Source organism: Podarcis raffonei, chromosome 13 (assembly GCF_027172205.1).
Source record: "Podarcis raffonei isolate rPodRaf1 chromosome 13, rPodRaf1.pri, whole genome shotgun sequence".
Lineage (NCBI taxonomy): Eukaryota > Metazoa > Chordata > Lepidosauria > Squamata > Lacertidae > Podarcis > Podarcis raffonei.
In genome coordinates this window covers 8662038-8806216 of record NC_070614.1, presented here as the reverse complement: position 1 = coordinate 8806216, position 144179 = coordinate 8662038, and the positions used below count along the sequence as shown (strand labels likewise).

General features: G+C 44.2%; 2 protein-coding genes and 2 pseudogenes across 9 annotated transcripts; 2 read left to right on the top strand and 2 right to left on the bottom strand.

Annotated features, from left to right (window-relative positions):
- Positions 1-10336: 10336 nt before the first annotated feature.
- On the bottom strand, positions 10337-12466 carry LOC128399733 (heat shock protein HSP 90-beta-like; annotated as a pseudogene).
- On the bottom strand, positions 12339-13713 carry LOC128400285 (proteasome maturation protein-like; annotated as a pseudogene).
- A 12394-nt stretch (positions 13714-26107) lies between these two features.
- On the top strand, positions 26108-32988 carry SMIM19 (small integral membrane protein 19). The gene is made up of 3 exons (XM_053361687.1): positions 26108-26344; positions 27482-27606; positions 32507-32988. The coding sequence occupies exons 1-3, from the start codon at positions 26181-26183 to the stop codon at positions 32572-32574; spliced, it is 357 nt and encodes a 118-aa protein (XP_053217662.1). The 5' UTR covers positions 26108-26180; the 3' UTR covers positions 32575-32988.
- A 3286-nt stretch (positions 32989-36274) lies between these two features.
- On the top strand, positions 36275-142284 carry SLC20A2 (solute carrier family 20 member 2). Of its 8 annotated transcripts, none has more exons than XR_008327354.1 (12): positions 36275-36376; positions 100737-101277; positions 108562-108702; positions 110640-110725; positions 115403-115499; positions 118959-119075; positions 120057-120260; positions 121674-122262; positions 135382-135567; positions 136178-136262; positions 137107-137191; positions 141274-141378. XR_008327354.1 is itself a non-coding variant. In XM_053363026.1 (12 exons), the coding sequence occupies exons 2-11, from the start codon at positions 100995-100997 to the stop codon at positions 137119-137121; spliced, it is 1803 nt and encodes a 600-aa protein (XP_053219001.1). In that variant the 5' UTR covers positions 36275-36376; positions 100737-100994; the 3' UTR covers positions 137122-137158; positions 141274-141346. The 8 variants fall into 8 exon arrangements, 7 of the variants coding, with proteins under 7 accessions (XP_053219001.1, XP_053219000.1, XP_053218999.1 ...); XM_053363026.1 differs by having other exon boundaries at positions 137107-137158; positions 141274-141346; XM_053363025.1 differs by lacking the exon at positions 136178-136262 and having other exon boundaries at positions 137107-137158; positions 141274-142284.
- Positions 142285-144179: the final 1895 nt, after the last annotated feature.

The following is a 144179-nucleotide window of genomic DNA, read 5'->3' as shown; positions in this document are numbered from 1 at the left end:
GTTTGATCTTCTTGCAGTCCATGGGACTCTCAAGAGTCTCCTCCAGCACCATAATTCAAAAGCATCAATTCTTCGGCGATCAGCCTTCTTTATGGTCCAGCTCTCACTTCCATACATCACTACTGGGAAAACCATGGCTTTAACTATACGGACCTTTGTTGGCAAGGTGATGTCTCTGCTTTTTAAGATGCTGTCTAGGTTTGTCATTGCTTTTCTCCCAAGAAGCAGGCGTCTTTTAATTTCGTGGCTGCTGTCACCATCTGCAGTGATCATGGAGCCCAAGAAAGTAAAAGCGCTCACTGCCTCCATTTCTTCCCCTTGTTTTTGACTTTACAGAAGCTGAGTGGGAGTTGTTTATTCATGGGTTCATATCATGTCGCTGCTGTAATGTGTGGATCAATCGTGTGGGCACTTTACAGATGATTGTTAGCTGGCTGGGATTGGGGATGGCAGTCATGTGGTAGGGATCAGCACAATTGGTCCCGCCCATCTGTAGTGGCAGACTTCTTAATGTTTCAGCAACCCAATGAGATGAACCTATCAAAATTATGACTTGCTGTCTGAAGGCACATTGCCCTAGTTCTGATTTACAGAATTGCCTGAGATATCCTGCAGGAACACTAGATGACAGCAGACAGTAGAACGTATGCAAACTTCCTGTGGTTTCTAACTCCAAAATCACTTTATCCATTGCCTGGTGAAGCGAAACCTGAACATGAGTAGGGTATCAATGGTCACAGAGCATAAACTGCAAAATAGACTTTACTATCAAACAATGGCTTAAAGGCAGGTGCGTTTGTATGTGTGTGGCGGCTGAGAGAATAAACCTAGCGTTTCCCAACAGTGTTACCAATGAAGTTTGCTTACTGGAAAAAGAAGTCATTGAAGGGCTCTGACCACATAGGTAAGTGATAAATATTGTTAACGGTAAAGGTAAAGGTAAAGGGACCCCTGACAGTTAAGTCCAGTCGCAAACGACTCTGGAATTATACGAATTGCCTGGATCCTTTTCACGATCTGGATTCAGGCACGGTTCAGGGATTAAATAAGCCTTGGTCAGCCTTATGGGTGACCTGTATCAGGGATAAGCCAGGGGATGTCACAGACTGTGCTATACACTTGTGGGATGGGTATTAGGGACAATCTTTCACAGTGCCTCTGCTCCTACCAAGAAGGTCATGTCTGGAAAGTAGCAACGGGAGACTGTTTCAACTGCATGGACTTTGTACTGCAGTGTAAGGTAAAGGTAAAGGGCCCCCTGACCATTAGGTCCAGTCGTGACCGACTCTGGGGTTGCGGCGCTCATCTCGCTTTATTAGCCAAGGGAGCTGACGTACGTCTTCCGGGTCATGTGGACAGCATGACTAACCCGCTTCTGGCGAACCAGAGCAGCGCATGAAAATGCCGTTTACCTTCCCGCCGGAGCGGTACCTATTAATCTACTTACACTTTGACGTGCTTTTGAACTGCTAGGTGGGCAGGAGCAGGGACCGAGCAACGGGAGCTCACCCTGTCGCAGGGATTCGACCCGCCGACCTTCTGATCGGCAAGTCCTAGGCTCTGGTTTAACCCACAGCACCACCCGCGTCCCTTAACGGTAGCTTGATCCTATTGTTGCAGACACTGGGGCGCAATGTACAGAATAGCAGTGTACTGGGAGAGGGAGAGAAAGTGAGACGAGTTCTGCTGGATCATCCCAAAGGTTTTATCTAGTCCAGCATCTTCCAGCAGTGGCCAATTAGATGCACACACACACCATTTCCCCATACAGTGGTACCTCAGGTTACATACGCTTCAGGTTACAGACGCTTCAGGTTACAGACTCCGCTAACCCAGAAATAGTACCTCAGGTTAAGAACTTTGCTTCAGGATGAGGACAGAAATCGTGCTCCGGCGGCGCAGCGGCAGCAGGAGGCCCCATTAGCTAAAGTGGTGCTTCAGGTTAAGAACAGTTTCAGGTTTAGTACGGACCTCCGGAACAAATTAAGTACTTAACCTGAGGTACCACTGTACTTCCATTCCTCAAAGGCAGGTGAAATGGTCAAAGAAGCAACTCATACTGTTATGTACTGAAGTTCTCACCCTGGGCCAGCAGGGGGATACTGTAGATAGTTTCCACTCAGGTCCACGTCAGTTATTTTAGGCGGGAAACCCTGGGTTGTTGTTGCTACAATGTTGACAGCTGGCTGCCTATAAAAGCAGGCCGGCTGAGCTGTTTGCTGTTCAGTTTCTGTTCCAGCTTACAAAATAAAGAGCTGCTTTGGAGAAATCGCTGTGTCGTCTGCCATGTCTACCCACTATTCAACACATACGAACCCTTCCAACCACCTGTTGGTTCACTTCATAGAATCTGAAAAGGGGAACTTGTCTCTTGATGCAAGTTCCTTTGCAGGGCCACAGTGAATACGTCACATGAAACTCTCAATTGGTGCCTACAGCGTTTGCCCATAGATTTCAGAACATGGGGTTCTGTCTGCCAATAAGGACATATGCAGCTTTATTAAGGTGGGGTGTTGAGGTCTAGCTTTTCCTTCTTACCCAGGGTGAACTTATTCCATGGGATAAGGTAAAGGGACCCCTGACCGTTAGGTCCAGTCATGACCGACTCTGGGGTTGCGGCGCTCATCTTGCTTTACTGGCTGAGGGAGCCGGCATACAGCTTCCGGATCATGTGGCCAGCATGACTAAGCCGCTTCTGGCAAACCAGAGCTGTGCATGGAAACGCCATTTACCTTCCCACCAGAGCAGTACCTATTTAACTACTTGGACTTTGACGTGCTTTTGAACTGCTAGGTTGGCAGGAGCAGGGCCTGAGCAACGGGAGCTCACCCCGTCGTGGGGATTCGAACCGCCGACCTTCTGATTGGCAAGCCCAAGCCCAAGATACATGTACATTTACACAATACACATACACAACACACTACCTAATTTTCATAACATAAAACATACCTACATTACTCTATATAATACCTACCTATACTATACATATCAACATACCTATACACCTACCCCTTACAGACACCCACCAAGTGACTTGACTTCCAGCCGTTCTTGTTACGCTACTTTATTTTTCCAACTAGCTTAAACACATTTTATTATTTCTTTAATCTCTTCTTTTCTCTTAACTTTACTCTCCTTTCACTCTAATCATTTTCTGGATTCACTCAGTATCTGTCAGAAATTCTACTTTTTCCACATAAATTTTGATGTATTCCTTAAAGATAGCCCACTCCTTATTCACTTTTGGTACTGTTATGTACTGAAGTTCTCACCCTGGGCCAGCAGGGGGATACTGTAGATAGTTATGCAAATGAAGGATCGAGAGTGACATTCAGTGATTGGATAGTTTGTATGCAAATGAAGGATCGACAGTGACGTTCAGTGATTGGCTAGTTACAGAAAATGGTTACTGTTGCATTCTAGTGGAGCTCTATATAAGCAGGCTGACTGAGCTCCTCAGTTCAGTTCTGTTCCAGCTTACATATAAAGAGCTGCTTTGGACGAATCGCTGTGTCGTCTGACATGTTCGCCCACAACTTAACAGGTACCATATCTCCTCTTATCCTCCCTGTTAATTCGGCAACATGGAAGTATTAGGTCAGGTTGTTTTGACCATCTTCTTTAGTAATTATCCAGTGGGGAGAAAAACAAATATTTGATTGTTAATGTCAGGGAACTGACATCAGAGATTAGCGGAGAGGGAAGTCGCTCCAATGATGCAGGGGAGGGAACTAGCAAGGAGAGAGAGAGAGCTTCCACTGGGGAAGGAAACCAAGGTGACACCAGGAAGAAAGGGGAGGCTGAGAGTACTTCGGAGGGAAGGCTCCGAGACTCTTCCAGTGAGATCAGTGGGGAGAGCGCAGGACCTCCGCTTGGCACGCCTACTCTGCGCAGAAGGCTTCCGCGCAGAGAAGCTAGGCGGAGACTGGCTGTCAAGGAATTTTTATGTTGGAAGAAGTTCAGGAAACGCCCACTGACGGATTCTGCCAGTGATTGAGACAGTCGCGTTGTAAGGGGCTGTCAAACTAGGGAAAGGTTTAGCTATATAACCCGCTTGGAGCAGTTTGGAGTTTTACGCATAAGCAACCCCAATTCCCATTACAGTTAATGTCTCCATTCAGCAATGCAGACTTGACAGGCTGTATTGAAGGGGCGGGAAAGCACCAAGCCTCATGACTGCATCCTATCTTATTGCTGCATGAAATGAAAGAGGGGAATAATCAGCCACAGCACTTGTCCGTGGCTTCATAAACCATGGTTTATGAAGCTATGGATGAATGCCAGAAGCAGCCATTATATCCTTGGGAGAAGGAAGCTCTAGCAAACAGAAGGCAGCTTGTTTCCCACAAATTCGATCAGAAACAGGGGACTGCATTCTTAATGACATAAGTGATATAATTTTGTTGGGTTGAGTTCCTGTGTTTCATTCTCTAATGGACCAGCAGTTATAAGGGTTAACATCACCATTAAAAATAACGTAGTTAAAGCTTAGAAATTGGTTTCCACCGGCATCTTAAATTAAGCAGACTATTATTACGCACTTTATTCAGTGGAAGCAGCTGCTTCAGGATGCTGCAATTACTGTTTAGCAGAATTTACGGCTCTGCTCAAAACCTATGGTTATAGACTCGGCATGCAATGGAAAGTGAGAAGACAGTGGGAAAGGAAAGCTAAGACAAACCCATCCTTATTTTTAAGTATGAATTAGAGGTTTTCCTCACATTTTTTCAACAATTGGAAGCTATTGGAAAGTATATCTGAAGGAGCGTCTCCACCCCCATTGTTCTACCCGGACACTGAGGTCCAGCGCTGAGAGCCTTCTGGCGGTTCCCTCACTGCGAGAAGCAAAGTTACAGGGAACCAGGCAGAGGGCCTTCTTGGTGGTGGCACCCGCCTTGTGGAACGCCCTCCCACCAGATGTCAAAGAGAACAACTACCAGACTTTTAGAAGACATCTGAAGGCAGCCCTGTTTAGGGAAGTTTTTCATGTTTGATGCATTATTGTATTTTAATATTTTGTTGGAAGCTGCCCAGAGTGGCTGGGGAAGCCCATCCAGATGGGCGGGGTATAAATAATAAATTATTATTATTATTATTGTTATTATTGCCATCTGTCAGGGAACTGCCATCAGTGCCGGAGGGAGAGAGCAAGCTCCAGAGGGATCCCAGAGAGCGTCCCGGGATTGGGAGAGGCAGCCCATCTTCTGGGGAAGGGAATCAGCTCAGCTCCACTGGAGAAGGGGGGCAGATGGGGGAATCAGAGAGGGGGTCCCATGACTCCTTGCCGGGGACCAGCGGGGAGAGGAAGGGTCCTCCGCTTCCTATGCCCTCCTTGCGCAGAAGGCTTCCGCGCAGGGAGAGTAGGAGGAGACTGGGCGTCAAAGAACTTCTTTGCTGGAAGAAGTTTAAGAAACACCCACTGACGGATTCTGCCAGCGATTGAGACAGCCACAGGTGAGTGGCTGTCCGGACAGAAAAGGTTCACTCAGGCAACCCAGCACAGGCTTACGCACGAGCAACCCCTAGAACCATTACACCATCTAAATGGAAATACTATATAGCAGTAATAACAACATAAATGTCATGCAGCAAACCTGCACACACTTACCTGGTAATGAGTCCCATTGCCATATAGAGGATTCCATAGTAATTTGGGCGTATAAGTACACCAAAGTCTTCATCCCCCTTTGTCGTTTTATTTGGTTTTTCCAGTTCCATAATACACAAACATATATAAAACCCAATAAATAATGTAATTAACTTACTGCTTCCTTTGTTTTATATTGATTCAAAAGCATCAAAAATTGGAACCATTTTTTTCTGAAATAAATCTCCACCAAATGAAGCTATCCCATAACTCCTTAGAGCTTGTTCTTTTATTCATAAGAGATTTTCCTCTCCCCAAGATCTGTTGTTGGTACAATATCTACTTTTTCATATCTGAGCTATTAAAAGCCAAGCAGGTATCAACATATGAGAGACCAAAGAACTTGGAGGAATCTGCTGTTTTGTATATTGTCCAACATTTCCAAAGGGCCTAAAATGTAAATTGGCGCCTGCTATTTTGGTGATTTCCTCAACGATTCTCATTTAGAAATATTAAATCTTAACACAGTTCCACTATATATGTGCAAAGGTACCGCTAGAGAAAAAATAATTTTTCAAAAGCTGCTACATTTCTGGCCATATCCACCCTTTTCAACATGGTTTGTATATAATGTTTTATTTGTAAATGTTGAAAGAAGGGCAGTACCTTGTGACTAAAGACTGAGTCATATCAGATCATGGATAGGTAAACTAAGGATCCGGCCCAATTGCTTTCTAAATCCAGCCCGCGGACGGTTCGGGAATCAGCATGTTTTTACACGAGTAGAATGTGTGCTTTTATTTAAAATGCATCTCTGGGTTATTTGTGGGGCATAGGAATTCATTCATTCCCCCCCCCCCCCAAATATAGTCCGGCCCCCCACAAGGTCTGAGGGACAGTGGACTGGTCCCCTGCTGAAAAAGTTTGCTGACCCCTGATCCTCAGATCAAAGGTCCACTGAGGTAGGGGTAGCCAGTGTGGTACTCTCCAGATCAATACTCTGATCAGTCCCAGACAGCACAGAACTGCCCTGAGACCTCCAGGTATAGGGCGATATATAAATTCAGTAAATAATAATTCAACAAATAACAATAGTAATCCCTGATCTAGAACATCGTCTTTCCAGTGGAGAATGCTTTGGGGAAGTATACAAGCAGGGCAAGAAATCAGCAATCCTTTCCCCCCAGGAAGGTTCCATATTCAGGGCTAATAGCTGTACCCAGGGCTGGATTTAGGTTTAGGTTTAGGTTTAGGTTTAGGTTTAGGGCAGGGTTTCAGGGCTAATAGCTGTACCCAGGGCTGGAACTAGGTTTAGGTTTAGATTTAGATTTAGGTTTAGATTTAGGGCAGGATTTCAGGGTTAATAGCTGTACCCAGGGCTGGATTTAGGTTAGATGAGGCCCTAAGCTCTTGAAGATAGTGTAATGGGGCCCTTTATATGTCCAGCTGTTGTTTGTCAACAACAAATTGTCACTATTTTTTGTGTTGAATGTATGCTATATGGTAATTTATGGACAGACACAACACAAAACACTGTTGCTGTATGTAGGTTTTATTTTATTTGTTTTTTTTTATCTTATATTTTGGAAATGCATGTCCAGTTTCCCCCCCTTTTGGGGGGGCCCAAGAGAGTGGGACCCTAAGCTATAGCTTGTCTAGCTTATATGTAAATCCGGCACTGGCTGTACCATTCTCCCAACAATCTGTATAACCTTCTGGGTTATACAGCATTTTGTGCCATCAAATTCCATATGACAAGCATGTGCTGTGTGAGAAATGTCTTGTTTTGGATGGCACAACTGCAGGAACGGTAATGTCTGAGTGAATTTAGGAAACTTCTTTGTTGTTACTGCTTTGATTCCTTTTTTCGTTTCCAGAGATTTCACTTTTCTCACACTTCTTAGGGCTTTCCCCCCTTGGGGAAAAAAACCACAGCTCTTTAGTGCTCATTTGGAACAAATAGCCATTTGGGTTTTCTCCAGATGGATGTTTGCTCCAGTTTAGAGCTAAAGAGCTCCCTAGAAAGGAAGAGGCCAAGGGGAAAAGCAGAAAACTGCTTGCCTAGAAACATGTCTAGAAACCATGGGGCAAACAGAAGTGTGGAAAAACCCTTAGCTGGCAGTGTGTGTGTCACACAGAATCCCTCAGAGGGACAGAGTTGTCCAGGGGGACCCTATTCGATTCCTGCACCAGTCTATCACATGCCACATTACTTGGCCATATCTCTAATTCCCACAGGTCCACATCCTTAATTTTAAACTCTATTAGTATACTGCACTGCATTTGCTATACTTAAGAACTAATCTCATGTAGACATTCTCAGTGCCGCAGGAATAAAAGAGGCTCCGGGATATGACTACACGAGGGAGGTTTGTTTCCTCCCTGGATCTCCCTTGAGAACAGCGATGTTCTTTTGGCAAAATGATCTCTGTAACCTTGCTAAAATTAAGCCCTATTCTACTCTAATTTACTCGAGTAAGTCAAGTTTCGGTTCACCCTTTCAAACAGTGTGTGTGAAAGAAATAGGAAACTTTGTTTAGTGGTTCCCACAACATTATGGTGTTTCCTTGGTGTGTTTTAATGAAGTATTATTATGCCTAACTGATATTTATAGTTTCCTTACATCATTTAACTCCCCCCCCCCCTTTCAGGAAAGGAAACACAGGTATGGCAATTGGAAGCAAGTGTATTGTTCTTGTAAATCTGTCCCTGAGAACTATCCAGTTGAAGACCGCGGAAAAGTCATGAGTCATTGTTTAATTTGCTGTTTACAATTTTGCTTGTTTACAGTTTTCCAAAAGTAGATTAAGCAATACCCTTAAGTATATGCTATTATGGATGAATGAAGCATAATTGCATATAATACGTATTTATTAATTCCTACCTCTAATCTACAATGTAATTTATTCCAAACAACAAATGCCCAGTTGTTCACTCACTATCCAGAAACAAGAGATCATGTCCCCACAACTCTATTACTTCCTCACTCTTGAGAGATAGGAGGAACATACTGTGGAAAGAATTGATGGAGCCTCAAAAGCTGGAAAACTTTACTGGAAGTTGATATTGTAAGAGGCATTAGAAAAAAAGGCGAAGGACCCCTGGATGGTTAAGTCCAGTCAATGGCAACTATGGGGTTGTGGTGCTCATTTCGCTTTCAGGCCAAGGGAGCCGGCGTTTGTCCACAGAGTTTTCCAGGTCATGTGGCCAGCAGGACTAAACCGCTTCTGGCGCAATGGGACACCGTGACGGAAGCACACGGAAATGCCATTTACCTTCCCGCTGCAGTGATACCCATTTATCTACTTGCACTGGTGTGCTTTTGAACTGCTAGGTTGGCAGGAGCTGGGACAGAGGAACGGGAGCTCATCCCGTCGTGGGGATTCGAACCGCCAACCTTCTGATCGGCAATCTCAAGAGTCCCAGTGGTTTAGACCACAGTGCCACCCGCGTCAGTAGGAGGCATAGAACTAATTTGAGACACGTCTCCCTAAAAAAATCAAACTAGATTTGAGGCGACACCAGTATTGGGAGCCGTTTCAAGATTTCCATCATATATGCAACACACACACATGCATGCAGTGGAGATTTAAAATCAGGGTTTTTCTTCTCTGAGATGGGCTGCCTTGCCAGGCCGACAAGCCCCCTCTGCCCCTCACTTCCCTCTACAGTACCTGCAGACCACTGGAACCACAATTGGTCTCCTCTGCTCAAGCCACCAGAGCCTGTCTCTGTATTAACTCTCTGAGGGTTTGAGAACCACTGGTTACCCTCACTTGCTTTAGCTGGCTGGTCAAAGCCTTTCCTGGGGTGTGGCTGCTGCTACATGCTGGTGGCTTTTACAGACCCTCCAAGTGTCCCTATTTTCCAGGCACATCCCTAATTTGGAGAAGCCGTCGCGGTTTCTGATTTGATCCCACAATGCCCCACTTTTCCTTAGGATTTCTCTGTTTTCATTGGAGAGATGTTGGAGGGTATGGAGTTATCCAACCCCCGAGCTGTCTGAAGAAAATCCTGTATAGGGAAGGTTGTTTTTTTTATTAAAAGTTTAATGTTTTATTATGTTTTTATATATGTTGGAAGCTGCCCAGAGTGGCTGGGGCAACCCAATCAGATGGGTAGGGTATAAATAGTAAAATTATCATGATGGAATGGGACATCCCTATTCTCACTGGAGAAATGTTGGAGGGCCTGGTTTTAGAAGCCACAGGCGACAATTACAAGACATTTGTACTGACAGTAAACACAGAACGAAAGTAATATATTGAAGCATTTAATGTGCCTTGTTTTCATCAAGGTAAACCACATTCTTTGTTATTTTAATTCCAGTAAAACAAAACCAAATACAAACAGCCAACAAGAGTACAAGTCCCCGCTCTCTGAGGACAAAGGGCAGCAGGGAGGGAGGGAGGCAAGGAGTCAACTCACTGCTCTATTAGTGGGGAGGACATTCACTGTGTTCACCTCAGCTGTGGTCGGATGGATGCTTGGTGGCCCAGCAGAAAAAGGATAAAACTCGCATGGGGAGAGGGGAAACCTAAAACCAGTGGGCCGGTCCCTTTCCCCTAAAGCAGCCTTTTTTCTAAACAAGCAGAAAGGCAGATCAGATAGGTGTGGAGACCCCTTGTCCCACTGGCTACCAATTATACAGGAAGGCAGTGAGAGACTGCTTACGAAGGCATGCCAGAGCCAGTCTTCCTGAGCAAGGTGATGGTGCAGGGAATGGATGGGGGCAAGACAGAGGGGGAGGTGAGCGCCCTCTCTTTAATCCACCTCCTCCATGCGTGAGTCATCCTCGTCTCCTTCCAGAGGGGGATATCTTCAGAGACAGCGGCACTAGGCTCTTCAGCAGCAACCTCATCTTCCTCAATCCCAAGCCCCAGCTTGATCATCCTAGAGATACGCTTGGAGTGAGTCTGTGGATCCTCCAAGGAGAAGCCAGAGGAAAGCAGTGCTGTCTCCAAGAGCAGCACCACAAGGTCCTTGAGGGCCTTGTCGTTCTTGTCTGCCTCGGCCTTCTGACGCAGTGTCTCTACAATGGGGTGGTCAGGACTGATCTCCAGGTGCTTCTTGGCCATCATGTAGCCCATGGTGGAGTTGTCTCGCAAGGCCTGGGCCTTCATGATAGGTTCCATGTTGGCGGTCCAGCCATAGGTGCTGGTGACAATACAGCAGGGCCAGGAGACCAGCCTGTTTGAGACCGTCACCTTGTCAACTTTCTTCTCCAGGATTTCCTTCATGAGTTTGCAAAGGTTCTCAAACTTGGCTTTGCTTTCCTCCATCTTCTTCTTCTCATCCTCATCCTCTGGCAGCTCCAGCCCTTCTTTGGTGACGGACACCAAGGTCTTGCCATCCAATTCCTTCAGCTGCTGGACGCTATACTCATCAATGGGCTCTGTCATGTGCACCACCTCAAAACCACGTTTCCTCACTCGCTCCACAAAGGCAGAGTTAGCCACCTGCTCCTTGCTCTCACCTGTGATGTAAGAGATGCTTTTCTGGTTTTCCTTCATACGGGACACATTCGGAGAGGGAATTCATCTCGGCGCCGGAGTGGGAAGTGTGGTACCGCAACAGTTCTGACAGGCGTTTGCTGTTGGTAGAGTCCTCATGGATCCCCAGCTTGAGATTTTTGGAGAAGGCCTCGTAGAACTTCTTGTAGTTTTCTTTGTCCTCCGCCAGCTCTGCAAAAAGCTCCAGGCATTTCTTGACGATGTTCTTGCGAATCACTTTGAGAATCTTGCTTTGTTGCAGCATCTCACGGGAGATGTTCAGGGGCAGATCCTCGGAGTCCACTACACCCCGGATGAAGCTCAGGTCCTCTGGGATGAGTTCATCCATAATGAAGACGCGCCTCACATAGAGCTTGATGTTGTTCTTTTTCTTATTGTTCTCAAAGAGGTCAATGGGGTCCGGCGTGGGATGAAGAGAAGCGCCCGGAATTCCAACTGCCCCTCCACAGAGAAGTGCTTAACAGCCAGATGGTCTTCCCAATCATTAGTCAAGCTCCTCCTGAGTGATGTCATCAGGGTTTCGGGTCCAGATGGGCTTGGTCTTGTTCAGTTCCTCCTGGTCGATGTACTTTTCCTTGTTCTTCTTGGTCTTCTTCTTGCTCTTGCCACCTTCCTCCTCTTCATCTGAGCCCACATCTTCAATCTTGGGCTTCTCCTCCTCATCCTTGGGGGCTGCCTCTTCATCCTCCTTCTCCACTTTTTCCTCTTCTGCCTCATCGTCGCTGATTTCCTTCTCACGCTCCTTCGCCAGATAGAGGGTGATAGGGTAGCCGATGAACTGGGAGTGCTTCTTCACCACTTCCTTGATGCAACGTTCCTCCAGGTATTCAGTCTGATCTTCCTTCAGGTGCAAGATCACTTTGGTACCACAGCCAATGGGTTCGCCATGGTCAGTTTTGACAGTGAAGGAGCCGCCTGCAGATGACTCCCAGGCATACTCTTCATCATCGTTGTGCTTGGCGATAACCACAACCTTCTCAGCCACAAGGTAAGCAGAGTAAAAGCCCACACCGAACTGTCCAATCATGGAGATGTCTGCACCAGCCTGCAAGGCTTCCATGAAGGCTTTGGTGCCAGACTTCACAACGCTGCCCAGATTGTTGATAAGGTCTACCTTTGTCATGCCAATACCGGTGTCCACCAAGGTGAGGGTGCGATCATGGGGATTGGGAATGATATCTGTCTTCAGCTCTTTGCCACGTTCCATCTTTGAGGGATCTGTCAGACTCTCATAGCGGATCTTGTCCAGTGCATCAGAGGCGTTGGAAATGATCTCCCGCATAAAGATTTCCTTGTTGGAGTAAAAGGTGTTGATTATTAGGGACATAAGCTGGGCAGTCTCTGCCTGGAAGGTGTGTATCAAAACAACTGCTGTACAACTACTGTTTATATGGTTTACTTGAACCCACAGGGACACAGGTAAGAAACATTTTCATGAACGGAAGGATGGAGGATGTGCGCATTATAAGAAACCAAGTTTGTGTTCAACCAAAAGATGAGGATCTCCCATTCCTTCACTCTGTGCCGGGTCGTTCAGAATATCCTCAAAACCAATGCAGTCACAGTTGCCTTTCCAGATATCCAGGGACAAGTTAGAACTAGGAAGTAAGATGCTAGAGCAGCTTCACTGCTTGGAATTCTGTCTGCAGCTTCAGCGGTGCATGCAGCCCCGGAATATTTCTCAGAGTAGAAAAATTCATCTTATCTTGATTTAGCAACAACAACAACAAAATTATCCGGTGTGTCCAAAGGATGAACAGGGAAAAGTTCATTCTTCACATTTGTAAAGCCTCTATTTATCACGTCACAGCTTTCAAATGCTTCAGCAGCTGACAAATCAGAAACCGGAATACAGTCCTTCAGCTGAGATCCATCCGTTCTGGAATTCGCCTCAAGCTGTGTTTTTTTATAAAAAAAGAAGGGGGGGAAGGACAGTGGTCAAAGACAATGGGAGATGTAGTGAAGCAACCCCTGTAGAAAGGCCCCCCAGCCTTCTCCCTGCCCCATGCAAAGGCACCCTTCCTCTTACCTGGTCTTTTGGGGGGAGGCTTGGGCAGCAGCCACAGCGGTGCACGATCGAGATCCTGCAAGAAAGAAGGGATCTTTGAAGCACTGCTTCCTGGGCTCGAATCCTGTTGGCTGCTTTCGCAGTGGCATCTGGGTGGCCCCTGGGAGAAGAGGAGGCTGGACCAGATGGGCCCTTGGCCTGATCCCGCAGGCCCTCTTTGTGTGTTTCCTAAGGCCCCCCTCCTTCCCCCTGTCCCATTACCTCAGGGGCGAGAGGCCGTCGTCTGGGCTCCAGTCCCTCCCGGAGGAATGCGGCGGTTCCACGGCTGAACTTCTCCCTCGCTGCAAAGGAAACAGAGACATCAGAAGGCGTCTGTCTCCCAGCCACGCTAGTCCCAGTCTGGGGCAGGAGGGTGGGGGACCTGGGAAGGGGCATTTCCACTTACCTGATCTTATCAGGGCTCCCCACTTCTCCACCGTACGGGCGTCCGACCGGCCTAGCACAGAAGCAACAGCCAAAGTCTCCTCCCTCACCTGAGAAGCTGTTTTAATGGGAGGAAACTTTGGCTGCTGCTTCTGTGCCAAACCGGGCCGGGATGGAGCCATGCCCGTACGGAGGAGGGGCAGTGGGGACGCGCCGCGAGGGACGACAGCCGGGAACCGCCTGGATGTTGTTCGGTTCTTCATTCCGGGAGCCGGCGCTGGAGCCTCATCCCTGGAGGCGTGGCCCTGTGGAGGAAGAAGGACATCACATGAGAATGGAAGCCACAGGTGGGGAGTGTGTTTCTAGGACTCCCAAAACATGTTCCACAAAGATCCCTTCATTCCCTCTGCCCTCTTACCTGATGTTCGCCACGTCTCTCCAGGGATTTGGCCAGAACAAAATAGGTGTTGGGGAAAGGCTCCCACACTGCAAAGAAAAAAGAAACATGAGCAGGCGCCTGGCTCCCTGCCATGCTAGCCCCACTCTGGGGCATAAGGGTGGGGCACAAGGGAAGGAAGCATTCCTAAAATATGGGGCACTGGTTGGCATTTCCACTTACCTGAGCTGGGAGCCTTTCCCCCTTTGCTCTGGCCGGCCTCTCGCCTAAGGAAGAAACAAGCTCAGTTAGTCTGATTGGGGGAGACAGGGCGAATTCTGGGATTGATCTCCACCAGAGCCAGATTATTCAATGGACAGAGTAGGCCTATAGGCCAGGCAACAACGGATCAGAATAAGTACTGTTTGTTTTGCCTATTAATTATTGTTGGTTGCTAAAATAAAAAACGTATCAGGATATGATTTGCAAGGAGCCCAGGGCGATTTTGACTGCCTAGGGGCCTCCACAGGTTTTAATCTGGAACTGTGCCCAACCAAGGGCCAACTTTGGGCTCTCATATGTCAAGGGCGCCCTGTAGGCAGAGCCGTAGCTGAGTGATCTTGCGCCCCTGGAGAACCGTCCAGATCGTGCCCCCTAGCCACGGTCAAATGAGCTCTTCTTTCTGCCTCTCCTCCAACCCTCCACCCATTCAGTTCACCCTCTATTAAAAACCTTTTCTTATGAGGCAATAGCCCAGTGTGAGCACACCGGCCGTGTCATCCTCAGACTGCCCCACCCCTGCCACAGAAGGGCACAGCATACCTGCAGATGTTGGTTTGGGACGTGGCACCGCTGGGCTGCTGCTTGGCCGGAGCCCTGACCCGCGCTTCCAAACCATGTCCCTGCGAAAGAAGAAAGACATTTTACTCTCCTGCCATAGGCATCCACTCTAGGGGACAGAAGATTTTCTTCTGGGGCAAATTGCCTTTCATCTTTTCTCTCCCCCCAGCCACATCAGGGGGCGGCCAGCCAGCGGAGGGACATAGGGGGCAGGTGGGAGGGTGAAGGCCGCTCCCTGCAAGGCCCTTTCCACCTGGCCTGGGGGGCGAGGACCAGCCCCACCAGCCAGCCCCACTGAAGAGGCTCCTCTGAGGCCGGAGGAACATTGCCCAGCTAGTGTTTGATTGATTTATTGATTTATTATGCTGTCAAGCGCTTTGAGATTTTTATTAAAAATATAAAGCGGTATAGAAATATAAATAACTAAATATGTGGGAAACGAATTCCCCAAGGAATTAACATACCACAATGTCCAGGGATATTTGTTTCTGCTTCTGCCTTCCTGCCTGAGAACCTGTGAGACAGAAAGGAAAATAAAAACAGAGGAAGTTACCAACCAGTAATTCACAACAGAAAATATCCTGCCCACAGCCAGCCCTGGCTGGGCTCTAAACTCTGACCATCTCCTTACCAGCCAGATGCACTGACCCCTTGCAATTCTGCCTGCGCTGGAGAAAGGGGAGAGAGAGAGATGTTTTGCTCTCTGTCCCTCAGGACATGGATATGAGAGCCGCACCATGCAGCCCTGTCAATATCTCAAGGGCCATCACAGCGAGGAGGAAGCTTGTTTTCTCCTTCTCCAGAAGCCCTTAGGACCTGAAGCCGTGGATTCAAGTTACAAGAAAGGGGATTCCAACTCAGCTTCAGGAAGAACTTTCTGATAGCAAGAGCTGCTTGACAGTGGGGAGAAATCCCTCAGTGGGCAGTAGACTCTCCTTCCTTGGAGGTTTTTCAGCAGAGGTGGGATGGCCACCTGCCATAGATGCTTGAGCTGAGATTCCTGCATTGCAGGGGGTTGGACTAGATGACCCTCGGGGTCCCTCCCAATTCTACAATTCTATAATCCTATGGGGTTCCAGGTTCTCACCTTTGCGAAATTGAGCCATAGTGGAGTACACAGCAGTGGAGCAGAGTCAGGCTATTAAAGCTAGTCTGAATGTTGGGGGGGGGAGGCAGTTGAGAGTTGGTTGAGAGCGGTGGGTTCTAGAAGGGGGGGGGACAAGGGGCGGCTTCCGATTGGCTGAAGGAGCTTCCTGCACTCAGAAGGAAGCCATGTCGGACGCTTGGCTTCCAAAGAACGTTTGCAAGCCGGACACTCACTTATAATTATTTTATTTATTGAATTTATATTTCACCCTTTCTCCCGAAGGAGCATAGCCGTCAACTTACAGATTTGAAAATAAGGGACCAGCAGCCTTGAAAATAAGGGACCAGCAACCAAAATAAGGGACCTGCAGCCTCACCTGCTCCAGGCACTCCAGTCTTCCCGTCCTCCTGCAGTCTGGTCAAACTCATGCTGGGTAGCTTCGAGAACACTGTCCAACCAACTTTGTAACCAGAGGTTCAACTGAATAGAATCTGAATCACATGCACCACAAGGCCTATGCAGCCTCAACTTAAGATGGCTCCCCAGCCTGGCTTTGCACTGCAAAGTTTGCAGCAGCACGTGCAACAAAATGGCGTCCAGCATTCAAAAACCCCCTCAGCTTGCATTAACTAGCCACACACAAGGCATGCATGCTCCACCCCCCAGTCATTCTTAGACTTCTTATTGGGTGAGCAACACAGCCAAGCAACACACTTGGAGCCTCCCTCCTCCCTGGCCAGCAGGGAGGGAGGGAGAGGAGTTGCTTCCTTTGAAATTTAAGGGACATCATTTAAAGGACATTTAAGGGACATCCATGAATAAGGGACAGCAGCGGGACATGGCGCTGGAATAAGGGACTGTCCCTTCAAATAAGGGACACTTGACAGCCATGCGAAGGAGGCCAGAATGACATGGGATGTGGGTCTATTCTTGTCAGTTTCCCGTAGATATGACACAGCTGAGGCACAACTGGGAACATTGTTTGAATAAAAACCACTGACTTCAAAGTGCCAAAACTTACCTGCTTCTTTAGATGTGTGTCAGTAATGCAGACAGCAGTGGCTAGATTTCTTATTCTGTTGGATTGCTGCTTGATTCTGGCTTCCTCACATATAAATGTGGCAGACACACTTAAAGAACAAATACTGTTGCTTCCATCATGCCTACTTGGACCCATCAACCCTTACATCCGTGCCCTATTTTGCATGCTTAAATAATTCAATAAATAAACTCAAATAACAACAGCAGCTGTGCAGCTGTGAAAAATTCACTCTGTGTGTTTTTCTCCTATATTGTTAGTTATTCCCCTTGCAGAAGAAGAGGAGGGTGGGGCTCTTCGTCTCCCTGCCCATCCCTTTCCCCGCAGAAGCAGCCTTCAGCTTTCCTTTCACTTGGCTGAATCAGGCCCCACAGGTTTAATCAGATGTGCATGCAAGGGCCAATTCTGACTATTTGTACTATCTTGCACCCAGTTTACTGTACGGTCCTCTCAGGAGGCCTTTCCCATCCACTGTCCTCTTTTCCAAAGAGCGTTGTTGGTAGTGATGGCCTTGGCTATCCATGCCAATGAGCCTTTGATAGTATGTCCACTACTTAGGAGTCCCAACGAAAGCAGAGCAGAAGGGGTGCTGCTACCGCTATGGAGCTTGTGGCAGAGCTTAGGCCACTCTTCCTTTAGCATCATAGTGGTTGCAACTATGGCCTATGGGGCGCTTTTGTAAACCTCATGCCTCTGGTGACATTGCAAAATCTTTTTTTCAGACGCCTTTTGAAACTACCCTCCTGTGTAAGCAACTCGGCTATTCGCTTAGAACTTAAGACCCCCTCCTTAGAGATCCTGATGTGGAGACATGCCTTTAATTACTGGCTGTCCCTTTGGCATAAATTGCCCAATTACCATCTTATTCAGTGCCTTTGGAGAGATGAATTTACCAGCCCATGGGCAACAAAAATCCATTCCAAACTGTTGTCTTATGGAATCTCGCCTTCCGATATACTAAATTTAGATCTAATTACAGCAAAAAAGGTCATCAAACAAAGATTGGCGGAGGTTGATTTGCAACAAAATCTTACTACAGGTGGAGGTACATGTTCCCCGATAAATCAGGGCATTACATTTATGTCCCAGATACCTCGATATCTGTCTACCTTATCGGTTGCGTCGCATAGATTCGCTTTTGTTAGAGCCAAATTTAATGTGTTCCCCTCAAATGTGCTGAGCAATAGATTTTCTCACGGTAAAACCTCTGTTTTATGCGCATGTGACAACAAATCAATAGAATCCCTTTATCATATCTTGTTTAATTGTCCTTTATATATTGTTCCCCGATCAAGGATTCTGAGTTCAATCGTTTTGGAAACTGTTGCTAAACCACCTGAATTACATCTAGTCTATCTACTCCAGGACATTGACTCTTATAGAACATTACAGGTTGCCAGATTCCTGAATTCAGTTCTTTCATATAAAAGACTTCATGGAATGCTGCATGACTATTAAAATCTAGTAAACTCTATCCACCATCTTTATATTCAAGGCCACAATATGGTACATCTAGAGATTGTATGTAACGTGAAGGAGATTATGCGTTGAAATATTTTAGTTGATATTTTAGAATGTAAAATGCTATTTTATTTATTGATTGGTTTTACCTTGTGGGCTTATAGCCGAATAAAGTTTTATCTATCTATCTATCTAGCATCATAGGATTGTGGAGCTGGGAGGGACCACAAGGACAATCCAGCCCCCTGCAATGCAGGAATCTTTCAACCAAAGTGGGGCTTCAACCCACGACCCTGAGGATAAGAGTCAGGCTCTCCTGGCTGAGCCATGATTGAAGGGAGAGGGAAGGTATTCCCTGTATTTTATATTTAAGTAAATTGCTCTGCTCTGATAAATTGTTTTCTAAAGTAAATTGTTTTGCTCTGATAAATTGTTTTCTAAATTGCTCTGTTAAAATTGCTTACTATCCTGCTTTGCTGAATTTGGAAGAGGCCCACTTCCTCTTTCTGCCGGCTAGCAGACAGCGAGCAGCGGCTTTGCAGAAAGGCCAGCTTCCTCTTTCTGCTGGCTAGCAGGGAAGCCCATTTCCTGTTTTTTCTCTCAGCTAAGTAGAAACTGCAGTACTCTCTGCACATGCTCTTTGCTGCAGTAACGCAAGAGAGGAGCACACGAACAAGGGAAGGAGGTGGGCTTAGCTAGCCAGATAGCTATATACCATATAAGGAAATAAGCTTAACCTTGCTAGCTGATTGGAGAATTTGAAGAGGTGGGAAGAGATGGGCAGACTCTCAGGTATAAAGATGCTTGTTTATTTGTATCTATGGGCCAGTCTTTTGGGAACGATCCCACTGGCCACCTCTGTGCACAGATTTCAATAAAACTTTTTTTCTCCAAAGAAGAATCTTTCCTGGTGCTTTTTGCTCTCTCTTCGGCCCTGGGGACGCAGGCAAACGATTCCCTGGCAAGGATAAGGCTTCAGCCTTCATTTTGGTGCATTGGCCGGGAATTGCCCCACCCCAGGGGGCCGGGGAGGGCCAGGCCCGACCTAGGTGAACAGCCCCGGACCGGCGTTCGCGGCTCCAAGTGCGCACCCCTGCCTGTTCGTGGGGGGAGCCGGCCACACCGCTCCGGAGTGAGACACCTGGTCGAGGGAGAAAAGAGGACGGCCAAAGGAGGGGTCCGCAGCGGAACAGGTAAGCCCTAAGGGAAAGGGCGTGGTAGGAAGCCTGGACAGCTTCACCTGGCTGTGAGCAGTAGAGTGCCGCCAGAAAAGGGATAAAGGGTCTGGCTGTGAGCAGTAGAGTGCCGCCAGAAAAGGAACAAGGGAACTGGCCGTGGCAATAAGGTGCCGCCCCGCCAGACAGGGACGGGAAAAGGGAAAAGGGGAAACAGAGGTGGCAGTAGAGTGCCGCCAGTAAGGTTGGGGAAAGGGGAAACAGAGGGAAAATTATTTTGGTGTGTTTTGTGTGTTGCATGTTGGAATTATTTTGGTGTGTTTTGTGTGTTGCATGTTGGAATTATATTGGGGTGTGTTTTGTATGTTGCATGTCAGATACTCCAGTGGTTGAATTGTCAAGTGTGGGCCGGGGCTTAGCGTCCCCTTGGCCGAGCGATTGCAGGGCTGTGCATTTCTTGGCAACGAGAGTTCGCCAAGTCACAGTCTGTAGTGGTTGGTGTGTGAAAGGATCTTAAGCCCGGTTAGGAGCGGAGTATCTGAAAAAAAAAAAAAAAATGGGGCCTGGGGCAAGCCAACGTAGTCCTCTGAAATGCTTTTTAACCAACTGGAAAGCAGCTACGAAGCATGATGATTGGGATCAAATTGAGAAGAGAGAGGATGAGGACATTATGTGAGGTTGATTGGCCCACCCAAGGAACTAATTGGCCCTCGGAGGGCAGATTTAATTTGCAACTAATCAACCCACTATATCAAAATATCTTGAACGTCCACCCAGACCAGATCCCTTATATTTCTACCTGGAAAATCAATGTAGAAAAGAATCCACCGTGGCTGAAAGCCTGCCGAGGCGACGCCCCACAAAATACAATTTGTGCAGTCCAACCGGCAGGGAAGTCAGAAAGGCCCCCCGGTGATACCAGAACCGGAAGGAGAAGAGGGGGAAGTCATTAAACCGCCGCCACCCTATGCTCCACCAACTGCCCCTCTAGCGAATCCCCGAGGCCCAGGGCCCCAGGACCAGGGAGGAGCCGGCCCTCAGCCTGAACCCTCCAAGGTTGATGAATTAGAGAGCAAAGAGGAAGAGGATGATGAAGAGTTTATGAAGGGACTAATTGAGTTAGCAAAGAAAGGAAAAATGTGGACACAGTATCAGACAATTGAGATTGCAACAGTATGTACAACCCTATGCGAAAGAAGTGGATGTTAGTTCCCATTTGTTGGCAGCAGCAGGATGTTCCCAACACAAGGGAAGAAATGGCAGAAGGAATGGATAGAAGCAGCAACCAGGGCGTCCCTCCATAAGTCCCATAAGGCACAGAAAAAGGGTGGGACTGCAATGATGCCTCTACGCAGAGTGTATGACCCACCAGCCCCCCAGGACAGGGTGGGGAAGCACCACCATGCACTTATACAGTCCAACATGTGCCTTTTTCAAGTGCTGATGTGTGCAATTGGAGAAATTAGAACCCTACCTTTGAGGAGAACCCAGATGATATTGCCAACGCCCCATTATAAAGGCTGCCTTTGTAGCTCAGGCAGCGTCCGATATTCGCCAAAAGAAAAAAATCCAGAAGCCTGAGGGGTTCATCGGCCATGGGCTGGAATAGATGTTGGAAATAGCTCAAACCACTTACAATTAGAGAGATGAGGAGGCCCAGAGAAAAAAGGAGAAGTATCAAACAAGGAAGTTGATGGCATTACAGGCTACCACACCCACCCCTCAGGAAAGAGGAAGTGCCCGGGGAGGAGGGCGAAGCCGTCTCGGACGGAATCAGTGCGCCATCTGCCGACAGGAAGGGCACTGGAAGAGAGAATGCCCTATTCTATTATTAGGAAGAGATTTGTTGGTAAAGTTGCAAGCCCAAATTATTTTTAAGCCATCGGGAGAAGCCACATTGTCCACTATGTCACTTGGGGAACTGGTTGTGGAGGCACCCCTGAGGGAGCACTGGCGCCTCATGATGGTAAAAGAAGAGGAGGGACCCATCCCCACCAGTATTCTGGAACAAGTGAACCCCGCGGTATGGGCTGAAGGTAACCCCCCAGGAATGGCAAAGAATATCCCACCAATAATTGTGAAGCCCAAGCCATTTGTCAATCCTGTTGCAGTAAATAAGTATCCCATCCCACGAAGGGCGACTGAAGGAGTGTGGGTGCATCTAGAGCGACTGCTCCAACATAGGATCTTGAGGCAATGCCAATCACAGTGAAACACCCCTTTGTTACCAGTGAAGAAAGGAAGCAGGCTATTATCCTGATACCAGAGCCAAAGAACTGCAGAGAACTCCGTGGCTTTCTGGGGTCTGCAGGATTTTGTAGGATATGGATATTTAATTACAGCATCATTGCCAAGCCTCTACATGAGTCAACCAGAGGAACTGAGAGAGACCCCTTTGTTTGAGGCACAGAACAACAGCAAGCCTTCGTGGATTTGAAGAGGGCACTACAGCAAGCCCCAGCGCTTGGCATCCCAAACCCTGAGAAACCCTTTATTCTATTCGTGGATGAGGACCAAGGGACAGCGAAAGGGGTTTTGTGCCAAAATTGGGAAGCTGGCAACAGCCAGTGGCATACCTATCTGAGCGCCTGACGCCTACAGAACAAGGCTTACCGCCGTGCATGAGAGCAGTTGTGGCAGTAGCCACCCTACTGAACAAAGCAGACAAATTTATTTTTGGCCAAGACACTGTTTGTGTGACCCCGCATGCAGTCCCAGCTCTGCTTGACATGAAGGGTACCTATTTCCTCTCCCAAGCAAAGATGATGAAGAATATTTTAGCAGGCCTGACCTCAAAGATGAAGCAAACCCCCATTGGCCTTCATGGTTTGTGGATGGAAGCAGCTTTATTAAGGCTGGACAGCGGAAGGCAGGCTATGCAGTGGTAGCCTTGGAAGACCAAGTGATCGAAGTGCAGCCACTCCCGCCTGGAACGTCGGCCTGGCTGGCATAAATAACAGCGCTCACCAGAGCCCTGACCCTAGCAAAGGGACAGAAGATAAACATTTATATTCTAAGTATGCCTTTCTGACTTTACATGCCCATGGAGCCTTATGGAAGGAAAGAGGTTTGCTTACCTCCAGAGGAAACCAGGTGGCCCACCCACAAGCCTTATTGAACCTTCTGGATGCTGTATGGGAGCCCAAGGCAGTGGCAGTTATCCATTGTTATGGACACAAAACTGGACTAGGAGAAGTGGCCAGAGGAAACCGACTAGCAGACAGGGTGGCCAAGGAAGCAGCCCGGGAACCAGCTCCCGCGTCAGTTATTGGAGCACTGGTCCCTGGAAGGATCTTGAACACCGCTGATAAGCCAATATACACCAAAAGGAGAGGGACACTGCAGATGCCCAGGGGCTGACCATGTCTAAAGAAGGGTGGTACCTTACTCATGATGACAGAATATGGATTCCAGAGTCCCTTTCTCGGCAGATTACTCAGAGATACCATGAGTCCACCCACATGGGACCAGATGCCACAACCAGACAGCTGAAGCAGTGCTTCTACATAGCCCACCTTTATCAACTGGCAGCCCAGATTTCCAGGAAGTGCCCGCTATGTCAAAAGAATAATCCCAGAACCGGACCCTTGGCTCCCCCGGGGATTCAGCATAGTGGAACTGCACCCATGGAAGACCTTGTTGTGGATTTCACTGAATTGCCCCGCTGTGGACTATACCGCTACCTGCTTGTGGTGGTCTGCACGTATACAGGATGGGTTGAAGCTTGGCCTACCAGAACTGAGGGGGCGTCCGAGGTAACCAGGTGCCTGTTATAGAAGATCATTCCCCGCTATGGACTACCTAGGTCAATAGGATCTGACAATGGACCAGCCTTTGTCCACTCAGTTTTGCAATAACCCCCCATGCTAGTCAAAATGTGCAGTTTGATAATTATGTGCAGTAATTCTCCCGAGATTTTTTCTCTTTCTTAACAGGTGGACCCAGGCCCACTGCTGTTACCTCACCCCTTGGGTCCACCACACTTAAGTGAAGAAGGCTATTTTAGATTGGACAGTTACACCAAATCCTGATGATCCTCTGAAGCTAACCATCTCCAGAAGAGCGCCAGACGGCTGGACAAGTGGATGGGAGGGACGCCCGCGGGCAGCGTCCCCAACGTAGAGACTTTTTTCCAGCAAATTCTGAGGCACCGCCAGGACTTTTGATATTGGGGCCAGAACTCTTTGATATAGTCACTCTGTGTGTCAGGCCTCTGCAAGGGTGGATATATATTCCTGTGGGTATATGTTAATATATGTAGAGGGAGAAGCCCCTTTCGGATACAGTGTGTTGGGAAGAAATCATGAGAGTATTAAGCATCCACAAGGACAGGTGGGAAAATTGGTTAAGATAATAGGCTCCTCCTCAGAGAGGTGGGACACAACCTCCCAAGAAGCAAGGCAGCTGATAGAGCACGAGTATCAGTGGGCCCTTCAGCAATAAAATAGATATGTCCCAGATAATAATGTCAGCATTTCAGCCACCATTGATCACATGGAAACAATGATAGCCAGGAACCTGCTGAAAACTACAGGAGGTGATCTGTGGGGTTGGGTATGTTCCTGGCTGCCTCATGGCAGTTGGCTCAGGCATATTGTGGTATTATTAGCAAGGCCGCTGTTAATCCTTCTGCTTTTTTGCCTCTGTATACCCTGCTTCGTGCAATGCTTACAAGGTGTGATGCAAAAAGAATTATGGCCCTTATTGCTCTTCCCCAGGATTATAAACCCGAGAGACCAGGACGAACCTAGGAGATAGGTTGTCCCAAAAGAAGAGGAGGGAGTGAAGGGAGAGGGAAGGTATTCCCTGTATTTTATATTTAAGTAAATTGCTCTGCTCTGATAAATTGTTTTCTAAAGTAAATTGTTTTGCTCTGATAAATTGTTTTCTAAATTGCTCTGTTAAAATTGCTTACTATCCTGCTTTGCTGAATTTGGAAGAGGCCCACTTCCTCTTTCTGCCGGCTAGCAGACAGCGAGCAGCGGCTTTGCAGAAAGGCCAGCTTCCTCTTTCTGCTGGCTAGCAGGGAAGCCCATTTCCTGTTTTTTCTCTCAGCTAAGTAGAAACTGCAGTACTCTCTGCACATGCTCTTTGCTGCAGTAACGCAAGAGAGGAGCACACGAACAAGGGAAGGAGGTGGGCTTAGCTAGCCAGATAGCTATATACCATATAAGGAAATAAGCTTAACCTTGCTAGCTGATTGGAGAATTTGAAGAGGTGGGAAGAGATGGGCAGACTCTCAGGTATAAAGATGCTTGTTTATTTGTATCTATGGGCCAGTCTTTTGGGAACGATCCCACTGGCCACCTCTGTGCACAGATTTCAATAAAACTTTTTTTCTCCAAAGAAGAATCTTTCCTGGTGCTTTTTGCTCTCTCTTCGGCCCTGGGGACGCAGGCAAACGATTCCCTGGCAAGGATAAGGCTTCAGCCTTCATGATTGGTGGTCAGCATTGAATCTTGGCCTCTCTGGCAGTGAGGAACATTGCACCCCTTTGCCACATTTGAGGCTGTTTTTGGAAGAAGCCGGAGGCCACCACTGTATACTCTCCCATACTACATATTTAAGGTTACACGTTATCTTTATCATCCCCATTCTATAAATCAGAGCTTCCTAATCTTAAACACAATACAGTGGTACCTCAGGTTAAGTACTTAATTCGGTCCGTTCTTAACCCGAAACTGTTCTTATCCTGAAGCACCACTTTGGCTAATGGGGCCTCCTGCTGCTGTTGCGCGATTTCTGTTCTCATCCTGAAGCAAAGTTCTTAACCTGAAGCAATATTTCTGGGTTAGCGGAGTCTGTAACTTGAAGCGTATGTAACCTGAGGTACCACTGTATATCCGGAATAAGGTCTTGGGGCTTACTTGCACATGAAAAGATTTTAACCCAAAGATATTGGAAGTAATAATAATTACCCACTGACAGTTATGTCATTTTAATAATCCATCGTCCCTTTTCCCCCCTTTATTAGTATTCTTCTGGAGATTGGAGTTATTTTCCCCTGTAAAAATTTTTGGGGCCTCCAAAAGTTTTGAAGAATACATGGATAAACACTGTTCAAAAAAGAACAGGCTGATATGCTTAGACTAAAGGAGTGAAGTGGGAAAGGCACGTTTTAAAGATATTAAATCAAAAATCTAATGATTGCAACGATAGCATTGAATATAACATATGAGGAAGTCGAGGAGTTGTGGAGGGGAGTCGTAGGGTGTGGTGATGGAAAGTCTGTAAATAGTGGTTTATTTTTGTGTGTATTGCATAGCTGTCACTTTTTCCCTTTTCTTACGAGGAATCCTATTCGGAATAAGGGAATTGCCCTTCAAAAAAGGGAAACGTTGACAGCTACGGTGTATTGGTAGTGGTTTTTTCTTTTTGTATTATCAAAACTCAATAAAATTTAATTTTTTTGGGGGGGGGCCAAGAGAGTGGGGCCCTAAGTTATAGGTTGTTTAGCTTATACGTAAATCCGGCACTGCGTGTGCCAAAAATGCGCTTGCAAACCTCCGTCCCAAGCCACCCGGAAGCCAGCAGCGGCGCGCGACGGCATTGCAATCGCATTTCTTTGCAAATCCAGGGCTCTTTCCGCAGGACGTGACATCAGGCGCCGGCCTCTTCCTCCCTGTTTCCCTGCCCGGCTGCGGGCGCATCTTCCCCCCGGATTCTCACCCATGGCCGGGGCGCGCGTGCTGGGCGAGAGCGGGGGCGGCGGGGGCGCTGCTGCCGCCGCCGCGGCCCCCATGGACTACTCGGTGCACGAGGCTTGGAACGAGGCCACCAACGTCTACCTGCTGGCCGTGCTGGCCAGCCTGGCTCTGCTGGTGTACGCGCGCAGGTGGGCTTCCCCCAGCTCTCTTTCGGGGCCAGTATAGGTCGGCGTCACTGCAGCCTGCCCTTCGGAACTCCCCGCCACTTGAGATACAGCAGGGCGCCTGCAGAGACTCCCGCACTGCCTTTAGCGTGGTGGTGCCTGCCCTTCGGAACTCCCTGCCACTTGAGATCTAGCAGGGCGCCTGCAGAGACGCCTTTAGCGTGGCAGCACCTGCCCTTTGTGACTCCCCGCCAGTTGAGATCCAGCATGGTGCCTGCAGAGACTCCCGCACTGCCTTTAGCGTGGTGGTGCCTGCCCTTCGGAACTCCCTGCCACTTGAGATCTAGCAGGGTGCCTGCAGAGACGCCTTTAGCGTGGCAGCGCCTGCCCTTCGGAACTGCCCGCCACTTGAGATCCAGCAGGTCGCCTGCAGAGATGCCTTTAGCATGGTGGCGCCTGGCCTTTGGAACTCCCCACCACTCGAGATCCAGCAGGGCCCCGGCAGAGACGCCCGCTGTGCACGGTTGGGAAACCCACCCACCGTCTTTAGTGTGGCGGCGCCTGCCCTTCGGAACTTCCCGCCACTTGAGATCCAGCAGGGCGCCTGCCCTGCGCTCTTTCCGGCGCCTGCCTAAAGGAAGCCCGCGCAGGTGCTTGGGAAGTTGAGGTGGCGTGAATCTGCTTGAGTGTTTCATTTTTTTTGCTTTGTGTGTTTTCAAAGTAGGGTTGTGTGGATTTTTCTCTATCTTGTTGTTTTGAGTGATTTTGTGTGGGGTTTTTTCTTTTAAGCTTTGGAGACGTTTTATGGTACAGGCAAATAATGTATAAAAGGCAGTTGTGATCATGGCGTGAAGTGCGTTTGGAAGCATGGGGTGCGATGTTCAGAGTGGGGTCAGCCTGTGTGGTCTTTAATAATAATAATAATAATAATAATAATAATAATAATAATAATATAAAACATAGTCTCTGAAGGGGGTAATGGTGGTATCCTGCAGTGGCGGTAAGACTTGCTGCACAATTTCATGGTTCTGCAAATTGCTCCCCTGCCTCCTAATTCATTGGTGACCTAATCTTGCCACTTACAACCAGAGGAGACATGATATGACACTTTATTATTTATTACTTTATTGTTTACATGTTGCCTGTCCTCTTGGATTTTAGAAATAAAAGGAAGATCATGAGGATTTTTACGCTACCTCCTGCTGTAGAAGTACCTCCTGAACCAAACTTTTACGATAGTGTGAAAAAAATCCGTCTACGTCAGCAGCTAGAGATGTACTCTATCGGTAGGTATACTCCATCGGCAGGCTCCCAGTATGTTTCTGAGCACAATTCAAAGCGTTGAATTAAAGCCTTGGTTCAGGATACAGTGGTGCCTCGCAAGACGAACGCCTCGCAAAACGAAAAACTCGCAAGACGAAAGAGTTTTCCGGTTTGGAGGTGCTTCGCAAAACGAATTTCCCTATGGGCTTGCTTCGCAAGGAGAAAGCCCATAGGGAAATCTCCGCCGGCCTTCAGAAGAGGTCCTAGACCTCTTCTGAAGGCCGGCGGGGGGCAAAAGTCTTTGCTCCCCCCGCCTGCCTTCCCGGGACAGCGGAGACTTCTCTGCTGTCCCGGGGCGATCTGAAAATGCTGGCGGGCGGCAGCGAAACCTTCGTTGCCGCCCGCCAGCATTTTAAAATCTCCCCGGGACAGCGGAGAAGTCTCCGCTGTCCTGGGGGCTTTTAAAATGCTGGCAGTCGGGAGGAAAGCCCTCCTGTCCCCGGAGCTTGCGGGGCGGGAGGTGGGGAGAAGGGCTTTTCTTCCCACCGCCAGCCTTCAGAACAGCCTTCTGAAGGCTGGCGGTGGGAAGAAAAGCCCTTGTCCCCCCCCCCAGCCTTCAGAAGAGGTCAGGGGACAGACTGTCCCCGGACCTGGTCTGAAGGCGGTTTCCATAGGAACGCATTGATTGATTTTCAATGCATTCCTATGGGAAACCGTGCTTCGCAAGACGAAAAACTCGCAAGGAGAAAAAAATTGCGGAACGAATTAATTTCGTCTTGCGAGGCACCACTGTACCTGAAGGAGCTTTTCCACCCCCATCATTCAGCCCGGGCACTGAGGTCCAGCTCCGAAGGCTGCCTGGCGGTTCCTTTAAAAATGTGGTTTTTTCGGGGGGTGTGGGTGTGTGTGTTATTGGGTTGTTGTTTATGTATTTTGCGGTTTTATATTCTGATTTAATTCTGTGAGCCGTTCTGACCCCTGTGGGTATAGAGTGGTATATAAATTCAATAAATAATCATAATAAATAACAATGATAATAATAAAAGTTACAGGGAACCAGGCAGAGGGCCTTCTTGGTAGTGGCACCCTCCCTGTGGAACATCCTCCCATCAGATGTCAAGGAGATAAAGAACTACACAACTTTTATAAGACATCTGGAGGCAGCAGCCCTGTATTGGGAATTTTTTTATGTTTCGAGTTTTATTATAATTTTATATTCTGCTGGAAGCCACCCAGAGTGGCTGGGGAAACCCAGACAGGTTATTGTTGTTGTATATTTAAAGATACAGTGGTGCCCCGCAAGACGAAATTAAGCCGTTCTGCGGGTGCCTTCGCCTTGCAGGGATTTTCGTCTTGCGGAGCACCGCTTATCAGCTGATCAGCTGATAAGCGGTAGTTGACAGATAAGCGGCTTAGCGGCTTAGCGGCTTAGCGGATAAACGGCAATTTGCAGATAAGCAGCTTAGCGCCTTTCAGAAAAGGCAAAAAAAAACGGGAGACCACGAAAAAATTTTCGTTTTGCGAGACAGCCCCATAGAAAAATTCGTCTTGCGAAGCGGAAAAAATATCGGAAAGCCCTTTCGTCTTGCGCGTTTTTCGTTTAGCGGGGCATTCGTCTAGCGGGGTACCACTGTACAGAGCTTCTAAAGATACAGAGCTTCTATTCTTTATTGCACTGCATAACTGAATATATGTCAAAAGGAGACTCAAAATAGAAATAAACATTCAGGATATTTCAAAACTCGTAATAGAAGGATGTTTCAAAAAGTCAAAACGAGGGGTCAGCAATTTTTTTAAGCAGGGGTCCAGTCCACTGTCCCTCAGACCTTGTGGAGGGCCGGACTATATTTTGGAGGCGGAAATGAATGAATTCCTATGCCCCACAAATAACCCAGAGATGCGTTTTAAATAAAAGCACATGTTCTACTTACGTAAAAACACCAGGCAGGCCCCACAAATAACCCAGAGATGCATTTTAAATAAAAGGACACATTCTACTCATGTAGAAACACACTGATTCCCAGACTGTCCATGGGCCAGAATTAGAAGGCGATTGGGCTGGATCCGGCCCCCGGGCCTTAGTTTGCCTACCCATGGTCAAAACTATAGTATATTGTGGAATGTCAGTCAGTATACAGGATGCAGCATAGCTTGTGAATAAGGGGAGTCACAAATCCCAATGGATGTTCCAGAATTTGCAGTTGGTTAACTATGCTGGTGAATCTTGCCACCTTACCGCCTAGATGGGCAGTAGGCTGTTATGATCATGTGGTCATAAGGGCATACAACATTTCATATGTTTCACCTCCTATTTACTGTTAATGAGAGCGGAGTACAGTGGTACCTCGGGTTAAGAACTTAATTCATTCTGCAGGTCTTTTCTTAACCAGAAACTGTTCTTAACCTGAAGCACCACTTTAGCTCATGGGGCCTCCTGCTGCCGCTGCGCCGCCGCTGCAGCACAATTTCTGTTCTCATCCTGAAACAAAGTTCTTAACCCGAGGTCCTATTTCTGGGTTAGAGTCTGTAACCTGAAGCGTATGTAACCCGAGGTACCACTGTAGTGTTCATTTTAGTTATGATGTCCTGGTAAATGGATGTTCAGCCAGCCTAGATCAGAAACAAGTAGGTGTACAAGTGGGACTTGCAAGTAAATGTTGCAGGGTGCTGTTCAGGGGGCCGGCCAGCCATGCTTTTTTCCAGGATAATTCCTCTATGGGATTTCCATGTGTCCAGCCACCCCTGCCCTAACAGATGCTCAGTGTTCTGTAGTAGCTTCATTTGGCTTTTGCGAGAAAAAGGCTTTTTTTTGTACTTCTGCAGACCCCAAGACTGCTTGATACCTCTCTGTTTTGGTGTTGCTTTGGCTTGATGTTCGTATATAGGAGGACAGTATTTATCCTTTGAAATCATGGTGCAGGTACTCTCCAAAGGAGGTTCTCCATTCAGCATAATGAACACAAAAGGAATATCTGCAAGACTGATGTGCCCAAAGGTTTGCTCAAAGCCAAACACAGAAAACAAAACAAGAAGTTGCCAGTGTCCAGGTTTCCCTGCGATAGAGAGCGACATGTTTTTTTTTTTTTTTAAGGAATATTTATTAAATTTTCCAATTTTTTAAACAAACAAACAAACAAACAAAACAAACAAACAAACAGAAACATTAAACACAGGCATAAAATTCATAAACCATACTTTTAAATAACAAATTTCTCAGACCTCCTCATACTTCTCCTTCTTGTATCCCAATTAAGATTATTTGTTCAGCAAATCCTTCATTTAAAGCATTACAGCTTATAACATTATTTTTCAAACCCTTTCTTTTCCCCATCTATGTTCTTATATATTATTGCAGCTAGAAACCTCTCAATTTCAATCCAACACCATCTAACTTTCTTAAATTTTACAATGTTTCTGTAAATAGTCCTTAATTTTTTTCCAATCTTCTTCAGCCGACTCTTCTCCCTGGTCACGGATTCTGCTCGTCAATTCTGCCAGTCCCATACAGTCGATCATTTTCATCTGCCATTCTTCCAGAGTGGGTAGATCTTGCGTCTTCCGAGAGCGACATGTTTTTTGGGGGGCTACTCTTGGCCTTTTTGTCAAGCTTCCCATTTTTTATTCTACGGATGTAAACCAGTTTACAGAATCTAGGTTGCAGGATTACAATGGGTTTCTCGTTTGCGAGTGATTTTTCTTACTGGCAGTGTCCCATTACATCCCCAACTTTTCCTTCCAAAAAACCCCTCTGAAAAACAACACATCATTCCATATATAACCTTAGTATCAAACTTTATTTGCAGGTTGGGGATGTGATTTTGCAACTTCTTACTGCCTGCCATTGTTGGACATGTGCTTGCATCTATTGCTTCTATGACTTTAAATTGCTAAATGATGTGCCAGTAACAATTACTATTAAATGTGGACATTTTGCACTCGTGACGGAAGGCAATTTTTTTATCCTAAAATGTGTGCATTGGAATTTGCTGAATGTGTATTGTGCTGAATTAGTTTGTTAGCTAACAGATAAACAATGGGTTTGAAGTAACTACCGTATTTTTCGCTCTATAAGACGCACCAGACCATAAGACGCACCTAGTTTTTGGAGGAGGAAAACAAGAAAAAAAATATTCTGAATCTCAGAAGCCAGAACAACAAGAGGGATCGCTGCGCAGCGAAAGCAGCAATCCCTCTTGCTGTTCTGGCTTCTGGAATAGCTGCGCAGCCCGCATTCGCGCCATAAGACGCACACACATTTCCCCTTACTTTTTAGGAGGGAAAAAGTGAGTCTTATAGAGCAAAAAATACGGTACATGTTGTTGCTGTTTTTTTGAGGGGGGCAGAATCTTACAATAGGAATTTAACAATTCCCTGTATGTTTACTTGGAAGCAAGTCCCACTGAGTTCAGTAGGGCTTAGTTTCTAGTAATATCGCCTCTCCTGGTATGCCCCACAGAGGACCTTAAGGTCCATAAATAGCAACACCCTAGTGGTCCCGGGCCCTAAGGAAGTTAGATTAGCCTCAACCAGAACCAGGGCCTTTTCAACACTGGCTCTGGCCTGGTGGAACGCTCTGCCTCATGAGACCAGGGCCCTGCAGGATCTGATTTCTTTCTGCAGGGCCTGTAAGACAGAGTTGTTCCGTCTGGCCTTTGGCTTGGAGCCAATTTGATTCCCTCCCTCTCTTTCTTTTTCCTTTCTCCTCCTGTGAAGAGGCTGCATCCTAATGTTTTAATGTTGTATTTTAATCTTGTTTTTTAAATTGTATTTTAATCAACTTGTTTTTATTATTGGTTGTTAGCCGCCCTGAGCCCGGTCTTGGCTGGGGAGGGCGGGGTATAAATAAAATTTATTATTATTATTGTTATTATTGTTACGTTTAGAATTGCAGTCTAATATATCTAAATGTGTTTATTTTTCTAGCAAGGAAATATGATCACCAGCAGCAGCCGCAAAAGCAGACGGATAGTGTACAGCTATTGGTGGAATGAAGTCTCAAAGCTCTGAAGCTGAGAGGATGATGGAAAGTTTGGGATGTAGTCATTTTCAATGCGACTTGAATAGTATAGTGATTTGTATTCGTAATTATTGCCTTGAGAAGACATATGTAAATGTACAGCGAGCATTTTCTGAAATCGGGAAAATGAACATGGCTGATACATATTGGCCCTGTTTTCCAGTTTGCTTTACAAATGATTTCCAGTAAAAGTAGGAGTAGATAAAGTTAAAGCAGGGCTGTTGGGACGTTCAGTGTGGGTATCACAGCAATTCCCATTCAAAAGGGATGAGAAAGGCACATGACATTTGATGTGCCTCAGTGCAGTTAATAAAGTAGTTGGTGCTGGCAGAAAACAGAATATATACTTAGAGGCTCACAATAAATACCAAATGTCTTGTTTGGGTTATAGAATATAGATGAAGAGATAAAAATATTAGAATGTACAAATTTTCCTTTTTGACCTGGTTTAAACAGTGGTGGATAAAACAATAAGTAGTTAAGGAAGTCAATTTCAGGTGGAGGCTCCGCAGGGCATGAATATTTTTTTTACCTGTTTTAATTGTCTTCCTGTTTTAATCTTGTTAAGTTCCATTGTTGTTGCAGCTGCTGTTGTTTTTAAGCCAGGATACTTCCAGATAAAATTACTTAGGAACACTGTAGTTGTGCCTGGGTAGTCTGTGGTCCTAATTAGAACTAAAATAAACTGAAAATGTTTTTGGAGAAATGCCCATTTGACTAAGTCAGTAGCAAAGCTGCAATTCTTTATGGGGTGAGCACATTTTCTTATTGGGTTGTTAAATGGCACTTTAATTCGGCACTGTTACATAGCTGGAGCACAAGGTAATAAAACTGTTCTGAGTGATTACAGCCAGAACTGCTTGGAATACAGATCCACCTTTAATGGTCAGTTATAAATGTATTTGCAAATATGTCAGACAAAACTGATTATGGTGGAATTATGGAGTGATTAGGTGTTGCAAATAATTTATATGCAGGTGCTCATAAATATTGGAAGAAATGTGAAAAAATTGTTCGAGGCATGTTTGAAAACATAAACATGTGACGAATTAAACAATGAATTGCATCCCTAAGTAGGTGGTGACTTTCCAATTATGGTTAAAAAGAAAAAGAGCAGATTAACAAATTTCTCTCTAGTGTTAAATAGCCATTTCCAACACTTGCCAAATTTTTTTTGTTTATGCCCCACGTCTCCTGAACTGCTGTCCTGTGCATAAAAAACTTCTAGGAAAGTAATGTGCTCAAGTATCTGATCACAGCCAAAGTTCCTTATTCTCCCTTCCACTTCCAATAGCATTTCTGGCGTGAAAGTTAATGCTTTGGCTGTAGTGAGACAACTATTCAAAGAGTTTCCTATTTGGACTGCAGATGGAGTTCAGTAGTCTATCCTTCTATACTTGGGATTTGGTCTCTATTATATCACCATGACCCCTCTTTGCAATCCTTTGCAGATTTCCTACGTTTGCAGCACAGATGAGCTTTCTGTTTGGACAAGTGTAATCAATCAGATGAGCAGTTTAAGGGCTGATGTTCACATCATGTTGGGGCAGCTTTTTGTAGATATAAAAGTTACCCCCAGATCTGCATTTCTGGGTGCTATATTGTGGGAGCTTGGAGCTTGCCAATCTTGGCTGTAGCGACTTCAGTGATTGTGTAGTAACAACAAAAAGGAAAGTGAATCAAGTGAATTTCTTATCCTGTGCAGGCATAGGCAAACTTGGCCCTCCAAATGTTTGGGGACTACAACTCCCTTCACCCCTGTCCACTGGTCCTGTTAGCTAGGGATGATGGGAGTTGTAGGCCCAAAACATCTGGAGGGCCGAGTTTGCCAATGCCTGTCCTAGTGTATCACTTGTGAATATACAACTACATAGTATTATTGTAATATAATGTATCACTTCCATTGGACTGTCTGGTACTATTGTGCCCTGGGTAGCAGCTGTACACTTGCCCTTGCAAAATGCTCCCGTACTTTCAGTGTATAAAATGTTTTTGTATTTTATTTTTAACAGTAAAATGCATTTAAAGTTGGGTCTGTGTGAAGCTTATTTTTCCTGAGCGAACAGCATTTTGATGGGTAACATGCAAGTAAGTTTTAAAATATATTTCTTACAAGGATGCACGTTAAGAATTATTTATCAGACCTAATATCTAGTGAGGGTTAAACCACAGAGCCTAGGACTTGCCGATAAGAAGGTCGGCGGGTCGAATCCCTGCGACAGGGTGATCTCCCGTTCCTCGGTCCCTGCTCCTGCCAACCTAGCAGTTTGAAAGCACGTCAAAAGTGCAAGTAGATAAATAGGTACCGCTCCGGAGGGAAGGTAAACGACGTTTCCGTGCGCTGCTCTGGTTCACCAGAAGTGGCTTAGTCATGCTGGCCACATGACCAGGAAGCTGTGCGCCAGCTGCCTCGGCCAATAAAGCGAGATGAGCACCGCAACCCCAGAGTCGGCCACGACTGGACCTAATAGTCAGGGGTTCCATTTACCTTTACCCTTTACTCCCGCCAGGCTCTGAAGGCTTGCGAATAGGAGCCTGTTCTGGGGGCTGGGGTCGGGGGAAGCTTGGGCCTGGAGGGGGAAAATAATTCCCCCCTTTATTCCCCCCCCCCCAAAAAAAAACTAGGTGCGCCCTATGGGCCGGTGTGCCCTATAGAGTGAAAAATACAGTATATAAAGCAGATATTCTGGGGGAACCTCCATTCCTCATCACCACTATGAGCTGAATAAAGAGAAAATCTTTTCCAGGGAGTCTTCTCTTCTCATGAGGTGGCCAAAGTATTGGAGCCTCAGCTTCAGGATCTGTCCTTCCAGATGAGCACTCAGGGCTGATTTCCTTCAGAATGGAGAGGTTTGATCTTCTTGCAGTCCATGGGACTCTCCAGAGTCTCCTCCAGCACCATAATTCAAAAGCATCCATTCTTCGGCAATCAGCCTTCTTTATGGTCCAGCTCTCACTTCCATACATCACTACTGGGAAAACCATAGCTTTGACTATACGGACCTTTGTCGGCAAGGTGATGTCTCTGCTTTTTAGGATGCTGTCTAAGTTTGTTGGATGGATATAATAATAATAATAATAATAATAATAATAATAATAATAATAATAGTAGGTTTGTTGGATGGATATAATAATAATAATAATAATAATAATAATAATAATAATAATAGGTTTGTTGGATGGATATAATAATAATAATAATAATAATAATAATAATAATAAAAATAATAGGTTTGTTGGATGGATATAATAATAATAATAATAATAATAATAATAATAATAATAATAATAATAATAATAATAGGTTTGTTGGATGGATATAATAATAATAATAATAATAATAGGTTTGTTGGATGGATATTATAATAATAAATAAATAAATAAATAAAATATTTTATTATTTTATTTATACAAATAAACCACCCCCAAGCTCTTATCCGCGCCAAACGAGGCTCCGGGGAACCTATCCGTGTCCCGTCCCCCCCCCTAAAACCAGAAGCACCCAGGCGGCGGGGTGTTACCCCATTCGTCCTCCGTGGTTCTTCCGCTTCCGGCGGCGCTTTCCTATTTCCCCCCCCCCAAAAAAAACCGCGATCTTATTTTCCTGGTGCACATCCGGGTCCTTGCCGGCGTGCTTGGCGCCCGTTGTGTAGGAGAGAGAGCGCGCGCGCGGGCGCGTGACACACACACACGCAGAGCGAGAGAGAGAGAGAGAGAGCCTGAGAGAGGAGGCGGGCAGGCGAGGCGCCGGGTCTGCAGAGCGCATGGCTGGGACGGTGAGTGAAGAGAGCGGGCGGGCGCGAGCGCGTGTGTGGAGACGGCGGCGTGTGGAGACGCGGTCGGGCCGCGTCCCCCCCCCCTTCGTCCCGGTCACGGTGACCCGAAGGAGTCACTCGGGCTTGGGACCGGCGTCGCCGCCGCCGCAGCGGCCTCCCCGCGACACCCCCCCCGCCAGCCGCTTTCCTTTCCCCCTTCACGTGTCGAGGCTGAGACCCGCGTGTCTCGTGTGAATAGCGAGCGGCGCGGGGAGAAGGCGGCGAGGGCGTGCGAGGGGGCCGGGGAGCGGGGTGGGAGAAGAAACCACAGCCACCCCCAGCGAATAAAAACGGAATGACGCCTCACCTGCCCCGTTGAAGCCAGGTGCACATCCCCTCCATGAAGGTTTGCGTGTCGCTTCTCTCCCTTCCTCGGTTGAAGAGAACTTGGTTGTGTCAGTTCCTTGACTCGCCGGCCAGGATGCACCACATGCAGCCCTTTCCCGCCCCCTTCCTCCCCCCCCAAAAAAGTTCAACTGTTATCACTGTTTTTTACCTTTTGCAGATAGGTAGCTGTGTTGGTCTGTCATAGTCAAAACAAAAAATTTTTTTCCTTCCAGTAGCACCTTAAAGACCAACTAAGTTAGTTCTTGGTATGAGCTTTCGTGTGCATGCACACTTCTTCAGATACACTGAAACACAAGTTGCCAGATCACACATCACACATACCATCTCGGGACTATTTAATTGCTCATCGTCTAACATTGTATATGCCATCAAATGCCAACAGTGTCCTTCAGCTCTCTATATTGGACAAACAGGCCAAACCTTACGCCAAAGAATAAACGGACATAAATCGGACATCAAGAATCACAAGACAGAGAAACCAGTAGGAGAACACTTCAATCTCCCAGGACATTCTATACAAGATCTCAAAGTAGCTGTTCTACTACAAAGGAATTTCAGAAATAGACTGGAAAGAGAAGCTGCTGAATTGCAACTCATTACCAAACTTAAAACCATGGAGAGACCTGGTCTGAACAAAGACATTGGATTCTTATCTCATTATACATGACAAAGCCATTTTTCACCTTCTCACCCCTTGCTTTTTCCTGTAAGACCTATTGCAGTCGTTAAGAGTCGTCAACAGGCTCATCACAGCTATCTGCCAATCACCCATTCCCACCACCCTTCTGAGTAATACCCCTCCCCACCTTCTCACTATATAGAAGGATCTGGCAACTTCTGTTTCAGTGTATCTGAAGAAGTGTGCATGCACATGAAAGCTCATACCAAGAACTAACTTAGTTGGTCTTTAAGGTGCTACTGGAAGGAAAAAAATTTTTTGTTTTACCTTTTGGTGAAATGTCCCCTGGTTGTCCTGTCTTGGCTGGGACGGAGTACCTTTTTCAGTCAGTTCATACCCAGCGTCGAGGTTGTATCGACTATTCTTTTCTGTGTTTGTTTGATTGATTGATGGATTCCCCTTTTCGTCTTGAAGGGGAGGGTGAGCAGCAGCAGCAGAGATAATCTCATTTATGTGTGTTCCATTTCTCAAGTTTCATAAAATGAGAGGCAAAAAGAGATGATAGGTGGGAACTGAAGGGGGTTTTTCTGGTCGGAAAGGCTGCTTAGCTAAGCATCCCTGCACTAAGTGACTCGCTTTCTGTTAATCTTATGTATGATCTTAAGCATGTTTGTTTAAAATTAAGGGCACGTTAATTCATTCAGGATTTTAAATGCCTACCGTCAGAGTTATAGCCCTATTCCCTCGCTCCCCCCCCCCCCGCTCTTCTTCATAAGGCAGTCAGGCCAACATTTGCTATAAAAAGGTACCTAAATTGTTGAGGAAGTGGTACGCTGCTGTATCTGGGAGGGGTTGTTGCACATAAAGTAGAGAGTAGGCATGCCTGAACTATTCCTGTGCTGCTTTGTAAAGATAATAATTTTTTTTTAATTTTAAGCATTGTTTCCATGTTATGTGACTGGACAGGCAAGGCTAGGCTTGATGTTAGTTGTGTGGCTAGCTTTGGCATGCATGAGTTTTAATACATAAATACCCACCAATGGGAGCTTTTCTCCCCATGCCATTGTTCCAATCTGATTTAGCCCTGCACTGATTATTTATGTCAAACTATGCACAACATTACTAACCACTAACAATATCCAGTTAGGCCCTAAGATATACAGTGGTACCTCAGGTTACAGACGCTTCAGGTTACAGACTTGGCTAACCCAGAAATATGACCTCAGGTTAAGAACTTTGCTTCAGGATGAGAACAGAAATTGTGCTCTGGCAGCGCAGCAGCAGCAGAAGGCCACATTAGCTAAAGTGGTGCTTCAGGATAAGGACAGTTTCAGGTTAAGAACGGACCTCTGGAACGAATTAAGTACTTAACCCGAGGTACCACTGTATTTACAAAGAGGTTCAGAAGTGCAGTTATTACTGTGTTCCCCTTTAAGGTTCCTGCCTTATTTGAAGGACACACAAAATAATACTGCATTCCTAACTACACTTACCTGGAAGTAAGTCCCATTGAATTAAGTAGGACTTCTAAGTAGGATTGCACTGTAAGGAAAGTTTGTAGGCAGTTTTTTTTTTCTGTGCCTGAAGACCTATTTTATGTGTCATGGCCGAGTCTTTTATAGACAAGTTTCATCTAATATTTTTGGGTGGGTCCTGAAAGTACTTTTGTAGGCATGTTGGCACATGGACATTGTAAAGCTCAATACCTTTTACATGCATAAACAATGTCTAAAGTACAATACACTGCAATACTTGTAGTTATCTGTGCTGAATCAAATATCTTGGTTGAAGAGGGCAAAAGAGCAACAGGTTATATCTAAGACAAACTGGAGTGGCTGTTTAACAGGCATTTTGGGAATGCTAAGTATGTAACAAAAGTAATAATATGGAAGATATGTGGTCATTCACATCCATTAAAAGCTTATGGCAACATTTTATTGATGGCTCTGTATTGTCGTGCAGCTAGACATGTGACATAAGAGCAACTGACCATTGTTAAATAAATATGCAAGTGGTGATGAGTGTGGTTGGTCCTCATTGACCTCAAATTATAGAAGGTGCTTGTGTGAAGCCTCCTGAATCTGTTGAGGCTGCCTGCATGTTCTTCAGCCTTGATTTTCCAAACAGTTTCAGAATGTCCCTCATTTTTGATCAGTCATTAAATTTCCATCTGTTCCCACCATGAATCCCACTCTTAGTGTGATTCCAGTGTGTTCCAGGAAGACTTAACTTTGCACTACTGTTAGAATAGGGACGCGGGTGGCGCTGTGGGTTAAACCACAGAGCCTAGGGCTTGCCAATCAGAAGGTTAGCGGTTCGAATCCCCACGACGGGGTGAGCTCCCGTTGCTCGGTCCCTGCTCCTGCCCACCTAGCAATTCGAAAGCACGCCAGTGCAAGTAGATAAATAGGTACCGCTCCGGCGGGAAGGTGAACGGTGTTTCTGTGCGCTGCTTTGGTTCACCAGAAGCGGCTTAGTCATGCTGGCCACATGACCCGGAAGCTGTACGCCGGCTCCCTCGGCCAATAAAGCGAGATGAGCGCCACAACCCCAGAGTCGGTCACGACTGGACCTAATGGTCAGGGGTCCCTTTACCTTTACTGTTAGAATACTGCTTTTTGTAGGCTGGGAGGGAATGGGATAGCAGCAGTAAATAATATCTTAATATTTAACCCACCTCTGTCTCTGTTGGTTTCACAGTTTGCCCTTTGGCTTGTGCCAAGTGTGCTTCCTTTAGGTTATCTAGCGGGGAGAAGAGACAGAGCAACCTCAGTGAAGAGCCACAGGCAACTATGGGTATGCAGACATTGACCCCAGGAGAAGAAAAGAGTACTATATATTTGCATTATTTATGTGAAATTTCACAATATTTTAACTTCAGGGTGGCAATGGCTTCATATTTCACCGGAGATAACTTTTAAAGACACATAACTTTGTCTTCAAATTCCTGCTACTGAGTTGCTAAGATTTTGCTGCTACCCGTAACCCCTGTGCTTTGGATATACATTGGTACCTCGGGTTACATACGCTTCAGGTTACAGACTCTGCTAAGCCAGAAATCGTGCTTCAGGTTAATAACTTTGCTTCAGGATGAGAACAGAAATCGTTCTCCGGCGGCACGGCAGCAGCAGGAGGCCCCATTAGCTAAAGTGGTGCTTCAGGTTAAGAACAGTTTCAGGTTAAGTATGGACCTCCGGAACGAATTAAATACTTAACCCGACGTACCACTGTATCAAGTATTATCGGCAGAGACAAAGAAAGCTACCTATTACCTCAGCGGGCAGTCCTGACTCTGTTTGGTCCTGGGACAAGTTTAAGGTTTCATTGCTGACTTAATAAAACATTGAATAGTTTTGGACCTGGTTTTCTGTTCATCTAAAATAGTATTTGTTCACCCAGGCCTTAACTGGTCATTGAAACCAGTGCCATTAAGAATTTTCTAGCGACTGTGATTGTTATTGGCTTTAATGTATTTATTGGATTTTAAAATCCTGCTTTTATTGTTGTGTTTTAAATTTTCCTGGAACTTTTAATGAAGTGTGGTATTACCTGCCAGTAATAAACTAGTGTGGTTGCAGATAATCAAGACGCCATCTGTGAGGAGATGAGGGAAAATGTTTGCTGAATGGTGTTCTTTGCCCATTTCTATGTGTGATGTTGGTGCTAGAGTTGTATGATGATTTGGACATGAATTCTTTCTTTCCATCCAACATATCTCCACAAGTCAGTTGTGAGGAGAAAATGGCAAGAGAGGGGTGTTCTATGCATGCTTCTCTGAAATCCTTTCGGCACAAGCTTGTTTGAAAGGTGAAAAACAATAGATTAGTGACGGGTTTTGGGTGCTTCCTGCTGTGCTGGATTGCAACATGGGTCACCATTAGTTCCTATAATTCTTGATTACATTTAGAAAAGCAGTGGCTGAATCCTGAAAGAGACCAATGTAGAAGGGGATGTTGTAAAATTGAATATCTCATTAAGAGATTTAAATTTCAGGTGAGATACAAGATGTTAGACTGATATCCTTAACTGGGTTTGTTACTTGCCTCATTGGTAAAATGTGGCAAACATTTGTGATTTAATGAACAATTCAGGCAGAATGCAAAAGCATGGGTTACTTCTCAGTTCTATACACATAAAAAGTTGGATAAAACAAGCACTAATTTCAGGTGCAGTATTATTCCAGTCATATCACAAGGTTCAGGCCATACTGCTGGGCTTCTAGTAATAGCCTATTATTCGTTTAATGGCTCCTGCACAGAGTTTCCTTTTTAGGGCAAACACTGAAAGACATAGCTGCAGTGGGTGGAAGGAAATGTTCGGATAGAAGTGCAGTAACAAGCCTGATAGTTTGTGATTGTTCAGTTGCTTCCAGTTATTGTATACACGTATGAATGACTGAAATAAGCAGACCGAAGCTTTGGTACTGCCTTAGTGAATATGTTGAACTATGGTAGATTTACCAGCATGCTCTGCATCTATCACTGTTTATGTCTTGTTTACCAGGGTTGTTGTGGTGATCTCACAATGTTTTGCATACAGGCTAAAAAACATTTTCCCATTTAATGTACCATAAAAGCTCTGAAGTTTTAATTAGATCCTTGTATCCTTTTCCATTTATAAGAGTTTACCTTACTTTATCTCTAGGACTGGTATAGTGACAGCCTTTCATCTCTTGAATGTCATTATTATTATTATTTATTTATTTAATTTCTATACCACTTTAGATTTTTAAGAAAAATCTCAGAGCAGTTTACAGCATATTAAATTGTTAAAACATAAATAAAACCATCTTAAGAAAGTCAAATATAAAATATACAGTCAAAGCAACATAACAGAAAACTAAAGTATTATCTTAAAGATTTCAAAATAAAACAAATGCAGTGGTGGCGATGTAGAGAGGAAGGGATTTTGCCTCAACACTAATGTTAATTAATTTTGTTCTTTATAATTATTGTGCTTTGAGGGCTGTTGAAAGAGAAGGCAAATGAGGGGCAATGCTAGTGAATGAGAGACCATTTGCTGAAATGCACCGAAATTGGGTAAGCAGTTCTCGGCACTGCTGAAAATGTTCATTTGAAAACTGAATAGTTTTAGTTCAGATGAGCTGAAAACACTATATCTAATCTCTGTAGCTGATTACCATCCCCTCAGTGCTCATCTGATGGTCGGAGCATCCTGTTCTATGGGGTCTTGCTGATAGTGATCAAAGGCTATGCCCATACGCCAGAGGCAAATGTGTACACTAAATTCTTTTTGGGGTGTTGACCTCCAGTGAGCCATATTCAGAAGTATTACTTGGCTAGGCATACTATAGATGCAGATCTGGGATTGCATTATAAGGAGCGGAGCGGAGGATCAGACTGGGCCCCAAAGGCCTGGCAGAACATCTCCGTCTTGCAGGCTCTGTGGAAAGATGTCAAATTCTGCAGGGCCCTGATCTCTTGCGACAGAGCATTCCACCAGTTTGGGGCCAGGGCTGAAAAGGCTCTGGCCCTGGTCAAGACCAGTCTAACCTCCTTGAGGCCCAGGACTTCCAAGATGTTATTGTTTGCAGGGCATACAGGAGAGGCGGTCCCATAAGTATTGAAGCCTTAGATTAGCAGTACCCGGAGGTCCAGCGGTCCGCCAACCCCGTGGCCAGAGGGGAAAAACAATTCCAGAGACTTCTTGGTCAGAGAAAAGAGATTTATTGAGATCTGCGCAGAGGCAGCCAGTGGAGTCCTCTCCAAAGACTGGCTACGCCCAATTTTACATTTGCAAACTTTCTTATACCTTGAAAACACCCTTCCCTCCCCCAAGCTTCCCCAAAACCTTCTCCAATCAGCTGGCAAGTTTTAGCTTACTTCCTTATATGGCATATGGCTATCTAAACGCCCCTCCTTCCCTTGTTCGTGTGTTCTTCTCTTGCGTTACTGCATCAGAGAGCATGTGCAGAGAGTACTGCAGTTTCTACTTAGCTGAGAGAAAAAAAACAGGAAATGGGCTTCCCTGCTAGCCAGCAGAAAGAGGAAGCTGGCCTTTCTGCAAAGCCGCTGCTCGCTGTCTACTAGCCGGCAGAAAGAGGAAGTGGGCCTCTTCCCAATTCAGCAAAGCAGGATAATATGCAATTTTAACAGAGCAATTTAGAAAAGCAACTTATCAGAGCAATTTACTTAAATATAAAATACAGGGAATACCTTCCCTGTCCCTTCATTCCCTCCTCTTCTTTTGGGACAACCTATCTCCTAGGTTCGTCCTGGTCTCTCGGGTTTATAATCCTGGGGAAGAGCAATAAGGGCCATGATTCTTTTTGCATCACACCTTGTAAGCATTGCACGAAGCAGGATATACAGAAGCAAAAAAGCAGAAGGATTAACAGCGGCCCTGCTAATAATACCACAATATGCCTGAGCCAACTGCCATGAGGCAGCCAGAAATATAACCAACCCCATAGATCACCTCCTGTAGTTTTCAGCGGGTTCCTGGCTATCATTGTTTCCATGTGATCAATGGTGGCTGAAATGCTGACATTATTATCTGGGACATATCTATTTTATTGCTGAAGGGCCCACTGATACTCGTGCTCTATCAGCTGCCTTGCTTTTTGGGAGGTTGTGTCCCACCTCTCTGAGGAGGAGCCTATTATCTTAACCAATTTTCCCACCTGTCCTTGTGGATGCTTAATACTCTCATGATTTCCTCCCAACATACTATATCCGAAAGGGGCTTCTCCCTCTACATATATTAACATATACCCACAGGAATATATATATCCACCCTTGCAGAGGCCTGACACACGGAGTGACCATATCAAAGAGTTCTGGCCCCAATATCAAAAGTCCTGGCGGTGCCTTAAAATTTGCTGGGGAAAAAAAGTCTCTACGTTGGGGACGCTGCCCGCGGGCGTCCCTCCCATCCACTTGTCCAGCCGTCTGGCGCTCTTCTGGAGATGGTTAGCTTCAGAGGATCATCAGGATTTGGTGTAACTGTCCAATCTAAAATAGCCTTCTTCACTTAAGTGTGGTGGACCCAAGGGGTGAGGTAACAGCAGTGGGCCTGGGTCCACCTGTTAAGAAAGAGACAAAATCTCGGGAGAGTTACTGCACATAATTATCAAACTGCACATTTTGACTAGCATGGGGGGTTATTGCAAAACTGAGTGGACAAAGGCTGGTCCATTGTCAGATTCTATTAACCTAGGTAGTCCATAGCGGGGAATGATCTCCCTAAGCAGGCACCTGGTTACCTCTGGAGGTAAGCAAACCTCTTTCCTTCCATAAAGCTCCATGGGCATGTAAAGTCAGAAAGGCATACTTAGAATCAATATAAATGTTTATCTTCTGTCCCTTTGCTAGGGTCAGGGCTCTGGTGAGCGCTGTTATTTATGCCAGCCGGGCCGACGTTCCAGGCGGGAGTGGCTGCACTTCGATCACTTGGTCTTCCAAGGCTACCACTGCATAGCCTGCTTTCCGCTGTCCAGCCTTAACAAAGCTGCTTCCATCCACAAACCATGAAGGCCAATGGGGGTTTGCCTCCTCTTTGAGGTCAGGCCTGCTAAAATATTCTTCATCCATTACTTCAATGCAATCGTGCATCTGCTCCTCATCTTCTCCTACCGGGGACAGGGTAGCTGGGTTGAGGGCGGTGGTGACCTGAAACTTCAAACGCGGATGCAGCAGTAACATCTGGCACTTTCTCATCTTCGCTTGGGAGAGAAAATAGGTACCCTTCATGTCAAGCAGAGCTGGGGCTGCATGCGGGGTCACACAAACAGTGTCTTGGCCAAAAATAAATTTGTCTGCTTTGTTCAGTAGGGTGGCTACTGCCACAACTGCTCTCATGCACGGCGGTAAGCCTTGTTCTGTAGGCGTCAGGCGCTCAGATAGGTATGCCACTGGCTGTTGCCAGCTTCCCAATTTTGGCACAAAACCCCTTTCGCTGTCCCTTGGTCCTCATCCACGAATAGAGTAAAGGGTTTCTCAGGGTTTGGGATGCCAAGCGCTGGGGCTTGCTGTAGTGCCCTCTTCAAATCCACGAAGGCTTGCTGTTGTTCTGTGCCTCAAACAAAGGGGTCTCTCTCAGTTCCTTTGGTTGACTCATGTAGAGGCTTGGCAATGATGCTGTAATTAAATATCCATATCCTACAAAATCCTGCAGACCCCAGAAAGCCACAGAGTTCTCTGCAGTTCTTTGGCTCTGGTATCAGGATAATAGCCTGCTTCCTTTCTTCACTGGTAACAAAAGGGTGTTCCACTGTGATTGGCATTGCCTCAAGATCCTATGTTGGAGCAGTCGCTCTAGATGCACCTACACCCCTTCAGTCGCCCTTCGTGGGATGGGATACTTATTTACTGCAACAGGATTGACAAATGGCTTGGGCTTCACAATTATTGGTGGGACATTCTTTGCCATTCCTGGGGGGTTGCCTTCAGCCCATACTGCGGGGTTCACTTGTTCCAGAATACTGGCGGGGATGGGTCCCTCCTCTTCTTTTACCATCATGAGGCGCCAGTACTCCCTCAGGGGTGCCTCCACAACCAGTTCCCCAAGTGACATATTGGACAATGTGGCTTCTCCCGATGGCTTAAAAGTAATTTGGGCTTGCAACTTTACCAACAAATCTCTTCCTAATAATAGAATAGGGCATTCTCTCTCTTCCAGTGCCCTTCCTGTCGGCAGATGGCGCACTGATTCCGTCCAAGACGGCTTCGCCCTCCTCCCCGGGCACTTCCTCTTTCCTGAGGGGTGGGTGTGGTGGCCTGTAATGCCATCAACTTCCTTGTTTGATACTTCTCCTTTTTTCTCTGGGCCTCCTCATCTCTCTGATTGTAAGTGGTTTGAGCTATTTCCAACATCTATTCCAGCCCATGGCCGATGCACCCCTCAGGCTTCTGGATTTTTTCTTTTGGCGAATATCGGACGCTGCCTGAGCTACAAAGGCAGCCTTTATAATGGGGCGCTGGCAATATCATCTGGGTTCTCCTCAAAGGTAGGGTTCTAATTTCTCCAATTGCACACATCAGCACTTGAAAAAGGCACATGTTGGACTGTATAAGTGCATGGTGGTGCTTCCCCACCCTGTCCTGGGGGGCTGGTGGGTCATACACTCTGCGTAGAGGCATCATTGCAGTCCCACCCTTTTTCTGTGCCTTATGGGACTTATGGAGGGACGCCCTGGTTGCTGCTTCTATCCATTCCTTCTGCCATTACTTCCCTTGTGTTGGGAAACATCCTGCTGCTGCCAACAAATGGGAACTAACATCTACTTCTTTCACATAGGGTTGTACATACTGTTGCAATCTCAATTGTCTGATACTGTGTCCACATTTTTCCTTTCTTTGCTAACTCAATTAGTCCCTTCATAAACTCCTCATCATCCTCTTCCTCTTCGCTCTCTAATTCATCAACCTTGGAGGGTTCAGGCTGAGGGCCGGCTCCTCCCTGGTCCTGGGGCCCTGGGCCTGGGGGATTCGCTAGAGGGGCAGTTGGTGGAGCATAGGGTGGCGGCGGTTTAATGACTTCCCCCTCTTCTCCTTCCTCTCCTTCCGGCTCTGATATCACCGGAGGCTTTTCTGACTTCCCTGCCGGTCGGACTGCACAAATTGTATTTTGTGGGGCGTCGCCTCGGCAGGCTTTCAGCCACGGTGGATTCTTTTCTACATTGGTTTTCCAGGTAGAAATATAAGGGATCTGGTCTGGGTGGACGTTCAAGATATTTTGATATAGTGGGTTGATTAGTTGCAAATTAAATCTGCCCTCCGAGGGCCAATTAGTTCCTTGGGTGGGCCAATCAACCTCACATAATGTCCTCATCCTCTCTCTTCTCAATTTGAACCCAATCATCATGCTTCGTAGCTGCTTTCCAGTTGGTTAAAAAGCATTTCAGAGGACTACGTTGGCTTGCCCCAGACCCCATTTTTTTTTTTCAGATACTCCGCTCCTAACCGGGCTTAAGATCCTTTCACACACCAACCACTACAGACTGTGACTTGGCGAACTCTCGTTGCTAAGAAATGCACAGCCCTGCAATCGCTCGGCCAAGGGGACGCTAAGCCCCGGCCCACACTTGACAATTCAGCCACTGGAGTATCTGACATGCAACACACAAAACACACCCCAATATAATTCCAACATGCAACACACAAAACACACCAAAATAATTTTCCCTCTGTTTCCCCTTTCCCCAACCTTACTGGCGGCACTCTACTGCCACCTCTGTTTCCCCTTTTCCCTTTTCCCGTCCCTGTCTGGCGGGGCGGCACCTTATTGCCACGGCCAGTTCCTTTGTTCCTTTTCTGGCGGCACTCTACTGCTCACAGCCAGACCCTTTATCCCTTTTCTGGCGGCACTCTACTGCTCACAGCCAGAGGAAGCTGATCAGGCTTCCTACCACGCCCTTTCCCTTGGGCTTACCTGTTCCGCTGCGGACCCCTCCTTCGGCCGTCCTCTTTTCTCTCCCGACTGGGTGTCTCGGCTCAGGCACAGCGTGGCGATCTCCCCCTACAAACTGCCAGGGTGCGCGCTGGAGATTGCGAGCGCTGGTCCTGGTTGCTCACCCGGTCGAGTCTGGCCCCTCGGTCCACCTTTCGTGGGGTGGGGACCCATCCCGGACGAGCCCCCAAAATGAAGCCTTAGATTAGCAGTACCCGGAGGTCCAGCGGTCCGCCAACCCCGTGGCCAGAGGGGAAAAACAATTCCAGAGACTTCTTGGTCAGAGAAAAGAGATTTATTGAGATCTGCGCAGAGGCAGCCAGTGGAGTCCTCTCCAAAGACTGGCTACGCCCAATTTTACATTTGCAAACTTTCTTATACCTTGAAAACACCCTTCCCTCCCCCAAGCTTCCCCAAAACCTTCTCCAATCAGCTGGCAAGTTTTAGCTTACTTCCTTATATGGCATATGGCTATCTAAACGCCCCTCCTTCCCTTGTTCGTGTGTTCTTCTCTTGCGTTACTGCATCAGAGAGCATGTGCAGAGAGTACTGCAGTTTCTACTTAGCTGAGAGAAAAAAAACAGGAAATGGGCTTCCCTGCTAGCCAGCAGAAAGAGGAAGCTGGCCTTTCTGCAAAGCCGCTGCTCGCTGTCTACTAGCCGGCAGAAAGAGGAAATGGGCCTCTTCCCAATTCAGCAAAGCAGGATAATATGCAATTTTAACAGAGCAATTTAGAAAAGCAACTTATCAGAGCAATTTACTTAAATATAGAATACAGGGAATACCTTCCCTGTCCCTTCAGTATGAGGGTCCTAGGCCGTATAGGGCTTTAAAGGTTTAAACCAGCACCGTAAACCTGACCCTGTACGCCACTGGGAGCCAATGCAGGTGGTATAGCACTGGATGAATGTGATCCCACGGCGAGGACCCCATAAGAGCCTTGCTGCGGCATTCTGCACCCGTTGGAGTTTCTGCATCAGCTTCAAGGGCAGCCCCGCGTAGAGCGAATTACAATAATCGAGCCTAGAGGTGACCGTTGCATGGATCACTGTGGCAAGATCAGGGCGGGAAAGGTAAGGGACCAACTGTTTAGCACAGCAGAGGTGGAAAAATGCCACCTTTGCTGTAGCTGCAACCTGCACCTCCATAGAAAGGGAGGTGTCGAAGGTTACACCCAGACTCATGACAGAAGGTGCTGGAACCAATTGAGCCCCCGAAAGAGATGGGAGTTGGCCCCCTAACCCCATGTCATCCCGACCCAGCCAGAGGACCTCTGTCTTCGAAGGATTTAACTTCAACTGGCTCCCACACAACCATCCAGCCACAGCTTCCAAACATCTGGTCAGTGTGTCTGGGGCCGAGTCAGGGTGGCCATCCATCAACAGATAAAGTTGGGTGTCATCAGCATATTGATGACAGCCCAGCCTGAAACTTCGGACAAGCTGGGCGAGGGTGCACATAAAGATGTTAAAAAGCACTAGGGAGAGGATTGTGCTCTGTGGCACTCCACACATCAAGGGGTGCCGGGACGACAACTCCTCCCCTAGCGCCACCCTCTGTTCCCAACCTGAAAGGAAAGAATTCAGTCATTGTAACACTGTGCCCTGAATCCCCACGTTGGCAAGGCGGTGGTCCAAAAGTTTGTGGACGACCATGTCGAAGGCTGCTGACAGATCTAAAAGAATCAGCAATCCTGACCCACCTCGATCCAGCTGCCTACGGAGGTCATCTCTTTAGGGCGACCAGAGCCATCTTGGTCCCATAACCAGGGCGAAAGCCGGACTGAAATGGATCCATTATAAAGTAGAAGTAGTCATTAAGCTGTGGCTTATTTGATTCCTGCATTGCCTGAAATATTTGCAGAAAAATAATGCAAGCTCTCAAACTGACACCCACACATTCAATAAATAGTCTCCTGAACACCCCCTTTGAGCTGCTGTTTCCTTATAACGTGAATATCATACAAGTAACTGCAGGATGAAATGGTGGGGCAAGATGTTACATAAGGAATGGAATGAGTTGAAGGATCAACCATTTCTGAAGCATGTCTATAAATTGCCAAAAGTGATGCGGGACTTTTATTTTTCTGTAGAAAGTTTTCCAGTTTCAGAACTTCATTGTTAGATAACATTAATTAGTAACATGATGAACATTAATTAGTAACATGTTGAGCAGAAGGTCGACTTGGGAAGCTGGAATGTATGCAGGACATAACAATCTGAAATCTATGTAATAGAGTTGTGTCCAACTAAGTTTTACTAAGAGTAGACCCATTAAAATTAATGGGCACCAGTTATTTATGTTATTATTTTCAGTGGGAAAGCAGGTGGCACTGTGGTCTGAACCACTGAGCCTCTTGGGCTTGCCGATCGTAAGGTCGGCGGTGCAAATCCGCACAATGAGGTGAACTCCCGTTGCTTTGTCCCAGCTCCTGCCAACCTAGCAGTTCGAAAGCATACCGGTGTAAGTAGATAAATAGGTACTGCTAAATAGGTTTAGTCATGCTGGCCACATGACCACATGACTTACTCAGGGCTAGCACTGATAGAAGCCATAATGTTTCCTCTCTCTCCCTCCCATGACTATTCTTAGGAAACACATATTTATGCGCACACCTCTTCTAGCATGTGAAAATTAGTATGTTAATAGTTCCTAAATCCTTAAAATTGAAGGATCCAAACTGGTGCTTGCTTAAGTGGGAGCAATCCCCATTTAACTTGCAAGTAGACATGTATAGGGACGTGGGTGGCGCTGTGGTCTAAACCACTGAGCCTAGGGCTTGCTGATTGGAAGGTCGGTGGTTCGAATCCCTGTGACGGGGTGAGCTCCCGTTGCTCAGTCCCAGCTCCTGCCAGCCTAGCAGTTTGAAAGCATGTGAAAGTGCAAGTAGATAAATAGGTACCACTCCAGCAGGAAGGTAAATGGCGTTTCCATGCGCTGCTCTGGTTTCGCCAGAAGCGGCTTAGTCATGCTGGCCACATGACCCGGAAAAACTGTCTGCGGACAAACGCCAGCTCCCTCGGCCAGTAAAGCGAGATGAGCACCGCAACCCCAGAGTCATTCACTTAACTGTCAGGAGTCCTTTACCTTTACCTTTTAGACATGTATAGCATTGCACTGCAACTAATATATGAAATGGTATGCTATTAGGTTGTCATATCCTAAAATACCTGCAGGTATTCCAACTATTCTTAACTCAGTACCATATTTGCTGTATTGTAAGCTATTTTATAAACGTGTGGCCTTGTAAAGCTGGATATGAATACAGTAATAAATTTCCAAGCTTTGAACCTGTCAGCATAAGCGCACCGGCTCAGATCCTAAGTTTTTCGTTTTGTGAATGGTGATTTTTGCCAGTTTCTCCCAGCAGCACCTTTCACACAGTTCTGGAGGTGCCTCAGCCCTTTCTGAAGATGGAAAGGGCTGCAGGAAGAAGGGTGAAATAACTGAAATTGCTCTTCCCTTTTCTCTGTTTGCTGGATCACAATGCACAATTGATTTAAAACCAATGGATCTGTGGCACTGGCACCTTTTTTTCTAGAAGAAAGGCACTGGTTAAAGGTGTGGCACATACTGTAACAACTTCATGGTGAGTACCAGCGCCATTTTTTCTAGAAGAAAAGCACTGATTGTAAGCATTCCTTGTAAGGACTGTCTGAACTGTTGATCTTTGTAAGCAGTTTGGGAATTTTTATACCTGGGTATTTTTTTTTTTATGGGACACGGGTGGCGCTGTGGGTAAAAGCCTCAGCGCCTAGGGCTTGCCGATCGAAAGGTCGGCGGTTCGAATCCCCATGGCGGGGTGCGCTCCCGCTGCTCGGTCCCAGCGCCTGCCAACCTAGCAGTTCGAAAGCACCCCCGGGTGCAAGTAGATAAATAGGGACCGCTTACTGGCGGGAAGGTAAACGGCGTTTCCGTGTGCGGCTCTGGCTCGCCAGAGCAGCGATGTCACGCTGGCCACGTGACCTGGAAGTGTCTCCGGACAGCGCTGGCCCCCGGCCTCTTGAGTGAGATGGGCGCACAACCCTAGAGTCTGTCAAGACTGGCCCGTACGGGCAGGGGTACCTTTACCTTTTTATTTTTTTTATAATTGGCTAACGTAAATATAAAAAAAGCTTTCTAACCTTCATGTTACTTTATTTTTACTGGATGAATGATTCTCATTTGGAAAATAAAGATATATATATATATTATATATATATATATATATCAATCACACATTCACACCAGATTTTCTGGAAGAATCTGTTTCAGAGTGGTGCAGGGGATTGATCATTATTTTCCTGGAAGGCTGCCTAGTCCTTTGAAAAGGATAGCATGAAATCTCAGTATAAGTAAATTGTAAGTAATTGCCTAAAACCTATGAAGAACAGCTTTTCTAGTCATGACTTTGTCTTCTATCACAAATTGATGTTTCAGGGTTATGATTTCAAAAGATAAAATTTTGCTGTGTTTCATAATTAGGCAATGAGAAACAAAATATATATCCTAACGTGGAGTTAGAAGCTTAAATTAGAACTATAAATAGTGTTATCCTCAACACTTTTAGCCAAATAAGATGATATAGTTTCTATCACTGGCTGCTGAACAAAGGTGCTGCTGTGGGGGACTTTTGGGTGTTGGGTATTAGGTGACACAGTGAATGAATGTGTCTTGAACTGTACTCTTGTAATCTGAACTAAGGAGTTGCTGTAAATCTTGTGAGAATATGGGCTTTCTGACGCCCCATATCTTAAAAGGCATTTTGCTCATTCCATGACAGGTCCCCTTAATTCCAAGTTTATGTTTCCATAAAACGCATTGGAGTGTACTTGGTCAGGTCCAGTTGATCCAAAGTGGTCCTTTAATTTTAATGGTCATCATTATATCTATGACATAAGTTTTGCCTTGTAGGACACTGGAGGAATTTACAGTGGTACCTCGCAAGACGAAATTAATTCGTTCTGCGAGTTTTTTCTTCTTGCGAGTTTTTTGTCTTGCGAAGCACGGTTTCCCATAGGAATGCATTGAAAATCAATTAATGCGTTCCTATGGAAACCGCTTGCCGGGCTGGCGGTGCGGAGAAGGGCTTTTCTCCCCACCACAAGCCTTCAGGACAGGTCCGGGAACAGAGGGGAAGGCGCGCTGCGCTTCTCCTCTGTTCCCGGAGCTTGCGGGGCTTGCGGTGAGGAGAAGGGCTTTCCTCCCCACCGCCAACATTCAGAACAGCATTCTGAATGTTGGTGGTGGGAAGGAAAACCCTCCTCCCACCGCAAGTCTTCAGGACAGGTCCGGGAACAGAGGGGAAGGCGTGCAGCGCTTCTCCTCTGTTCCCGGGGCTTGCGGTGGGAGGAGGGTTTTTCCTCCCCACCGCCAACATTAAGAACAGCATTCTGAATGTTGGCAGTGGGAAGGAAAACCCTCCTCCCACCGCAAGTCTTCAGGACAGGTCCGGGAACAGAGGGGAAGGCGCGTTGCGCTTCTCCTCTGTCCCCGGACCTGTTCTGAAGGCTGGTGGTCCACCGCCAGCCTTCAGAACAGCCATCCGAAGCCTGGCGGGGGGAGGAGGTCTCTCCACCCCACCGCCAGCCTTCGGAACAGCCATCTGAAGCCTGGCGGCGGGAGGAGGTCTCTCCGCCCCACCGCCAGCCTTCGGAGCAGCCTTCCGAAGGCTGGCGGGGGGAGGAGGTCTCTCCGCCCCACCGCCAGCCTTCGGAGGAGGTCCGAGGACAGTGGGGAAGACGCGCTGCGCTTCCCCGCTGTCCCCGGAGATTTCCCTATGGGCTTTCGTCTTGCGAAGGAAGCCCATAGGGAAATTCGTCCGGCGAAGCACCTCGAAAAACGGAAAACTGTTTCTTCTTGCGAGTTTTCCGTCTTGCGGGGCATTCGTCTTGCGAGGTACCACTGTACACTTTAGGACTGCAGTGGAGCTATCCCTGCACCTTTAACAGTAGTGTGGTTGCTTTAAAGACAGAGGATGAAGAAAGAGCCCTTGTTACAATGATAGCCTTGCAGGAGCGGGAAATGATAGCTACTTCTTTATGGGGAGTTGCTTGAGGAGGGACACAGCACTGATTGATTGATTGATTGCTATTATAGCCTATTCCATACCAAGGGTTTGGCAAGGAAACAGTACATTTAATCTAACAAAAAATTGACTAGGAAAGGTCTTCTGAAAGATACGTCAAGTCTCAAGGAGGAGAGTATTCTTAAGTTGCATGAAAGCCACTGAGGTTTTTTCATTATGCACTAGAACTCATCTGCAGGTGCCTATAAAATTTTTTAAACATTAGAAGAGCCCTGCGGGTTCACACCAAAGGCCCAGTTAGTTTTGGCATCCTCTGAGAATCTCCAAATCTGGTCATTAAAGTATTAACTCTTTATTGGTCCCCAGCAACTGGTATTCAGTGGCTTATACTGAATGGGTGTTGTGTATAGCCACTGAGGATGAGCCAGTGAGGACACTGATGCACCCATCTTTCATACAGCTTAAAGCCAACTTAAGCTGTTGGCCACTGCCACATAATGTGATAGTGAATCATATAAATTCCATATTGTGTGAAGCTGTATTTGCCTTTGTCCAGCAGATTCTGATCAGACAGTTTTATTGGATGCGCATGAGTTCTAGGATTATGAGAGAGGAAGAAAAGTGTCTACTTTTTCCATGCTGTTTATAACTTTATAAACTTCTGGTTGTGTCATATCCCTCTTAGGAAAAAAATATGACTAAACTTTAACAATCCCAGATATTTAGCCTTTCCTTATAGGGAGTGTCATTTATACTCTTGATCCTTTTGGTTATCCTTATCTGCATCTCTACCAGCTCTCTAATATCCCTTTTTAAATGAGGACAACCAGAACGCTACATAGTATTTAAAAGGAGTAGCATCATAGAATTGTATAAAGGTGCTACAATACTAGCTTCTTTTTCCTTAATAATTCCTAACATTGAGTTTGGCTTTTTCATTGCTGCTGAACACTGAGATGATGTTACATGGAGTTATCCACCATGACTTCAGGATCTATTTCTTGTTTAAATCTGTCAGTTCAGTTCCTGAACTGATGATGATGTTTGGGTTTATTTATTTTTTGACCTGATGTTTATCACTTTACACACACCAATCAGTCTCCTTTGCCATCTTGTTGCTCAGTTTAGATGTAGCATTTTAGAATGGAGTGATTAAATTTTCATCACCTTGAATTATTTGGAGTCATTCACAAACTTGGATACATTACTTTTCATTCCTGATGCCAGATCGTTTACAATTTTTAAGCGGAACCTGTCCCAATAAAGATTACACTGTTCAGTTCTCCCCATTGTGAGAATTTATCAATAACCTCTGATTCCTGTTGTTTAACCTTAATCCAGAAGACAACCCACCTCTGTGTCCCATGTCTTCTAATTTTACTTAGTGGTCTTTGGAAGTCCAAAATATAAAATGTCTGCTGCACATGTGGGCAGCTGTTGGGCTGTATGTGGTTCTCAGACCTCCCATTTATCTTTCAGTGGGTGCCAAAGCTGCTTGCTTCTCAATCAGTGGAGAAGTAGATCAAACAAAAAAAAGGGTTAAATCCTCTTCTGGAAGACAGGGGAGCCAGAAGAGGAGAGAATCATTCTCAAGTCCTGACTTTTTATGTTTGTTCGGACAGCAGGATTTATTATTGGCTCCTGAATGTTATCCCTGTGTACAGGGGTGGTTCTTGATCTTTTTTGAAGTGTTAGTTTTGGATTTATTCTTTGGTTTTATTCTGAAGGTGCTCCTGAGGAGCTATTTCTCTGTCCCATTCCCTCCGTCAAGACTTTAGCTAGAGTGGCAGGACTCCTAGAGAGGTGAGTAGCTGGAGGAGCCCAAAAACACAGGAAGGGTAGCTCAGAGGCACAGCTTTGCATTTGAAGTTGCTGGGAACCTTCCCAGGCCCTTGTATGCTTTTCTCTAACATTTTGAGTGTCTGTTGCAGTTAAAGCATGCAAGAAAAGCAGCCCACAGTACCCAGGGAGTGGGGAATGGAAGGGTGGTAGGACGTTGGATCAACTTTCTTTATTCTGCTCACTGAAACATGCATGTCCTTTCTTCTAGCTGGCCATTAATACGTTCTTATAGTTTTGACCCTGCTTTCTAGAAGAGGATTTAACTCTTCCCTGTATACACCACACACTGCTGATCAGAAGAATACTTCACACCAATTTCAACTTTCCATAGCTGCTGAATTTACCCCCTTCACACATCTAATTTTGCTGCTTGAAGGGGAGTGTCATGTAAATTGTGTTCTACATAGCCTGCCTAACAGCTCCTTTTAATCTTCCATTCTTCCTGCCTGGGTGGAGAGCACTCTACCCTTCTTCATCCCAGCAGGGATAGATTTTGAAAGCAAGAATTATGCTGGAATCAAACCAGCAAAATTCCTGCTTTCAGAGGACTTCCCCACCCCACCCCTGCTGCGGTGGAGAGGACTCTGACCTTCTATGCCCTAGTGCAGTGAGACTTTCCTGTTTTCAAAAGATATGTGAGTGCATGCACCCACACTATAGCTACTGGCATGCAGCTCCTGAGTGTCCACCTATCAATGTACATAGCCTCGGGGAGTGGGGAAGGTTGCCCACCCTTGGTCCACTGGATATCCCTTATGCAGAGGCTTGTGGGCACTCTCCAAGAACTCTAGAAGGCTGTTGAGGGATAACTTTTCATTTACAGATGCAGTGCTGATTTTCAGCAAGTCTTATGGCTTTGCATCATTTTTTCCAGGAACCAAATACAAGCTAACTGGCATGTACTTTACTGGATGAATGTGTTACTTTGGTTACTTTTATGCTCTGGTATGGCGGTACTTTTAGAGACACGTTGTATATTTTTGTTAGATTAATTTCACATTTGAATTCTTTCAGAACTATTGGACAGATGCCATCCAGACCTAGCAATTTGATGTTGCTACTTAACTCAGTTTTTCAGATGCTGTTTCTGAAATAAACATGTTCAGGCATCTGCCTTGTAGCTTTTTCGTCTTTGGCATCCAATGATCAGGCTCCTAGGCTGCATTCTTTTTTCTTATTTACCTTATTAAAGTTTCATTGTTAGTTTCAGTGGTTTTCAAAAGCTCTCTTTGGTATCTTTTTGCTTCCCTTATCAGCTTGCACTTGTTTTGCCAGTTTTGTGTTCTTTGTTCTCCTCATTTGGGCATGAATTCCTTAATTTGAAAGAAGCCGCCTAGCCTTTTATCAGTTTCCCTATTTTGCTTGCCAAACACACCTGCTTCTTCCTGGGTTTGTTGCTACCTAATCTGTTATATGCCCTGTTAGTGAGACTTCTGTTACTGTGGTTTTAAATGATCTCCAAGCATCATGGAGAGAATTGGCTTTCCTAACCCTCCCTTTCAACTTCCTTTTTCATTAATATAAATTTTTACCAACTTTATCCTTTTGGGGGGGGGGAAACAATTGTGTTGATTGGTCTGTATTATTACTGTGCTTGCTTGGGAGATGCATCAAGAAAATAGGCTCAGTGATTAAAAAATAACATCCCAACATACATGAAGCAGGAATGTCAGCTATATGGTTGACTGCATTCTGAAGGCCTGGGTAACCAAAATATTTTTTTGCTATCATAAATCTTACTGTATTGCATGTTCTGCCTGAACACATCAGATGGAGGTCAGGCATGGATCCTTAGCATCAGGGTAAATCCAGAATGAGCAGAAGCTGTTCTGACACCATGGCAAGTTTTCACTAGGCCAGAAAGCAAAGGGTTAGGATGTAAAGTGGGGCACACACACCCAAGACTTCAAAGTGTGGGTTGGGCAGAGTAGCTGCCTGACAGACTGCTCTCAAGGAACAGGCAAAAATCCTGAAAAGGGGAGGGGACAGTGAGATTCTTAGTCCAGTGATATGACCAAAGAGCGCAGCGGTACAAGATCAGTTTCAGCTTTGAAAAAACAAAAACTAGGGTGGCATTTGAAAGGGAGTTTTCCAGCAGAACAAAAGGGCTGGGTTGTTGTGCTTTTCTGAATAGGGGGGTGGCTTCACACTAAGTGTGTTTTGCTGCCAACTGGTGTATTGCTTGCATTCGGATATGAGGGATTTGTGGCCTTAGTTGATCTTAGCTCAAAGCAAAGAAATCAGGATCTGGATTGCTGACCTTGTCTAGCTGAGTTTTCAGACAATATGTAGAATGACTCATGCGGATACTGTGGGGACAACATGGAGGAAGTTTGGTGCTCTTTGGTAATGCTTAGCATCTTTCCAACTACGTATGTGTTGAATACTACAGTTCTATGAGTCTGTGAATGTACTTAAGAGTACATTGCTGATTGATCCTGAAGGTCACACTGTAGCATTGGGGGAGAGATGGAATCTTACACAAATTCAAAGAATGCATGCATAATTGAAGGAGACATGTTAACAAGTAATACTAAAACCATGGTTTGGTGCTATGTAAATGAGCCTCAGTGGGTCCAAATGAATCATTCAGTTTGCACACTTGTATCTCCCCGTCCTGCACATCCAGCTTATTGTTAAAGAAGCTTGAATGAATTTTGGATTTAAGCCCGTGACCATACTTTAAAACAACAAATAAGCATTAAAACCTGTAATTTGAAAATGACTTACTATGCAGTTGACTACTGTTTGTTTGAGTTTACAAAACTGGTTTTCAGCGTCACGTCTTTGAACTAAGCCAAGTGAATTGAACTGCTGTAAATCTGAATTTGCAAAACATAACAGCTGACTTTAAATTTGTTTTGGTCATGTAGGGCAGTTGCCGTAACATTTCTGATGTTCACAGCTTTGTTTTTAGTTGTTTTGTTTTTAAAAATTACTGTGATGGCAGTTCTCTTCACTCTCCCTCTGTTATGTCAAAGTGATTGAATATTGGAACTAAATTTCTGAGGCCAGGGTTTAGAGGAAATACTTGCAACAAAGTATTAGTTGGTTGACTACCCACCAGTAATAACCCCATCCTTAATTTCTCATAATGAAGTAAATTGAGGGTTATCAAGCAAGAGGTTCAAGGTGAAGCTCAGCCTTTTCTCCCCACCCCAGCAATTTTGTTACATGTTACATATGTTCTGCAAGATAGAAATATTATTGCAGAACGAGGAATGGCAGTTAAAATGATTGGAATATACACAATTAGCAAGGATGACAGGTTGAATCAGAGACAATACAGAACAAGCGTTTAATAGAGAGTGGGACCCTATGTAAAATATCTTAAAGAATATTGTAATAATGAGAATTCCCTGACAGACTTGCATTGATTCCTATAGAAAGACATATAACTTAATTATATATCGGAAAAACTTGGAGTGTTAAGGAAAGTGTGGAAAAAAGAAAGAATGAAACTTGGGACTCTCGATGGTGTGACTGGAAGTCATAACTGAAATTGTGATGTAAGAAATTAATTTACTTTATGTAATCTGTTTTATTATTTGGTGTTTTTCTTTTAACAATAAAGCAAATTAAAAAAAGAAAAGAAAAGAAATATTGCTGCAGAACATAATTTCAAAGCAGTGTCTCTGCCTACTGTAGGAAGGTTTCAGCTTATCCATTTTTCCTGCATTGCAGTAATATTTCTGTGGACCTGAGTTAACTGAGGGTGTCCAATATCTTATAAACTTGCTGGCCATCATGCCTTGTCCAAGCCATGGTAATTGCAGACATTAGATCCCTGCAGGAAAAGTGCTGTGCGTTGGAAGAAGGTTAAGGTTGCCGGAGCCCTCTCATAAAAGCTTGTTAAATGAGGTGACAATTTCATATGCCACTCTTACACTTAGAAAAGAGGCTGTGTTTGATGCTAGCGAGAGTGGGACTATTTTCCTTCATCTTTTTCCATGGCATAGAAACAGTATGTATACTAGAGTTCATGTCCCGCAGTGGGTTTGCATTTAATAATGGTCTTCAACATGACTCACTTCCAAACTTACTGATTCTCTCATTTGAAAGGTGGGGCATGTGATACCTTTGGGAAGAATACATCAAATAAGAAGCTATATTTTGGATTGTATGGAGCTTAACATATGCAATAAATAAATAAATAAGTCACAGGAATCAGAGGGGACATATTATTTTAAATGGCACTAGGGAGACTTTCCAGAGAAAACAGGTGGCTATTTAAGTGTGCCATATAAAGTCTGACTTCCCGAACCATTTTTGTGTTGTCTTTTAAAATAACAACAACACTAATAATTTTATTATTTGTAATAAATAATAATAAATAATATTTATTATTTGCCCATCTGACGGGGTTGCCCCAGCCACTATGGTGGCTTCCAGGAGAATAGCAAAAACATGATAAAACATCAAACATTAAAAACTTCCCTAAAACCATCTGTAAAAGGCAAATGCTTCTTTGGAGTTCTGAGTTGAAACTGCTATGATGTATTTTGAACCTCCATTAAGAGGCTTTGCTAGTTATTCATCAGTGTTCAGTAAAACACTCATTTTGAGCTTTTCTTCTGTGTTTTGAGTTTTTTTCATAGCAGAATAGATCCTTTGCTGAAAACTGAACAAAAGTGCCAAGTGTAGGCAAATGCCCAAGTAGAATCATAGAATAGAATCATAGAATCATAGAGTTGGAAGAGACCACAAGGGCCATCGAGTCCAACCCCCTGCCAAGCAGGAAACACCATCAGAGCACTCCTGACATATGGTTGTCAAGCCTCTGCTTAAAGACCTCCAAAGAAGGAGACTCCACCACACTCCTTGGCAGCAAATTCCACTGTCGAACAGCTCTTACTGTCAGGAAGTTCTTCCTAATGTTTAGGTGGAATCTTCTTTCTTGTAGTTTGGATCCATTGCTCCGTGTCCGCTTCTCTGGAGCAGCAGAAAACAACCTTTCTCCCTCCTCTATGTGACATCCTTTTATATATTTGAACATGGCTATCATATCACCCCTTAACCTCCTCTTCTCCAGGCTAAACATGCCCAGCTCCCTTAGCCGTTCCTCATAAGGCATCGTTTCCAGGCCTTTGACCATTTTGGTTGCCCTCCTCTGGACACGTTCCAGTTTGTCAATGTCCTTCTTGAACTGTGGTGCCCAGAACTGGACACAGTACTCCAGGTGAGGTCTGACCAGAGCAGAATACAGTGGCACTATTACTTCCCTTGATCTAGATGCTATACTCCTATTGATGCAGCCCAGAATTGCATTGGCTTTTTTAGCTGCCGCGTCACACTGTTGGCTCATGTCAAGTTTGTGGTCAACCAAGACTCCTAGATCCTTTTCACATGTAGTGCTCTCAAGCCAGGTGTCACCCATCTTGTATTTGTGCCTCTCATTTTTTTTGCCCAAGTGCAATACTTTACATTTCTCCCTGTTAAAATTCATCTTGTTTGTTTTGGCCCAGTTCTCTAATCTGTCAAGGTCGTTTTGAAGTGTGTTCCTGTCCTCTGGGGTGTTAGCCACCCCTCCCAGTTTGGTGTCATCTGCAAATTTGATCAGGATGCCCTTGAGTCCATCATCCAAGTCGTTGATAAAGATGTTGAATAAGACCGGGCCCAAGACAGAACCCTGTGGCACCCCACTAGTCACTCTTCTCCAGGATGAAGAGGAACCATTGATGAGCACCCTTTGGGTTCGGTCAGTCAGCCAGTTACAAATCCACTGAGTGGTAGCATAGTCAAGACCGCATTTTACCAGCTTCTTTACAAGAATATCATGGGGCACCTTGTCAAATGCCTTGCTGAAATCAAGGTAGGCTACATCCACTGCGTTCCCTTCATCTACCAGGCTTGTAATTCTGTCAAAAAACGAGATCAGGTTAGTCTGACATGACTTATTTTTCAGAAATCCATGCTGACTATTGGTGATCACAGCATTCCTTTCCAGGTGCTCACAGACTGTTTGCTTAATGATCTGCTCCAGAATCTTCCCTGGTATTGATGTCAGACTGACTGGGCGGTAATTATTTGGGTCCTCTCTTTTCCCCTTTTTGAAAATAGGGACAACATTTGCCCTCCTCCAGTCTGCCGGGACTTCGCCTGTTCTCCAGGAATTCTCAAAGATGACTGCCAGTGGTTCTGAAATCACATCTGCCAGTTCTTTTAATACTCTTGGATGCAGTTCATCTGGCCCTGGAGACTTGAATACATCTAGACTAGCCAAGTATTCTTGTACTATCTCCTTAGTTATTCTGGGCTGTGTTTCCTCTGCTGAATCATTTGCTCCAAATTCTTCAGGTCGGGCATTGTTTTCTTTATCGGAGAAGACTGAGGCAAAGAAGGCATTGAGGAGTTCAGCCCTTTCTGTGTCCCCTGTTTGCATTTCACCATCTTCTCCTCTGAGTGACCCCACTGTTTCTTTGTTCTTCCTTTTGCTACGAACATACCCATAAAAGCCTTTTTTGTTGCTTTTAACCTCTCTAGCAAGCCTGAGTTCATTCTGTGCTTTAGCTTTTCTGACTTTGTGTCTACACGTGCTGGCTATTTGTTTGAATTCCTCTTTGGTGGTTTCCCCCCTTTTCCATTTTTTGTACACATCCTTTTTTAATCTTAACTCAGTTAAAAGTTCTTTAGATAGCCACCCTGGCTTCTTTAGGCACCTTCCATGTTTCCGTCTCATTGGTATTGCCTGAAGTTGTGCTTTTACTATCTCCCTCTTAACAAACTCCCAGCCATCATGAACTCCCTTTCCTTTTAGTATTACTGTCCATGGGATCTCACCCAGCACTTCCCTAAGTTTTATGAAGTCGGCTTTCTTAAAGTCGAGAAATTGAGTCCTAGTATGCTTGGCTGCTCCTTTCCGCTGTATAGTAAACTTCAGAAGAGCATGATCACTCGCGCCTAATGATCCTTCCACTTCTACCCCACTAACCAGGTCATCAACATTGGTTAGGACCAGATCTAAAATGGCTGTTCCTCTTGTAGCTTCTCCCACTTTCTGGACAATGAAGTTGTCTGCAAGGCCAGTGAGGAATCTGTTTGACCTTATGCTCTTGGCTGAGTTTGACATCCAACAAATATCCGGGTAATTGAAGTCCCCCATTACTACTATCTCCCTTCCTTTTGCATGCTTGGCCATCTGTTCCAGGAAGGCATCATCTATGTCCTCCGTTTGGCTTGGGGATCTATAGTAAACTCCCACAATGAGGTCACTGTTATTCTTCTCTCCCTTAATTTTGACCCAAATGCTCTCACTTTGGCTTTGAGGTTCTAAATCTTGGATCTCTTCACAGGTATACACATCCCTGACATATAACGCCACTCCTCCTCCTTTCTTGTCTGGTCTGTTTCTCTGAAATAGATTGTATCCCTCCATTATTACATTCCAATCGTGGGACTTATCCCACCAGGTTTCAGTGATGCCTATTATGTCATATTTAGTTTGCTGTACCAAGAGCTCAAGCTCATCTTGTTTATTTCCCATACTTTGTGCATTAGTGTACAGACATTGAAGTCCATTAATCATTCCCCCGTGTCTCTTATTTAAGGATTTTTTCCTCCCACCACTAGGTCTGCGTGCTGTTTGCTCCATTCGGTCTATGACATTTGGATGATCATCTTCATCAATTGATAGACTCCTACCTTCAGGAGCACTGTCTCCCTCCCCCACATTAGTCAGTTTAAAGCCCTCCTGATGAGGTTTCTGAGATTTTTTGCAAAAACATTCCTACCAACCGTTGTGAGATGCAGCCCATCGCTTGCCAGAAGTCCATCTTCAAGAAACTGCATTCCGTGATCTAAGAATCCAAACCGTTCCTGTTTACACCATTTGCGAAGCCAGTTGTTCACTTCCACTATTTTTCCCTCTCTCCCTGGGCCACGTCGTTCAACTGGGAGGACAGATGAGATGACAATTTGTGCATTTAATTGCTTCAATTTCCTGCCCAGAGCCTCGTAATCTCTTTTGATCTTCTGGAGGCTATTGCTTGCAGTGTCATTGGTTCCCACATGAACCAAGAGGAAGGGGTATTTGTCAGTGGGTTTTATGATTCCTTGCAGTCGTTCAGTTACATCTTGGATCTTAGCCCCGGGGAGACAGCACACTTCCCGAGACATCTTGTCAGGCCCACAGATCACTGCTTCTGTTCCCCTCAGTAGGGAATCCCCTATCACCACTACACGCCTCCTCTTAGGTCTGGTCGGGGTTCTTCCGTGAGCTGTCCGTTCCAAGGTCGCCTGCACATTCCCTGAAGACTGCCTTTGCTGCTCGTCTTCATATACCTGATCGACTGTAATGAGGGAGAGATCCTCAAATGGAGTCTGCTCTTCGTCTTCCATGCTAGGGGAAAGGACCTCAAAGCGATTGCGTATTTCTAAACAATCAGAGCGAACCCTGGGCCTCCTACTTCTTTGAGTCACGTTTCTCCATATATCTGGCTCCTGTGTTGGTGAACTAGCCTCCTTCTCAGGGGAGTCCCCTGTCTCCTCCTTGGTGGAGACGGTGTGCTCTGTTGCTTCCAAGAAGAGCTCCAGCTCTCTAATTCTTTGGAGCGTAGCTACACGTTCCTCCAGTTGCTGGACTTTGTCTTTTAAGAGGGCAATCAACATGCAATTGCTGCAGGTAAAGCTGCCTGCAACCTTTGGCAAGATGGCAAACATTGCGCAGGAACCACAGGCGACTGCAGCTGTTCCCTCACCCTCCATCTTGAGAAGGTGTCGTTGGGGGTGACTACAGCGGTCCTCCATCATAAAAAGCGTGAAGACAGGACAAATAAATCCCCCCAAATAAACCTATATCTCCCCCAACAAACGTTTGAGACTAGCTCCCCTAAATCTAAAAGATGGATCAAACTGCGCGCGCCGCTAGGCGCGCGCCGCTGCCCTACAAGCTCTGACCTATGAACCTATGAAGTAACCTATGAACACTCCAAAAGCTATGCTTTTATAATATATGCATGCATGTTCCTAGGGATAATCACCTGAAAAAAAATAATTACAACCTTGAACCCGCCCAACTTGACTAATAATGTCCACTTACCATGTTGCTGATTCCTAAATATGTATAGTTTTAGAAATGGGGAACTTCACCCCACTGTAACCCACATATAAGATGGGTATTCAAAACATGCACTGAATTTGTCATACTATGGCCAGAATGATCAAACTTACACACATTTTAGGAAAGGAAGGAAAACAACAAAATTGGTCATGATTAACTGTGCTTTGGTAGCCCCTAGGCTAAACAATTGCAATTAGTTGACTCTCAACTTGTGCAGGGGTTATGTTCCAGGACAGCATGTAAAGCTATTACTGCATGTGGCCAATACAACCATTAAAAAACTAAAAAGCACAGCTCAGCACTTACTTACTACTTTCTTGCTACAGACTCGACCTGCATTCTCCCAGGGTGAGTGTAATGGTGGGTAGGATTGCCAGTGGTTTACCCCCGCATTACTGCCCCATTTTAAAAATTTTATTTATTTATTTTCATGCTTTCAACCAAGTGAGTAAATATGTGATAGCGCAAGCACATAAAGATGTTAAATGTGTGTAATTTGTGAGTCTACCGCATTTGTATTTGGAGTTACCTTTTGAACTTTATTCAGGAACCTGCAAGGCTGGGTAAATGCGACACACCAGTTTAGCATGGTGCACAAATTGGGCCAATGCGTGTCAAGGATTTTGAACACTTGCAGTAGAAAGACAACATATAAATACTGTGTTTTGTTGGTCACACTAAGCTACCTGGTGGGCATCCATTGAAGTTGTGCCATGATCCCTCCATTATTTCTTAGTGCCTCCGGTTACAATCTCTGCAGTCTACGTTTGTAACATAATGATGGGAAGAGAATAAAATGCTACAGGGTCATAGTGCTGATTGAAATGTCACCTGTGTCATCCCCAAAATAGAGATTGCAATGGCTTTTGACTGTGAGTGTAGGGTGTCAGTTCTGAGTTCCTGTGTAAGAAGGATGCATGGTGTTGTGTAAGGGTTCCATGTGATGTTATTTATAGAACTTGTCTCAGATGTCTTTCCATGGATAAATCAGCTGTCAAGAACTTTATACAGCTTATAGCAACAAGCGTAAGAATCCTGCACTGTAAGCGATATGTAATTTACAAAGCACAAATATTTGGCTTTTTTTGTTTTGTTTTCCCCAATTAAAAGTGTATGTTTTAAGTCTACACATTGTTTACCCTAAAGCAGTTGCTGCTGATTTCCTGCAAATTTCCAAAGGAAAGAACTTCAAGGTTAGTAAGACATTCATATGTGCAGAGAAACCATGCAAAAATGTCAGACCCACCACATTATCATATCTAAGCATGTGTTCTTGTTGGATTTAGCTGTTAAGGAAAGGAGATACCTAACTATGCATTTTGGAAGTTAACGTACCATTGCGTCATCAATTGTTGAGGATAAACTTAAAATAAGCAGAGAAAGCTGTAGATATCACCCATTTACAGGCTTAAAAGTAGCAATTTTAAAGTAGGGATTTCTAGAGAGGTAGCAGCAAGCAGCAAAAGACCCAAAATAAAATAACTTCATTGGTTCCTGTTAGGGAACTGCCATCAGTGCCGGAGGGAGAGAGAGGGCTCCAGAGGGATCCCGGAGAGCGTCCCGGGATTGGGAGAGGCAGCCCATCTTCTGGGGAAGGGAATCAGCGTAGCTCCAGTGGAGAAGGGGAGCAGATGGGGGAATCGGCGAGGCAGTCCCATGACTCCTTGCCGGGGACCAGCGGGGGGAGGAAGGGTTCTCCGCTGCCTACGCCCTCCTTGCGCAGAAGGCTTCCGCGCAGGGAGAGTAGGAGGAGACTGGGGGTCAAAGAACTTCTTTGCTGGAAGAAGTTTAGGAAACGCCCACTGACGGATTCTGCCAGCGATTGAGACAGCCACGGGTGAGTGGCTGTCCGGACAGAAAAGGTTCACTTAAGCAACCCAGCCAGGTGTGGGCACCGGCTTACGCACGAGCAACCCCTAGAACCATTACAGTTCCTAATAAGTTTCCAAGTCAGGGTGGATAAAAATCAATGATTTATTTTTTTAAAAAAAATTAAATAGGTTATTTTTTTTAAAAAATAATAAGTTGGATTTTTAAAATAAAATGATTTTGGAGGAAAAATATTTCTAAAGAAAGTTTTCCATTTAAGTTACATTGTAGTCCAAAGGCTGTTCATCAGGAAATAAGGATTTCTAGTGTGGTGTAGTGGTTAAGAGCGGTAGATTCGTAATCTGGGGAACCGGGTTCGCTTCCCCGCTCCTCCACATGCAGCTGCTGGGTGACTTTGGGCTAGTCACTCTTCTCTGAAGTCTCTCAGCCTCACTCACCTCACAGAGTGTTTGTTGCGGGGGAGGAAGGGAAAGGAGAGTGTTAGCCACTTTGAGACTCCTTAGGGCAGTGATAAAGCGGGATATCAAATCCAAACTCTTCTTCTTCTTCTTCTTAAGTTTTTTATGTGTGCTAAAACTCAGTCTAAGTTTTTTTTTTAACCGTTTAAGCACATAAGTTAACAAACATGGATACATATGCTCTAATGTTACTGTTTCAGTTAAATAAATTGTTTAAATTGTTATTAAGGAAATGATTATTTTTCTCCTTCCAATAAAGTACAGCAGAAAAGTTGTCCAAATATAAACAGTTAACTTATTAAACCTCACAATAATTTCATAATTATCTGTCTATGTATTTCTAATAGTGTAACCAAATCAGTAATTTTTGATATAACTGTAAAAACTACTCTGAAAATTTATTATTCCAAAAAGAAAACCTTCATCTGGTTGTAAATATTATGATTATTCCAGCAAAAATGAGTCTTTCTGTAAAAAAAACCAAACGATTTAAGTCAAGTCTTACTGACTAGTGATTTAAATTGATTTGATTTAAATCAAATCCACCCTGTTCCAAGTTAAATTCAGAGTGCTGGTCTGAATGTTCAAAACCTTTGTGGTTTAAGGATCTAGGTATTAGAACTATCTTCTCCTGTTTCAATCTCTCTGTCCCCTGAAATTGTTGCCTTCCTCTGGATGCCCCCGTACTGTCTGAAGTGTGGGGTGGTGACCTCACTTTTGGAGTGCCCTTCCTCAAGAAGGTCTGCCAGAGGTCTTGTTAGTATCATTTAGCCACCATGCAAAAATGTTTCTGTTTTCCCAGGAGTTTAAGAACTGGTAATGTAACCTTTTTAACTTGGAGTAATTTGATTTTTCAGCCTATTGGACTATTGCTGTCTTAGTTTATTTTCTTTTTCTCTCTTAGTTTGTATGCTTTTTATTTATTTTTAAATTGCATTTTTGTTTCTTACTATTCTGTTGGCTACCTTGGGGTGAAAAAGTTATGTTGCAGGTGTGATATATAAATTGTGTAAATAAATTTTCCACATGATACAAATATCACAAGAAAAGTTCAAAACTTTTATTTTAGTATCTTATTTGAAAACTGTCTTAACATTTATCTTGGGCAGAGTCATATTAAGTCGAAACAATACCTATTTGAGCTAATGTTCCCTGGGACCAATTCAGATCCATGGCTAGTTATTTGATAAATTTATTTCAAATAAAAGCCTATTTTGCTAGTACAGTGTGTTGGTGTAATTTTATCTTGGGGCAAGGGTCCAAGGCTAAAATGGTGTCTCTGTTCAGCCATCACAGTGCCAGATGCACAAAGCATAGTAAAATGCCTGTCCTGACCATTAGGTTTCGGTCTTTATAACTGCATGAACAAATGGAAACAGAGTTTGTTTGTAGTTATACTGCATAACAAGACCGTGATGGTTAAGAGTAAGTAATTGATCCTTGACCCTCTACTTTTATTATCATCAAAGACTAAACCAACATAAGGGAACATGCCAAACCACCCTGAATTCAAAAGCAGCCCAAGGATTAAGGCTTTCTGGGAGATGATATATAATGAAATGAAAAAGGTATTTAAATATACCTTCCTGAAGAAACCAGAGGCCTTTCTCCTGGGCATGGTTGGCCAATTGGTGCCAAAGAAGGATGGAACTTTCTTTATGTATGCCACGACAGCAGCAAGAATACTTATGGCAAAGTATTGGAAGACACAAGATTTACCCACTCTGGAAGAATGGCAGATGAAGGTGATGGACTACATGGAATTGGCAGAAATGACCGGCAGAATCCGAGACCAGGGAGAAGTGTTGGTGGAAGAAGATTGGAAGAAATTTAAAGACTACCTACAGAAATATTGTAATGTTAGAATTAATGAATGTTAGAATGATGTTGGATGAAATGTTATGTGGTTTTTAGCTATAATGCTATAAGGAGTATGAAAAAAAAGGACTATTAATAGACAAAAAATTAATGTTACATTATTTTAAGATTAAAGATTAGGATAACAAAAAGGGGAAGGATTTGCTGAACTAACAAATTGAACTGGAATACAAAAAGGGAGGTGTGAGGAGGTCCGGGAAATAAGCAAATGAAAGAAAGTGATGGAAAGATGGAATTGTTTTTTATCTATTTTTACTTTGTATTTTTCTTTTTCTTTTTTCATTTTGTAAAATTCTAATAAATATCTTTTTTTAAAAAATCAAAAGCAGCATCTTTTTGTTTGTTTGTTATGAGACAGCTGTCTGTTTCTTCAAGGTTTTGCTCTTTACAATTTTTATTTATTTATTTAACTAAATCCTTCCCCCCTGCTCTTCAGTGGGCGAGGGACCCTCCCAGAGTGCCTTCTAAGTAAGACAGTTCATGCCCTTAAGGCTTATCATTTGAAAGGCATGACACCAAAGGAAAAGAGATTGGGAGGAAGGAGGGGGAAAAGCACATTGGGACACTGGTTCTTAGTCACATAATTTCCATAATGACCAATTGGACTGGGGAAAGTTCAAGGAGAGGAGGAGCCAAATGTTGCTGATCTCACAGCTAAGCGGATGATGAGACCCTGCAGTTCCAACTCTGCCTCTAACCTGTTGGAATGGCTATAGAAAGTTATGTAATTTAATACTACTTGTGAGCTGGGGAGGACTGTGCACTCTTGTATTTTGGCACATCATTGAATACTGCAGGCTTAAAGAAAGACAACCTTATAGTGGATCAAAATGTGGTTGTTTTCTATTGAAGATTCTTAACCAAATTGTAGTCACTTAATCTCACTGCATGCAGTGCTAACCATCAAGAGAGCTGGTTCCCTTTAGTTCTCCATTACAAGGGAACCATTCCACAATGTCATCCGTTCCTCTGCATGTAATATTCTAAGTGTCAGCCATATAGCAAGTGGTTGCCATAACGTAAGCTCTTAAAGATGCCTCCTAAAATTACCTTCAACTGCATTCTGTAGTTGTCATATAGCTTGATTTGTTTTCTTCCTTAGCATGCTAGAAACTTCTGCTGAGTTAGGAGGACATTCTTCAGCAACTGTGGGAAGGGGTAAAATTGACCGTAATTCTGTTCATAGAAACTTTGAGAACAGAAACTCAGGCTGGGAAGCTATACATGTGCACAGTTATGTGGGGTTCACTGTATTTCCCCCTTAAATTGCCAAAAGATTGATGCAAGACTCAAAGACAAGAACCATCCTTCTTTCTGGTGATGTTTCCTGTTTTGCTTCTTGAGATACAGGTATCATGAAGGGGAGCGCCTCTGGAAGAAGTTGGAATGGAGAAGCACAAAATCAAGAAGCTGATTCAAGCGGTCATTAAACGCACTGGATGTTTTGGGGATCACACTCTGAGAGGAAATCGGCAAAGTGGAGACATATGACTCCAGTTATTGAGCAGGGACATCAGAATCTGTAACACACTGCACTTTTTAAAGTTGACTCTTCATCTCTTACAAATGGTGGCATTTTCCTTTGCTCTCTGGAAATTCCATTTATGCCTTCTGCACCGTCGTGTATTATCTGCCATTGCTTCAGGAAAAAAAACAGCTGTTACTCTTGTACCTTAGACAACTTGGTCAATGCAGTTTGCAAATCTCATTTTTATGAACATGCAAAATCCAGAGAGATCAATGCATCCCAAGTACAGATGGAATATGGTCTTGTGCACATATAGAGCATGTTGTGATCCAAATGATTAAATATACACCAAGAATTGACAGAATAGCCAATTGGCAATATTTTGCAAATGCAGTGCATGTCTTCAGAAATAGGTTTCGTCCAAAATTCTATGGTGCATTTAAAACACTAGAAATATGGCATTCATAAACTGACCAGAAATCACTGAACAAAATGCCCCCCCTTGTTATTTAAAAAGTTTGGAGGTAGTGAGTGCTCTCCATTGACTATAACTTTGGATGATGCCTTGCTTACATTGAACTAAAGGAGCAAAAGCTTATGTTGTTGGGGATATCCAAATGATTAACAGTTTAGCAACATATAGGAAAAATTAAGGTTCTGTTGGAAGCTGAGAGTCATGCAAGGTTTGTTACACATACAAGCCTCCGTAATTTCTTTAACGCTCTGATCTAATAGCATTTTTGTGAAAGAAAGTTCTGTATTTCTTTGGAACTTTGAAGTGATGTGTGTTTGATAATTCTACAAGTTGGAGTGTAGAGGGGGAGTTCTGTTAACACAATACAGTGCTCTTGTTTTATCTTAAATACCGTATTTTTTGCACCATAACACTCACTTTTTTCCTCCTAGAAAGTAAGGGGAAATGTCTGTGCGTGTTATGGAGCGAATGCCGGCGGGTGGCGGGGGGGATCTGCTGCAGTCGTGAGCAGAGGATCCATGGTTCCCCTTCCTTCCTTCCTCCATGGTTACAAAGCATGGATCCACATGGATCCTCAGGATTTTTGCATTGGGCTACTCCAAACTCACTGTCAGATCACATGTCTGTGGCCACAGCATGAACCACAAAAATCATATATCCACTATTTCGTTTAGAATATTTTTTTTCTTGTTTTCCTCCTCTAAAAACTATGTGCGTGTTATGGTCTGGTGCGTGTTATAGAGCAAAAAATACGGTACTAAAAAAATCATTGTGGTATAGGGTTTTATGCACCAGACACCACGCCTTCAAAAGCTTGAAGGGTTGTGCTGAGTGGCAGATCTGTCTTTTCATCTGTTTCATGATAGACCTGCCACAATAAACCTTGCAAGACAGTGTGTGAGCCAAGTTAGCAGGAGATAACTTTATTTTTGCTGATTAATGTCTGCATTTACTAGTTCTGTGAGAACTTCTACCCTGCACTTCCAATAGACCTGCATCACTCAGGGCAGCTTCCAACAATTAAAATCACAGCATCAAGGAAAATATAATGGAGGCAGGAAGAACAGATAAAAGCATTATCTGTTTGGTGTGGGAAAGGCTGACTTTAGTATCCAGGTTGCAAGGGAAATACTGAGGGGTGTCATGTTGGTACAGTTTCCTAGACCAGTTTGCGCTGCCAAGTATGTGGCAAGTACTGTATTATAGTACAAAACCTGTATCAGTTAAACAGACTTTGGGCTAAGAAGGTGTGCTCTGCTTTCTCTTTTCCTTTAATAGGTTAGGTTAAGTAAGCAATGTTAAAAAGTTAAGGCTATCAAGCCCAGAAACAAATAACTGCTGCTGCTTTTAACAGCTTCATAGAAGAAAAATACTCCACCTTCCCTTGCCTTGAAAGTAACCTGCTTAATAATCTGTCATCTTATTTAAATGTTACATTTATATCCCATGTTTCCTCCAGGGAGCTCATGGTGGTGTATATGATCCTCCTTTCCCAATTTTGTTTTCCAAAAAAACACGATAAGGTTGGTTAGGCTGAGAGAGGGAGACTGCACCAAGGTCACCTAGTGAACGCCATAGCTGAATTGGAGATTTGAACATGGATCTCTACTGTCCCTTACCATGTGTAGCAGGTGTGAAGGAATCTTTGGCCCTCTGGTGTTGCTCAGCAACAAATCCCAGAATCTCTAGCCATTGGCCGTACTTGCGGGGCTGGGGATCCTGCAAATTTTATTCTAACAGTATCTGGAGAGCCAGTGGTTCCCCACACCTGATCAACAGGCTTGATGCTAAAATGGCCCATGTCACCTGCCATCATGTATTCCTGTTCTGCTGTACTTTAGGAGAAGTGCAATTTTCTGACATTATCCTGTATTCCCTCTTTGTGTATGAAATAGCCAAGAGTCTTTGCTGGTCAACAGCCCAACATTGTATTGTGTTCCCCCTGGTTCAGTTTAAGGAACATTGTTGGGCGATCGACTTTAATGAATTCTATAGAACTGAAATTGTATACCTTTATCTGATCACTGACTCACTTGGTCTCTGCCTCTGCTGAATGTACCTGCTTCCAATGTAGGTTGTTGCAATGACTCTGGAAAATGTAGTAGAACAGATGAGTCTTCCATAGGGATAGCAGCTGGATGCCATGGGACCAAATCTAGTCCTCTGAATTCCAGCACCTGAAACCCTAGTTGCCAACCCAACATGAAGAGATATATTCCCCGGCTTGGTCATTGGGCACTTCACTACTGTAATGTGGGGGGTAGAGGGTCAACGGTTTGGCCGACCATCCTCTCCTCAAAGATGCACTCCTATAAGTTGAGAGGTAACTTAGGGTATGGCTTTAAGCAGAGTGGCAGGATTCCTGCTGAAAGGTGCTGGGGCTGCATTTTAAATTATTCCACCACAAAACCCTGTTATCCCACCTCCACCACTACCTCAGATGTTATTATATATATTTCCAAAATTTACACACTGTTTGTTGAGTCATTCCTCATTATACTACCTTGAATATTTTTTTCTAGAAATGCACAATAATAATGGAATATTTCTAATGTGAAAATGTATTGTGTAACACATGCTTATTTTAGGTATCTATTGAAATAAGTATGTATTTTCTGTAAATTTTGGTTGCCGTATTTGCTGTAGATTGGCATCAGTTTTTGAGTTCTACTTTTTGGCAGTTTCTGCCTTGAGAAACCTGTTTTATGCTGCATTATCAGAATATGCCTTCCCGATGTACTTTCCCATGCCTTGGGGTCTGATAATTACAAACTTCTGAAATATTTTCATTCCCTGTTTGCTCTTTGATATAAACGTTTGTTTTTATTTTGCTGTACATGTAGTAATTTTAGGGATAAAACTAAACCTTGATATCTGTTGTCTGTGGGAACTTTTTAGAGTCTTCCCACAATACTGCTATTAAAGGACTAAGTGGGTTCATGTGGCTGAAGTTTGTCTTGATTGGTTAGAATTAAACACATTCTTTTAAATCAAACAAATGTTCTTTTCTAGCAACATAGTCTCCTTTGATTGTTGGTTCTGTCACTGGATTTAATGACCAGATGGATGAGTTGAAGCTTGTGGGAATTTAGAGCCTGAATAGGGCTTTCTCACTCTTTAAATGGGAGGATGACTTCATTTAGGGATTTAATGTAGGTAGTGGAAGGTTGAAAAATTGTTTTCAACTCTTGGCAGGCTGAAGCTGAAGATCTGTAGAAGAGTAACGTAAACTGCACCTGTGTCAAAAATACCATTATTAATGCACTGTCCTTCCAAGTGCTGGGTTGCAGCATTGCCTGAAGTTTGATGCGGAATCATCACTGCTGTTTCCTTTTCAAAGAGAGAGTACTTGTGTTATAATTCAGTCACAAAGGTGTGCCTCAATACCACCTTGCAGCACTAACACACGATACTAGAGTCCATGCCTTAGCTGAGACTCTTGTGTGTCCCTCCAGGATACAGTAGGGGGGGTTATTCCACTACAGTAGTACCTCGGGTTACATACGCTTCAGGTTACGGACTCCGCTAACCCAGAAATAGTGCTTCAGGCTAAGAACTTTGCTTCAGGATGAGAACAGAAATCGTGCTCCGGCTGCGCGACAGCAGCAGGAGGCCCCATTAGCTAAAGTGGTGCTTCAGGTTAAGAACAGTTTCAGGTTAAGAACGGCCCTCCGGAATGAATTAAGTACGTAACCAGAGGTACCACTGTATATGTTGCAGAATTTCATGTGGTGGTGCAGAGGAAGGATACTGATACATGATAACTTGTAGACTGTTTGCAACCTGATTTAATTGTAAAAGAATTTGCAGAAGATAGAATAGTCACAGACAGTCCTGGGGCAGGGAGAAGAAAAAAGGAAACACAGCCACATGTGTGAGGATTCAGATCCTATGTTGTGGGTAGGGTTGCAAGTGTGTCTTAGGTCTTGAAGCCCGCTGCCTGAAAATAATTGTATCGGTTTTAAAGCTGAGCAGCAATACTATACAAATTCTCATGCACACACAAAAACTATGAATGTTGGTTTCGGTTTTCTTAAGCAATATGTTGGAGCGAGATATAAACATGCTAGAGAAGAGAAGACACTTTCCACATGCAGGAAGGTGTATTTGGTTGGATACTAAAAGAACAAATGGGCTTTTTGTTGCTTTTGTTTCTGCTATAGATGTGCTCCAACTTGCAGTATGTGTGCTTTGGATTTATTATCCTAACTCTGTGTATAGAATGTGGTGCAGTTAAAGGCATGTCAAGGAATGTAGTATTTTTTGTTAAAATATTCAGTTCAATTTTGATGCACTAATTGTGTCGAGTAGACCCTAGTCCATGAAAGTTTATGCTGCAAGCATATTTGTTGGGGGTTTTTTTTTTGCTGTGAGAGACTAACATGGTTACCCCTCTGCTAATATGTACCTGATTATGATGCCAAGTTACCCCAGGAGCAATCAGTTTGCCTTGAAATGGCCACATGCTGCTTGTGAACGTCAAATAGTTAACCAGGATTTAAACTGGCATGTGTGTTAGGCCTACATATTCCCCATTTGCAATTTGAACTATGTCAGTTGTCATGCGCATTTTAATGGTATCATAATGGGATAAAATACTCTTATTTAATAAACAGCACACTTAGATTTCCAAATCTAAAAATGAATAAATGTGTTCATAGAATCATAGAGTTGGAATAGACCACAAGGGCCATCGAGTCCAACCCCCTGCCAAGCAGGAAACACCATCAGAGCACTCCTGACATATGGTTGTCAAGCCTCTGCTTAAAGACCTCCAAAGAAGGAGACTCCACCACACTCCTTGGCAGCAAATTCCACTGTCGAACAGCTCTTACTGTCAGGAAGTTCTTCCTAATGTTTAGGTGGAATCTTCTTTCTTGTAGTTTGGATCCATTGCTCCGTGTCCGCTTCTCTGGAGCAGCAGAAAATAACCTTTCTCCCTCCTCTATGTGACATCCTTTTATATATTTGAACATGGCTATCATATCACCCCTTAGCCTCCTCTTCTCCAGGCTAAACATGCCCAGCTCCCTTAGCCGTTCCTCATAAGGCATCGTTTCCAGGCCTTTGACCATTTTGGTTGCCCTCCTCTGGACACGTTCCAGTTTGTCAGTGTCCTTCTTGAACTGTGGTGCCCAGAACTGGACACAGTACTCCAGGTGAGGTCTGACCAGAGCAGAATACAGTGGCACTATTACTTCCCTTCACTCACTAGAATTCCCCTTTGTGCCCCCAAAGCATTGAGACAGCTATGAAGCTCATGTAACTTTCATTTTATTTACCTATTATTGCATTTTTTGCCCGCCTTTCCTCCAAGGAGCTCAAGGTGCCACATACAGTTCTCCCTTTCCACATTTTATCCTCACAGCAACCCTGTGAGGTAGGTTTGGCTGAGTGATTGACTGTTCCAGGGTCACCCAGTGAGCCTCATAGCTATTGTATGACACTAGAATTTGCCACCACTGTGACTTAGCAATAACTTCAAAGACAAAGGCAGGTTTTTAAAAAATAACCTGGTTTGCATGTGCATTCTAAACGTTTTCCTTTTACTAAATTAGAATAATTCTGACTGTTAAATACTAATGTAATGTTTGCAACCGCATGTCTGGACAAAATGTAAAAATGTGCATTTTCCTAGCCTTTTATTTCGTGCAATCCAATTTCAAGCACTGGATTATTTTTCTGCATATGTAGTTTCGGTATACAACACTTGCTAAATATTGCTAGTCTGTGTGAACTGATTTTTTCCCCCCCCTTAAAGAAACACTATAAACTGAGAGGCACAATCAACTGTCCCTTTTGTATTCATGCTTTGTGGGGAAGGAGGTGGGGCGGATTGACAGGAGCTCTCTATAAATGAGCTTCATTTGGATTGGCTTAACTCAAGTAATCATGACGCTGCGCTGTGTTTCAGTAACCACCCTCAACAGAGTGTCCTGTTAAGAGGAGGCATGTTTTCACCTTGAGTAGAAACTCTTGGTTGATGCTTATGAGTGTTGCCTTGTTTTGCAGTTCTCTCGGGAGTTTTATCTGGAGCTCGCTGTGTAAGTTGTAGAACAGTTCACTTTGCTTGAGATCTCTGCTCCTGAGGTTGTGAATATGATAGGGTATCTATTTTAGACATAAGGAATGCATTTGTGACTAGCAAGGCAGAGTTACTTGAAGAATTAACTTTGCTTCTCTTTGAAACAGCTTCAAAGCATTGAGTAAGTTTTTAATAATGGGGTTTCCCCCTCTTGATAAACTTTTATAGAATTATTAAAAATCGTACACCTTCTATGGAAATAGAGAAGAATGAGAGGCCGTTCTATGACAGTTTTCTGATTCGTGATGGGGTGGACTCTCCCCTTTGTAAAAAGTACTTTATAATATCTATTAGCAAGAAATAAATTGAACTGAAAGGAGGCAGATAGGATCTTCTGTTTGGTTGAAAACTACCTTAACCTCAGGCATCACTGTCTTATTATTGGAAGTAAACTTTACTCTAGCAGAATACAAATATGTGTAGTACGTATCTGAAATATATAGTCTATAGTATGTGTAGTAAATTTGTTTGTACAGTAAATGAAATGGGTTTTATTCAGGGAAGATAGTTTTTACTGCCAGGTTTTTCCTAATAAATGATAGTGTTTCTGCAGCTGAAGGTAACAGACGCCAGCATGAGTTTTTGAAATGCAACATACCAGTGCTTGTCGTGTAAGATGGCTTGCAATTAAGCAAGCTATATAAGGATGTGTAGGGAAAGTTGGAATTGGTTGGTGAAGTAACCCTTTTATATAACTGATATTTATTGGGCATTATTTCCTTCCTGGAGTATAAATCTTTCATCCTCCTTGGTCTTATTGCAAGCTTTGTGCATGTAATTTTAGAACCATGTAGGGATGTAATTTGCCTAGAACTATTTTAATTATCCTGCCTGCCATAACAGGGTCTGTTAAATTTTAAATACTTATATGACTTTAACCTTAGGGAGGGGAAAAGCCATCTTATCCAACTTGTCTGTGCCTGGCATTACAAGACAGATTTGATATTTTATTAAGTATTGTAGAATTAACTATGTTATGTAAGAGGGGTGTGTGTATATGTGTGTACACCCCCAAACAAACAAACAAAAAGAATTGCTTGCAAGTTGCTATGAAATAATCTGTTGTTGTAAACTAAACCCCAAACCCCATGTTATTATCAATTAGAAACAAGCTTTGTCTTTGTGGCTAAATTTGATTGTTTTATAGGAAGGTCTATATGGTTGTGGTTAGTAGTACAATCCTGCTGGGCTTTCTGTTTTGAAGAGGGGGATGTGTGCAAATTTTGTAACTTTTGCCTCTTTGCTTTTAAGCAGCAAAAATGTTTTTCTATGGGTTTCTACATACCAATTTTAGATGGATTCCCATGGGTAAGGTGAGGTCCATATTAAGGAAAACGAATATTTGCTGGTTGGCAAATATTCCTCTGTCACTAGTCCATAATAGTCCATAATTCCTCTGTCACTAGTCCATAATAAACGCCCAAGTGATCTGTTGCCGCTTAGGTTTACATGGGGTAAAGTTGAGAGTTCTTTCAGGGCAAGTGCCTTCTGACCTATATTGTACGGGTTGAGTTGCATCTGAGTCTTTCTTAAATGCTGGCAAAGTACTGGCAGTAATTAATCTGCCACATGTAAACAAGCTCCGTAAGTCAGCAGGGTTTGCCCTGGATTCCATCACAGAGGAAATCTAAGGATAACCCATTAGAATTCCCTTTAAAGTTCCTTATTTCCATTTGTGTACACTATTCTGCTGTTGGCTGGGAATAAACTGCAGTTTCCTTGGAGTTTGAACTTGGCTCTGCAAGTGTCCTGCTTGACCCCTCACCTTTGTTTTCTGTGATAGCCTTCCCCTTGGATATACTATTTGGCTGGGTAGAAGGGTATAAAGTGTTTTTACAAGTCTCTAATACAAATCTGCTTTTTGGGATTGGGCGTTTCACTGTATAATAAAGGACCTACTCTACTTGGCTTCTGTTTGTAAAACCATCAAGGCTTGGCACTTGCTCAGTATTTTCTGATTTTGGAGATTATTATTTATTTGAGTAGTGTTTTGAGTAGAGCGCTTTACAAAATATTAGCTTAGTCTCTACCCAAATATTTCTAATCTAACACAAACAGAAAGCAAACAGATTAGTTTGAACGGTATACAGAGCAAGCCGTTGCTAATTGATGGAAACTCATCCTTTCTTTAGTTCAGTAAATCTGCAAACGGGGGGCTGTTAAATCTGGACTAGGTTGCAAAGAATTTCCATAAAACCAAATTAAGTTTTCTATTTCATAAACTCTATTGAGGATGTTATTCAGTAGGCAAAGAGATTTTGAGTCCTGTAGGTAATACCACTTGTTCCTTTGTATGAGTGTGAAGAATAGTCCCCCTGAAAAAGATTTCACACAGTCTTTCAAATAATTTATGTAGTGTCTTAATGATGTTGATGTGAAGTTGGTATTTAAAGTGAAGAAATTTGGGACATTTATTATAGTTTACTTTCAAGACTTCTGTCTTTGGGAAGATATGCCTGGAACAACAACAACAACAACAACAACAACAACAACAACAACAAACAAATAAATAATAAATGAAAATATTTTATAGAACTATCATAGTGCATTTTTAAGTAACAAGAGAGATCCCTGGAGTGAAAAGCTTTCAGTAAGAAATTTGAAGTGATAGATAACATTTGGAATCGGGTGGAGGAGATGGTAAATGTGCTGAAGACTTTATGGATAACATGGGCACTTAGAATGGGTTTGAAAGAAGACAGAAGGCATCATTTAGAAATTCAAGAAAGCCATTCTAGCCAAAAGGGGCAACAAGGGAGAAACTGTAGGCATCTGAGGATGTTTGGAGACTTTCAGATGGCTGAGGGTGGTGGAGGTGGAGGAGATAAGGAAATTGTTTTGGGTGTGGGGGAAAATGATTTTTAGTTATTGTAATAAATCAGAGTCAAAGACTAGGATACAAGAGCAAAAAGAATGGGATTGGGGCGTAGCTATGGAGGTTTTTGAAGCCAAGAATGAGGAGTTTATGCTGGGTTTGGAACAGACATGGACCTGCTGAAGGTGCATCATGTGATCAGAACAATGAGTGAGCTAAATGGTTTTGGTGGCAAAGTTCTGGATAGAAGTGAAGAGGTTGAAGTGTGACAGTAGAAGACAAGATGAGAAGTTACTAGTGTGAGAACTAGAGTTTTTGTCAGGGGGACAAAGAGAAAGGGGTTTATTTTTGCCTTTGTTGTAAAGTGGCATGTTATGGTGCTGAGCTGAATGTGAATACCAAAGGAGAGGGATGATAGTGGATAGTGATGCTGTTGGTGGTTATAGAAAATATATGAGGAGTGGAGGTCTTGGGAGGAAAGACGACGGAGGTTAATTCTCAACCCTCACTGTGTTTGACACTGTGATTAAATATTAAGCAGAAATAACAGACAAGTAGGCAGAGTTCTGAGATAGAGGAGGCAGTTCTGATGTGGACGTAGGTGTCATAGGCACATAGGTCTGGAGTGCTTATTTCAGACCAATGGCCACATTCTCATCTGGACAACTTTCCAGGAGCCACATGGCATTGGTGGGTGGCACCAAAGCCAAAAAGTGTAAATTTTAGCATTGTACCATAGGTTAGTCTCTACCCACCATCCGGGCAACCAAGAAACACTGCCAAAATTCAAGGACACATTTCAGCCAGGCAAAAACACTTAAGGGGTGTGCGAAACAGGGCTGGTGAGGGATGTACCCTTGGGAGAATGGGAGTGGCTGAGAAAGGGGAGTGGCCTATGGAAAGTCCTGAGAGTCAGATGGAAAGTGTGGAGGGTCACATTTGCTCCTCCCACCTGAGGTTCCCCACCCCTGATATAGTTGATATTGAAAGTTTTGGTATGTGATGAGGTCACCAAGGGAGAGTATATGCGGAGGTCACAGCAGACCATAATGGAGAGGGGGAAAGCAAAGGAAAAGCTTCCCTTCCCTGTGGAAAAGTTGAATGAACGATTGCGTCAACAGGAAGAGAAGCAGCTGAGGGGAGTCATGGAAACCTAGGGCATGAAGTGAGTCATGCAGGAGAGAACCATCAGTTGTTCCATAGGCTGCAAAGATAGTTGCCAGTGAGGAGATCATCAGTGAAGGGCTGATCTACTGGTATGCTGAGGGCAGAAGTCAGATCTTATGGGGTCAAGAGAAGCTGTGGTAGAGAGAGTTGACAGTAGGTGTAAGTGATGCATCCCAGGAGTTTAGAGATAAAGAACACAAGAGAAGTTGAGCAGTAGCTGTAGAGGCAGGTTGGGTCAAGGGGGTGTCCTTTTTGGAGAGGGTGGAAAGTGTTAGTGTGTCTAAATGCAGAAGGGAAGGAATGTGCTGATGAGATGGGGGGGAGGCAGAGAAAAGTGGTATATTTATTTATTTTATTAGATTTGTATACTGCCCTTCATCCGAAGATCTCAGGTCAGTTCACAGTGTATTTGATTGAGGAGGAATAATGGGAGGAGGTAGATAGAATCAAAGGGGAAGATAACAGCGGAATAATGAACTAGATGGAAGGAAAGAGAAAAGGATTCAGGGATGTGTGGACTTCAAGGAAAGAGAGTTAGAAGGGGGGTTATTTTATATTTATCAGGCAAACCCTTCAATGTGGAGGGAGGGCATGAAGTCCTAGTAGGACTTCAAAGGATGGAAGAGGTGCTGAAGATTCCTAGAGTTGGTGTGCATCATAGCAGCACAGTGGTACCTCAGGTTACATACGCTTCAGGTTACACACTCCGCTAACCCAGAAATAGTGCTTCAGCTTAAGAACTTTGCTTCAGGATAAGAACAGAAATCACGCTCCGGCGGTGCGGCAGCAGCAGGAGGCCCCATTAGCTAAAGTGGTGCTTCAGGTTAAGAACAGTTTCAGGTTAAGAACAGACCTCCAGAACGAATTAAGTACTTAACCCAAGGTACCACTGTATTCTTGATGAGTCATATGGCAAGCAGAAAGGAGAGGATGACTTTTACAATGGACAAAACTGCTCAGCTGTTTGATTCACTCCCAGAGGCATTCAGCTGCATGAGAGCAGGAACGCTGGACCTAAAGAGAGGCAAGAGGGCTGAGGATTAGAGGCGTGAATACTTCGTTAGTGGAGAAGTACAAATGAGCCAAGAGAGGGGAAACAGGCACAAGTTGGGTGAGTGGGTGAAAATTGCAGATTCTGAGGAGCAGATAGAAGAGGGCGAGGGTTAGATCTGAGAGGGCTCTGAATGAACAGACTGCAGGCTGGGGGGAAAGCAAGGATGGAAATGTGCTTTGGGAAGAGACTGTACAGTGTTAAGGGTGCTGTGGTCAGACGAAGAATTCCACAGCTGAGGGATAGACTGAGAACTGTTCTTGGTGATGACAAAGTAGCATTTTTAATGTGAAAACATCCCAGAAAGAGACTGTAAGTGGAAACTCAAGTGCTTTGGTTTTGAAGTGTCGTGGCTTTAGTGGCTGACCATAAACTCAAATGTTAGAAAACCTCATAGAAGTGAAAAAATATGTCTACTTATCACACTGCTGGCATCTGTTACAGTAATGCAAACACCAGATATTGTTTGCCAAATACATGCTGATTAGCTGCAAAGCCTCACCTTGTGTTTCAGTATATTTCTTTGTGCAGAATATTTTGCCTCTTCTGAATTTTGGGTTGCCTTTGTTTTGAATATAATTCCTGGAGGTCTCTCCTCCCCCCCCCCCAATAGTTGCCAAATTGTTTTCAAGTTCTGGCAATCATAACTGTCAAGCACAGAATAATTATGGCTTTTATGTTTTTGATTTTAAAAGTGAAATAAAATTTGATTTCTAGCAGGGTCTTGTTATATTATTGCCTTTTTGAAAGCATTCGTGGTACTTCCTAAAACTACTGCAACAATATACCGGTAAACCATCTAGCCATTTGGTCATTAGGTGAATGGTCACTTATTAGATACTGTCCTCGCTTGGGAGCTGTAGCTGTAAGCTATGAATGGATAACAGTTTTCAGTGAAACTGCGAGCACACACTTGTGTAATGAAGATGATAATTTGTTCCATAAGCTTTTCCATTAAGGCAAATTCCCCTTGATACCATTGATTCATGTCAGATAAACTTCCATTCACAACTCCAGGAGAGTGTGCTCTGTGACATGGAAGTGAATTGTATGTGATCCATCACTTTGTGTGGATGCAAGGCACTGTCAGTGGTGTAAACTTATGCCGACAAAAGCCCAATAGGTTTTTAAAAAGGAGGATCAGGGGTGTGCGCCCTAGGCATGTTTTGTGACTGCCACAGGTCCAATTGCGACCACGTGGAGATGTCTGAATGCCAGGTTGGTGGCTGACGTCTGCATCTGGCTGGCCCCTCTAGCTTTCTTAAGGAGGTAAGCAGAAGAGCTTATTTATTGCATTTATACCTCACCTTTTTCTTCAAAGAGTAAATGGTTCACCTCCGTTAATCCCTACAGCGACCCTGTGAGGTAGATTAAGAGGCTGTGACTGGCTCAAGGTCACCCAGTGAACTTCATGACTGTGTAGGGATTTGAACCCTGATTTCCCAGGTCCTAGTCCAACACTCTTAACAACACAACACTGCCTTTCTAGAGTCCTTTTGTGATGAGGCAGCTATATAAATTAAGTAGGTAAATAAATATGGAGCAAGCCAAATGTCACTTAGAGAAGAATCTGAAATATTTTCCTTGAAGCTTAGATTTGTTTTATTCTGGATTGTTTTATTATTTGATGTTTTAATGTGCTGTAAACCACTTTGAGGTTTTTTCTTTGAAATATAAATTGGCATAGAAAGGAAATAAACAACAATAATAAAATCCACTGGAGAACAATTGGCACCTAGACATTTTTTTGTGGTGACTGTAACCCAGGTTTATGGTGCCATTTGGCGATTAGCTTATATATCTGAGTTTCTAACACTGAATGTGTACCTCCACATGAATCCTTGGGCCACCTCAAACCATACATTCACACCCCTAGGAGAGTGTTTGTGCATATTTTTGTAATTAATTGGTGTGTGCCCATTTACGTAGTTGTCAGCCTTTTGCACTCAAAAGAAAGTATTGGGTTGGTTTTAAATTGATGCCATCTCATCTTGGATGTATGATTTGTGATAGCCCAAGTTTACTGTGACTATGTGAGGTGCACACCCCAGTTCCTAATTCTTTTTGACATACTAGAGCTATGCAGTATTTTGCTTCCAAAGCATTGGACCAGGCACAATTCACTCCTACGTCTCTCTCTCTTGGAGGTGAGGGTATGTAATTTGGGTGGCTTAATGATTATTTTTGGATGCACACCTCAATTCCTAATTCCTTTCTACATATTTTAACTTATTGTTGATATAGTATAATATATTAGTTAGCATTATTGAAACATATCATAAATGTGACATAAGTTGTATGGATGTAGGTGCCATGGTTCTCAGTTCTGTAGGTCAGCAGCTATTTTGGAAGATGGCTCTTCTATTTGCCAACCTGCAGATGATGTCATCTCAATTGTTTTCATTGCAAACGATGTCTGCTGTGCCCTCCAAGTAGATATTGCTGTCAGTAGTGATTTTCCTATAGAATTCAATTACAGGGACAATAGGAACACAGCAAAGTGTTTCACTTGAACTACCTTGAAGCAGTTTCATTTGGCCTCTTCAGATTTGCTTACGATTTGATTTTGTTGGTGACTTTATCTCTGTCATACATCTCTTAATTCATTCCAATCCGAATCCTTGAACAGTTCCTCCTCTTGTGGATGGTAGAAAAGCTGATGTTCAAGGACAGGAGCATTGTGCTCTCAGTTTTTAAACTATGAACCCAGCAGTGAAATTTAGGCTATGTAGCAATAATGCAGGGAAGGAAAGGTTGTGCTTTCGTGGGTTGAGAGAAATGGGAGAGATTGCCATTATCATACTTACTGCGGCTGAGCCAGTTGTAAAGAAGAGCTGCATCAGTAGATAACTTGCATAAATTGCAGATGTCCCTATCAATGCAACTACAGGAAAAATATGAGTCATTGAATCAAAGTCTCTTGTAATAGTGTATACCTAAGGGCACTCCAGATTCCCTTAAAAGATACTGAGAAGTTAATGCTGTTAGAGCAGTATGTGGTTTTAAATATGCCACTTGTAGGTTGACTCAGTAGGAGCTCCCTTAGCCTCTGGACTAACCCAACACACGTCTTCTAAAGTCAAGCAAGCAGGATGATACCATTGCAGGTTGAGAAATTTTTAATTCAGTAGTTATCTGCAATTTGTTGTAGGCAATTTCAGTTCTTGGCAGGTATTTTCTAAATATATCTTACTCAGGATTATTAAAGGTAGATCTTATGTAATGTAAGGTAAACAACCATTTGTACTGTGATTTTTGACCTTAGAGCAAAAACTTCATTTTTGCCATCATGACACAGGTTTTATTGGGTTGCTCTGAAGTATGTTTTGTTGTTGTTTAGTCATTTAGTTGTGTCCGACTCTTCGTGACCCCATGGACCAGAGCATGCCAGGTACTTCTGTCTTCCACTGTCTCCTGCAGTTTGGTCAAACTCATGTTTGTAGCTTCGAGAACACTGTCCAACTATCTCGTCCTCTGTCGTTCCCTTCTCCTTGTGCCCTCAATCTTTCCCAACATCAGGGTCTTTTCCAGGGAGTCTTCTCTTCTCAGGAGGTGGCCAAAGTATTGGAGCCTCAGCTTCAGGATCTGTCCTTCCAGTGAGCACTCAGGGCTAATTTCCTTAAGAATGGATGCGTTTGATCTTCTTGCAGTCCATGGGACTCTCAAGAGTCTCCTCCAGGACCATAATTCAAAAGCATCAATTCTTCGGCGATCAGCCTTCTTTATGGTCCAGAAGTATGTTTACCTCTTGTATAAATCAGAGGATACATTTTAATTGTTGCTTAGCACTCATTATACCTTTGGTCTCTTTTTTTCTTCGTTACATTACATGGTTCATCTTTGTGGCCCATACTGGAATTGAGCAAGTGGATTTCGGGTTATGGAAATGGGTCTTACTGTGGATGTTTCCCTAGAAGGTGGGGTTGTTTACTGTACAGGCAGCTTACTCACTGGGAAATAGAAAAAGAATGTGCTCTGTTCATCAATGTTCTGGAATTGAGAGCAGTAAACAATGCAGAGACGTACAGTTAACTGCAGGCAATTCCACCAGCAGATTATTATAGTAGATCAAAGTGAATACTATACACCACAGTGCAGGGAAGTGATAGCGATTGATTGACGTATCATCCTGAGGGAAGTGACTTTGTGACATCTGGTTGACCCATTCCGGTTCTTTTTTGTTAAGTCATCCTGGGGTGAAGTCTGTGCGTTAGGAAGGATGTTTCTTCAGTGCTTGTCTGTGCAACAGTGTTGTAATTTAACAAGCCTTCCTTTAACATGCCTAAATCCTGTAATTTGATCTGAATCCCAAGTACATTCTGTAGACATAAGAATTCTAGAATATAACCACCATGGAGTAGTGGTTAGGGAACGTTAGGGCTAGGATGTGGAAGATCAAGGTTCAAATCCACACTTGGCAATGAGCCCCTCTCTGTGTCCATCCTTTTCTCACAGAGCTGTTGGAGGAACAGGTGGGTGGGTGGGATATAAATTAAATAAACACATTTATAGCGTATTTTTCGCCCTATAGGACGCACCGTCCCATAAGGCGCACCTAGTTTTTGGGGGAGGAAATAAAGGGAAAAAAATATATTTATTTCCCCCCCAGGCGTGGGGCTGGGGCGGGGGAAGCCTGAGCTTACCCTGCCCCCAGAACAGGCAACTCTCCGCAAGCCATGGGAGCCCGGCGCCGGGCTCCCGTGCCTTGCGGAGAGCTGCGCGAAGTCTGGAGAGCGAGAGGGGTCGGTGCGCACTGACCCCCCTCTCTCTCCAGGCTTCAGCGAAGGCCTGCATTCGCCCCATAGGACGCACACACATTTCCCCTTCATTTTTGGAGGGGGGAAAAGTGCGTCCTATAGGGCGAAAAATACGGTAAATATGTCACCCATACCCAAGCATCCATTGTGCCTACTGAATGTGTTTCTTTTCTGTCTCTCCATTGGGATGAACATATGTCTCCTGCACTTGCATTACTGAATAAAGATCAGCTGACTACTTAGCAAATCTTCTAACACTCTGGGTAACTTTGTCCCCAGCAGCTGAATACATGACAGACATGAAAGAAACATGCTTCTATAATTATGACTGCCCATATAGCCAGTGTTAGCAACTGAGATATGAAAGGTAGGAGCCAAATGGCACCTTAAACCTAGGTTATGGGCGCAACAATGGAATGTCTAGGCACGCTTTTTTATAACAAGAATACAAGGCTGAAAATGAGTGAACTGCAGCTAAAATATTATGTTCATTTTTTAACATGGTCTAGTCCTTCCCCTGCCCACTCCCCTAATATTTCCAAGAGGCTCTCTTCTCCATTCTTCTGAGAGTAGCTGGAAGTGGGGAGGCAGAAAAAGGTCCTCCTTTCTTTCCACTCTGCAGTTTTAATCTGAAATCTCAGGTGCAGTACTGCGCCCAGAGCTCAGAAACTGCTTGCGCTAATGGAATTCCCTTTTGCAAAATGCACCTAGAACAATTGGATTTTTGAACACTGCATATAGCATTTAATATATCTGAGGCACATGACCTATGCACAACACTTAGCTTATGTGTACAAAACAGCACAGAAATAGGGTAAGGAGGCAAAGTTTGTAAAGTAAAGGTAAAACAGAACACTTCTCATTTTATGCAGTAGTCTGGTAGCTGAGTGTTGTATTCAGAAGGCAGTGGCATGAATTTTAACAACCACTCTTTCCATCTTTTCTACTTAAAAATACTAGAAACATTGTGTACCTTGATGTACAAATGGTGTTCCTCTGTTGCAGCTTAGGAGCTGCTCAGAATTCTTTGTGAACATATGAAGCTGTCTTTTTCTGAGTCCAGCTAGCTTAGTACTGTTCATTGGGTGACAGTGGTGCTCCAGGACAAGAGATTATTATTATATTAAATTTCTATGGCGCTGTGGTCTAAACCACTGAGCCTCTTGGGCTTGCTGATCAGAAGGTCAGCAGTTTGAATCCCTGCGACGGGGTGAGCTCCTGTTGCTCGGCCCCAGCTCCTGCCAACCTCGCAGTTTGAAAGCATGCCAGTGCGAGTAGATAAATAGGTACCGCTGTGACGGGAAGGTTAACTGCGTTTCCATGCACTCTGGCACTCGTCACGGTCCTCTGTGCGCCAGTAGCGGTTTAGTCATGCTGGCCACATGACCCGGAAAACTGTCTGTGGATAAACACTGACTCCCTTGGCCTGAAAGCAAGATGAGCGCCACAACCCCATAGTTGCCTTTGACTGGACTTAACCGTCCCGGGGTCCTTTACCTTTTTACCGTTACCTTTTACTGCCCTTCATTTGAGGATCACAGGGCGGTTTACAGTATATGAACACAAAAATATACAACATAATAACGAACAAAACAGTAACGTCTCCACAGTTTAAAAGGCCATAGATTGTTTAATTAGCCAAAGGCCTGGGAGAAAACGGATGTTTTTGTCTGGTGCCTAAATACAGTGGTACCTCGGGTTACATACGCTTCAGGTTACATACTGTCAGGGAACTGCCATCTGAGACTAAGGAGGTGAAAGGGCTCATGGAGGGTGAGAGAGACCATTCAGCGGAGGAGGGGACCAGCAGGGGGAGAAGTGGAGTTCCAAGGGAAAGTGAGTCGGAGGGAGGGCTCAGAGACACTTCAAGCGGGAGCAGCGGGGAGATTTCAGGACCTCCTGTAGGGACACCCACTCCTCGGCGGAAACTGTCACGCCGAGAGTCCAGAAGACGCGTTTCCGTTAAGGAGCTTTTATGCTGGAAGAAGTTCCGTAAACGCCCACTGTCCGATTCAACGAGCGATTGATGGAGTCATGTTTAAGGAGCTCCATCACAGACAGAGGTTTGGGGACTTAGCCAAACTCTGAGGGATTAGGATTTTACGCACAAGCAGCTCATCATCCCATCACAGCAATCGGACAGTCCCTGAAAGCAGCTTGTGCAGAGAGGCATCATGAGTAACCCAGCCGGAGCCGGAGGAGCAGCAGGAGCTGGAGAGGGTCCAAGCCTGGAAGAAAGGTACAGAGTGTTGGAACTCCAGCTAGCAATGCAAACGGCGAGGCTAGAAGAAAGGAGGGCGCAGGATGCAGAAAAGGCAAAAGGCGCTACACTAGCAAGAAAGATGCCAGGAATGGTGCAGAAGTTTGGGGGGGACCCCAGGAACTACCAAGCCTTTAGGACAGAGATGCAGTATGCTCTTGAACTGCAGTTTAATGACTTTCCCGACGAGGCATCGAGAGTGGCGTTTGTGATTGGCCATCTCGAAGGAGGGGCGAGAGATTGGGTCAGACCCCTGATGGCAGGGAATAGTGACATGCTGAAGGACGCGAGGAAGTTTTTTCGCGCCATGGATTTGATGTTTTCCAGCGAGATTGAACAGGGGCTGGTGCGCAGACAATTGATGGCGTGCAAACAGGGGAGCCGATCGGTTCGTGAGTACTGGACTGAGTTTACAATGTTGATACATAGATTGGGGTGGGACCTTTCGGCGGAACCCATTCAAATGCTCTTTGAAGAGGGGCTTTCTTCGGCGGTGAAAGATGAACTTTCCCGGGCGCCCAGGGCGGAGTCTATGGACCAGCTGACCAAATCAGCGCTGACCATTGGAGCACGCCAGGAGGCAAGAGCCTTGGAGAAGCGGGAGGGGAAAGGAGAGCGTTGGAGGGATTTCCGCATTCCAGAGATTCCAGAACCAAGTTTCCCGCCAGGAGAGCCGATGGAAGTTGGAACAGCGCGCGCGCGCGCAGTTTCAAATCCCAGTGAAGGGAGGAAGAAGGAGGGAAAGAGCGCCAAGAAATGTTATCTCTGCCAGCAGCCAGGTCACTTTGCCAGAGTCTGCCCGCAAAGAAAGGAATGGCAAGGGATGGCGGGAGCTGTTGGGGGGAAGGAGGAGGAAGTCCAGGAGCCAGTAAAAGCCAACGCCTGTCTGCCTCTGTCAGGGCACTGCAGCCAGGCCAAGGAGCAGTAAAAGTGCCCACTCCGGAACCTCCAAGACCAGCCCTAGTAATAGAGGTGTTGCTAGAGCTGGCAAACGGATACCCACTAAAGACTAAGGCGCTGCTGGACTCAGGCAGCTCCTGTAATTTTATGAGCAAGGAGTTTGCAGCTGAACACCAGATACAGACACTCCCTTTAAGCAACCCCCTGCAGGTCACCACGATCGATGGGAGGGAGCTGCTGGGAGGAGAAGTCAGCCTACAAACCGTCCCAATGGTTATGAGGGTGGCCAGGCACACTGAGAGGATAGCGTTCAATGTAGCCACCCTGGGAGGGGCTCCAGTCATTTTGGGAATGAGCTGGCTAGCGTTGCATGACCCGCTAGTGGGCTGGCATCAGAGAGTGGTCTCCTTTGGGTCAGCACATTGTCTGGAACACTGCAGAGAGGGAAAGGTGCCAGAAGGGGCAAAAGCCTCTCTAGCAGGGACGGAAGTGGCGGACAAAGGGAAGGTGCCCAAACAATACGCTGACCTGAGCAAGGTCTTCAGTGAAAGGGAAGCAGATAAATTACCACCGCACAGAGACTTTGACTGCCAAATTAATCTGGTCCCTGGGGCCCAGCTCCCCGTGGGCAAGCTGTACGCCATGTCAGACAGGGAAATGCAGGAGTTAAGGGAGTTTATTGATAAAAACCTGAAGAGGGGCTTCATCAGAGAGTCCAGAGCGGTGGGGGGGAGCCCAGTGTTTTTTGTGGACAAAAAAAACACGGATAAACCGAGATTGGTCGTGGACTACCGGGCCCTAAATGCCGTGTCAGAACCAGTGACTTTCCCCATGCCCAGGATTGATGACATTTTGACCAGGGTGAGGAAGGGAAAGATATTCACGAAACTGGACCTGAGAGGAGCATACAACCTGATACGAATAAAGAAGGGGGATGAATGGAAAACCACCATGTTCACCCCTTTGGGGGCATTTGAATATCTCGTTATGCCATTCGGATTACAATCAGGCTCCGCCTGTTTTCAATCGCTCATGAACCACGTACTGGGACCTTTGCTCTACAAGAATTGCGTGGCCTTCCTCGATGACGTGCTGATATATTCAGAGAATGAGGAGCAGCATGTAAAGGATGTCAGGGAAGTGCTGAGCCAGCTGCAAGCAAACCAGTTGTGGGTGAAATTGGAGAAGTGTCAGTTCCACACCAAGGAGGTGGAATTCCTGGGGTACCGCTTATCAGACAAGGGATTAGCCATGGATCCAGGGAAGGTCCAGGCGGTGCTGGAATGGAAGACACCGAAAACGAAAAAAGATGTGCAAAGGTTCTTAGGGTTTGGGAACTTTTACCGTAAATTCATCAAGAACTTTGCCCACTTAACGGCTCCCATCACGGACTGTCTAAGCAGCAAGAAGAAATTCGTTTGGACGGCGGAGGCGGAGCATGCTTTTGAGGAATTGAAAAGGGCATTCGCTTCGGAAGAACAGCTCCTGCATGTGGATTTACAAAAACCCATGAGAGTGGAAACTGATGCCTCAGACCGGGCGGTGGGGGCGGTGCTGCTTCAGCCAGGGAGCAATAAGTCGGAATGGAGACCGTGTGCCTTCTTTTCGCGTAAGCTGAACAAATCCGAGAGGAACTACACGGTATATGACCGAGAACTACTCGCCATTCACGAAGCGTTCCGGAGATGGAGACACTTACTAATTGGCGCACAACATAAGGTGCAAGTGTGTACGGACCACAAGAGTTTGGAGTATTGGAGAACGGCACGGGTGCTCAACCAACGACAAGTGAGATGGGCCCAGGAGTTCTCCAGATTCCATTTTGAAATTTGCTATGTGCCAGGTCCAGAAAACATCAGAGCGGACGCTCTCTCTCGCAAACCTGAATATTTGGAGGGGGAGGGAGCGCCGGAAGAGAGACATATTATCCCAGAGGACCACTGGGTGTGTGGTGCAGCCTGGGTGGGGCAAAGAGAACTGGTAGAGGGAACGGTAAATGATGAGTACGCCCAGGACAAGCTCAGAGGTCTAAGGAGAGAGGGAGAAGACCCCGGGGGTTTCGAAGAAAGAAACGGGGCATTGTATTACAGAGGGGCGCTATATATACCCGAAGGGGAATTGAGGGGGAGAGTACTCAAACAGCTGCACGACAATCCCACAGCGGGGCATTTTGGGCAACACAAGACCATGTGGTTGGTGACCAGGGAGTTTTGGTGGCCCAAGGTGAGGGAGGATGTACGGGAGTATGTGAGAAGGTGTGACCAATGCCAGAGAGCCAAAGGAGAAAGGCGGGCACCAGCGGGGTTATTAGAACCGTTACCCACACCAGAACGACCGTGGGAGGCGGTGTCGATAGATTTTATGACTGATCTGCCCAAATCCCAGGGGAAAACCGCCATACTAGTCGTAGTAGACCTGTTAACTAAGATGGGTCACTTTGTAGCTTGCTCACATGCAGTCACGGCGGAAGAAACAGCGAAATTGTTTGTAGAACATATTTTCAGACTGCATGGCGCCCCCTTGAGGGTGGTTTCCGACAGAGGGAAACAGTTCACGTCCAGATTCTGGAGGAAACTTATGAGCTTATTGCACGTAGAGGTCAACTTTTCGACTGCCAGGCACCCTGAGACCAATGGGCAGGCGGAGAGAGCAAACGGTATTCTCCAACAATACCTGAGGTGTTATGTCAATGACAGAGAGAACGATTGGGTCGAAAAGTTGGCACTAGCGGAATTTGCTTACAATAATGCTGAGAATGTGTCCACCGGGATGAGCCCCTTTTTGGCTAATTATGGGTGCCACCCCAGGGCGTTTCCAGGGGAAGGAGGGGAAAGATGGAGTGTTCCGGCCGCGGAACTTTTTGTAGAAGAAATGGAAGCGATCCATCGTCAACTCCAACTCAACTTAGAAAGGGCCAAGGAAGAATATAAGAGGCAGGCAGACAAGAGCAGAAGGGAAGGTGAAACAATTAGGGTGGGGAGTCGGGTCTGGCTATCAACCCAAGGGTTGCCGTTCAAGGGGGGTTGCAAGAAATTGAGACCCAAAAGATTGGGACCATTTGAGGTCATCCAACAGGTCAACCCAGTGGCGTTCAGACTCCGGTTACCGAACCACATGAAACTGCACCCAGTATTCCACAGGTCATTACTGTCACCATACAGGGGGGAAGGTGAAGGGGTATCCACACGGGGGCCAGCCATAGAAGAAAGGGAAAGCCGCAACCATGTGGCGGAAATCATCGACTCCAGGTGGAAGGGTAATCAGGTGGAGTATTTGGTCGCGTGGGAAGGGGAACCGGAGTCGGAAAACACCTGGGTGAAGGCAGAGGAGGTCCGTGACGAGATCTTGATCGAAACGTTTCACCAAAGGTTCCCCAGGAAACCTCAGCCAGTAGCGAGGTTTCGGAGGGAGTACTTTGGCACCACCGACGATGAGGAGGAACTGGAGGGATTCAGGGAATCGGAGTTGGAAGGAGGAACAGACTCCGATGAGGAGGAGTACTTGGAAACCGGAGACAGCAAAAGGTGGAGGGAAGTGTTCGAAACTTCGGAAGATGAGGGAGGTTCCTTCAGGGGTTTTGCTCCCTCGCCTCCCGCAGAGGAGGGGAGGGAAGGGGGTGAAGGGGGCCCTGGAGGGGAGGTGGATGTCAGGGAACTGCCATCTGAGACTAAGGAGGTGAAAGGGCTCATGGAGGGTGAGAGAGACCATTCAGCGGAGGAGGGGACCAGCAGGGGGAGAAGTGGAGTTCCAAGGGAAAGTGAGTCGGAGGGAGGGCTCAGAGACACTTCAAGCGGGAGCAGCGGGGAGATTTCAGGACCTCCTGTAGGGACACCCACTCCTCGGCGGAAACTGTCACGCCGAGAGTCCAGAAGACGCGTTTCCGTTAAGGAGCTTTTATGCTGGAAGAAGTTCCGTAAACGCCCACTGTCCGATTCAACGAGCGATTGATGGAGTCATGTTTAAGGAGCTCCATCACAGACAGAGGTTTGGGGACTTAGCCAAACTCTGAGGGATTAGGATTTTACGCACAAGCAGCTCATCATCCCATCACACATACGCTTCAGGTTACAGGCTCCGCTAATCCAGAAATAGTACCTCGGGTTAAGAACTTTGCTTCAGGATGAGAACAGAAATCGTGCTCTGGCAGCGCGGCGGCAGCGGGAGGCTCCATTAGCTAAAGTGGTGCTTCAGGTTAAGAACAGACCTCCGGAACAAATTAAGTAAATAACCCGAGGTACCACTGTATCTGTAGTGTAGGCTCCAGGCGAGCCTCCATTGGGAAAGTACATTCCACAAACAGGGAGCCACTGCAGAAAAGACACAAACTTGTGTTGCCGCCCTTCAGACCTCTCATGGATACACAAAGAAGGACCTCAGATCATTATCACAGGGTCTAGGACAGTTCATATGGGGAAAGGCAGTCCTTGAGGTGTTGTGGCTCTGAGCTGTTCCAGGCTTTATAGGTCACAACCAGCATATTGAATTGGGCCTGGAAACTAATTGGCAGTCAGTGCAGTTGGGCCAAGATTAGTGTTATGTGTTCAAGCCATTTTGCCCTGGTGAGCAAACTGGCTGCTTAATTCTGCCCCAGCTGAAGTTTCCAAACTTTCAGAGGCAGCCGTCCACATATAACATGTTGCAACAATGCATTAATGTCTGTTTCAGTGCTTCCACCTTATGTACCAGGAATTTTAACTAGGAGATTTTTGCATCACCATCATCAAGCTTTCTTAGTTGCTTTACATAAGCATCTCAGAGCAATTTACAAATATAGTAAAATATGCAATGCCACTCATGACATGCAAAGGAAAAAGCAGAGCACAGTAATCAAATCATAAAACAATCATTCCAGCCCCTAACATAGGCCTTACCATAGCAGATGGCCAAAGTTAGATAGAGAGATGGAAAGATATCACCAACTGCTTCAAAGAAAAGTTTAACACTTGGGAGAAGAAAATGTTGGCACCGAGTGAGCTTCCCTGGGGAGACCATTCTGTGGATGGAGGCTGGTTCCTCATGATCACCCTCCAGACAACTGCCTACCCCTCATTCTGATTTCAGGACATGGGCAGGCTTATATAAGGGCCGGGAAGGTATTGAGGTCCTGAGTCATCTAAGGCTTTATAGGTGAAGACTACCACATTGAATTAGGCTGGGAAACAAACTGGCAGTCCAGAACAGGTGTTATAGATTTGGACTGTGCTATCCCAGTTAATAAGGGACACGGTTGGCGCTGTGGGTTAAACCACAGACCCTAGGGCTTGCTGATCAGAAGGTCGGCGGTTTGAATCCCCGCGATGGGGTGAGCTCCCGTTGCTCGGTCCCTGCTCCTGCCAACCTAGCAGTTCGAAAGCACGTCAAAGTGCAAGTAGATAAATAGGTACCACTCCGGCAGTAAGGTAAACTGCGTTTTCGTGCGCTGCTCTGGTTCGCCAGAAGCAGCTTAGTCATGCTGGCCACATGACCCGGAAGCTGTACGCCGGCTCCCTCGGCCAATAAAGCGAGATGAGCGCCGCAACCCCAGAGTCGGTCACGACTGGACCTAATGGTCAGGGGTCCCTTTACCTTACCTTTACCTTTATCCCAGTTAATAATCTGACCACCGAATTTTTCATCAACTGCAGTTTCTGAACCATATTAAAAGGCAGACCTATATGTAACATTGCAGTAATCCAGCTGTGAGGTTATTTGGTCATAGAGCTCTGAAGCCAGGCTATGCCCATCCATATTGGACCACCAGCTGAAGCTGGTGGAAGGTACTCCATGCCGTTTAGACCACTTGTGTCTCCATTGACAGGGTTTATCTGTGTATCTGATCTTTCAGGGGAAATGCGACCCTAAAGTAGGCTGCATGTCACCTGTCCAGATCAAGGAACTGTTCTCTAACCATCTGTCTTGTCTGGATTGATCCTCAGTTTTTGGCTGTCATCCAGTTCATTGCCACGACCAGACACCTGTTCAGCATGCGCTCTGCTACACCTGCTGAAGATTAAAATGGAGCTGTGTGTCACCAGCTTACTGATGACAACACACTCAAAAAGTCTGGATGATCTCACTCCGCAGTTTCATGTATATTTAAATAGCATGGGGGATAAGACTTGAACCCTGTGGAACGCCATACTGAAGGCGCCATAAGACCAGGCAAAAATCACCCAGGATCACCTTCTGAAGCTGGTTGCCCAACCACTCCCCCTGTCTCTCTCCTGGCAAAGGTGGTCTCAGTGCTATAGCTTGAACCCTCGTTGAAATGGATCAGGATGGATAAAAATCAATGATTTAAAAAAATAAAAAATCAATTTTTTTTTATTTAAATCAGATTTTAAAAAATAAGTAAATAAGAGTTTTTAAAATAAAATGCTTTTGGAGGAAAAATCTTTATTAAGTTAGTTTTCTATGTAAGTTACCATACTTTTCTGTGTATAACACGCCCCCGTGTATAAGATACCCCCTATTTGGGGGGACTAAAATTCAGAAACGATGGGGGGGGGAAATACCCAGAGTTGTTGAGCTTTTTTTTGGGAGGAAATGACTCACCCACCTGGCCGCCAACACTGCAGCCACCAATCAAATCTACCCTTAAAAGGATCCAGAAATTTGGCATGTGTTCCAGTTCCCCTTCATAACTGGAGGATAGACTGAGAGGAACAGGGCATTTCCATTGTTGATGCTTTTCTTTAGATGACCCGCACCAAGGAAACCTAGGAGGCCATCTTTCCCCTTACTTTACAGTTATGAGGTTTCAGAAGGTGAAATTCTGTTTTAATAGAAGTGAGAGATGCTTTTTGTACTTGGTTCATTTTTTAAATTGGGGGTTTCATGGTAACTGCATTTTTGTAAGCTGCCATGGCGCCCCATAGGCCATTTTGGCAGGGCATAAATGCAAAAATATGCTTGCTGGTGCTTTGTGACCAGCATCTGGGGCTAGTCCCGGTTGTATTGCTCAGTCTGCCTGGTTTACAGCAATAGTGTTGGCCCAAGGGATATGGGGTGGGTATAGTGGAGGATCTTGCGTCCCTCATTTTTCCACGTGGAACCCTGTACACTCATAATGGTAGTTTCTTCCCTGGAATTGTGGACACTTCTTCGTCTCTCCCACACACAATGCTCTCTTATCTGTTCTCTTCTGTTATGCTGTGTATCTGGGTTGTTGTTGCCTCCTGTCTAACCATGGTGAAACTGTGTTACAGTGATGTGATGCTGCTTCATGCTTGCTGATTGAACGTAGCTACCTATATTGCATGAGCAGAAGGAGGCTTACTTGCATAAACAGAAGGAGGCCTAGCTTGTTCACGTGCCACATTGCTAACATAATCCTGTTCCCTGCTATCTGAAAAACTATTGTGCAAACAGCATTGCATATTTCTGCAAAGCTGTGTTCCACTGACTTGCTGTTTAGAGGTACCTCAAACTTTGGATATAATTTTTGCTTTGTTATTTGTATTTCTTATTTGCTGCAACCTTGGGTGTAATTTGTAGAAAAACAAGAAGAATAAACTCTGCTTGCTCACTTTTGTCACACCAGATTCTAACCCAAGTTAAAAACACACACAGCTTTCAGATGTTGGGACTTTGCTGAAGCTCCAAAAGAAAGGATCAGCTCCTGTGAAGAATGAAGGTTCTCTAGAACTTGTTGCTTCCTCTGCCCACATACCAATCTTTCTTCAAGGCTGGTTGCTTTTAGGGAATCATTAGGTGCTGAAGCATGTAAAACTCTATTTCTCTCTCTTTGATTGCTGTGTTCAGCAAAGAATAGTTGGGAAGTGATGTTCTTGTCATAGCTTCCATGACTTACTGCAAGACATCATATGGAGGCCTGATGTGGAAATTGTCTCTGAGAGGTTGAAGTGGTGCAGAACATGGTGGTCAGGTTGTCAACCCAAACTCACAATAGTGAGTATATCTCCTGTGGACTTAAAATGTTTTCACTGATGTCGAGCTTGTTTTCAGGCACAGTTCAGGGTTTGACCTATTACCTGATCCCACACCATTTATTGTAAGAACCGCTTTTTTAAAAAAATAAAAAGCTGCCTGTTAGGTACAATATTAATTGGAAAGCTTCCTCTGATCATCCCCTGCTTTGCAGATTAGGCAGGTTGCTACCAAAGAGAAGGTACCTTTCTGTGCTTTCCACATGAATTTGGAGCATCTGTCTTTTAGGTGACAGGGAAAGTCCTTCATGCTTGCCCATGCTTCTGGTAGGCTGCTAGTTTTTATTGCTGCTTTGGCTGTTGCTAGCTTGGTTTTGCATCTTGAGTGCTATGCTTTTTCCTGACAGCTCATATGTCTTTAGCACTGATTTGAATGCTGTTTAAGGCGTTATTATGAATTTTGTGAGCTGTCCGAAATCCTGTAGCAGTAGCTGTGGAAAAGGGGTTATTAAAAGAAGAAGACATAAGTATGATAAAGTGCATTGACCCAAGATTTATGCTAACTTCTGTGGCACGCAACACTTTGAGACTTTCTAGATTGAATTAATTCTTTGAAGAAGGGTATGTCCTTTGCTTGGTTAAGGCCATGGTACTAATCTTTGTTTCTGATGCATTTATTTTTCTTCCTTATGGGGTTGCAAACTTGTGCCATATTCTTTTTTTAAAAGAAACTCCAGTTTCGCTCAGTTACAGCAAAAGCAGTTTTGTGCAGTTGGCAAGCATAGGGATTGTCACACTGTGGATTAGCTGGGCCTGAGAGAGATTGCGGCCAGGGGCCCCTTTTCTCTGAAAATAAAATAAATGATCACAAGGATTTGGCACAGTGTCAAATAGTTCACTTACTTATTTATGAGATTCTTATCCGTCCCTTCATGCTAAGGTCCCAGGGGCAGGTTACAACAATATAATCAAACAATTTGAATGGTGTATACAATTACAAAAACAATTAAACCAATTCCAAACGAAAAGAAGCAAAGTATAGGTTAAACAACACAGCAGAGGTTGCCTCCACGAAAAATGCTGTTAAAGATCATGGCATAAAGGGTTGCATTTCCATCATTCCTAGCCAGCAGGGCCAGTGGTCAGGGATGATGGGAGTTGTAGCTCAAGAACATCTGAGGATCCAGGGTTGAGAAAGGCTGCTTTACACTTAACAGTATTTTTAACAATGGTAACAGGGGAGCATGACCATAGTATCTCTGAAGCAGGCATATATTTTTTTGCCAACAAGTACTGCAATTGAGATACTGCAATGCCATATTCTTATTTCGTTCTTGGTTAATCTTTGCCAGTGGATTCAATTGGCTGCTCCTGTGGCAGAGCAACATCCTGTCCTTTCCCTTGCACACTGTACTGCAGGGTCAGTTCACCAGGCCTTTTCAGGACAGCAGCATCTGTCATCAGTTTTCTTTGCTTTTCTAAGGCTTGCGGCTGGGACTCTGTTTCAGTTCTCTTTTGTCGCTGGGCAGGCTGACACCATTTCCACTGAATGAGGACAAAACCTAGATGGAAGCTTTATCCTTACTACCGGGGTGGATACACACACACACACACACACACACACACACATTTTTGCAATTTTAGTGATCCCAGGTGTCAGTCTTTAAAAGTAACCGAAATGTCAATATAATATAAACATGCTTCATTTTATACTTCATCCTTAAAGCTTAATTTATGACTCTGTCAAACATGCCTCTATCATTCAGTGCGTGAGCGAGAGAAGCATTTATTTTATTTTAAAGCATTGATTATTAGGAACATAGGTAGTTGAGCGTGAGCGTGCAGACTAGCAGGGTGAATTGCCTGCCTGGCATGAAGATTGCGCATGTTGCTGGTCACCAAGTAGCAAGGGAGATGCTGGGGCAAAGTCAGAACTTGGGGGCAAATTCACACCAATGATAAGGGTAAAGGTAGTTGCGAGGTCCTGGAAGCTAAATTTAGGTTGCTAGGTAGAATGCTGAAAGCCAGAACCCCCAAGGTATGCATGGATGAGACAGTGGTGCTGGGAGGAGGGGTTTGGATTTATTAGTCACTGGGGAACATTCTGGGGCAAGACAGGCCTGTACAAAAGTGATAGGCTCCACTTGAACTGGGCTGGGAGCAGACTGTTGGCATTTAAATCAAAAAGGTGGCATAGCAACGTTTAAACTGATTTGCAGCAAAAGGCAATGGGACCTCAGGGATGAAGATGATAAATGGGTGAATATTTAAATGCAGTGGCAGCGAACTCAGCACTGTGAGTGCCGGGGCGCAGGACAGCAATTCAGAGAAGCCAAAGCACCGCAAATCAAAACGCAAGTGCCAAAGATACTTCAAGAGAGAGACTCTGTGCAAGTGTTTATATGCTAATGCTAGAAGCTCCCAAGCCAAGATGGGTGAACTGTAGTGCTTGGTTTTAAAAGGTGGCATCTATATAGTTGGTATTACAGAAGCCTGGTGGAGCAGAGAGAACCAGTGGGAGACGGTTCTCTCTGGATGTAAACTCCACAGGAAGGGCAGAGAAGGACGTGTTGCTCTGTACATCCTCATCCTCAGGAGAGGTTTTTCGGGGAGTGTTGAAAGACAGTAGGAAAGTCAGTGTATGTGAACTTTTCTCTGGATCCAACTCAATATCTTTTCAACAGCTTTTTCAATTGTGCTTTGACTGATTGTGACCAGGTATTCTTGCTTTAAAAAACAAAACAAAATAAAATAAAATAAGCATGAGTTCATTGGTCAACTGGTGCAAGGATTGCTCTTTAAATGTTCTTGAAGCATTTCTTGAAAGTATCTCAGTAACCAACAGGCAGAAGGACTGTGGTCTACTTTCTGCCACCCCTGATTCTGAGTTACTTTTAAACTGACTCTGATAGTCTTGTGTACATTTATCGTTGTGAGTGTTACATGTCATTCCGCAATATCATCAGTTGATTGTAGCCACTTGTAAATCTGTCATGTTTTATCCTCAAAAAATTATCTTTTACAGGAGAGGTCATCGCAGCTTTAACACTACTGAAGCAAAATATGGAATGGGTTTCACTGGTGACTGAATCCAGCCAAACAAACAGTATTGACAGTAGCTTGAAAATCACCAGTTAGCAGTTTCTTCACGCTCCAACACTGCACAGCACTTTCCAGAGAGAACTCATTGTGTGCAAGAAATCTGCTTTACAAATCTGTCCTGGTACCCTGCAGCTTTGTCTGGTTAAACACTTACAGAAGGCGAAAGAGAACCCGGAGAAACATGGAGGAATACCTGTGGATGGTTATTGTCGGTTTTATAATTGCTTTTATTTTGGCATTCTCGGTTGGGGCAAATGATGTTGCCAATTCTTTTGGTACTGCCGTGGGCTCTGGCGTGGTTACTTTGCGCCAGGCCTGCATTCTTGCTTCAATTTTTGAAACGACTGGCTCAGTGTTACTAGGAGCAAAAGTAGGCGAAACGATTCGTAAAGGTATCATTGATGTGAACCTGTACAACAGCACTGTGGAACTACTGATGGCAGGAGAAGTCAGCGCAATGGTTGGTGAGTAACTTTCGTTTTATATTCAATGTCAGTTTCTTCAAGCAGTTTTGTGCTTTTCCAGTCCTGCAAAGAAATGTGACCAAAGCCTTTTGACAAACAGTAATACAGTGGTGCCTCGCAAGACGAAAAGAATCCGTTCCGCGATTCTCTTCGTCTAGCGGTTTTTTCGTCTTGCGAAGCAACCTTATTAGCGGCTAAGCGGATTAGCGCTATTAGCGGTTTAGCGGCTATTAAAGGATTAGCGGCTTAGCTGCTAAAAGGCTATTAGCGGCTTAGCGGCTTAGAAAAAGGGGGGGGGAAGCAGAAAAAAATTTGCAAGACTAGCAAGACGTTTTGGGCGAAGCAAGCCCATAGGGAAAATCGTCTTGCGAAGCAACTCAGAAACGGAAAACCCTTTCGTCTAGCGGGTTTTCCGTCTTGCGAGGCATTCGTCTTGCGGGGCACCACTGTACAGCAGCTTGAGTCTTGGACACTAATATTTCTGAATGCGCAAATTTGCTTTTCGCTATTGTTTGGAACTGCCAGGGTAGAATCTACCTTATATAGATGTTTCACTGCTGAACTCTCAACCGTGCTTAAGAATCTGGGACCTGGTGATCCCTCTCACCCCCTGTACAAATTCCACCAGCTCCCCCCCCATTGGTACCACAAATGACTGAAGATTATTCTAACCAGGTTCATCTTAAACAGAATATCAAACGAGGCTTTAGAGATAACTAAAAGAATCTGGTTAGCGTGGGCTACAAATAAAATCAGTGCCTTCATGGTGAGAGGGAACTTTCATGCCCTTTGCTTCTTCTTTATTAACCAAGTTTAAAGGATTGGGGATGCTTACATCTGCTTCAGTTCTTAGTAAGGCTGCTAGCCTTTTATTACTTCAGTAGAAATATACCATGTGCATTGTACTGCATATAACACCAAACTATTAAAATAAATGCTTGTGTTTATTTTGACATGGGTGTTAAAATTGTGTGCAAGAACAGAGAAAGATGACACGATTGTGCAGTTTTCAAAAGGATGATCTTAATAGGATGACAGAACAGGTTTTTTGGTAGCGCCTCCCCCCCCCCCCAATCCAAAATAAAGCTCGGAGCGAAAGAGTTTCCATAGCTTGTGGTCTCACTGGCTAATGCCACTTTGGAGATATGTGATGTTCCAACAAAATACATGACGGGAAAGGGTGAAGGATAGACGGAGTTGCATAAGTCCAACCATCACTTCTCTGGGCTGGCTAAAAAAAAATTAATGGCTCCCACTTCCACAGAAAAAATCTCATCTGCTCTGAAAAAATAAGATGATTGATCAGTGTGCTGCAGCTTCATTTGCTCTTCTTTAAACTTCTAGCTGTTTCGTTTGCATTTATAACCAGACAGTATGGCAAGTTTGTATGTTAATTATGCACACTTTATTGAGAAGCCCATTAGATCCTACTCTTTGTCCCTGGGATCTAGCGGAAGTTCTTGTATACACTCTAGAAATCAAAGGCCTAACTAATATCGGATGATCATATATCAGCTTATTAAGCCGAGATATGTGTGGCTCTTTTGCCCACACAGGCAGCCTCTTTGCTCAAACTACGGAAAAACCAAGAAGCCTCTGTTATCCATAGTTTGCTCTTTTGTCTGAAATGAGAATCTTTGGTTACCAGTGTCAGAACACGTCAAGATAAACCACTGTTTGAAGTTGGTTTTCCCATCCTGGCTTGTTCTGAAGCTGGGACCCGTATTTTCCCAGTTCAGATGAAATGAGGAGCTATTGTCACTAAAATACTTGTGCACATTTCTGCTTAGTAAGCTAAAGTAATATTCATCTGAACTGGCTCATTGGTTTGCATATGTAAATCCTTATCAGGATTAGCTCCCACTGTGCCTGGGATCACAGTTTCACTGGTTATTAGGATGTTTTCACCTTCCCTTCTCCTGCTAGTCAGATGTCACATCCTCTTGACTCCTTGCTATGCACAGAGAATGCCAAAATGAACACCGGGATATAGTTCTTGAGAGCTGCTGTCATGCGGGATGATACGCTTTCTGTCTCTCAAATTGCAAGTCCTAGATTCTTCTGTACAAGTGCATTTTTTCTCTTCCTGTTTATAGAGAAGACCTTGTGCTGGCAGCTAACTGTCAATATTGCTTGCTCTGCTTCTGATTGGCTCCACCAAATCTCACAAGATTATGGACACCTGACATAGATGCAGGGAAACAATATTGCCTAAGCTGTGGCTGGGACAGCCCAGTCAGATGGGTGGGGTACAAGTCTTCCTCCTCCTCCTCCTCCTCCTCCTCCTCCTCTTCTTCTTCTTCTTCTTCTTCTTCTAGAAAAAGAGGTGCCAGAACTCACCATGAATGCCTCTCACACTAGAGCCAGTGTGGTGTCGTGGTTAAGAGCAGTAGACTCGTAATCTGGTGAACTGGGTTTGCTTCCCCACTCCTCCACATGCAGCTGCTGGGTGACCTTGGGCTAGTCACACTTCTCTGAAGTCTCTCAGCCCCACTCACCTCACAGAGTGTTTGTTGTGGGGGAGGAAGGGAAAGGAGAATGTTAGCCGCTTTGAGACTCCTTCGGGTAGTGATAAAGCGGGATATCAAATCCAAACTCCTCCTCCTCTTCTTCTTCTTCTTCTTCTTCTTCTTCTTCTTCTTCTTCTTCTTCTCTTACAATGTCAGTGGCGCCCACCTGAGAGCTGAGTTCTGACTGAAAACAAGCCCTGGCTACACCACACTCAATAGCGCATGCACGTAATAACTAGTGAAACTGTGATCCTGGGCAGTGTGGATGGAGGTCCTGGACTGCCCAGACAACAAGACCCTCCCCCTCAGCCTCGCTGATGGGGTCCAAAGGAAAGCAGAGCAGTACATTTGACACCTGCTTGGCTGCAGGAGTTGTCGGAATGAGGCGTACAAGGTGCCATCCAACCATCTTAGGGACTCCGCACCTGATTTGTGTAGGGTTTACTCCTTAGCCTTTTCTTCTCCTGAAGATATCCCACAAGGCAGCAGAGGCTGAGGATCAGATTTTTCCTTCTCCTAGATGGGCTCCTAGGTTGACGAGCCCCATCTGCCCCTCACTTCCCTCTACAGCATGTTCAGAAACCACCTTCTTGACCTTTGGGCCTGCTATTGGTCTCGTCCGCTCAATCCACCGGAGCCTCTCTTTGCATGCAGGGAAAGTCCCTAACACACCAAGGGTTTAAGACCCATCAGCTATCCTCACCTGGCTTGCTGGCCCGTTGAAGCCATCCCCAGGGTGTGGCCACATACTGATAGCTTCTAAGAGCCACAGGTGAGAGGTGAGTGCAGGGACCAAAGCGGGACAAACTACCCCAGAAGGAGCACAATGTGTCCCTCACCTGAGGGTACCACCCCATGCCAGAAAAACTTGAAGTGTCGTTTTCAGGCAAGTGAGTTTCTGTCCTATTTTTCGGATTCCCTTTCCTTGCACTTTTCCATTGGGGGAGTCCAGCACATTTTACTGGTAAGCTGAGGGGGCAGGGCATATGACCACACCATTTTCTGTCCCCTTCTCAGTATCAAGTTGATTGTGTCTCCCTCTCCTTGATCCATGTGCAAAGCTTCTCCCCTCAATGAGCCTCTTTTGCACCCTTCCCCAGCTTCACCGTTCCCCTGGAACTTGGCAGCAGTAGCTTTAAGAGCCTTTGCAACTGCAGTCTCTAGCCCTGACCCTACAAATACATTCCAAATACCACCCGGTCAGCCAGCTTCTGCAGATTTTCAAGGAACATGTTTTGTTTGGTGAGCTGGTTAGGTAGAAACGCTGGAATGGATTTTTGTGTGGTATTGAAAACAAATAATAATAATAATAAAAACAAATTCCTAGACTGAGCGTGGGTGCATAAGCACCACATTCCTCCATCCTAAGTGTGTAGCAAGAAAACAGGGTGGAGTGGGTGGAGAAAGAATTGTGGGAAAAAATTGCATAGTTTCTAAGAAGGTTGAAAGGGGCTGTGTCTAGTTTCAACATAGAATTTTGGGGCTTGTGTGTACGCAAGATGTACAGTCACCTACTAGTCCTAGCCCTTAATTTCAAACGTGAACGGCTGTTGGAGACTGCAGTTTCTCATTAATATTTAGAGGGAAATGCAATCTGCACATGCTCAGAGCCTGAGTTCAGCTCATTTCTGATGGTCACCTGTTGGTCACCATAGGCAACCAAACTTATTTTCTCTACTTTTTTAAAAAATAACTGGATAATCCTGAGATTTTACTGGGATTGGAGTACAGGAGATCCAACCAGTAAAACATTGTTGTTTGGCCACTTTGTTGAGTATGACCAGGTTCGCACATCCCTGTATTGGGTAGTTTTTAACGTTTGATGTTTTGCTGTGTTTTTATTATGGTGGAGTAACTGGGGCAATCCAGTCAGATGGGCAAGGTGTAAGTAATTTATTACTGTATTATTATTATTATTATTATTATTATTAAGCATGCTGGTGCACACTGTTGAAATTGTGGGCACTTTGCTCTATTCGTCCTGCTGCTGCACTGCTGATAATCAAGTAATGGTATGACTTGTGCTGTCTGAACCTGGTATGTTTCTCTCCAAACAAACCACAAGGAACAAATCCTGACTTACGCTCAAGGTTTGAAGGAAAATGAACTATGGGATCGAGTTTGGGTTACATAACAAGCTAGACTATAGCTTTTTTACATTCAACCACAGTTTATTTTAACTATGGCTTATTGTGATGTACGAACCAGGTCTATGTGTAGATTTGGTCTCAGATATTCTGTGAATACAAAAATGTTCCTTTTCATTGTTTCACAACCTTGTAAAAGGCAATGAGTGCACACATGCAGGTATATTCTGCCGTCCCCGCCCCACCGCACAATGATCATTCAAATGCCCAACACAAGCATTCCTAACTGGAAATACAGAGGTCTGAATGCCAGAGGCACGCAGTTTGTTAACTTGTGCATTTAGTAATACTGAAAAAACTTTCTATCATTCTGGCCAGGTGACAATTTAAGGTGCGCTTGTGTATGCATTGTCCTGTGCTCGTGAAGAGAACTGCCCATCTCATCTCAAGGCAGCATGTGGATTATTTGAAAAAAGGCAGAGCTGAGTCAGTGTTGGATAGCTGATCATAAGCAAATCCGCACAGCAGTAAATATTTTCTACCTAGTTTCAGCTTCGCTGCATGTATGAGATCCACAATTTTTTAGCCCTGCTTCATTGAAGAATCTAAGATCTGTGGCTTCCAAGGGGAACTTTTAAACCAGTCCATCCATGTGCCTCCCTTTTGGGATGCATTCCTCTTGTAGGGCTCAGGGTTGCTTAGTTAGGCTATTCTTAGCCTAAAACAAGTCAATCAGAGGCCTAAATTACGCAGCAGGTGGCTTCACTTTGTGGCTTGGAAGGTAGGCCTCAGCTAGGAATAGAAAAGTCAGTAGTTTAGGAACGGAGTGCCAGGAAAGAATTAGTTTTATTCATTGGCTTCCTAAAGGAAGTTGTATGTGGTGCTAATGGCTTGCTCTTAAAAGCAGAATAGATAGGCTCTTCTGGAAGGGAAATTGGGTAAGAGCTTTGCCGCTTATAAAGTAATAAATCTTGCTCTGCGCTGTACATGCAACGGCAACTTGCACTGTGCCACTTGGTGGAGAATTAATTTGGCAAGCCTCAGTGGGAACTTCATTAGGAACCGGACGCTGAGGGCCTCACACTTTGAAGCTGGCACCTACGTCTACAGGTGCTTGACAGTCCTGCCGAATCTGTTAAAGCACAACTTCAGCTTCAGCTTCCCATACATATATGTTAGCTTGCCTAGCGCTTGACAAACCCCCTGTTCCTACAGTCCTGGGCATGCAGCAAACAAGAGCTTCACCATCCTAGCTGGTGGGCTGTGTTCATCTTGGTAGGTCATAAACTGTGAGGGGTTTTTTTATCATTTGCATCTACTATTATTAATGTTTGTGGGGCATGTGGCAAAATTAAAGGGTAAAGGGGACCCCTGACCATTAGGTCCAGTCGTGACCGACTCTGGGGTTGCGGCGCTCATCTCACTTTATTGGCCGAGGGAGCCGGTGTTTGTCTGCAGGCAGCTTCCACGTCATGTGGCCAGCATGACTAAGCCGCATCTGGCGAACCAGAGCAGCGCACGGAAACGCCGTTTACCTTCCCGCCAGAGCGGTACCTATTTATCTACTTGCACTTTGATGTGCTTTCGAACTGCTAGGTTGGCAGGATCGGGGTGTGTATATTTTTCAATATATTGTGGCATTCTATGATTTTTTGGGGGTGGGGGTGCTATAGATCATAAATTATATCTTGTAAAAATACAGTCTCCCAGGAAGCTAACATCTGGACCAATATCCTCTTGTTTAAAGAGCACGACTCCAGCGTACCTTCGTGTCCTTTTAACAGACTGGTAAATTTTCCACTCCAGGTTTTATGCACTCTGATGCTCTTGACAGGGATGATGCAGAGCTAGTACTGAGAGGAATGGATAAATCTTACTAATAAAGCAGTTTTCCTGGCTAAATTTCTGAAAAGTTCAGTTATATAGTCCGAATTATTAACATCTCTCCAGCTAAAGGTACTTTGGTGCCAAAGGAGAACTTGACACATTAAAAAAAGCCCCCCAAAACTTTGGTTTGAATCTAATGGGGAATATAAATTTTGTGTTCTTTTAAAAATTAAATAGCAAGTGAAAATATAAAATTACATGAAATCGTTTTCCATTTTCTTTGTCTGTGCATATTTTCAAAACAGAACAAATAAAGATTGTTAAGATTTTAGACGGCTGTTGGCAACTTCACCAGTTTTGATAGCTTGCTCTTTTTCTAAAGGACTTGTGCGTATTCCTTCACTTGCAAGACTATCCAGGCACCTTAGAATTCTACTAGTCCAGGTTTCTAAATTGCTATTCCTTGTCCTGTTTTGGAGATTGAAAGCTTAGAATGTAGTGAAGGGGAGGTGAATGGATAGGCTCCAATGACAGTGTAGCAAAAAAACCATTATTCTACCTCAGTACTGGGCTAACATGCGTTAAATAGGGCAGAGGTTCATTAAGGCGAAAGAAGCATTGTGGCCTTTATGCAGTTTAAATCTATTAGGAATACGATTTGTAATGCAAAATAAATAGAAGCAGTGTTGGAGAAAGCTTGTACTTGAGCTCTGTAATCCTTTCCAGAAATGTTTTGTGTCCGTCTATGAGCAAAAATATGCCGAAAGGCTGGGTTGGTGTTCCCTCAAACAAGAAAGCTAACATAACTGTTTGGCCATTAATGTTTATACTAATTATTTTGTCCCCGCTTTAACTTTTAGGCTCTGCTGTTTGGCAGCTGATAGCATCGTTCTTGAAGCTCCCGATCTCTGGAACTCACTGCATTGTCGGTGCCACTATTGGATTCTCATTAGTTGCAATCGGCACAAAAGGAGTTCAATGGATGGAGCTTGTCAAGATTGGTAATTGATATTTCCTTTTATTTGTGAAGGTTTGTGTACAAACATGCATTGACTGAAACTGGCATTATAGAAACATGATCGTACAATTTTGCTATACTTTTGTTTGGGAACTATAGCCAAATGATTTTGCAAAGCTTAGTTTGATATCCTGGTTTGGAGGGCTTCCTGGCCAGTGTAATTGGCCAGTTTGGACATAATAGCAAATTACCGTATTTTTTTCTCTGTAAGACTCACTTTTTCTCTCCTAAAAAGTAAGGGGAAATGTGTGTGCATCTTATGGAGCGAATGCAGGCTGCGCAGCTATTCCAGAAGCCAGAACAGCAAGAGGGATTGCTGCTTTCACTGAGCAGCGATCCCTCTTGCTGTTCTGGCTTCTGAGATTCAGAATATTTATTTTCTTGTTTTCTTCCTCCAAAAACTAGGTGCGTCTTGTGGTCTGGTGCATCTTATAGAGCGAAAAATACGGTACAATTTTATTAGATCCAGAATAAACGTATTAGGGAAAGAGGTTGAGCTCATGGCAGTTTCTGTTTCTGTAGTATGATGACATTCTTTCACAACAAAGGGTTGGGCGTGACAAAAGAAAAAAGAAAAAAAGTTTTATCTCTGGAAATGACAAACACTATCTCACATGTCCTGGGTATGACTTCTAAACCAGATTTGGAGCTCTCCCCCGATTCTTCCCATTCCTATAATCCTAGTTAACCCTAATTCAGATGCCTGAAGTAGAATCCCTCTTCAAGTCATGGTTTTACGGCATAGTTTCAAGCAGTCCTGATACCACAGTATCTGAACTGAGGTTAATTATGGTTAAACCATATCATATCACAGAAGGGAGGAAGAAGCATGCATGTGCCCCAAAGTCCACTTTGGAAATCAGGTTCCGTGAAGTCTGAACTGAGCTCATGTGCACTTTAAATACTGACATGGAGAGAGATAACAGAGCTGTTATGGCTGCTTTCCTGGGACCACTGGAAGTCAAGCTCTGGTTTCACATCTGTTTTATTTCTCGGTTTTTAAATCCATGCCAAAGTTATGTGAGAATTGATAGCTTTACATTTCTAATTAAAGTGATCACAGTTAATATTTCAAAGCTTAATGTGCTGTGCATGCTTTTTGGGGACATGCACATTTCTTAATCCCTCCAGAGCTGCAAGCCATCTGACCTAAAGTAGAATTTCTTTATTTTTAATTCAGCGTATTTGTGCTGAAAAATGACACAAATTTAAATGACATCTGAAGCTGTGGTGTTCCAAAGTACTCCAAAGTACAAAGTGTTGGTGTTAGACCATCATTAGGGGCATAACCATGGGTTTTCCTACTGCGTTCAGCAGAATGTTCTTTGTATTTTAAAAGACATACAGAACAGGCATGATAGCAGTCATTCTTAAAAACTTGAGTTTTTCTTACGAATTAAACTTTTGTAACTCCCTTGTGTAGTTTGGGACTTGCAAAAATGCTCAATTCTCTCTTAAATGCCAATGTTATCTATAGAGTATCCCAGTACTGAGTTGAATGATTTTTCTATCATCACTGTCTAGCTTCTATAGATTTTTCTTTTTCTTTTTCAAAATAGACATTGAGGGATGGGTGGGTGGGTGAGGAGATGCAATTTTTTTTACTTTCACTTTAACAGCTGGTAAGCCTTTCAGGGAAAAATATGCTAGATACCCAGCTAAAAATATTCCCTTCTCATGCAATTTCGCACAAAACACATTGAAATCAATGAGACTTAAACATGCCTAATTTCAGGAGGATTGTGAGTTGGCGCACACTTTTTTCTTCTAACCTGTAAGCCAACTTTTTTGCAGTATCCAGGATCAATAAAAAATAAACATACATTGTCAAAAGCTTATAATATTTTTATTGGATAGGATTTTAGCACAGTTGGAAATTATATATTTTCAATTTTTTCTTCTTGTTTTGCTTTTATTCAGTTGCTTCTTGGTTTATCTCCCCATTGTTATCTGGTATGATGTCTGGTGTGCTGTTTCTGCTGATTAGATTCTTCATCTTAAATAAGGTTAGTGGCGAAATTTGTGCTTCCTGTTTTTGTTGCTGGTAAGACTGTAATGTAAGTGACAAATAAGCTTTGCTGTTCTTCACCGCCAGCTACCCACCACATACTCAAAATGCACTCCAGAGGCTGTCATATGCCCTATTCCCTTAGTAATCTCAGTGCCTGTAGATTTTCTTTAAAGTCTGCAGAAGGTACATTTACTTATTCAAGTTTCAAAGTGTAGTTCATGAATGCTAAGTTCATCTTGAAATGGCTTCATATTCATGCAAGTTATGAGTTCCTAGGGTTCCATTGGGTTCTAGTGTTCCACCAAAAATGGAAGTCAAGGTGTTAGTGTGTAAATGAGGCTGGATTTTTACTAATGGTTCTTATTGGATTATGTGGATCAAAGTAAACAGGCTGCGGTGTGGTACACAGGTGATAGGGGGCAAAACCTGCCCCAGGCAGTGGAGTCGCCCCAAGGAGATTTATCCCTCATTTTATTTTGTTCCCCATTTTATTTACTCCCATGTAATCAAATCACTCTGTTCACTTATTTCAGGGAACAGTAAAGGGTTTTTTTTGTGGGGGCAGAACCCATTTGCTACCCCAATATTGGTTCAGCCTCCACTAAGTGGTACTGTTTGTGATGTGTCACTGTGCACAGAGATGCATTCCTACACATAATATGAATCTTCCCAGTAAACAGGCCCACCCTCCATACATCACCTGCCACAGTCACTAGCATTTTCTAATGTCATTGTTTTTGGGTTTTTCCCGAATTTTTTTTTATTGCTTTTCAACATTTATCACAAAATAACATGACAAATTACACAACAAAGAAAAAACACACACACCACACTATAATAAACTAAACACACAAGAAAGAAAGATTGTCTCTTCAAATATCCAACTTTCATCACATTGTTGACTGACTTCCTTGAATCCCCTCTAACTGAATTTCATTATATCACCTTTATAACAGTTCTCCAAGTTCATATTTCTAACAATATCAACTCCTTTCATTTACTAACCTCTTTTCCTTTATTAATATTCTAATCCATAAGATTTACTACCACGTATCCTTATTCTACCCCTAAGCCTATTTGTCACTTCCAAGGATTTTCTATTTATCTAATGCCATTGTTAAAATGGGTTTTGGGATGGCTGCCCCGTTGTTTTGCCTTTTGAAATTTAAATTGTTCAGCGGCAGTCAAGACACCCAGGACACAATTTTAATCAGATGCACCATGTGTTCAAAGAGCAAAATTATTTTTGCCGTAAGTTTAGTAAATGGTTAAAATATTGAGTGTAAGGTTCTCAGGAAAGATGCAGACATTTTGTAAAGCCCTAAAGGGACTCAAATCAGTCATGAGGTTTCAGTAGCCTGTGTTAAGGACATCGGCACTCAAGTGATAAATTCATGGGTTCTAATTATGGAATTTGAATTTGCCTGAAAGCCAATGGCGTTTTGAAATTAGAGAGTGACATGCATAAGTCGAACTGACAGTAGGTTGCATGTCTGGCCCTCTTCTGAACTAGATCTGTCCCCAGAAGCAAATGTATGGGAGGAGAGCTGAAAGAAAACACATCATTTTGCTTCTTACTCCCACTGATCATGAGTTGCCATTTCTCACTTTCCCAGTTCCTTTTTTCTTATTTTAATATTGCAGAGAGCTAACAAGGGCTCTGGAATAACTCTAAAACTGAAACGTAATACACAGCTACAAGCTGTAGAGGATAACTAATATATGCCACTGTTTGTGCACGGCTTCTCTCTGTTGACTAAATAAAGAAAAGTTTATCAACTGCACCTACAATTCAGAGTCTGAAACCGTTCTATTCGTTGCTGAGTTGCTTTAGGTCTGTCTAGCAGCGTTGAAGCACCCAGAGATCAGTGTGTGCTTTCAGCACTGAAATGCAACCCATTTTAGTGGAACACTGCTACATAGCTCATCAGAAATGCCTGTAAAACATTCCTCTCCCCTTTCAAATTGCCAAAGCTTCAGAATAAGAGGCTGTGAAACTGTAAACAGAAATTATCCACTCAGTAAATCAAAACAAAGGATTGCAACCTCTTTCTGTAACCCTGATCTGATTGCCTGTGATATCCACAACTTTGATGCCCTGTAACATTTTTTCTCAATAGCTACTTATACCCACACAAAGTCCCTATTTCAAAAAGTTGCTTCCAACCTTTAGAAATGCTGGTGAAAATCTTACTATATTACTAGAAGCGCTGCCCCACTCTCCGCATTTGCCAACTCCCCTGTCACTTTTTCTCGCTCTACTCAAACCTCTGCCATTGTTTAAAATCACTACCCCCAGTTTCCTTTGCTCAAACTTCTGCAGTTGTTTAAAAACCTGTCCTCTCTTTTGCTCTCTGCCATCATGACTTCATTCAAATTGAGGGTTGTGATGATAACAGGCATCACCCCACTTATGCACGATCATGTATATCCATGGTGCTGGGAAACAACCAGCCAAACAAAGAAATAAATTCAAACCAGGAAACGACAGGAGAGGCCTCGTGGCTCACAAGGAGACCCTCTCCAGAGCCCAAAGAGGATTTCAGTGAGGGCGCAGGAAGTACCAAAGAGACTGGAGGCGCAGTAGGGTTTTGTTTCCACTGCTCAGCCTCCCCGCCTAGCAGCTGACAAGTGCAGTAGTGCAGCAGCAGTGGCGCTTTCCTGCACATTCTCCAGACTCCAGGTGGCTCTAGAGCTTCAGTTCTAGTTGAAGTGAGAGTTGTGTAGAGAGAGAGAGCTGAAGAGTAGGATGAGGCTTTTAAGAGGGCGCTTCCCACTTACACAATTTTTTACTTACGTGCCTGGGGCCCTGGAACGTAACCCCCACATAAGTGGGGCGGGAGGTGCCTGTACACTACAAACCCTCCAGTGAGGGCTGATTGTTGATAGCCTTGCATTTTCATGTCTATAGGGAGGCAACGTTAAATGTTTATTTCAAAGTCCCTCGATGTTTAAAGTTTTAGCACAATTAATTTTTAAATGAAGAGTTAATATGGTGGACAGATCCAGTATCCAGTGACTGTACTTACCCATGAGGAGCTAAACAACGTTTACTCCCATGGTTCATTTCATTGGAATCTGTGGTTAATCTTAACTGCGGCTGGATTGAAACAAGCCAACTTCAAATTGGAATAAAAAAAATGTCTCTTTTAGGAGCACAGGGAATTACCATACTGAGCCAGACCATTGGGTCCGTCTAGCTCAGCAAATGCCAGGTATTGAACATGAGACGTTCTGTATGCAAACAGATAACTCTGCCAATGAGCTTATGGTCTTTCCCTTAGGGCTATTTTGCTTGCTTGCTTGAACTTCCAGTTAAACAAATTCATTAAAAAGAGAGGTGGTTTCCTGGCAGCCTGTGTTCTAACCATCAACCTGGAGGAAAGCCAGGGGATGGTATGGTGCATGTAGGGATACTGAAAGTTCTTGGAGACCAGCCCTGAAGAAGCATTTATTCTTTGTGGTTCCACTCCTCCCAGCAATTACTGCATAAGGACAGTGAACATAGATTTCTGTTTTGCCGTGATCTAATATGACGCGGGTGGCGCTGTGGGTAAAACCTCAGTGCCTAGGACTTGCCGATCGCATGGTCGGCGGTTCGAATCCCCGCGGCGGGGTGTGCTCCCATCGTTCAGTCCCAGCGCCTGCCAACCTAGCAGTTCGAAAGCACCCCTAAGTGCAAGTAGATAAATAGGGACCGCTTACTAGCGGGAAGGTAAACGGCGTTCCGTGTGCTGCGCTGGCTCGCCAGAGCAGCTTCGTCACACTGGCCACGTGACCCGGAAGTGTCTCCGGACAGCGCTGGCCCCCGGCCTCTTAAGTGAGATGGGCGCACAACCCTAGAGTCGGACACGGCTGGCCCGTACGGGCAGGGGTACCTTTACCTTTACCTTTAATATGTAGATTGGCAGCCTGCCTCCTGCTCTAATCAAAACACTCCCTTGCTTATGAGGCTAGGAAGGGTAAAGCTCATAGACCTCCTGATAATTTCCCTTTCCTGCCAATTCTCTCTAGGGAGGTAAAGTGCTTTAATCTTTCTATCTCCTAACAAGATAATTTTCTACACTCTAAAACTGTGTGCGTCTCTGAATGGGCAAACCAGTGAGAGGGAATGACAGACTAGGGAACAGAATGGACTCGTAAGGGATATAACTCAGACTGTCAGATCCTGTCTGCCTAGAAATCTGTCTGTACTCCGTCCCCAGGATCTAGTGCAACCATTTTCACAATTGTTTATTACTCATGGAAATAGGGACTCTGTCTAGCAATAGGGTGACAGTTGTGTTTCTGTGTGTCTGTGACAATATTTGTTTGGGCGTTGTTGCCTCTTACAGTGCGGACAACAGAACCAGCTGAAGGTGCCTCTTACAGTTTTAACTCATCCAGCCATTTGCTGTTGTCCGTCCTCATTTTTTAATCTGGGGCTGATTTCAGAATTCAGAAGCCACATTTTTCTTTTTTGCTTTGTGCCATATTTGGGTAATAAAGGCTGGCAGGTATTCAGGGCCTCCTCATTTGGAGTGAGTTGAATTTTTGGACTGACTGTAACTGATTTTTGCTAGCAGGTATTCAGGGCCTCCTCGTTTGGAGTGAGTTGAATTTTTGGACTGACTGTAACTGATGCAGTATCTCCAAAGCTGTGATATTTTATCTTCTCTTATTCTTTATACAGGAAGACCCTGTGCCCAATGGTCTTCGAGCCCTTCCAGTCTTCTATGCTGCTACAATAACAATTAATGTATTCTCTATAATGTATACAGGTGCCCCTGGTGAGTATTTTCTGACTTATGATGTCCACTATGTTACATGCCGGCTGTAGTAAAACACTCTATGAAGAAGGACAAAGGATTCAAAAATTACCAAATGTAATAATTCATAGGGAAATTTTGGGACTTCTGAATATCATTCTGGATGCTGGATGATTGGTAAAGGACCAAAAGAGATGATAAATGTTACAACTGTCAAGGCTGGTTTTGCTTTCCGTAAAAGAAGGAACACATTCAGACAGCAGTTCCTGGAAAAGCAAGACAAACCAGTGTGTTTTCACCTAAGCCACTGTAGATCTGTGAGGGCCACTTTGCACATCATGTGTATGCTACATAGGATTTACCACCAAGAGTACAACCCACATGGATTCACAGCCAGCCACAGTCTCTTGACATGTGCACTTGCATGATGTGCATGTTTCAAGACACATATTTGTTGCACTTGATATGCTCACTTAAAAAACCCTAGGTGCATACCAAAGTTAAACGGCCAAAGTTGCCCTGATTTTGTTTCTGTCGAAAGCTGAAACTTCATGTTCTAAATAGGCACATTTGCTAATAAAGAGTAATTGAATAAAATGCATCCTCCTTACTTTTTATTTTTTGTGATCAGTAGAACCAGGCAACACACCACTGTCCTGTATTATGTTGAACTTGTAAACTGGCACAAGCTGTTATTGCTTTCGTTTTATGGTTAACACCAGATGCAGTTCAGTAGCAATAGCAGATTGTCCAATCTGATGCACAGTGCTCTGCCCATGTGTTTATAATATTACCAGTCTTTTGAGCAAGGAGCATGTGTCCTGAGTTACAGAGGAAATGACTTGGATTTAAAATCTTGCGCTTTTACTTGTATCACAAGTACCACCATGCCATTTATTTTTTTGATTTTATTGGTGTGTTAAAAATAGGCAGCTGTACCAGATCAGTTGTATGTAGAGTGACAAAAGATATGGGCAGCTGCCATTCCCAGTGAAATGAAAGTACTGACCCAATATCGACATATTATGTATCAGATTCAAGGAAAGGAGCTGTGCTTAACAGTTGCTGGTTTGTATATCATGGGTGAAGTACTGTGAGGGCTTCAATGACAAAAGCACTAGAAATTATGCCCGTGGCTTTGGACTCCCATGCTGTTTTTACCAATTAAAACCACATTATATCTCCTGTCAATCGACAGTGCTGGCTTGCATGACCTGTCTACAGAATTGGGCCTGTAGGTATTTAAGAGTATGCATGCTGTGATGGAAGGCAGATAATTATATGTGCAGCAGTATGGCAAATTCAGTGGCCCATGTTGGAGTCATAGCTGGTGAGCAATCATCATGAGCTCTATGTGGAAATTCTTTTAAAAAGCTGCCACAAAGTGTAATAGGTGTTTCCTTGGTGTAGAGATCAAGCCAAATGAGATGACCTTTACAGTGGGGTGGAAAGCCTCATACCCATTTTTCAAATGAACAGAAATGTAGAGATGCCATAGTGAACGTCAGTGCTGAACACGGTGGCAACTCAAACCCTTGTGATCTGGGCAGCTTAGAATCATAGAATCATAGAGTTGGAAGAGACCACAAGGGCCATCGAGTCCAACCCCCTGCCAAGCAGGAAACACCATCAGAGCACTCCTGACATATGGTTGTCAAGCCTCTGCTTAAAGACCTCCAAAGAAGGAGACTCCACCACACTCCTTGGCAGCAAATTCCACTGTCAAACAGCTCTTACGGTCAGGAAGTTCTTCCTAATGTTTAGGTGGAATCTTCTTTCTTGTTGTTTGGATTTCTTGTAGCTTGCATGAGAGCGATAAAGATCTTGATGGACTTAATAAGAATGGAAAGGGATGGTGGTAATTTGGTACTGGATTTGAATACATTTGCCACCTTGTTTCCATGGCTTGTTGTTGTTTAGTCATTTAGTCGTGTCTGACTCTTCATGACCCCATGGACCAGAGCACGCCAGGCACTCCTGTCTTCCACTGCCTCCCGCAGTTTGGTCAAACTCATGTTGGTAGCTTTGAGAACATTGTCCAGCCGTCTCGTCCTCTGTCGTCCCCTTCTCCTTGTGTCCTCCATCTTTCCCAACATCAGGGTCTTTTCCAGGGAGTCTCCTCTTCTCATGAGGTGGCCAAAGTATTGGAGCCTCAGCTTCAGGATCTGTCCTTCCAGTGAGCACTCAGGGCTGATTTCCTTCAGAATGGAGAGGTTTGATCTTCTTGCAGTCCATGGGACTCTCCAGAGTCTCCTCCAGCACCATAATTCAAAAGCATCTATTCTTCAGTGATCAGCCTTCTTTATGGTCCAGCTCTCACTTCCATACATCACTCCATGGTTTAAAATCCTCAAAAATGCGAACTGTGCTCAGTAAGGCCTTGTTCACCTAGCTGACTTGAAAGGACTTGAGCATACAGAGCCAGGAGGTCACTGCTTGAAATTTTGGGGTGAAACAATTTTTTTAAATGAAATTTATGCAGAACGTGTAACAGAATGGATAAATAAAAACTGCAACACGCATAACAGAATCATTGGCATTGCACAAAGTGGAGAAGCAAGGAATTCAGTTTCCTATGACATGGTCAGAGTAATCATGCATCTCACAGGATTAAGAAACATCTCTTCAACCTAGAAGATGACGACGACAAAGCTGTATTCATAGTCTGTTAATCTCTGCATGACTGATGCATGATTCAGATGATGTTTTTAAAAGCCATAGAACAGTTGAAGAGGTTCAGTGCATTCAGAATAGTACCTACAGAAGTCACAGAACCTGACAATAGCAACATACTTCTGGTCTCCCTGACAACAATTGTGGCAACAGATGATGTTCCCATTAATTCGCTGAAAGCTAATGACCAATGGATAGAAATCGCAAGACATCATTTAATTTCTTTTTCTGTAGGAATTTCTATACCGTTCAACATACAATTTATCAGAGATTAATATGAAGGTTTGATTCATCAGGGCAGCTCCTACCTCATGATCCACTGGGGGGGAAATAACTTGATAAAACTTTTGCTTGTTTAAAGATGCTTACCTTATGATCCAGATGTTATGATGTCTAGATGGAATATGGATTCTCTGTTTCACTGTTGCTTGTGAAGGTTGGAGAAGATGAGCACCATGCCAAAAGCAGGCTATTGGTGTACATAACCCTACATGAGGTTCAGAACTTGTGATGGTAATGCACTAATTCGAGCAGCAGGGAAGCCTCAGGAGTTCCTGACATTTTGTGAGCGTGCTGACAAATTCTTCTGCTCTGTGGTCTGACACTTTGGGGGCAGTACTCCAGTCATTTTTGATGGATGCACTTGAGTCTGTTCCACAAAGGCTGACACACAACCCAAACAAATAGGTTCGAAAGAGGCAGTACTAAAGCCTGGTGCGCTGGTGTGAAGTCACATCACTGGGCAAAAAATATGGTAAATGTTAGAAAACCAATGTGGAAGGATGTAATTTTGTTTCTTTTTTTCAGTCCTAGGAATCGTTCTTCCTATGTGGGCAATAGCGCTAATATCAATTGGTGTATCAGTAATATTCGCTATCTTAGTCTGGATATTTGTGTGTCCGTGGATGAGAAGAAAAATAGCAAGTATGTCTTTGGGGTGGGGTGGGGGAGGTCAAAATGTGTGTAATGTTAAATCCCGTGTCTGAGGGAATACCTTTCCAGTGTGTTTTCTATAATAGTGATGCTTTAAATATAACTGCGACAGGTGACCTTTTTATGCCTTGCATATCATGACATTTTGGTTTTTAGTTGTTGTGTTTTAAAAATGCAGGCCATGATCCAAAGAATGAAAGCTCACTGTGACTTCATACTTTTTTAAAAAACAAGCATCCCCCCCCAGGAGATTCCTATTTCGTATCTTAAATACCTTTGAAACTTAACTTGTTTCCAAAAATTACTTACTGTGTGACAAATGGGGAAAATGATACAGTGGTGCCCCACAAGACGAATGCCTCGCAAGACGAAAAACTCGCTAGACGAAAGGGTTTTCCGTTTTTTGAGTCGTTCCGCAAGACGAATTTCCCTATTGGCTTGCTTCGCAAGACGAAACGTCTTGTGAGTTCTTGCAAGTTTGTTTCCTTTTTCTTAAAGCCGCTAAGCCGTTAATAGCCGCTAAGCCGTTAATAGCCGCTAAGCCGCTAATAGCCGTGCTTCGCAAGACGAAGAGACTCGCGGAACGGATTAATTTCGTCTTGCGAGGCACCACTGTACTTGAGAAACAGAAAGCCCATTCAGCCAAGGTAGCTTTAGACTTATCGTGTAGTACTTCGCGTCCCAGCCAGAGTATTTTATTTATCTAACAGCTAGGCTGCTTTGAGCTCAAGGAAGCATAGAACAAAAATTTATAAGATTTAGTGATCTAAATTAGATTGAGGTGTAGGTGGAAGCAAATGTTCTGTTTCCTTGGTCTCTGGAGGGAGTTTAATCTTACAGATGTGGGCAACTTTCTGGGTTTCTTGACAAAAGAGCAAAGCAGTCAGTGCATTTATTTATTTAACTGATACTAGTTATTTCTGTTGAGTGGATAATTAACCCATCCTTATAAAAGCTCTGTGTTTTCCTTAGGTCGGTTAAAGAAAGAAGGGGCATTATCAAAGATATCTGACGAAAGCCTTGACAAAATACAAGATGAGGATACACCTGTCTTTAAAGAACTTCCTGGTGCCAAAGCAAACGATGAAAGTACTATTCCTCTTACTGCCTCTGGAACAGAAGAGGCTGGTGTATCAGATAATATCGCAAATGGAAGCCATCCACGTGTGCCATATGGTGAGAAACCAAGAGCACATATATTATTTTCTCTGTTTTTGTGTTGCTGCCTGCTGATATCTAGTGAGCAATTCCCTTCTGTGCAAAACCCCTTCCCATCCCAACTTTTTTGATGTACAGGGTGAATAAAAAGAGAGAGTATATGGTTTTGTTTTGCTTTTTTGGATAATTGCTCATGCTCTTTTTCTGGGTGCTTGTGCATAACAGTTTTTTAAAGAACAACACACAGTTGTATGCTACACTGTGTAATTGAGTATTGTCTTCTCAAATAGCTACCTGTTCATTTACCACAGTTTCTTTTAGTGGATGGTGCATTTAAGGCTGCTGTCAAATCAATTTCTGATATACTGGCAATGAACAACAGAAATGACATAATATTTTGGCTGAATTTTTAAATGGCGTCTTAATATTTGAGATACTGAACTATGTTTCACCAATAGACAAGTCTGTGTCTGTGTCTATGTCTATGTCTATGTCTTTGTTTTCAAAGACCGAGAGTATTTTACTCCAGCAGCTGAACAGGAATAAATAAATAAATATTTATTGCATTTATTCCCCTCCCTTTCCTTTAATGAGCTCAAGGTGGTATATATGGTGTGTGTCCCTCATTTAATCATCACAACAGCCTTGTGAGGTAGGTTAGGCTGAGAGGTAGTGATTGGCCCAAGGTCACCCAGTGAGCTTCATAGCTGACTGGGAATTTGAACCCTGGTCTCTCAAGGTCGTAGCCCAACACTCTAACCGCTACGCTGCAATGGCTCTCCATAGGCAGTTATTTATGTTATTATTACACCTAAATTGATAATTTGAAATAACATGGTTCCTGCCTGCAGACTTATAATCTGAAGGTAAAGACAAGAGAAATTGGGGAGGATAAATCAATTGGGGAAAGGTGGGTGGCTACCCCCCTCCCCTTCAACAGGCCAATAGAAGGGTTTCTTTCTTCTGACATTCAGCCCAGAGTGGCTGGCTGATGCTGCAGTCCAAGGAGAAGGGGTTGGCAATTGGTGAGGAAAGAGCCTCAGTCTGTCTCCCAAGCAACCAAAGACTTGGCTTGATCATGCCTGAACGCCATTTTCCAACTCTTTGACTAGTGTGGATTCCACTGAACATTCTGGTGTTCTCTCCCTACGTATCTCTGACCAATTTGGTCACCAGAAAATGGCCTCGGAGCAGCAAATATGCTGTGATGGAGCACAAATGCTCATACAAATGATTTTTAAAAAAGAGTGATATTTCTTTGAAGTTTCAGTGTTCTGTTCACAGCGGTCAACTTTTCCCTTTTCTTGCAAGGAATCCTATTTGGAATAAGGAAATTTCCCTTTAAAAAAGGGAAACATTGACAGCTATGGTTCTGTTGCCTTTAGGTCTTTAGCTTCCTCTGGGAAAAAATACTTTTCTTTGCTGTTTTAGGAAGAGCATTTTCAATGACACAGAGTATGGTGAAATCTCCAATTTCCAATGGCACCTTTAATTTTGACGGGCACATGAAGAGTGATATTCATGTGTATCACACTGTGCACAAAGACTCGGGATTGTACAAAGACTTACTGCACAAAATACACCTGGACAGAGGCAGCGACAACCGGCCTACGCAAGAAAACAACTACAAACTGCTGCGGCGCAACAATAGTTACACTTGCTACACAGCTGCCATCTGTGGGATGCCAGTGCATTCGTCCTTCAAGGCGGCTGATACGTCAACCCCAGAAGATAGCGAAAAGCTAGTTACAGACACGGTTTCCTATTCCAAAAAGAGGGTTCGATACGACAGCTACTCCAGCTACTGCAACGCCGTGGCAGAAGCAGAAATTGAAGCGGACGAAGGTGGCGTGGAGATGAAGCTGGCATCTGAATTAGTAGATCCTAGCCACCCCCCTGAAGACCCCGCGGAGGATGAGAGAGATGAGAGGGACTCCTCACAGGTTCACCTGCTTTTTCACTTTCTCCAGATCCTCACAGCTTGCTTTGGATCGTTTGCTCACGGAGGCAATGATGTCAGGTAAGTGAAGAGAGCTTGCATATGTGAACGATGTCATCATTTAAAAGTTCTGTTGTTTGTTCCAGCAGTCCAACCAGGTAAAATCTGCTGCAGAATCTTAGTGATGCTGATCTGCTTTAAAAGCAGGCATTGCTCAAAAAGTTCCTGCATCTATAGCTGTATTTTCACACTGTGCGTAAAACTTCCATTTGTGTGAAGAACAAATACAGAAATGAAACCACGTATCTGAGATTGAGGGCTCCAAGTCTGACCTATTTTTGTTGGCTTTGCACTGGATTTCATCTTCCCTCTTGGTGCCATATTGCTTGTGTACAGGTCTAGCTAGAATTTATCAGCTCTATTTGCTGAGTACTGTATTTTTCTGTGTATAAGATGAGGGTTTTTATTAATTTAAAAATATTGTTAAAAATTTGGGGTTACCTTATACACGGTTAGGGGACATGGGTGGCGCTGTGGTCTAAACCACTGAGCCTCTTGGGTTTGCTGATCAGAAGGTCGGTGGTTCGAATCCCCGCGATGGGAGTGAGCTCCCGTTGCTCAGTCCCAGCTCCTGCCAAAAAGCACACCAAAAAGTGCAAGTAGATAAATAGGTACCGCTCCAGTGGGAAGGTAAATGGCGTTTCCATATGTGCTGCTCTGGTTTCAGTGTTCTGATGCGCCAGAAGTGACTCAGTCATGCTGGCCACATGACCCGGAAAAACTGTCTGCGGACAAATGCCGGCTCCCTCGGCCTGTAAAGCGAGATGAGCGCTGCAACCCCAGAGTTGTCTGCGACTGGACTTAACTGTCAGGGGTCCTTTACCTTTACCTTTTTTTATATACACAGGTAGTGCATGGGGGGGTTGGGCGATTGTTCGCAACTGCAAGTAGGAGATATACAGTGGTGATTGGGCGGGTGATTGATGTATGTGCCAAGGGCTGTTTGGGATTGGCTGTTGTTGCAGCAATTGGGCGGGCAATTTGTGGCTGCTGGCGGCGATCGGGCAGATGATTGTTGTCTTCTGTGAGCTGTGCGATTGGCAGGTGTGGTCAGGCAGGTGAGCTCAACAAGTCTGGGCAATCTCCCCCCATTTTCTTAATTTGGAGTCCCTAAAAATAGGGGTTGTGTTATACACAGAAAAATGCAGTACATTTTCAGCAAGTTTTACCAAGTTGCTGGCCAGTTTCTTGTTCATAAATTAGGAGAAGGTTGCAAGGCACATGTCAGTTCAGTGATTTGGAAAATAACCTCCTAGGCAGGCTTAGTTGTATTGTGCATAGAAACAAAAAGCAGCTACTGTAAACAAATAGCCTGCTGTAATCCAAGAGGTTGCTTCTTTCACTCCCCACAAATCCATTCTGTTTTTAATAAAGCGTAGCTTGTACAACAGGCTTGCCAGTTTTGGGTATCTGTAATCATATCCCATTGATTTTTATACGCACCCGTTTGCCACTTCTGGCTCACCGCAGAGTCTTACAGCTTTTAGAACTTCCTGTGCTTGATCATATATCAGATTAATAAGTTGAGATATGAATGAGCCTTCTTGGCTTCACAGACGGCCACGTCGCTCCACTTTCAGCAAGCAAATAAACCAGGAAACCTTCAATTGAGTATGGCGTCTGAGCTGGTTAACAACTTCGGAGCAAGCCAGGGCATTGAACCACAACTTCAAAGCATGGTTTCCTAGTATGGGCGAAATGGCAAGCTATAGTTCAAGCTTTCAAAACCTTAGACTTGGGTCTGTATGCTGCCCTCGAAGCCTCTCTGTTTGGCACTCAAGACTCAGCCCAGAGTCCCAACCCCTCTTGCCTGGTTAGAATGTGTCCGTCAGCTGTGACATTGCATAGAAAGGGGTGTGTGAGCATGTGTAGAAACTAGCTCACAGTACAAAGGTAACAAGTACAGGTTCTGCTATGCTCACTTTTGTCTCTGGCCCTGCCTGCTAAGGGTTCCCAGAAGGGAACGTGGTCTCCAGCTGAACAAGGTTCCTCAACAATGCTGTAGTTTATTGAAGACTTTGTGGTCACTCACCTGCCGAAAGGAAGAGCTTAAAGGGCTCTCTGTGCACGTGGCCAAGAAACTTACCCATCTTTTATTAAGCTAAGAGATGATGTCCGAAGTCCCACTGAGGAAGTTGGGGCCATCGGAGAGGTTGTCCTGCCTGGATCCATGCCAGTAGCAGATAGGAGCATAGAAACTTGCTCTGTTTTGGCACTCACTCATTGAGTGAGTCCAGATAAACAATGAGGTCACGGATGGGAAATCAGCTGTGGGATTGAAATCCCTGTGAGCATGAACTGTAACCAAGTTCTTAACTGGAGGGTAGGCACTTCCTGGGTTAATTATACAGTGTTTACTCTTTCTTTATAAAGGAACATTCCCAAGTTATTTGGCATGGCAATGAAGTTTAGTGTTTTATGGTCAGGTGCCCTGTTAATTATTTAACGTGAAAATAGCAGCCAAAAGCAAAGGCCAGTTGTACAGCTGACATTTCATTGCCTATTTTTAATACAGTGGTACCTCGGGTTACAGCCACTTTGGGTTACAGATGCTTCAGGCTACAGACTCTGCTAACCCAGAAATATAGTACCTTGGGTTAAGAACTTTGCTTCAGGGTGAGAACAGAAATGGCGCGGCGCCAGCAGGAGGCCCCATTAGCTAAAGTGGTATCTCAGGTTAAGAACAGTTTCAGGTTAAGAACGGACCTCCAGAACGAATTAAGTTCTTAACGCGAGGTACCACTGAACAGCTGATAAATAAATTCAAATATACTATTTTGTATAGTTCAACATTTAATGGAAATGTAATGCAGCACTTAATGCAGTGCTCAAAGGCATTGCATTATTAAAACACATTCAACACAATGGGATATAAACAAGAATGAAATATGTCAGGTATTATGTAAAAGTGAAGATGCTACTGTCATTGGAATGGATGAGCTTTGGCTAAAAACTGCCATCACAAAAGAGAACCACATGAATAGCTCTATAGAGGTGCACAAAAATGTCAACTTGGTCCAATTACAATATAAACATAAAAGATGTGAAGAAGAAGCAGGATCTGTACTTCTGTGCAATATACTTTTGCATAATTCTATGGAGCATATATATACATTTGTATGTATTATGTATTAATGCAACAACCGTATGCCCAAGAGCATTTAATTATCTATTAAGCTTGAAAATAGAACCAATTCTGAAATGAGTGGAGATTTAATATTGTAGTAAAGCACTTGTTGACATCAGTGAGTGCTTGAAGCAATTTTTTGATTTAGGCATATTGTGCACAAATAAGGCCTGCCTCTAAAGCAGGGGTAGTCAACCTTTTTATACCTACCGCCCACTAATGCATCTTGCTTGATGGTAAAATTTCTTTACCGTCCACCAGTGCTCAATGGAAGGAGGATTCAGCTTGTGCCGGAGAACCCACTACCGTCCACCTAGAATCCTGAAACGCCCACTAGTGGGTGGTAAGGACCAGGTTGACAATCCCTGCTCTGAAGGTTCACAGAGAGGAGGAACATCTGGTGTAGCACAATGGCTAGGAATGGGAGCCAAAAAGTCACAGGTTCAAATTTAAGCCGACACGCACTCATTGAGTAATCCACTCTCTCTCAGCCACAGCCTGGCCTCTGCAACAGGAGGTTAATAATTCTGGCCTCATTTGAACACTGGAAATATTTTTCTTCTTCCACCTTTGGTGTTATCATTATCATTCCAATTGTGCCCGTAAGCTGTGTAGTTTGGCTGAAGGTGCCATTGGAATGGCAGTTCTCCATGGGTCATTGTCAGATTGGCGGGTGGGGATGGGGAGTGCTGAGCATTCCTCCTGCATGCTCCTTGATGTGGGCTGGTTGCTGGCTTCCTCTTTCTTTGCTATTTATAATCTGCTCCACAGTTTTATGGGCCTGAATTGTGTTCTAGTGTGATGAATTGTGGCTTTATTTTCAACTGGAATTGTGCCTGTTGCAAGCCAAGCCCTCTTCAGGCTGGATTTGCATATATCGCAGTGCTGCTTGCTCCAGTGGCTGCAGCTCAGCCTGTTAACTTCCCTCAAGGATTGTCCCAGTGATATCTTAATTTCCCCTGCTTTTTCTGATAAAAACACAAAGAGATAAAAATGTCCTTTCTAAGTTAATGGAGCACAGGGTGAACCAGCAGCTTCTTTTCTCTACGCTGAAAGCATGGCAAATTAGGTTCGTTGGCTGATTCTGAGCTCTTAATGTGGTGGAAGGGACGCGGGTGGCGCTGTGGGTAAAAGCCTCAGCGCCTAGGGCTTGCCGATCGAAAGGTCGGCGGTTCGAATCCCCGTGGCGGGGTGCGCTTCCGTTGCTCGGTCCCAGCGCCTGCCAACCTAGCAGTTCGAAAGCACCCCCGGGTGCAAGTAGATAAATAGGGACCGCTTACTAGCGGGAAGGTAAACGGCGTTTCCGTGTGCGGCTCTGGCTCGCCAGAGCAGCGATGTCACGCTGGCCACGTGACCCGGAAGTGTCTGCGGACAGCGCTGGCCCCCGGCCTCTTGAGTGAGATGGGCGCACAACCCCAGAGTCTGTCAAGACTGGCCCGTACGGGCAGGGGTACCTTTACCTTTACCTTAATGTGGTGGAAGACCAAAAAAAAAAAGTTATTCCATCAGAGAAATTACAGAATGAAAATTCAAATGTGTGTGAGAAGGGCTGAGCAGGTGGGGGCTGGAATGTGAAGGTTATGTTTGCAAGACAACCATGGCAGAAAGACGGAATGACACGTATGCAAGAGCTATTGCCATAACTGTTTAGGGCAAAGGAAGGAGGAAAAGATAAGAGAGTTGCTATGCCTCGTGATTAAACCGGAAGAAACTGGTAGAAGGAAGTATTGCCGTATATGGACATTGCTTTCCCTTTGCTTGTAAGTGTGTAAATGCTTGCGCAGTTTTCGTATTGGGTGTGCCACCTTCCAGCTACCTCCTGGTTGAGCTTGTTTCACATCAGCCTTGCCACACCTGAATAAGCATCCTGTTTGAGTGACAATTTGTGTCTGGATTCTGTTGGCTGTTTCAGGCAGCCAATAGAACCCCAATATTTTCCCAAACTTCACTTGTGTGTGTCTGTGCCATGCAGAGTTTTAGAAGCCTCTATCAAGTCCTTTCCCTACTCCAAGTTGTCTTTTCTTCCTAAAAGAAAAAGCCACATGCCAGGGGTGTGTGACCCTCCAGGCCTTTCTGCCTGGCACTTGGAGCTAAGTCTATGCCACACCCTCCACAGCCTTACTCCCCACCTTCCTTGAGTGCATGTTCCTGGCTGGAATTTATGCCTTCAAACTCTGATAATGACCCTTGCTTGCCTGAAATGGAGAGCAGGCAGGATTGCATGACTTTGTAGAAACCAGTCTACTCTACGGAGGCAACTCCATAGGTTGCCCGGAAGGGAATGCGACTGATGGGCTCAAAAGGTTTTCCAGCTCCTAAGTCTTGTAGGGAAGATCCCTGAGTCACATTGGCTTTGCTTTCCTGTTCGGTTTCCTGCTTTATAATATCCATTTTGAGATGAGATAACCAGAGCTTGTACATGCTATATTCCAAATGCAGCCAGTGTGTACAGTTATATAGACCTGTGTGCCTTACTTGAAACATTGCACCCCTGGCCAAGCAAGCAGGCAGAGGCTTTCAGCCCAGGCCACACACTCCAGTAGGTAATGCTTCTGCGTTGCTTTGTTCACGTGACACATGTAGGCACTAGCGCTGCAGCATTACAGCATTTTTCATGGGTGGATGGGAGCAGGTACCAGGTGGAGCAGTAAGGGAACAGTAGTGAGATGTTTGAGGGTAGAGCTGTGTGTGCCCTGCGGCCTGCCCAGCGCTCCCTCAGCTAACCTGCTGCCCTTGGGTGTTGTGGAAGACCCAGTTCCATTGCCAGTTTTAATTTTTTATATATATAATACTTTTTATTAATTTTAACCTATAAATTATAATACATACCACAAAACTTTATCACTTATACAATCTTTTTGGGCTTCCATCAGCACCTCTGATGATCCACCGTTTTAACCACTTCTTATGCATTTCTTAAATTTATATTACCTTTAAATTTCCTAACTAATCTTCCTCCCCCTTGTCCATTTTTGCAATACTTCCAATAATACTCCTCACAAAACTTCTTGCAAACCTACAAACGTTGTCTGATCTTCACAAATACTTTTCAAATAGTCCGTAAATTTACTCCAGTCTTCTGTGAATCTCTGGTACCGCCAATTTCAAATCCTTCCTGTTAGTTTATCCAGTTCTGCATAGTCCATTAACTTCGTCCTCCATTCTTCTTTCGTCGGTAATTCTTCTTGCTTCCATTTTTGGGCCAATAATATTCTTGCTACTGTTACTGCATATAAAAAGAGCTTACATTCCTTTCTATTTATATCACTCCCTACAATGCCCAGTAAAAATGCTTCTGGTTTCTTTATAAATGTATATTTCAACATTTTTTTCATCTCATTATATATCATCTCCCAGAAGCTTTTCACCTTTTTACATTCCCACCACATATGATAAAATGTCCCTTCTTTTTCTTTACATTTCCAACATTTATTGCTAACTTTATACATTTTAGCTAACTTGATGGGTGTAATATACCATCTATACATCATTTTCATCATATTTTCTTTTAAGGCATTGCATGCAGTAAATTTTTAACCTCCTTTCCATAATTTTACCCCTATTGCCAGTTTTAAATTGGATCCAACTGCATGTCTGGTTGACTTCTGTACATGATTTTTTTTTCCAGGGGGGAGGCATCTTGTCTTGGTCTAGCAACAGGAGACCTGGATAGGTTGGAGGTCACATACTAGATCAGGCAGGCAGGGTAGCATGGGAAAAGGACAGGACAGTGACAATTTGCAGCTGATTCTTCTGGAAAGTTGTGGGCTTTTGTTAAGGCTGTGGGGTCAGCTGACAAAACTCAGATAAGTACTGCAGCCATGAGAGCAGCCTTGAACCACAAAATTGGGACTGCCTGGCTGGCAGGAGGGGCAGGAGGTAAGGCACTGAAGAGTTATGGTTGGAGGTCCCAGTTTGAGACATTCCTCATCCTTAGCACCTTACCCTTACATAACGTCAACGGTGAGCCAGAAGCGATCAGATTTCCACAGCACCTTTTTAATAGTTTCCCACTGAGCATTAATTTGAACACCCAGTGGGTACTCTGTTGTAACACCGCCAACGTTTTGAGAATGATTGATTTTGCGTGGTGTGTTCTGTCTCTGCAATTGCATTCACTTGTGCTGTTTTAGGTTTCTTTCTTCAAACCACCCACGGCATTTAAAATGCCGGAATAGACTCTTCATTGAGCACCACGCAGCTAGGAGCACAGCCGCCAACTGGAAGGCTTATTTACTTTATGAATCAGGTGGCAAGTTGATACCTGTGGTGGAGGCAGCCTGACCTGATGAATTCCCCTGAATAACTCAAGCCTCTTATTTCCACAGCCATCAAGGCTGATGACTGCGCTGCTTGGGTGCTGGCGTTCCTTTGGTTGTGTGTTTCATTCATTGGGCACTGGCTCCTCCAACACTTGCTCTGTCCTTTGGAAATAGAACAGTAGCTTTCAGATTGTATTTTGTGGGTGCTTATTGGGGGTTCTGCACCAAGTAACTTGATCGTAAGGACATAGCAAGAGCCTCCTGGATCAGGCCAATGACCCATCTAGTCCAGCATCCTGTGCTTATAGTTGCTGAACAGTTGCTGGTGGCAAACCAGCAAGCAGGATTCGAGCACAAGGGCAATCTCCCCTCCTGTGGTTTCCGGCATTGGTGTAGTGTGGTGTAGTGGTTAAGAGCGGTAGTCTCGTAACCTGGTGAACCGGGTTCGCTTCCCCGCTCCTCCACATGCAGCTGCGCGGTGACCTTGGGCCAGTCCCACTTCTCTGAAGTCTCTCAGCCCCACTCACCTCACAAGAGTGTTTGTTGTGGGGGAGGAAGGGAAAGGAGAACACAAAATGAGAGCCAGTGTGGTGTAGTGGTTAAGAGCGGTGGACTCGTAATCTGGTGAACCGGGTTCGCTTCCCTGCTCCTCCACATGCAGCTGCGCGGTGACCTTGGGCCAGTCCCACTTCTCTGAAGTCTCTCAGCCCCACTCAACTCACAGGGAAAGGAGATTGTGAGCCGCTTTGTGACTCCTGAAGGGGAGTGAACGGCGGGATATCAAATCCAAACTCTTTTTGCTGTTTCCAACTGTGGAGGCAGAACCATAGCCATTGTGGGCAAGTAGCTTGAAAGACTGCCTGCTATTCCTGACCCTCCCTTGCTATACACAGCAGCAAAGGGCACGCTATCTGTTTTGTAAAGTAGGCCCCACAGGCTAACTTGAGAATACATGTGTGTTCTTTCTTGGTCTTACAGAGCGTATAGCTAGCCACCTGTCTTTATATTCTTGGATTTCTTCCTCCTGCTTATGTAACCACGGCATGGTGAGGGTCTCGTGGAGCTAAAACCGTGTCCCCAAGTTTCTTTTACTTTCTTCCATGAAGCTGAAAGCTGCCATTCACTCCTAATTGAAAAATTGTGATGTTGCAGTTGGACCCTGTTGTGTGAGCTGCGTCTGTTCTCTCCTTCTTGCACTGAGCTAGGCATCCATCAACAGAAACGTCTCCCGGGGGTAGGAGGGCTGTGTCTGCTTGCACAAAGCATATAGAGATGCACTGCACCCCCCTCAGGTCCCTACAATATACAATAACGCCATTGTGGAGTATTTAAAGGATTAATTTAGCAGAAAGATGGTAGGGTCAAAAGCCAAGCTGTTGGAAAACAATGGAAATAAGTGTTCTGTTTCAATTCAAGCCTGGTAATTGGATCATTCCTAGCAAACAATGTTTGTGCAAATATAAATCTAAAAGGCCTGCAGTTCAGAGAGGGAATAGTTTTTCTTGACTTTTGTCTTGGCACCCTACAGAGGCAGCCCAAGGGGAAGGGCTGCTATTGTGAGCTGCTATCTTTATCGTAAGCAGCCCCAAATCCATCTAGAGCTCCTCTTGCTCCACTTTCAGACCTGGCGCCTGGATTTTAACCCTTTGACAAACAAGGAGGCACTCCTGAATGAGGCGGATCTCTGTTTTATTAAATCTTACCATTTAAGAGCCTAGAAATAAAAGGGAAAAGGAAGAGTGAGCAGTTCAGAAAGCTAAGATTAAAGAGATTTTTTTTTAATTAACAAAAGCAGACATTTAAATTTAAAATGGCCATGAGTTTGGGCCAGTCGAACTTTGTACCTGGTGGAAGAAGAGTAGGGAAGGCACATAATCCCTGGAGCTCTTTACTATGGCCAGTGACTGGTGCCAAACATATGGGCTCGTCAAAACCTGGGGTATTCTTAACATAGAGGGGGAAGCAGTCATTCTAGGTAAGGGTTTTTTGGCTTACTGGGTGGCACTGGTAAATTGTAAGTGATGGGTTGTACAACACTGGATTTTAAATTAAACTGCTTCTCCACCTCCTTGGCTCTGATAGCTCAACTGCAATTGGGGTTTAGTTCTTGAAACACCACATTTCTATGACTCTGCAAACAAAGATGCTTGACAACCTTTTTCTATGCCATTGCAGTATAAACCTTCATATTGAGCTATAAGAGTCACTTGAGTTTAAGGATTTCATTCTGGTTGGCAGTTAGTGTTTTTCTTTTTTCTTTTTTGGTAAGTTGATGACTGCCTTTAACTCCTAGGGAATGTGTCAGGCACAAAGTTGCAAGATTTATATCATTTGAAAGCTGGGGCTCGCATTTTTCAGAAAATATTAACTTCTAGGCTTTGCCTTCTTGTTATGCACCATGTCAGACAGTGCCACTGCCCTTGTTCCAGCTGTGTATTTTGTCAAGGTGCTTAGACTAAATATAGCCAACGCTAGTCATTGTATCTAGTTGTCAGGGTCTTGGGTAGTGCATTCTGTGCGTGCCATTCTCCATTGCCAATGTCCTGAGAAAGCTTTGGCTTGTTAATTCATTAAACTTGGATTGTTAGTACTGGGTATTTTATGTATTTCTTCTGGTAACCAATTCTTGCTTTCTATGGTTTCCTACTGTTAGGTAACAGATAGCAAAATCAGTGCCATAGAATATTGCACAGGGCCATGGATGATTGGCCTGTTCATTCTATATTTGGCTTGCAGTGTTCTTGCTGTGAGCTTGTGCTTCAGAAGTGCGTGTCACATAGAACTTCCATCTCTGGTAAAGAATAAAAATGTGCTCAGCTCTGCCCTGGGGAGAGAAAACTAGATCAAATCGGTGTGCTTCTGAAATGTCCAGTTTTGGCTCTCAGGCTCAAAAACATTTAGGCAAGTAAGTGAGTTGCCATTGCATACCTTCAGGAGCATGGTTTTATACCACTAAGCTGGTCAGACATTTCATTATTATAGTGGTTTTCCCATGTTTCATTTAGCAGGAAACTAGGTTTTGTGACCAAGTCACAATAGGAATCTGAAGCTAGTCTTGACTTTCTTGAGTATATCCGTATTTCCAAATATGTGTCTCATTTGCTTACTGCATTACATTTTGAGATGTACACATACAGTCACGGGAAAAAGAAAGTACACCCTCTTTGAATTCTGTGGTTTTACATATCAGGACATAATAACAACCATCTGTTCCTTAGCCGGTCTTAAAATTGGGTAAATACAACCTCAGATGAACAACAACATATGACAACACACATGTGTTGTTGTTCATCTGAGGTTGTATTTACCTAATTTTAAGACCTGCTGAGGAACAAATGGTTATTAGTATGTTCTGATCTGTAAGACTACAGAATTCAAAGAGGGTGTACTTTCATTTTCCCGTGACTGTACTCATGTCTTTAAGTGAATGCTTAAAAAGATAATCTGTGGCGCAGTGGTAACCAACATGATGACCTTTGAATGTTACTGGACTACAACTGCTGTCAATCATGGGAGTTGTATTCCAACAATATATGGAGGGGACCGCAATGGCTACCCCTGCTGTAGAGATCCTCCAAGAATAAAGGTGAAAAATGTGTAAAGAATATATGCTATTAGGTTTGTGGAAAGAGAGAGAGAGAGAGAGAGAGAGAGAATGAGAGATCATCCCTGGTTATTTTCACCCCTCTACCCCTTCCAAAATAAAGGTTAAAAATTACTGAAAATAAATTGTAGCTAGGAATCTATTTCCCCTAAAGCACATGGTATCATGAAGTGACAGTACTAGTACACTTTCTTCAGAACTCACAGGGCTATTAGGGTTTATAAATGTTCAGGGAGGGAGCTAGGGGATCATGAACTTTCCCCTCCCCTCCTCTTTCAATGCAATGTCCTTCAACCTACCCCATTGTAACCATGATTGACTAACCAGGGGCATCCTTATTTCTGCTTATGGAACCCAGTATCAGATTCACAATGCTTAAGCTAGCGATGCATACATGCCAGCAAAAAATAGGTAGGAAAGTGGTCACAATCTGCTGTATGTTGTGAATGTAGGGACGGCAAAGGACGCATTTCATAAAAGTGCATCAGGGTATCTTCTGATTCCTATATTTTGCTTACTAAAAAATATTCAGCCCACCTGTCCTATGATTTTTCAAAGTGACTCACAAGCTGACAAGGAACAGTATCCTTTAAAATTTTTAGATGCCAATGAAACACCAGATTGTAGCTGAGTACCTTTGAACTCTGCAAGCAGCAGGAACTGAGAAAACAGTTCCTGCTGCTTGTTGTCCCCATAGTGGATAAAGAGGGAATATGAAGCATGGTCTCTTCTGAGGATCTTGGTGTGTGTATATTGAGAGAGAAGATAGTAACCAGAGCAGAAGCACTTTTTAAAAACAGCACTTGGAATTGCATCCAGAAACCAGTTGGGAAACTAGCTGTGTTCACAATGGATCGGCCCATTAGCCCTCATATTGTCCTATCTCTGTGACATAAGAAAAAGTTAAAACTCCTGTTTTCTGCAAAGCATTGGAAGACACAAGATCTACCCACCTTGGAAGAATGGCAGATGCAAGTAATGGACTACATGGAAATGGCAGAAATGACCTGCAGAATACGAGATCAAGGAGAAGAGTGGGTGGAGGAGGATTGGAAGAAGTTTAAAACCTACTTACAAAAACACTGTAAAATCTTTGAATGCTGATGACATTGAAATGAAATGAAGGGGTTCTAGTAAATAAGGGAAACAAGAGTATGAAAGAAGGGATAGACATTGGATGAAAATCGGGAAAGTATAATACGTGAGGGAAATCACTTAAGGATAAAACTAATAAGAATGAATTTGCTGATCAATTTTAAAGTGGAATACAAGAAGGGGAGGCGGGTGGAAGTCAGGAAAATAAGGCAATGAATGATAAGAATCTGAAAAGAGGTTCTTCTCTTTTTTCTTTTCTTTTTTTTGTTAATTTTTTTAAAATATCTTTTTCCTTTTTCCTGGTTTGCTATATATTTTTTTCTTTTTCTTTTTCTATTTGTTGTGTTTTAATTGTTGGTATTTGTTGGTGTTTTAATATGTATTGTTTTTCTTTTGTATTGTTTTTTTCTTGTAAAACTTAATAAAATATTTTTTTTAAAAAAAAACTCCTGTTTTCTGTTGTGTAGTAGCTTCATGTCTGTGAAAACGCTACTCTGGTATTTCCTTGTAGAGGAAGATAGCGTGTCTCAACATCATGGGCGCAATATGCAGCAAGGAAGGGTGTAAAAAGGTAAAGGGACCCCTGACCATTAGGTCCAGTCGTGCTCAACTCTGGGGTTGCGGCGCTCATCTCGCTTTATTGCCCTAGGGAGCTGGCGTACAGCTTCCGGGTCATGTGGCCAGCATGACTAAGCTGCTTCTGGGGAACCAGAGCAGCGCACGGAAACGTTGTTTACCTTCCCGCTGGAGCGGTACCTATTTATCTACTTGCACTTTGACGTGCTTTCGAAATGCTAGGTTGGCAGGAGCAGGGACCGAGCAACGGGAGCTCACCCCGTCGCGGGGATTCGAACCACCAACCTTCTGATCGGCAAGTCCTAGGCTCTGTGGTTTAACCCACAGCGCCACTCAGGTCCCAAGGAAGGATGTAAATTGTAATAAATGAATGGCTGTTTTTGTAAAGTTCTTCTGTCTTTGTTAAGTGTGACTAGGAGGGTATTGAGTGAAGCATTTAGGATTTGATAACATCTTTTCACTGCTATGTTTTCCAGCAATGCTATTGGTCCCTTGGTTGCCCTCTGGCTTATTTATGACAAGGGTGGCGTACTGCAAGAAGCTCCTACCCCCATATGGCTGCTCCTTTACGGGGGCGTTGGCATCTGTGTGGGCCTCTGGGTCTGGGGGAGAAGAGTGATCCAAACAATGGGGAAAGACCTCACACCCATCACGCCGTCAAGGTACGTGCCCATCTCCTGCATCTAATTGCCCTGGCATCTCATGCTAGCTATGCCGTAGCATATGTGTGCCTAATGATTTCTGGTTTTGATCGGAATAGTGATGTACGTAGCTTTCTCTTTAAACTAATGGCACTGTTGTTTGCATTGTTGAGGTCTAGTTGGGCAGAATAGCCTACCAATGTCTGAATAGCATAGAGAGGCAAAAATTAGGAAATGGCAAAAATCGAAGTAGTTTTCCATGTGCTTCTGAATGATTAAAAAAAGAAACGAAACCTGTGATTTTTTTATTTGCTTTTAATGCATACTAGACCTCTGCTGCTAACCTGTTTACTAATTGAGCATGATTTATTGGAATGTAGTATAGGTTGTCAGTAGCAGCGAGCTGCTCAGCTAATTTAATGTGGATGTGTGTGTCCAGTTTTTGTTATTCAGCAGCTCTTTGTTCTCTCACTTAATATAACTCAATGACCAAAGATCAGTCGGAGGGAACCGGTTGGAGACGATGCTGGTAAGACGTTGGCATGTTGCATGGTGTCAGCCCAGACTGATTGATTACACTTTTTTTTTAAGAAAGAGTGACTGTGAAGTGTTTTTTTTATGCTTCCTGCAGTGGATTCACTATTGAGTTGGCTTCGGCGTTCACAGTTGTGATAGCTTCCAATATTGGACTTCCTGTCAGTACTACACACTGCAAGGTATGCCTTTGCCATGTGACTGCAGCCAGGCCGGTCTGGACTGTTCGTGTTTTAACTCTGCTGCCCAGATCAGTTTATAGCGGCATGATACCACAATGAGGAAATGCACACGTCCATTTCACATCCAAGAACTCTCCCCACCCCACCCGTCACTCCACTCATATGAATGGACAGCCCTTAGGTTCCCTTCTCAGACATGTCACCCTTTTTGCACATTGCGGAATCAAAGTATTTCCTCTCCCCCACAAACACTTGTTATCAGATTATTCCCTACACATCCACATGGAATTCGGCATAGTGGTATGTTCCCCGAAAGAACAATCCATCAACCATTGGCCTTTTGCATTGCCCGTTAATTTCAGAGGGCCTTTTGCAGAAGGAAAGATTGGTGGGGTTGCACACCAGGAACCGTCTAATCTCGATGTTTTCACATGGTCATGGAACTGCACATGAGAACATTTAGGAATAATGACACTAGCCCAAATGTTTTAGAGTGTAGTAGGGGCGGATGGCCCGAGGCGTTTTGACGCCTGAGGCAGGAAATCCAAGTCGCGCCCGCCTATTGGAATTAAAATAACGAACCAAAAATCTACATTGTGCTGCCCTTGACTGGTACACCAAAATTTGCTGCCATGCACGGTGGAGTTGGCCCTGAATAGCAGTAACTTTTTCCTCAGGTCATGCCATGTGAACGTTGATCTGCTGCACCCTTCTTTGTCCGGAGGTTCTGACACTGTTCATCGTTCATTCTTCTACTTTCCTGATGAATGCATGGCATGGGATTTCCTGTGTGTCGCTCTTACACTTCAAAATCTCCATCTGTCTTTTTTTTATTTCTTTACAGTGGATTTTGCATTGAAGTAATGTGTGCGCTAACCGTACTTGTAGCCTCAAATGTGGGTATTCCAATAAGTTCCACTCATTGCAAGGTATTGGAGTCTGCAGTGGTCATGTCAATTAAACACATGCTCAATCTTTAAAGAAAAAGAAACAAATAACAAATGCTGATTCCCCCACATCCCATTTTGCCTTCATTAAGTAATATACTACCAAGCAAGTTTTAATTTTTTTTAAAAAAGCAATAATTAAAATATGGAAATTTAGTTATTTACAAAATTATACAGAACATGTGAGTTGCAAATTCCCCCCAAATGTTAGAATGTTGGGGAGGTTTTCTTTTTTTAAAAAAAAAGAGAGCGAAAAGAAAAAGAATGTATATATTATATTATTCTTATTGCTGTTTATAAAACACATTGTAGTATTCATTTTGTAGTGTATTAACAAGCAACAGTCATCATCTTAACTTTTAGTATCCTTGCTTCTATATAAACTTAAACTTCCTAGTATTAGCTTTCGACTAACAGTTTCATACATTTTATTTTCTTCCCCCAGATTTGCAGTTTCTCATATGTAACTTTCATGGATTGTGGTGTGCATAATTTTAGGAGCATACATCACAAGTCATTGAAATACAGAACCGAGCATTCATGTATCTGAAGGCAAATGGTATTTGATTTCAAGCCAATCGGAACTAGAAGGTCTATACAGATTGTAGCTTTTCAGTGATTAATCTGCTTTTCTAACCTGTATTCTCATCAAAACGTAGTCAGCTAAACTTTGATAATGTTTAGAAATGGGTTAACTGATGCCAGTGTCACTGATACCCTCTAAAAATTGGGAAAATTCATGAAACAAAACAGAGCATAAGTTGAATATTTTTTTAATTGGTTTTAAAATTAAATTGTGGTACTTTTCATATACATCACTATTCATGCTTTCAGACCTGCCCCCCTTTATTTTAGCATATATCATATCTCTACCACTGCCCACTTTCCATTTCTCTTATTCTCCTCCCCCAAGTCCCCCCCATCTCTTTAAAAAACACCCAAACAAATAAAAAGAGTCGCAGTGGGGTGACCAATCTGCTGGAAGGAAAATCCGTAGCATAGCTGTCAACTTTCAGATTTGAAAATAAGGGATCAGCAGCCTCACCTGTCCCGGGGACAGTCTACGGGATATCTAACAATCCGGGATAGCAGCGGGAAGCAGCGGGAAATGGCTCTGGAATAAGGGAATTTCCCGCAAAAAAAGGGAAGGTTGACAGCTATGATCCGTAGCAAGTAATGAGGTAGAAGAATAGACAAAATCGCTAGGAGCTGACAACAGTTCATGTATGAATATATCACTGTTCTCCTTAAAGAAGATTGCAAAATATGAGGTTGAGTTAAATGATGTTTTTAGATACCATAATTATAGTTTATGATTATAGTCACATGCCCATTACCTTCAGGGCTAGAAAAGAGTGCTACCCCCCACCCACAATTTCATAAACAGAAGCCAATGCCATCCCCGCAATCCAGGCAAAGATTCCATTTACAGAAGCCATCTGGACTGACAATTGACTTTTACGTCCGCATTGGTGACAGAACCGTGTTTTCTGCTGCACCTAAGAACAACAGGATAACTTAAATGGTCTTGGAAGGCTGCAGGGCACACAGAGCTCTTGTCATCCTAAACATTATCACTGCTCACCACTTTGCCTGGTGCCTGCGCAGATAAATGTTCCAGTGTTGCTGCCCTAGTGTCAGCAGTCGTCATGTGAGCAGAGCCTTGCATTTGCACAAGTGATTCCTGCTGGTGGTGTAGGTCCTGTTCTGGAAAGGATCAGGTGAAACTTCCCCAGGCAAAATGAAGAACAAAGCATGTTCATAACTATTCATAGAATCATAGAATCATAGAGTTGGAAGAGACCACAAGGGCCATCGAGTCCAACCCCCTGCCAAGCAGGAAACACCATCAGAGCACTCCTGACATATGGTTGTCAAGCCTCTGCTTAAAGACCTCCAAAGAAGGAGACTCCACCACACTCCTTGGCAGCAAATTCCACTGTAGAACAGCTCTTACTGTCAGGAAGTTCTTCCTAATGTTTAGGTGGAATCTTCTTTCTTGTAGTTTGGATCCATTGCTCCGTGTCCGCTTCTCTGGAGCAGCAGAAAACAACCTTTCTCCCTCCTCTATGTGACATCCTTTTATATATTTGAATATGGCTATCATATCACCCCTTAACCTCCTCTTCTCCAGGCTAAACATGCCCAGCTCCCTTAGCCATTCCTCATAAGGCATCGTTTCCAGGCCTTTGACCATTTTGGTTGCCCTCCTCCGCTCCCAGACCTGTTCTGGGGTTGGGGGAAGCTCGGGCTTCCCCCGCCCCAGCCCCAGCCCCGCGGCTAAAAACGAAGCCGCGTGCAGCCTCTCCTGGCTGGAGAGGTTGTGCGTGGCTAAAGAGGAAGCCAAGACTGTACATATGGATCCCGCTGGCTGTCTTGGCTTCTTTGCTCTTTGGGGCTGGGGGAAAAAATATTTCCCCCCCTTTATCCCCCCCCCCTAAAAACTAGGTGTGCCCTATGGAGCAAAAAATACGGTAATTTGGTGCACCTGATCAGTCAATTCCAGCCAGCTCCAAACTTGCTTGGAAGGGGATACGAAGCCTTCTTATTTAGCGTCCTTCCTTTCACAAATGGCTTCCTCTTGTCTGCAGAATCTCTTCTCCAGATGCTGTCTGACAAGAGGAAGGCAGAACATGATAGTGTCTCAGTTGTACTCGGCCCTTAGGGAGAAATGTAGGGTCATAAGAGGAAAACCTTGGCAATACAAGAAAACAAACTGTGGACTTAATGGCACTTAGAAGGGAAATTGGGTTAAGCAGTTAAAAGAAATGGCAGTTGCTCACATAAGACAAATCACAGTCCATTATTTGAGATGTGAAAACATAGTTATTCTTTTGAGCGAATATATTGTATTAGAAGCCTTCATCCAGAGAACAGCTTCAGGCAAGCCCTAAAATGGCAGTGATCAGAACAGGAAAAACACATACTTCTATTTGCCAGAGCGATAGAAGATTTGTCAGCCCTCTTGGCATATATGAGATAACGTACCAATAGCAGGGATGGAGGAACACTAGATTTGCAGCTTGCTAGAAAAAGAACGATTGCTCTTTCCACTATGGGGCTCAAAGCTGGACAAAATATCTACGCTCCAACCTCAAGGCTTATGCTCTTCACTTATGGAATCCAGTTTTACCACCAATTTCCAATATTCTGCCACATAATTAATTGCCACTTTCTGTGTCACATGTAGCAAACTTCTGGGCATTTTATTTGTTATAACTTGCTAGTTGTAGTTTTTGTTACTGAGTGGTGGATTTTTTGTTTTTTGTTTAAATTACCTTGTTAAGTTGCTTTGGAAATGTTTTGCCCTGAAAAGCAACATATATTACTTTAAATACATAAAACACGGTTGATTTTCTTATTTGTAATGGTTAGCCTTTCCTTTGAAAGGGGCATGGCTCAATAACTGCTATCACAGGCCTTAAATTAAGGAGAATGTCATGTAAAGCTAGAAATAATAAGAATAAGAACTGCCATGGAATCCAAATTATGCAAGGCACTAAAAGGTGTGTTTCCCTGTCCCATCCCAAATAGTTTTCAGTTTGTGTGATAAATTCTCGTAGAGCTCTTCTCCTGTGTGAAAAGGAAGCAGGAATTCCAATTTCAGATATTTTGTAATTCTGGGCTTCAGCTGACTGGCATTGGTTTGTCATAGATAGGGGTCCATAAATGTGTTTGCTGGTTGGTCAGTAGTTGCCACAAGTCTTTCTGGCAATTGTAAGTCCCTGGAATACCCAGTTCAAAGTGGGAGGATTGCATTACAAAGAAAATGGAGGGGATGAGGCATCTCATTTTCGTGAAACGGATTGATCTTGCTTAGTGCCAGGCTTTGGAGATACTTGGCGCATCTCCTGCTGCTTCCACGTGCCTCCAAAGCATGGTTTGGTTTGGCCCAGCCCTTCCCCTGAATCGCCTTACATGCCAGAGGGACGGTAGGGCGATGGTGATCACAGATAATAGCTGGTTACTAAAAGCAAACCCAAATTTATGGACCCCAGGTCATAAAGCATCTGTTGCCCATGTTAAGATGCCTTTAATTCTCATTCCCTTCTCAAACTTCCAAGGTTGGTTCTGTGGTGGCAGTCGGCTGGATACGCTCCAAGAAGGCTGTTGACTGGCACCTCTTCCGCAATATCTTTGTCGCCTGGTTTGTGACTGTCCCCGTGGCTGGCTTGTTCAGCGCTGCCATCATGGCACTCTTCATGTACGCCATCCTGCCGTACGTCTGACATCGCTGCTCCTTCCATGGAAGAAGGGGGGGCCTCTGAAGAAGCAAAGGTCTCCCCTCCAGAGCGCAGAGCTCCCTATTTAAACCATGCAGTAAGAGCTGATCAGCAAGGATTTGTCATCAGAATCTAACATCTGCTGTACATAACATCTGTGTCATTGGTGACATAACATGTGGTGCCGTTTCCTTATGTATTAAAGAAATATATATATATGCTTACAGTAGGTAACACTACCTTAAGTTATAAGTGAGGTGAAAATAATTGCCTAGAACCTAATCCCTAGTAAAACTTGTACATAATGTATCATTCAGTAGCCATTTTTTAAATCTTTTAAAAGAACCTGGGATGTGTTTGTCAGTTTGATAAATGATGAAGCAAAAAGATGAGATTCTTTTTTTGTAAAAAAAAAAAGTGCTGTTCAATGATACTGGAAGCAAAGTGCAGAGGTACATTGGCAAAAACTCGGTTCATATCATATTGTTGTGTATAATACTGTATGAACATTGAATTTGTAAATACTTACAAAAATGTAACTTTTTAATGGTGCATTTCCCTCATATATTTTGGATAAGAAAGTTTAGAAAGTACCAAAGAAGGGGGAATAGCTTGTCAGTATTATATTTGTCTATCTGTGTGCTGTTTCTCTCTCTCTCTCTCTCTCTCTCTCTCTCTCTCTCTCTCTCTCTCTCCTCACCTGCAACCCATTTAACTTTCTAATTAAAGTTATTTTCTACCAGTCAGCCACCAGCAAAGCCAGGATAGTATCGCTCATGTTTTACTGTAACAGGTAAAGTGTCGTACTGCTGCGGTCTTACGTAAAAAATATCATCCACAGAGGATTTTAGTAAAAGTGTCAAACCTCAAATCAAACAAGTATTTTCCACCCCTTGTATATAGGTCCAATTCTGCTCTCAAAACAGCCATCTGTCAGCAAGCTCAAGGGGGGGGGGGAGAAAGATGGGGTTTCAGAAAGGTTTTGCATTGCTTTTCCTGATGCACCCAGTGTCAACAGTAACGTGGTGGCATCTAGATTGGTAGTGTTATGCCCAGTGTCTGAAAGGGAGCAATCTAGGACAGTTGGGGTGCTCACCAACAGTGTTTGGTGGTTAAGATTTTTATACTACAGTTACTCTCATATCTGGAGGAGGAGTGAATACAAGAACCATTTCTGACCAAGTGTCGGAGCATGTGGAAGGAATCTAAGCTACAGCTCTCCCTGCCAGTTCAGTGCTCGCAGGGGAAGGAGTTGCAGTGTGGGTTCCTCTGCTGTCTCCTGGGACTTAGGACATTGCCAAGGGTGCCTGGGAAAAATCACATTGCGACTGGTTCGGAACTGCTAAAGGCAGTGCCCGATACTCAGAAACGTGTTGTCCCTTTTTGAAGAGGCATCCAAATCTGCCAGTTGTCATATGAAGACACTACTGAAGAGGCCTACAAGGTCTCTGGCCCTAGAACTGCAATTTGTCATAGTTTGGTAGATACACACTGATGAAACCCCCCCTCCAAATCTTTATTAGTATAAAGGGACCTTATTAACTTGGCAGACAGTGGATTGAATCCAGTTCCTCTTGCTATGGGAACCTTGAGTTCCCAAGGCTTTTGGGAAGCCTTGTTGAAACGAATCTGTGTTCTTGAGCAATTCCCATTTGTTTCCATTGGGCTCATAAATGAGCACTTCCCAGAGGATTTTGCTACTTGTAACGGTGTCCAGGTTGGGTTTACTGGAGTGGGCTTGAGGTCATGCTTGGAGAATGTTGGGAGCCTAGGACTGTTGAAATGCTGCTAAAAAAAATTTGATACATGAGCTTTCTTGGTACTCCATTGTGATCCTTTTTCATTGGTCATTCATTCTAAATTTATAATAAAAGAATACATTGCCCTAGAACTGCTTTCTTGTTTTTTTTAAAAAAAGATACTGAACCATGTGTTTTTACTATTTACAACCTACTAAGCTGTGGGCACTTCCTAACTCAAAGCATTCCTCGCTTACTTTGCATTTGTTATAATCCTTTCATTTGCTTTCACTCTGTGTGAGTTCTTGTTTAGAAATTTGTAACAATGGCCTGGAAAGGGGGGGCGGCACAGAGGAACACACCCATTGGCAAAGCCCAAATAAAGCCAAGCTCTGTGTAGAGCAAACAAAAACTTCCATTTATTTCACTTGGGACTGTTTGTCCCAGGATGAAGATCCCCTTATGAATTACCATAGCACTCTTTCGGTAGTAATCCCGTAATGAACATCTCATACATAAAAATGCAAATGAATGTGCTTCCATGAGCCTAGAGAAAGCGATGCTTGGACGCTACTGTCACAAGCACATTTGTGCAAAGGAAATCCAAGGAAAATATGTCCTCCTTATTCAAGACCCAGTGCTGCTGTGGTTCTTGGCTTTAAAACTCAACTCTGCATTGTTTTAACAACACAAAGCACCTGAACATTAACTCATGGCTCATGACAGGATGATATAACCCACTAATGACGCAACCAGCATAATTTAAACCCTTGGTGAACTTTGTACAACAATTTGAGAATGCTTCTCTGCTTGCACATAAAAAGGAGCATGTTCATAAAGCAAACAGATTCTTTCCGGTCTGGAACATAGTCCTTAAGGAGCTTGACAGCTTTTTGGTGTTTACAAAGTGCTCCATGAGCAGAGGATGAGATCAACCGACATATATTTGAACATTCAGTGTACCTTAAGTCTGTTGCAATTCCTGACCTGTGTGACTGTCCATGAGGA

What these genes read in the sequence shown, in the direction of transcription:
- SMIM19 (XM_053361687.1), top strand. Translation starts at nt 26,181, where the DNA reads ATGGCCGGGGCGCGCGTGCTGGGCGAGAGCGGGGGCGGCGGGGGCGCT. An exon ending in CTGCTGGTGTACGCGCGCAG is followed by an intron (nt 26,345 to 27,481) that starts GTGGGCTTCCCC and finishes CTTGGATTTTAG; the next exon opens with AAATAAAAGGAAGATCATGA. An exon ending in GCTAGAGATGTACTCTATCG is followed by an intron (nt 27,607 to 32,506) that starts GTAGGTATACTC and finishes TTATTTTTCTAG; the next exon opens with CAAGGAAATATGATCACCAG.
- SLC20A2 (XM_053363024.1), top strand. Translation starts at nt 100,995, where the DNA reads ATGGAGGAATACCTGTGGATGGTTATTGTCGGTTTTATAATTGCTTTT. An exon ending in GATGGAGCTTGTCAAGATTG is followed by an intron (nt 108,703 to 110,639) that starts GTAATTGATATT and finishes GCTTTTATTCAG; the next exon opens with TTGCTTCTTGGTTTATCTCC. An exon ending in GATTCTTCATCTTAAATAAG is followed by an intron (nt 110,726 to 115,402) that starts GTTAGTGGCGAA and finishes TTCTTTATACAG; the next exon opens with GAAGACCCTGTGCCCAATGG.